The sequence below is a fragment of the Fundulus heteroclitus genome, chromosome 6 (genome assembly GCF_011125445.2).
Source record: "Fundulus heteroclitus isolate FHET01 chromosome 6, MU-UCD_Fhet_4.1, whole genome shotgun sequence".
NCBI classification, from domain to species: Eukaryota; Metazoa; Chordata; class Actinopteri; order Cyprinodontiformes; family Fundulidae; genus Fundulus; species Fundulus heteroclitus.
The window spans coordinates 5,160,041-5,303,051 of record NC_046366.1 but is presented as its reverse complement, the minus strand read 5'-3'; the positions used below and the strand labels follow the sequence as shown (position 1 = coordinate 5,303,051).

At 41.8% G+C, this 143,011-nt stretch overlaps 4 protein-coding genes across 4 annotated transcripts; 1 reads left to right on the top strand and 3 right to left on the bottom strand.

Annotated features, from left to right (window-relative positions):
- Window positions 1–39,768: 39,768 nt before the first annotated feature.
- On the bottom strand, window positions 39,769–65,655 carry mfsd8l2 (major facilitator superfamily domain containing 8-like 2). Its single transcript, XM_036137913.1, has 11 exons — window positions 65,310–65,655; window positions 62,605–62,790; window positions 62,192–62,254; window positions 59,609–59,728; window positions 59,296–59,375; window positions 58,647–58,920; window positions 52,463–52,536; window positions 45,021–45,234; window positions 44,016–44,138; window positions 43,714–43,844; window positions 39,769–41,144 (listed from the first exon to the last, which is right to left on the bottom strand). Exons 1-11 carry the CDS (start codon window positions 65,383–65,385, stop codon window positions 41,064–41,066), a joined length of 1,422 nt encoding a protein of 473 aa, XP_035993806.1. The 5' UTR covers window positions 65,386–65,655; the 3' UTR covers window positions 39,769–41,063.
- Window positions 65,656–75,634: 9,979 nt separating this feature from the next.
- On the top strand, window positions 75,635–83,466 carry LOC105925177 (calcium-activated potassium channel subunit beta-3). Its single transcript, XM_012860904.3, has 4 exons — window positions 75,635–75,876; window positions 77,783–77,986; window positions 80,196–80,367; window positions 81,096–83,466. Exons 1-4 carry the CDS (start codon window positions 75,791–75,793, stop codon window positions 81,462–81,464), a joined length of 831 nt encoding a protein of 276 aa, XP_012716358.2. The 5' UTR covers window positions 75,635–75,790; the 3' UTR covers window positions 81,465–83,466.
- Window positions 83,467–84,083: 617 nt separating this feature from the next.
- LOC105925186 (phosphatidylinositol 4,5-bisphosphate 3-kinase catalytic subunit alpha isoform) lies at window positions 84,084–110,235 on the bottom strand. The gene is made up of 21 exons (XM_012860913.3): window positions 109,852–110,235; window positions 106,396–106,800; window positions 104,635–104,844; window positions 103,605–103,855; window positions 101,926–102,171; window positions 101,636–101,721; window positions 101,426–101,531; window positions 98,456–98,608; window positions 97,993–98,127; window positions 97,733–97,857; window positions 94,997–95,078; window positions 94,716–94,880; window positions 94,490–94,593; window positions 94,057–94,228; window positions 92,213–92,319; window positions 91,368–91,489; window positions 90,935–91,013; window positions 90,552–90,722; window positions 89,993–90,110; window positions 89,752–89,903; window positions 84,084–87,298 (listed from the first exon to the last, which is right to left on the bottom strand). The coding sequence occupies exons 2-21, from the start codon at window positions 106,745–106,747 to the stop codon at window positions 87,028–87,030; spliced, it is 3,207 nt and encodes a 1,068-aa protein (XP_012716367.1). The 5' UTR covers window positions 106,748–106,800; window positions 109,852–110,235; the 3' UTR covers window positions 84,084–87,027.
- A 14,373-nt stretch (window positions 110,236–124,608) lies between these two features.
- Window positions 124,609–134,564, bottom strand: kcnmb2 (potassium large conductance calcium-activated channel, subfamily M, beta member 2). Its single transcript, XM_012860894.3, has 5 exons — window positions 134,247–134,564; window positions 130,652–130,774; window positions 130,310–130,480; window positions 125,891–126,086; window positions 124,609–125,690 (listed from the first exon to the last, which is right to left on the bottom strand). The coding sequence occupies exons 2-5, from the start codon at window positions 130,708–130,710 to the stop codon at window positions 125,406–125,408; spliced, it is 711 nt and encodes a 236-aa protein (XP_012716348.2). The 5' UTR covers window positions 130,711–130,774; window positions 134,247–134,564; the 3' UTR covers window positions 124,609–125,405.
- Between the last annotated feature and the right edge of the window lie 8,447 nt (window positions 134,565–143,011).

Below are 143,011 nucleotides of genomic sequence, written 5' to 3'. Positions count from 1 at the left end.
TCAAGAAACACACTTCATAGATGTGGCAGCACTTCATGCTTCATAAAATGTACTTTATTTCTTCATGCTTTGACAGAGGTTGTCAAAATAATCAGTATGATTAAAAAATCGATAGCGATTTTTAAAAATCTTATTTGATTTAATATGACCTGTTTTCCTCTTCGGCTTGGCACACAACTTCACGTACCATTGCAGACACAGAGGCACAGCTCCTCCCTTCCCTTGCAGAGGCTCACCTGAACAATTATGAGCTTTTGCTGGAAATAAAATGAAAAAAACTCTGTAACATGAGAAGCATGCATGAAAAAGACACTTTTTCAAACCTTCTTTAGTTCACCAGTCAAGGAGCAAAAGCATTTAAGAGATATTTTGCAGTAAACAAACAGAGAAAGCCAAAGGATGCCAAGCTGCGCTAGATGGTGTGTTGCAAATTCATCCCTACAAACCTTATCAAAGCATCTCAGAGACCATAATGCTGAAGTTTGAGGAATCCTTACAAATATGTAATGCTTCCATTTTCAAAAAAGCAACATAGTAAAGATGCCAGACAGCAGAATGCCATCTGTTACATGATGATAGAATTCTTTTTGAGATGTTCAAAGCTTGGGATATTGTTTTGCAACCTAACCGTGCTTTAAAGTTCTCCACAACTTTGTCCCTGACCAGTCTGCTGTGTTCCTTGGTCTTTATGATGCTGTTTGTTCTCTAATTTCCTCTAACAAATCTCTAAGGCCTTCACAGAGCATCTGCATTTACACTGAGATTAATTGCCATCTGTTACTTACCGCGACTCCCATTACTCCACTGTTCAGCAGTAAAGTGGTTAGCGGATATATCTAATAATACAATATATAACAATGCTGTTAGCATCTGGAATGAAACATATGTCTTGGGCCTTTCAGAGGTGATGAACTTGCATTTTGAATCGTCTTGTTACTGAAAAGTATTCTACATAAATAAACTTGCCTTGCCTTGCATTGCTAGGTAGCTAGATGTCGGCACAGATGGCTACAGCAGGACGAGCTCATGGGCTCTTTTTGTTTGTCCTCGTGTTTTTGTGTTATCCCCACTCCAAGCTCTAATCTAGGATGGGAGAGAAGAGCTGCATATAATGAGGTCAAACCTTGAAGTTCATGGATCGTACTGACCGCTGAAACCGGACTTTATTCCACCCGAACTGCAGCAGACAAAAGCAGTCGCACTTTGTGGTTTAGACGCAGGCGAGAGGACAAGGGAACAACACAACGTGGCAGCCTTGGTGGTCACCGCACCAGGCTAAAGGCGAACACAGACCAGGTCTGTCCAGTCTCTTCCAGTCCAAGCTAAGATCACTCACCAACAAACTGGATGAGATCTGGCTTGATGGAAACATCCCTGAAGCAGCAGTTGAGCTAGCAGACCGTTCCTTGTTTAGAGCCGACTGTAGCGACAGGGAGGAGCAAAGGCAGTGGCTTGGTATTGTACATCCAGAACTTTTGGTTCACAGCTGCAAAAGCAACTGGAACCTTATGCTCATCTGAGCAAGACTAGCTGGCAGTTAAGTGCAGACCATTTAATCTAGTTAGAGAGTTCAGCTCTGTGATTATTATTGGAGTATAGGGCTGGAAGAATTCAATAACCATTTATATGGATCAATAGAAAAAGGGTCAATAAAAACTTCAATAGAAGAACAGTTTTCCTTCCCTTTGCATTCTAGCCTATCATGTACTACAGTCACTGCATCCTCCCAACCAATCACAAACACAGATCCAGGAATTCTCCGTCACCAAGCTCCACCCCCTTCAAAGAGTTCAGAGAGCACATGTTCTTTTTTCTTCTTTTTTTTAAACGCACAGTTTTTGGTAAAAAAGTTGGTTAAATAAAAAGTTGGGTTTGAATTCAGTGTTTGTGTGCTGTCATTAAGCAACAACATAAAATGGCCAGGGCTACACTTAAGTTAATGTATAAAATCTTTTGATAATTATCGATATCGATCAACTTGATTTCTATTTTATTGATATGCTTTTTTTCTACATTTATCGTCCAGCCCCACTGGAGCATATATTCTGCCTAAAGCTAATGCTAAATTAGCCCTGGATGAACTCCATTGTTTCACCAGCCGCTAAATAAATAGAAACCAAGAAGCAGCTGTGATCGTAGCTGGAGACTTCAATCATGTTAAATTAAAAGTTACATTAGATCAGGTCTACAGCAACATCCAAGGAGCATATAAGCCTGCAGCAGCTCCTCACTTTGGATCATATGCGTACAAACCACTGATCTGCAGAACAAAGCCTGTTGTCAGAACTGTTCAGGTTTGGACTTAAGATGTCTGCTCAGCCTCTTCAGTGTGCTTCGAACACACAAACTGTGGGGTGTTTAAAGAGGAAGCTGTTGTAGAGGATTATACATCATCTATGCTGTCTTATATTCACTTCTGCTCTGATGTTGTCCTTTTCCAGAAAGACAATCAGAGTGTTTCCTAACCAGAAGCCATAGGTAGACAGCACAGTGCCGTCCCTGCTGATGGCCTGGAATAAAGTATTCCCATCAGGAGACAGACTGGCCTACAGCAGAGCTAGAATTGAGTTAAAAAAAGAACATCCAGAAGGCAAAGCATAGGTGCAAGCAATATATTGAGGATCATTTCAGCAGCAACAACCCAGGCAACATGTGGAGAGGCATCAGGACCATCACAGATTATAAGCACAGCAACCAGCAGCCCAGCCATAACCCAGCTCTCCCTGACACCTTAAACAGCTTCAACTGTCCAAGCAGCAGACGGTCTGAACATCTTCCTTAGCCAGAGGAACACCATCAGCCCCTCCTGCTGCTGCTGCACCAAGAGACGTCCACCTTAAGGAAGGTCAACACCAACAAGGCTGCAGGTCCAGACATGGTGTCAGGTTGGATGCTAAAATCCTGTGCTGACCAACTCACAGGGTTTTTCTGGACATCTTTAACCTCTCCCTGCAGCTCTCCATGGTCCCTGCTGGCCTGAACTCCTCCATCATTGTGCCCGTTCCTAAGAAAACACCCATCACCTGCCTCAAAGATTACCGCCCTGTTGATGAAGTGCTTTCAGTGGATTCTTCTTGAATACATCAAAGACACCACCCCTACTGGCCTGGGCAGCCAGCAGTTCACCTACAGGGAGAATCACTCTAGGGATGATGCTGTCTCGCTGGCACTTCACACAGCTCTGACCCGTCTCCAGCATCCCAACACCTATGTTAGGATGCTATTCGTGGACTTGAGCTCTACCTTAATAATGCATCAAACGTATATAGCGCTTTGGACACTCAAAGACGCTTTACAAAACAACCTTCAACACCATGCTCCCAGACATGCTGGCCGTAAAGCTCCACAACCTAGGATTATTTCCATTGCTCTGATCCTGGACCACTGACTTTGTCACCAAAAGGCCCCAGGTGGTGAGGATAGGGAACACACATCTGCTCCACTGATCCTCAACACTGGAATGCTGCAGGGTTTTCTCCTCAGCCGTGATCTTTTCACCCTTTTCACCCACAACTGCTCTGCTATCCACCCACAAACATGGTTGTGAAGTTAGGGGACAGCACCACTGTGGAGGGTCTCATGTTCAACAACGATGAGACCCACTACAGAGAGGAGGTCCACAATCTGACACAGTGGAGCTCCAGGAACAACCTGATCTTGAATGCCAGCAAGACCAAAGAGGACATAGTGGACAGGAAGTCCAGGAAGACTCAACATGCTCCTCTCTGCATACAGCGGATACAGGTGGTGGAACATGTGGACAGCATAAAGTTCCTGGGCATTCACATCTCCTCTGACTTCTCCTGGACTGTAAACATTTCCCACCTGGTAAAGAAGGTTCAACAACAGCTCCTCTTTCTCGGGGGGAAATCAAAACAGACTGGACTTTCCATTAAGCTAAATAAGATTCTTTAAGCTGACTTTTGACTTTTTACAAAATGTACAAAAAGTAAAACCATAGAAAACAATTTAGTTCAAAACAAGTGTCATTTAGTTTAAAATACTTAAATAAGGAGCTTGTTATATTGTTATTCTCCATCGTCTGACACATTACATAATGTGTTCCTTCTTTTTTGTCAAACTATTCCAATAAATAGTTTGTAAAAACTGTGCTAAAAAGACTTACTAAACTAAGTAACTTTAGTCTTGAGCAATCCATAAACAATTTCTGCTCTAAATCTTTTATAGTCTTTTTTAAAAAAAGCTGTTATTTCCCATCCAATATTAAAGTTAGCAGCATACAAAAAATATATAGCTGAATGTTTTGCTATGAATCATTAAGACGAGCATTTCTAAGAACTCTATGTATGAAACCTCTAAGTGAAGAAATAAGGTTAAGCAGAAGGGGACTTACATAACGTCCAGGTGTTTCAGTAATCCCCAGCTGCAGTTAAAACCAGTGACCTTCTGACTGATGGTTGACAGCTCATTCACCACAGTGACCCTATGCAACTAACTGTGGTAAATCTTGCTAGCAACAGCATGCAACTGTGAGTCAAAAGTTCACAATGGGAATAAAAAAATAACACAATAGTGAAGCAATGTACACTAAACCAGATGTTCCATGTTGAATCTTTTTTGTGCTAATTACCATCCAGGTACCTTAACTATTCTGTTTGGTTCTATGAATTACAATAATGTTTAAGGTACATATTGTGCATAATTAAAACATGTTTGTTTAGCCGGTGATAGGATGAAAACTCCCCTTGAATGTGACAGAGAAGGAAAAATGTTTTTGACTCTCTCTATTGTTCCTGTTTGTGTTTAGCCTAGCCGTCAGTAGCTTACTTGCAAAAAAATCCCTTAGCAGGAGGAAGGCAGTATGACTCCTGGTATCTGGCTGTCCAATAAAAATTTTATTGTGTACATTTTGATTCTCCAATGTAGGAAATACCCAGGTGTAATAAAGATGGTTTTCTTTCCAGGGAAGAGTTCTGTTTTAGGTTCACTGTCAAGTTTTAAAGGGCACCAAAAACAGAAGTTTGGCATAAACAAGGGGATTCGGTGTTACTGTAGGTAAGTGTAGCTACCAGAGGGAAGATGACACAACAAGGCGGATAGTTTCTGGAAAAGCGTTAGGACCATGATAAGTTCAGCTCAAGCCAAACTACCTCGAATCAGGCTGGTTGTTTCTTTTAAGAAGAAATTACCTACCCTGTGGTACCTGGAAGGAGCAAGAAACGGAGCTAGCCTTCTAATTCTTACACTATTTTTGTTGCATCAGCAGACTCCACTTAAGAACCTGATTGTTTTTAAATATAGGTTGATCTTTTAAATATAGGTTGATTTTATTGGTATCCAGAAGCTGAAGTTCTGAGTTAGACTGAATCAACTAGAAGATGCCCCCAAAATAGAATTTTGACCTAAACGTGGAAGGTTCCTCTCCCACTGAAACTCATTACGGCTACGGGCCCTATATTAAAAAAAGTGAAAGTAGTACTTTTGGGCTTGGTTTGTAAAGATAATAGCGGTTACATTTAATCCCAAATGTATTCCTACCCTTGGTAGATTAAGGTTTAAAGACATCTTTCAAGTATGTAATATTTCTTTTGTCTGGAAGTGATATTAATAACAACATTTTTATAATAATGCAAAATATTGTTTTGGGGGATCCAAGTAAGAGTTCCAACTTAAATCTCAATGTGAGAATCCGTAGAGGGAGCTGATGATTAGGGTAAAGTTACAGAGGCCTTGCAGTCTCAAAGACTTGGAGTTAACCACCAAAGGTAAATCATCAAAATACCAGAGGAAACATATAAAAAGCTGCTAAAAATTCTAAAAAGGTTTTCACTTCAATACAGCCAAAAGGAGAGTAATAATGATTAGAGAGTTGGGAATCTGAAATTACCTAAATTGAACATTTGGAATACGGCAAATTGGATTCATGAAAGCAAGAGCTGAAATATATTTATTCCTAAATACTTTTGGTATACCATCACCAAAATGCAGGAACTATTTAAGCAGTTAATGTTCCACAGAAGCACTAAACTCCTGCTCCATGTTTGTCTCAACAGAACATATTAGCTTAACCTAATAGTTGCTGGCACATCGTGTTATTTTTTTCTTGTAGTAAGCCACATTTTCAAGACTTGAAATCTGACCAAACAGGGCTCAGCACGCAGGGACACAGACACTTTCAAGCAGACTTCTTATCGGTGTTTTTCTCCCTGCTCACTTTGCTGCTCTGGCTTGCTAAGGCAGTGCTATCACTGACTCTTTCTGAGCAAGATTAGACCTTGTATCTTCAAACAATTCAGCTGATAACAGTATCAAGTCAACTAATATCTGTTTACTGATTCCTTCATTAGATTGTGGGTCATTTCTTTAAATGGGATTTCTTTGGGACACTCTCATGGGCTGAATGCAGCCCAGGGGCCACCAGGGGATGATAACTGGTGGCTGCTGTCTCCATTAATGGGGACATATTGATAGACTGCATAATGAATGGGAGTTGCTAAGCTAGCTAACAATGTTGTTGAGGCTTAGACTGTGTTTGAGATTGATGTCTTTACTTGCACCAGTGAGGGACTTAGCAGAGATTTAAGAAGCCTTAGGCTTAAGCTGTTTTCACAATATGTGTTTGCATATTGTATGTACTTTATGTTATCCCAAAGCATCCAAAGCCTTTTAAATAAATCTTAAAAGGCCATCCATTGATCCATTTTTTATACCCGTTCATCGTGTAGCGGTTTGCAGAGGGGCTGGAGCCTATCCTAGCAGTCACTGAGTAAATGTGGAGTACTCTTTGGACCTTCACATTAAAGGGCAATTCAGAGTGGTCAAGTAACCTATCATAGATGTATTTAGACGTTGGTTAGAAACCAAGAAGAACCTACATTTGCACAGTAAGAACATGCATGGTCCACTCAGAAAGATCCAGGCCAAGATTTGAGCCCAGGATCTTCTTGGTTTGTTTTGGTTGAAAGCAAATATTTGGATGTCTGATGCCACATTCAACTCCTAGCCTCTAAAAAACGACACTACTCTGACACTCTCAGAGTGTTTCATGGATTTATAGGGTATTACTGTCGTACTCTCCAGCTACCTTTTACAACTCTTCCACCAGGGATGAGAGGGGTAGTTGTAACGCCGCTGACCTGATGTACAGTCCAACAGACGTGAACCTTGAAAAGGGTTAACACTCTTTTTGCTCATGTCCTTTTGCTAAACTACTAACAGCATATTCACGATTTTAGTGATATTGTTCAAGTACACTATTGTGAAAAAAATTGCCCCTTGACAGATTCTTTGGTTTTGTCCTTTGGTTACAAACTTATTTTAATATCAAACAAAGACAGCCATAGTACATAGAAGAGCAACTTTCATTATTCAGATTTTATTTGTAAAGACAAAAATAAAATAAAATAAAACAAATGAGAACCATGTATTATTTTTCACACACTTCACAATCATGCTCTACGTTCTGCTGGTCTTTTGTTTAAAATCCTGATAAGATAAACCGCATGTGGCTGTAATGTGACAAATTGAACAGTTATGAATACGTTGGTGAGGCATTGTAAGCGGTTGCAGTGTGACCCAGACTGGAGAAGTTTAGACCATTACTCCCACTTAGGCTGTACCTACAAGACAGATCAGTACCAACTGTCTGGGCCAAACTACAGTTAGGTGAAATGCAAATAAATGAGATAAAAAAGGGTATTTTTATCTTTTTGTTGCATGCTAATGTAAGCTCTCAGGCATAAACACTCAATAGTGTTTCCTCTCTCAAGCTGCAACAACCTGCTTCATGGTTTATTAAGTGTAACTTGTGTGTAAATAGCTGTTTGGATGGTTACTTGAAGCTATAGGAATGAGCTTGAAAGAATGAAAGGACGGAGCAGAACAGAGTAGTTGTATTTTTTTACCAAAGGACATCCCAGACATTTCATTAAACCTCAGGATATTTGTCCCAGCTTGCAACAAAGGGCATAACGTTCAGCATGAGCGTGAATCAGAATGAAGCATGAATACGAGTCGTTCATGCTTACGTTGTTAGTGTGAATGCCCTATGTACACTTTAAATATCGTGTGAATGAGGTTCTGAGTTAAATGTCTCCACAGCATAAATCCAGCGGCCATCAGTAACCCCATGATTATTACAGCCGGTTTTTCATTGTTCTTCCTCAACAAATGTCAAATGACTCCTCGAGCAGTCTGATCAGGATCAAATTATATTGTCTGGTACTTTGGTTCATGACCTGAAAATGTAAAATTACTTTCCCAACAGCCTGAGCTGTACTTTATATTAGCACTAATTAGCAATATTAGCTGCCACCAAACTCATATAGGTGTAAATGTTGGCCGTCTGACTCAGTGATCTGATGTTTTTCCAAGAGGTAAGCCTGACTCCTTTTCAACTCTAGATGCATTTATTTTGCAAAGGCTTTTTTTCCCCCAGCAAAGTCTTTGAGTCTTAATTTGGCATGAAGCAGTCCTGTTTTTTGCAGAGTTTGTGAATTTCTTTGTTTTGATTTTTGTATTTTTTTTTCTTCATTTTTTGAGCTTCAAAGCTATGAGCAGAAGAAAGCCGTGCTTGCCCAATCTGTGGACTGCAGATAATGAGGTGGTATCTGTTAGCTCGAAGAGAGCAGCCGAGCCGGACTGGAGCATATGTCCGCAGAGAATCGTCGTCTTAGCCGGTCAAACAGCGGCGCGGGGTTTTGTGAGGTACAGGCTGAATTCCTTCAGGTTTAATGTCTCCATCAAAAGAAGATCAAGAAGGAAAGGATTACAGCCACATAACAAAGGTAAGTGTGGAGAGGAGCCTTCGCTAAACTCCAGAGCGCTTTTGATACTGCTCATCCTTGCCAAAACCGTAGCCATGGCAACAGTGGAGAGGGAAGTGTGCACCATTGATAAGAGTGCGACATGGGATGAAGGGGTTGACAGATCATTTTGGAGAAGTCTGACCCTACTGCAGAAGGAGCGTGGTTATGTCTCAGAAATTAATGCCGTACGCAGATGGAGTGCAGAGATTGACAGCGTTGGAGCCGATTCTCTCTGGGAGAGCAATTTAACACATATCATACTACAAAGTGTTAACTTCAGACACTAGTGAGGGTATTTTCACACTGTAAATGTCTGTGACTGTGGGTCTCTTCTTCAAATACTTAAGGATTTATCTGCTCCGCTGAGCTTCCTCTGCGGCACATTGTTAAGGAAATATGCACAAAACTCCTCCGCCATGCCTTTAACCACGCTTTAGCACAGCGCCACGGTAACGAGTGTCACACATAAACGGGCGCACAGGATCAAAGGTCCAGCTGAAAAGGAAGAGGATCACGTAGGGGGACTAATATCGACACACTTACCCTCTCCTCATTTGTTAAAGGCAGCCTCCGTGGAAGTAGGGTTTTCGGATCAACAGGACTGGGGGAGAGAATACTCGCGTGCAATGGAAAACCAGAGGGAATTCTTTATTTCCCCTCTTCATCTCTGAACACATCAAGAAGAAGGGGGAAGAAAGGAAGAGGGGAGCACTGTACTGTAGAAGGGCCTCCAGCCTGCCTCAGGGGCAGCAAGCCGGATACAGCGTATGATTTGACAAACAACATGAGTCTTTGCACCACTGATTCAGACAGAGTGTACTTAATTAGCAAAAATGGACACTAATTGAGCCCCAGCTGTATGTGGAGGAAAAAAAAAAAAAAAGATGTGAATCTCCGAGCACACACCAACCCAAGAGCTCCGAGTCTCTCTGATCATACCCCCCCCCCCCCCCCCCTCCTCCGAGCTCCGTCTGTTCACTTACTGAGCGGAGCGGCTTGTTAGCACACTGGGAGATTTGTAAGGATAATGAAAAGTAGGGAGAGAAGCATAAAGTAGAGGGACCTCAGGAAGCAACACCATGTCGTGCAAGTGTTACAGAGGCTCTGCAACAAAATCAAAATTTCAAAAAAAAAAAAAAATCTATTTCATAACCTGGATGTGATTCAAAGCCCTCCACTCCTCCTTTGTTGAAAACAAATCGTGCTGGGCGGTATTATTTTTACATGCTGTTAGGTGAGCGAGAAGCGAACTGTAAATGTGATTTCAGGAGCTCTGCCAGCCTGATTAAGCTGCTGCAGCTAAACGAACAGATTCTGCAAACTTGAGCGCTGACTTTACTAAAACATGCAAATAAGCTTTTTACTATGCTAATGAAAATGTAAATATCCCCTCCAAAAAAAAAAAAAAAAAGAAAAGAAAAAAAAAGCGCGCTGCCAGAAGGCAGAGCAGAAACGGTGAAACACGCGTTCTGCGGATGTGCTTTTAAGCCGTCAGAAGTTGTGGAATTCTGTCCGCTCTGAAGCTTTCAGGCACTATGTGATTATGTTCATGTAGTAACTGGGTTTAATCGTGCGACGGCTAGCTTGCCGACAACTATTTTATGTTCACGCAGATGCTCTCAAACAAAGCCTGGCCAAAGTATTCACACCCTTTGACCTTTGTTACGTTACATTGACAGGCTTCGGTTTATTTCTTGGGATTAAAAACCAACACAAATCAGTGCAGCACTATGAAGGGAAAGTGATGGTTTCCAACATTTTTCCCAAATTAAACTGTGAAAAGCATGGAGTGCAGTGGCATTCAGCCTCTTTTACTTTGAAACAACTAAATGAGCTCCATGGACTGTGACTTTTCCATTTTCATGTTTTCTGTTGCCTAATTCCAGTGTTTTCCTCCCTGTTGCTGCTCCTCTGTCCGTGCCCTAATTCGGCTGCTATGCACACTGATCCTTGTACTCACCTGGTCCTGGTTCCAGTCACTACCTCCATAGCATTTATTTACTCCTTCATTTCAGTCACTCCTCAACAGATTCTCCTGTCACTGACTTGTCATTAAGTCATGGCAGTTCTCTCCACGTTGTCCTCGCCTGTTGCTCTCTGTTGATTTCTACTTTGTGGTCACCTCTTGTGTCTCCAAAAGTTTACGTTTCCTTAAAAGGGTTTTCATCCCAGAACATGACACCACGTGTGTGTAACGTAATCTCCGTATAAAAGCAGCTGTTCTATGGAGGCAAGCTTCTTAGAGCTCTCTTCTATCCATCATCTGAGAATGGAGACGAGAATGGCACAACTGAAAACCTACTAAGACATGGCTGTCCACTAACAGTCTGGGTAAGGAGATAATAAAGCAATAAAGACATCCATGATAACTTTGGAGGAGCTGCAGAGATCCACAGCTCCAATGGGAAAATGCGTGAAACAGCTATGAACAAGTGTTAGTTGTGCAGTCTAAAATAATTGATTTTATGGAAAAGGCATTGATAAATTAATTTTTTTTGTGGCCTGCAAACTAACACTGAAGGAAACATCCCCATGGGGAAACAAGGTAGTGGCAGCATCATGCTGTGGGGATGCTGTTCCTCAGCAGGGATTGTAAACATGGTTGCAGTTTGATGAGAAGATGGCTAGAGCTAAACACAGGCAAAAAACCAGGACTAATCCTGTTAGAAGGCTACAACCCTAAACAACCAGCCAGAGCTACAGTGGAAGGTCTTGGATTAAATAATATTCACGTCCTAGAACAGCCCAGTTGAAGTTAAATAGAAGGGCTGGCTGCTTGTGACTGGAGGTAGGTTGTGTCCTACCTCCATCCTACCTCCTTCAATGTTAAAATGTAACTTTACATTTTAAAACATTTGTAAATTAACTGGGAAACCATGTATAACTGTCCTTCCACCCCTTTGACATGGCCTATCACATATCTCAAAATCCCAAAATGTTGGAGTCTGTTGCTGTTACTTAAAAAAATGTCAAAAAAATAAATCCACGGGTATAAGTATTTTTTCAAGGCACTGCTTGTAACAAAAAGATCATGAATATCAAGGCTTTATCCCCCATCCATCTGTCTGGCCAGATCATGCTTTATGTAGCTTGCCGAACACTTTCAGGCAACCTGAGTGGTTTATCAGTTTTAATAAAAAACTGACAAACAAAAGCATTATTGCAGCACAGACTGTGGGTCAAGAAAAAGTTAATAATATGGTCTCAATAGGATTTTTGAACTCTCCAAAGACACATCTTTTAATCTTCCTCTTCATTTTGCGCACACAGACACACACACACACACACACACACACACACACACACACACACACACACACACACACACACACACACACACACACACACACACACACACACCACATTGGAAGAAAATGACTAATGCGATCAGGCTCCTGAAAATGCATGATACGTTAGAAAACATTATGAGGCATAACATGCTCGTAGTTATTAAATCTATTCCCTCTCAGCGGAGGGCACTCCCATTAATGATGAACCATCAAACCAGTCTCATTGCACTTATTTAAACTAAATCAGCTGTTAAAGAGGAATTATTGGCGGAGACTTTATAGTGTGCATGCAAAACAGATTGAACAATGGCTAAAACTGATAACATGTAAAGAGGATTTTTTTTTTTGTATTTTTTATTTATTTTTTTTTGCTGGACAACAAACCAAACCAAATGCTAACAATGGCTGACATCTGGTCTGATTTATAGAACCCAGTATTACCTGGGTCCAGGTCCAAAAGCCAGTGATGGGAACATAGAACCTGAAGTGCAATCCACACCAATATCAACATTTTTTGCAGATTAACTGGGCCTACTTTACTGTGACTGTGCCAGTTTTTAAAATGTCTATGTCAACTTCTTTAGTTCTGCAACATTTATCTTAAAACCGTCTTAGTCCTGGCCTTTGAGGGTTGAACGGTGGCTACTGCAGTTGAATTAGTTTTTTGGTTCAAGCAGTATGTTACGCAGAGAGTTGTAGGGTGGAAAAGACGAGGCATAACTCTTAACGGAAGAGCAAAAGTAGATCATTTATATTCTTCCACTTTAAACAAAGAAACAGCTTGCAAAAGTTGTGCTTCTTTATCAGCTGAAAGGTCTCGACATAGAATGGAGGGTTGAAGTTGACCCATCAATACTCCTCTAGAGCTAGTATCAAACCTATGAGTACCATGAGCTACAGGGATACAGGATGACTGTGGTGTGGTGATGTGATTCAAAACAAACACAAAATTAGCTTCACACAAACTACAGAGAAAGCAGAACCGATGAACGGTTCTCTAGTGTGCCTCTAGTTTAAGAAATATACTGATCATCCCTTTGGACAGCATGCATGTGGGCACAACATTACTTTTAGAGGGAAATCCCCCACACATATTTTATTGCTCAGGTGAATGCAACGAGTTTCAAACCTTGCCACTTTGGTTCCGCAATCTCAGCTGCACGTTCTGAAAGTACACACCGCCTGTGACCTCAGTTTATCAACTTCAAAGACGTGAAGGACAAAATGATCCACATGAGGGGCTTTGTCAGTGCATGTTTATTGCAGAACGTGATTCTAAAGGAGCTTAATGATGTCCAGCGAGCACCACACTAGAACAATTACCAACCGAGGAGTGAGTTGTGATGCAACCAGTGCAGCGTGTTCAACATTGCCAACAGATGGATATGTGTACATCTCTCATGCGCAGCAGGGTGACGAGTTTTAAAAAGAGCCTTGTGACAAGAAACACAGAAAAAGGGACTTTTTATCCAACCGAAAAGAACATCAAAGAAAGCCTGCAGTCCTCCAGGAAGTATGACAATGGACAGCAGACGGCTGGTGCTGTTATTTTCTCTGATGAATACTTCTTTTCACTTGTTCGGGGGGAAAATAACTTTGGGAATTATGCGGTACTCAAACAGCAAATCCTCCCAATACAATATATTTATGGGGTCGCTTCTCATCCAAGGGAGTGGGCTTAGCCTGCTCACAATTCAGCTCAAGAAAACTGCCATGAATAAAAAGTACAACCAAAACGACTAACCTTCCCATCATCCTGGCACAATCTGGTGATGATCTGTGGATTTGTCGGCACGATGTAGCACCATGTTGAGGCAAAAAGGGAGAACAAAGATGCTTGAAGATCAGATCCCTGAAATGTTTAGCTTTAATCCAAAATAAATTTTGGATTAAATAAGGTTCCTACGTTAAACCACATCAGCACCCGATGATCGGATGCCCCAGAAGGAAACTAGAATTCATAATTCTTTGTTCATCATGATGCTTTTATCCAGACTTGGTTTAATTCAGATTTAATAAGTTTGAGCGAATAGTTTGAAATAAAAATCATTGAATCATTTAAAATACATCAGAAATATGAGCAATCAGTGAGATACACTGTTGAGCTTAATTAAGAAACCAGTTCCCGTAGTTTAATTATTTTAGGTCTGTTTTGAATTGTATCATTTAGCAAATGTCTTCCCAGTTACACTGAGAGTGCTTAAATGTTAAGCACTGTTTAGTAACTCCTCATTTGCCATTTTCCATAACATTAACCAATCGTACGGTGTGTCATCGGCTTTGCACTTTAGTGAAAAAAAAATGCTTATTACTGAGTCTGGATGGCATTGACGAGGTGTCTGGTAATAAAGTGAAGAACTGTGGAAACATTTCTGATCAGGAAATGTCAGTTAAATCCCATATTTAACAGCTTTCTAGGACTTCCTTCTTTCACCTCTGCAATGTTGCCAAAATAAGAAATATCCTGTCCCATAGTGATGCAGAAAAACTATGCAAGCTTTTGTTGGTTTATAGGTGGACTGTTGTAATTATTTAATGTCAAAAAGCCCCAGCAATTCTGCAGAAACCTCTCGGCTGATCAAAGCTGTTGAAGCAGTTCTGGAGAGAATTAAAAACCGAGATTATATTTTCCTTTTGAATTTGTGAATTCAGCAAGAGTGTAAGCCCATAAAATCATCTTTACAGGAGGTTTTTATTATTTTCCTCAAGATACAGTATAGCCATGGTCTTAGCGTCCTTCCTTTGAAATCAGTAGTAGACTGTTAGAAGCTTCAAATCACAAAATGCGTTGATAAATGACTATTCGGTTTCAGGTCAGTAACCACAGAGATGGACCATTGTTAGATTTAAGGGTTAAAATGTTACATAAAAGGTCAAAACATGTTTCATTTATTCAGAATCCTTTTCATTTCAAAATATTATATAAGAAGATGGAACTTTCAGCCTTAATTAGCGTCTCCATATTTGCTGAGATTACACATCTTATCACATGGGGTCAGTTTCTATATTATAAGAAAAAGAAATCTTCTGCTTTATTTCCTTTTCTTATCCACCTTATTTCCTCATCACTGATTGAATCGCCACTGCTGCTACCAATACGGCAATGCAAAATTACCCGCAACAGTCTGTTTTGATGTCACTGCAAAAATAAATTGAGAATAAATACTTGTATGCATAGGAGTTGGGACCTTCTTGCACCAAGTGGAATGCATTTTCATCTGTATATTGGGTTCTTGTTGAATTCACCGATTTAATTTGAGCGTTTCTTCATTGGCTCGCTGTGAAATACAGAGTAGAATTTTAAATGACTGTTGTTAGGTCTAAAGCCCTAAATAATCCCTTTGCTCTATGTGTCAGAGCTCTGATTACCCCGTATGTTCCTAACAGAGCACTTCGCTCTCAGACTGCAGGTCTGCAGGTGGTTCCTAGAGTCTCTAAAAGTAGAATGGGAGGCAGATCCTTTAGCTATCAGGCTCCTCTCCTGTGGAACCAACTCCCAGTTTTGGTCCGTGAGGCAGACACCCTGTCTGATTTTAAGACTAGGCTTAAAACTTTCCTTTTTGACAAAGCTTATAGTTAGAGTGGCTTAGGATATCCTCAGCCAGTTAACATTATCTGTGCTTATTACTACCATTAACTTTATGTTCTCAGGTTTTTCTTTCTGTTTTCTGGCTGTCTCTCTTCCTTGCAGGGCACAATATGCTGAGTAATTTCCACCAAAACCTTCATGTTCTTGTTATATAAATGATACACTTGGCTCATAGTGAGTCACGTTATGCTGGAGGTACCTTCTTGTTAAAAGAGGGTTGTTCCTTTTATGCTGTCTCCACCCACATGCCCGAGTTGCTAGAAAGTTAGTAACAATATGCAACTGGCTGGATTTCCTTAGATTACTTAGCTAAGTTAGCATATAAACTTGACTGCACTGTGAAGGTAAAAGTAAGATTAAAACAGAATGTCACCCATTGTATTATAAATTTATTAATTGGATTGGTTGAATTACATATTTCTGTATATTGTCCTGTAAATGAATTGCAATGACATTTCATGTATGTTGGCGCTGAATAAATAAGCTGAACTGAATTGACCTGAATTACTGTGAACTCCATAGTATTATGGTGATTGTGATCTGATGCTGTTAAAAGTGCTATGTGGCCCAATATGATACATAGCAAAAACCAAGGCTTTGGGTAAATCTTTAAATCCAACAAAATGGGTCTACGTGTATATCCTTGGTAGGCTGAAAGATAAATATGCGCAACAATGTTTTTCCTAAAAACTTCATGCCAAAAAGCTAGAGTATATTCTAAAGTAAAGATCAGATTTCTTCCCCTTATGAGGTATCATTATTTGCTTATACACCTGTGGAGATACCCTGAAATGGATGCAAAAAAGAAAAATATTTAGCTTTACAAGAGGACAGCATTATTACACATCATGGATTTCAAACCACAATGCAGTACTGTATTGTGCTCTTTAGTACTGTATCTGTACAGCATGAAAAAAATCACACCGGCATCACAGAAGCAAAGGAGACTTGTATTGGAAGTCAGCAGTGCTGACATAAAGGATTACACATAAAATGTGTTTGGAACATCCACAGCTCTAAAGGGTAAAATTGCATTGATGGGAAAAGTCGCCTTATCAAATATCACCGGTCCTTATGAAACTACCTTTGGTCTGGTGATTTGTCTTAATGTGCTCCATCACAACCTATCCAGTGTGCAACAATGGCAAGAAATGATGTGCCTAATAATGCTCTGCAGCTGTGCTAATGAGTTTTGCCTTAACCCTGGCTAGCTATTTACGGACGACATCTGTCATTGAAGCATCAAAGCCTTAAGCTGCAGCGGTTGCTAACTCCTGCAGAAGTTGGCCCTGACAGGGCCCTGACTGCATTTCTTAGGGTCCATCCACACGAGGATGGGTTTGGCTACATCCAACAAGCTTTTTGGTCAGCTAGTGGGCCTCTTACAGAAGAAGTAACTGCGAAACCTACAACATTTTACACTTGCTCCCAGAGTGGGAAAGGTCGAAGCCACCCCCGCGGCTGCTGTCTGAACATCCCAACATACAAACTGGTGTGTTTTCACATGGCGAGCCAACGTAGACCTGGCCTCTTCCGTAGCACGCATGTGCGAGTACAAACAACAACAACGGGAGACTTCAGAGTTGTGGTTGTGTTTTAGACAGTCTACAATTTATTGTGGCTTTTACACTAAAAAATTCTACTCCTCTACTGCGTTTGTGTGGACTGGCACACCTCTGTTCTCTCTCCTGCATTCGTTGTATTCGCTCTGCTCTTCTTTCTTCTTCTTCCTTCTCTACATCTATGGCAGCATTAGCCCCACTCGCTGGCAAGGCATGGGTAATACAATGCCTATTACAGCTCCTCCAGCTTGGTGCGGTTTCATCTTTATGCACAAACTTTTCTGTGCGGATACAGTATTTGACTTTGTGTGGATGTTGCCTTAGTTGCTCACAATTGTGACAGTAGTAGGTTGACTTTAACCCCCTCATGCTGGCATGGCCCAGGTAGAAAACACACACAAGAAGGCTTCCAAACACTGCTAGGAGTGTTTTGTGAAGATGTTTTTGCCTTGTATGTTGCTGTTATTGCATGGCCTGCAACGGATGTTTTTTTTTTTTCTTAAAGGTGGATTCTATCTGAGATAGGAAACCACCCACCATCACAAAAAAACAAAAATTAAACTGGTCAGAGAGGCTGCCAAGAGGCCAACAACAATCTTGAAGGAACTGCTTTGTACTGCTTATGTTCTACAAATGACTTCAGTCTCTTGTTTTCATGTGACTGAGGAAGGAATTAAAGTTTTGGAAAGACTTAGCCAGAATCCAGAACTCTGATAGACTCTTTCCAAAGGACATGGAATTATAAAATTGAAATAAAAGGTGGTTGAACAAAACTTGTTTAAATATTACTTTAGGGTGATATACACTTCTGGTTGCACTTCTACAACAAGGTTATCGAGTGATTCCCCCTCCCCTTTTTTTCCCCCAATGGATTTGTTTTTGTTTTTATACCAGGTTAATTGTATATAGTATATAGGCCACTGTATTTTTGGAAAAACTTAGTACATTTTTTATCAAGATCCCATTTTTATGTCACAAGAACTGGCATTTTATGCTCTGATATGATGTGTGCAAATTTGCCTTCTTACAGGGTAGATTTGATTACAGGCAGTGAGTGAAGATTTCATATCCCAACACTTACAGTTTCATGCTGTGTTTCTCATTTCTGAGACGAGTCACGCCAAAGCAATAAAAGTATGTTTGTGGGTGATCTCAGACCACATTCGCACATACACCACCTCTCAATAGTATTCAGTCCTTTTAAATCCAGCATGTTCGTGAATATTCCCAGTCATCCAGGTCATGATCAATCCAAAAAAGGTTAAAAAATAAAACAACTGGACTTCTATTCTGAAGCTGAAGATGTTTCTCTTCCCATCCAGGAAGCTTTCTCAGTTCAAAATGTCTGGAGTAGTGTGGAGTTCCTAGCTTCATAGACCTGATGGCGAGGCCTCGTTAGAGCCTGGATTCACATGTAGATTCACCTGGAACTGATCGGTCCAACAATGAAGAGTCGTTAGGCTCAAAGTTTGCCAACGTTGCCTTTCAAATCCAGCTGTTCAGAGAATACCTGAAAGGTTTGTTAGAGAGCCTCTGTGGGAAAGAAACACATCATGAAGACCAAGGAACACCACAGACAGCTTAGGGAGAAAGCTGTGGAGGTGAACAGGGTCAAGTAGGGCCGGACGATAATTCAATAACATTTTTTATTGATCAATAGATGTGTGGTGGAATAGAAAAAGGTTTACCAAAAAGTTAAATAGAAGAACACGTATCCTTTTAATTGCATTCTAGCCTATCATGCAGGTTAATCCTACAGTCATTACGTAGAACCTGTACTAAGTAGCTAAAGAGGTAAATGAGATTGGAATGTAGTACATTGGACGGGGGCCTGGGAACGTTATTTTAAGATTGCCAAACTAACAGTTTACAGGAGATACAAGTTACTATTTATATTTATACTTTACTCATCCTCAATTGTTTGACTTTAATGTGAGGACAGTGCCTTCACTTAGTAGGAACTTGTGAATGAATATCCTTTTAACCCCACTAAGAATGAAATTTAGATAAAGGTATGTTTATGTCAAATACACCCCCTGAGAATATGAAAACATTCAAATTACTAACAAGATACTGATGCAGAATTATATTTAAACACTTTTATTAAATAAAAAATAGGATTAACATGAATTTATGGCAAGACTTAGGTATTAAAGTTTAGAAATGCTCTCAATCCAAGCTGACTGAACTCTAACTATTTTGCAAAGGATAGGTAAAAAAAAAAATCTGTGTGCGCAAAACTGGATGAGAGATAACCCAATAGATGTGCAGCAGCAGCAGAAGGTGATTTTATTATTTCCTTTAGGGGATGTGAATGCAAATGCATGCCACACTTTTCAGATTTAGATTTGTGAAAAAGGTTAAAGACAATGTATCCCTTTCCTTCCACTTCACAATCATGTACTTAGTTGTGTTGCTCTGGCATATACATTTTCTTTAAGATACACAGAGTTTTTTTTGCCATAATACATAAAATGGGCAAAGGTTTGTTTAAATACACAATAAGTGCTGAGGGAACAGTATAGCAACTTAAAACCAGCCCCTCATTGGATGATAAACCTAACAAGCTTTCTTCAGACATCTAACACAAACTGTAAAAAAAAATCTAACTATGCTCAAAATGAGAATTTTGGTATGATTTTTCTGCATGTGAGTGTTTGTTTGACAATAGACAGCAGGATAAGTGCACTGGGTTAAAGATGACAGAAACTTCCTGATAAATTCTGTATAAGTCATCAAACTGTATTAATCATTCACAATCCAATGCTTTTTGGCATCCGAATATAAAATGTACATTTCCTTCCTGGAAATACTGCAAACCGAGGAGAGGATTAATTAACGTGTTTTTTTTAAGCCTCGTTAAAATGCGCTGCTTAAGCTTTTATTTGAAGTGTGTAGCTGCAGTCACCATTCTGAGGTCTGACTGCAGTCTGCCTGAAACAAACCTTATTGAGTCATTTCCATTCAAGGAGGCAGATGAAAACAGAGAGGAACAGAGTGTAATCTAATTCAAGGACTATTTTTCAGACGTCCTGCGCAGGTTACCAGCAGCCACCACCAGATCAAAACAAGATATGGAAGTGTAGTAAAGTGAAGGGCACGCTTGATTTAATTAGAGAGAACATTTTTCCTGCCGCTGACGCATAATTCCCCTGTTTTTTTCTTCTTTCTCTTTGCTGCCTTCCCTTTATTTTCCATCATACTGTAATGAAAGTCAGTGCTGATTGCAGCCACATCGGTGAATCCTTTGCTCATTTTAACACATTAACATAGTTCCCAACAACTAGATGAGCCCTTGATGAAAGCGATTTGATTAGGAAATGGTGGAGGCTTATGAAACCAAGGCAGAAGTATCTGATTTAATTCAGCTTTGAAGTGTTTTATACGACAATCAATGATTACATGTCTCCAAAGCATAAAATCTTTTTCAACAGCTGATCTTTTTTGTTCTTTTTGTCAGAAAGAACATATTACATTACTGTAATTTAATGACAAATACTGTAATCTTATCATGGCATTATATCAACAGGCATGTGATAGCCTGTGTTCTAGTCAACAAGCTAACTTACTATTTTGGCTTCACTGGATGGATGGATGGATGGATGGATGGATGGATGGATGGATGGATGGATGGATGGATGTGTATCATTAACCAGCGAGAACAGTAACCACACTTTTAAGGTAAAAGCCTATGATTCCTGTATGTGGTGTGCGTATATATATATATATATATATATATATATATATATATATATATATATATATATATATATATTAGCATTTATGAAGAAATTAAGGTAAATTATACTGTATATCAGTGAAAATCTTTGTTTATTGTTTCAATGTATAACAGAGGATTATACTGCAATAAGCATGTATTGTTAAAGGTGCATTGTGCAATGTTTTCAAGTTAGGTTTTATTTATTTATTATTATTTAAGGACATTTTGAGAATTTTAGATTTTAGAAAATTAGATTTTTGCGTGAACATCATTGGTATGTGTAGCAGCTTATTCCTTTGCTCCTTTGAAAACTACAGCTAATGCTCAAAGGTGGATCAGACTGACAATCCTGGTCAGAACCAGGATTTTATCTTGTTTTAATTACAATTTTAATCAGAAATTCCCCACTGTATATAATTACAGACGGACTGAGCAGGCCACAGAGTGTGATTAAATACTGTACCTGGGTAGGGTGCTGGTCTGCTTGGTCTACTGCCTCCTGGTTAACATTTCTTCTCTCTTCCTGGTCCTCACTGGAAAAAGCTCCACTTACATTTACACTTTTTAGTCTAACATTCAAGTTGAAGTCTTTTCGCTCACTAATTTCTTCTTGACTGGCCAATGGGTCATATATTGACAGCTGAGTTTTTTTTTTATTCTCTTGCTTGTTTTAGGCTTTGTCTACTAAGGATTTTTAAATTTGTGTTGAAATGTCAGTAAACTGTTTGTTTCACCGTCAATTTACCCCTTCTGCAAACAAACTGATTAAACAATATGTGTATGCTTTAGTTCCCACATAAAATGAGTGTTTTTGCAGGCGCTTTCTATTTTCCTAATGTTTGAGATGGGAGTTTGTACAGAAAACACCCAATGCTGAATGGTATGATTTCACACTGTTTCCTTCTTTGTTTGGTGAATATCTTTAATATTTTGTTGAAGGTTCAGCCACAGTTAGTCTTTTATAGCTGTACAACTTTATATGTCCACTGTGAGAATTATCTATTCTCACATTTCGCCCATCAAACATCATATAAACAAAACAAACAGCTCTATCCACAGCAAACACTTGAAGCCTTTCAATGTGCTAATTTATGATTCTAGTTTAATTGTTTTAAAGCCCGAGTTTGTAAGATTTATAGTTATCATGTGGTGCGCTAAATGAATTACAAACAACCTTGCTGTTAAGTGTGCAATAACTACTACAGAAGCCACGGATTGTCATACATGTGATAATGTCAACAAGTATGTCCTCCATCTATGTGGTACCAAGCTACTGCTAATGGCTAATAGCTATGGTCATTGTGTGAAATGTTTTTTGGTGAACAGCAGATTCAGAGGTCATATGATGAAGTGAGAGGGAAACAGAGACAAACAAACTAGCCATCTCTGCCAAGAGGACAGAGTCGTTGCTAGACTACATTGCCATATTTCTCTTTGTAAATGTTTTGTTGTCCTGTCTGGCAGTGTAGCATTAAGAATTGCTGTCCAACATAACTACGTTCACAAGTGGAGCATTACTGCTTTTGCCATAGTACTCCGCTTGATATATAAAGAGAAAAAGATGAGATAAGTAGAGGAAAAATTGAGTACAAGGTAACCTACTCCTATTCTTTTTTTTGCATGGAACGTGTTATTATTATTGTCATTGTACTTATTGTGTTTGTGGATTGTGACAGCCATACTAAGAAAGAAAGAAAGAAAGAAAGAAAGCATCCATGGAGTCTGCTTCTACACCTGCAAAGACAGATATAAAAAAAAGAAGCAAAACCAACCGATAAAGTATTACAGGTACAAACAACCAACGGCTTGATACCATAACTGAAAAATACGTAATATTATTTAACACAAGTGACAGCTAAAGCTTATGATAGGGGTTTCTGTATAGAAGGGAATCTGTAAGCACCTGAATTCAAGAAGCTGTAGGTGTTTGCAAGAGTGCACTTGTGTATGTAAGGTTTATCCATACGAAAAATGCTTTATAGTGGTTGTGGGGAGCCATAGACCTGTCCCCCAGAGCACCGAGGCAGACACCCGGGAAAACTAGAACCCCAGAAGTCCAACAGGACCCCCAGAGCAAAGGAGCCCAAGAAAGACCAACACAGGGATAGCTGCCTCCGCCATCCCAGGGAAGAGCAGAGGAGAGCCTCAGGAAACTCCCCAACAGCAACAGTGCCAAAGCACCCGGGAGCTGCAGCGACGAGCCCGCGGGATACGCCGGCGGCCAGCTATGCCAGAGCGGATCCAGCAGTGTGACCTGAGACCCCCAGAGACCCGAGGGCGACAACCCCCCCCAGCAGGGTCCCCGAAAGAGCCAAAGAGCTGAGGCTCTGCGAAGCACGAGTCAGCACACACCCCAACACCCAGCCCCAGACACCAAGGACCACCCTACCTGTGGGTCAAGGTGCCAGTCAACAGAGGGGAGCCGGACGAAGAGGGGGGGAGAGATGCACTCCACACTTAATGGAGACCAGACACTGCCCTGTTTCTAATATAAAACCAAAATAAACGTCTCTGTTATATTGAATTACTTACTCGTCCAGCACAAATCCTGCAACCTCCGCATCCATTTTGAAGCCCCACTCCTTCATGTATTGTCTCCACCTGGTAAAAGCTACTTCCATACAGACTCTCGTTTTCTCCCGGTTATTACTTCTTTTTCTTGTTTTGGTTACTTTCTCTTCCCTCTCACTAGGCGAAAGAGTATGGATAGTCCTCCATTTCAACAGAAAACGGCAAGTACAAAGATCTACAGTGAACTAAGTTTTATACTCCTCCCCCCCGACAACACTCTTCATATACAGGTAAAACGTGTAAGGCTAATACGTTTGTCCCCTTTCGACTACTGTAATAACAAATGGCAACATGGTGCCTTTCAATGGGTGCACAACACCTATGTATTTTTAAACTACTCATTTTAAGCTATAACAACGCTTTCATTTTTGATGCGATTTTTGATTAATTTGGCCAAAATATGTATTTATATAGCAATACTTAATTTTTGCTAATAAAAAGCCAATTTAGTTACACAATGTCCCTTTAATTTTATCTAACATTATTGTGCAATTTAGCTCAGTGCCACCTGTTCAGCTCACTGTTGCACAATGAGCCGTAAAATTAATGACAGCTTTATAATGCTGGTGAATGCTAAGCTAGCTGCTTAGAAGTAGCTTCTCAGTCACTTCCCTGCTTTGCACTCCAAAGTAGGGAATAAACCAATGTTTGCGCATCCATCTAACTCACAAAACCTTCACAGAGGGAAATTTGTACCTAAAGTTTCACTTACTGCATGAATTTTATAGAAATTGTCCTATATATATGAATATTGTAAATATGAAAACTGCTGATGTGTCAAACCTGGTTGCTCCTCTAAATTAGGATGAAAAAACTTATTTGCTAGTTGAAGCTTTCCAGTAATGGGAATATTTTCTTTTATCATCTCTTTGATATTTGTTTTAATCAGTTGTGAATGAATGGTGGTATACAAACAAACTAGTCTTGCACTGGATAAATTGCAGTTAACTCTAAAAGCATCTGTCTTTCAAAGAGCAGTTCTGTTTGCAGAACACTGTTAGCATGAGATATTTACCATCACTTGAAAGCTAAGACACAGAAAAAGAAGGATCAAGAAATAGTGCTGCTGGCTTGACAAAAAGAAGCACACGATGTCCCAGATCGGTTAATTCCTCCTCTCTTTCAGGGTAGAGTGGCAGACATTGTTCTGAATGGCTTCAGTTTTTTACAAATAAATCATCCAACCCCACATTTTCCCATGCTAGTACTTTCAAACACTGAAGCAAAAAACAAATTTTTACCAAGTAATATTTAAAAGTTATTGACTGAAAGGAAGGGGTTATCATTTAAGGGGACCATTTAATTTTAAGTACAGGGATGTTCATACAACTTGCATAGCTCTCAACTCTCACGCATTGACCGTGTGACACACGCATTTCATCAATTGCACACGCTCACACGCATTACTTTGAAAATCTCAATCTTACAATCAAAATCTCACTCTTGAAATGCACGCGTCCCGACGCTTCGCGTCATGGCGGAACCAATTTGCGGTACAATGGTTTCCGCACGTCCAGTAGTAGAGGGAACACAGCTGCAAGGACCGCCGGCGCGCAAACAAGTTTCCCTCATCCAAAGTGAAACACTTCTACGGTCCGTGTTGCGTGCGAATTAAATGGTAAGTCGTCATGTTTTATTACGAACTGTAAAATCAAAGCAAAGTCCGTTTAAAATAGTGACCGTCTTGAATCGACCAACAGCACCCCCCCCCCCCCCCCACACCGTCGGACCGTCTTGAATCGACCAACAGCACCCCCCCCCCCCCCCCCCCCCCCACACAATCTCACTCTCAACTGTCGTCAAAAGTTGAGAGGTATGAACTTGTAAAACTTTTTGTGTTTCAATCTGTTGAGTAGAATTATGGAACAGTCTCTCCATCTCAGTCTATCAGCTTAAATCAAAGCTTATCTCCCCACTTGTGCTTGTCCACTTTGGCCTGCAGCGCCCCTGGATTCATAACTTTGGATGCATCCAGCACTGCATTTGGTGATGTCCTCTCCAAACTTCAGTACCGGACAGAGCGTCCAGTGGTGTTTGTTTCAGGGTCACTTAACCAAAACACTCGATGAGGGAGAGGGAGACTCTAGCCTGGGTTTGTGCATGCAAACAATGGCACATGCAATTGTATAGGCCGCACTTCACATTTCAGACCGAACACCAGGCCTTCACATCTTTGCTGACGTTAAGCGGATCTGGGCAGTGAGGCTGCAAGCATATACCTTCACCCCATTGGTTAGGCCAAGCAGGGAGTAAATTGTGACACTTCTGAGCCAAAAGTGGTTCCTATGCTGTACACACCACTCCATGCGGCCATTTCTCTGCAAAACCTCCAAGCACCATCTATACAGTACCCTGTATTGACCCCACTCTGTGCCTTCATGCGAGAGTGTTGGCCATCAGAGTTCCAGAGGATCTTGCGCAATGGCATCATGCCTAATGTGACTTCTCTTGATGGAACAATGTCTCTGTAGCAAGAGAGCTGTGCCCAGTGGTCTCAAGTGCCATTAGAGCATGCATCGTAATCACGGTTCATAGGGATTATCTGGGTGTTGTAAATGTTAAACAATGCTGCAGGGGCCTGGTCGGTTGGCAAGGCAGTGCTGGAGATTTGGAGGCAATGGGGAAAGACTGCACAGCTTGCCTCACCAGCGGTAAAACTTGCCACCTTCACACCACCTTTGCCACCCCTGCCACAAAGATATGGATGGGACTCACCAATTACATACCCAAAGGTTCCATCCACACATCCAAATGAACAGCATGCACTGGTTGAAAGCCTAATCATGCTCTGGCTCGCCAGAGATCACCCTACTTTAGAGACTGTTAAGGACTTGAAACTCTGGACTAGCCTGTCATGCAGTAGAATAATCCACGGCTTGGGGTTGGATCTTCAAAAAGTCTAAATAAGGACCACTAAACTGCATGGGTGGTCATGAGAAAACTCAAACTTGTGAATGCATTAAAGGAGGTATAAGTAGGATACTTAGTGTAAAATCAACCAAAATTATTCTTATTTGTCACCCAGGATGGAAGTAACCTTCCCTGTAAACAATTGGTTTCTCCATCAACACTGTCTTAGTCATGTTTTTCTCCTTTCGAACCAAGAGGTAAGGTCAGGAACTGTTTTGGTTCAAGTGTAGCCTGTGTTTACCTCCTGGTTCCTCAGCCAATCTTATGAGAGTTCCCAGGGTTCCCAACAAAGAGCGCAGCAGTTGGTATTTTATCTAAAAAGAGCAGCAGGCTGCTGATGTGGAAGCTAGTAAGAGAAGCGGACCAGAAATAGAACAGAACGATATATAATGATATACCTATCCTGTGTAAGTAAAAATCCACAACAACAATCTAATATGCCGTCTAAAAACAACATATTAGATTGTTGCGACTGGCAGGCTGTTATACCAATTTGAGCCACAAGGTCTCAGTATTATTTATAGCTCCTTTAAGTGGGCGTGTTGCGGGTGATGGATAATGAATAAGATAAACTAATTTGCGTTGCCCCATTCAAATGAGTATGTTATGTGTGGTACTGGCAGTTTGACTTCTAAGCAATAGAGTTGGAGGTAATGATAATAATTATTTTTAAAATAATATATTTGTTGTTGGATGGTTTATGGGGTGTGAATTTTATAGATTTGATTTCTTAGGTTGCTTAGTTGCTGAGTATTGTGATGTGAGTGTAACTATAAGACGTATAGCTTCAAAGGTGGCCTTTTACAAACTGTTCCTAATTAATTGTACAACTTAACAATTTTATAACATCTGTCTGTAAATAAATAAGAATCTCAAGGTGATAAAAAACAAAACCCAAAAAATGTAAAATTAAAAAGGTAAAAATAACAAAAGTTACATTTAAAGGATTAATTATGAGTCATAAAACCTAGCAAAGCTGACTTTGTCGGCTTCTCCCTGAGCCCTCTCTGACAGAGGTTTGTCCGGTAACGAGCCAGAAGGTCAGACTTACAACAGAACAATCTCTAAACAGCTGAATTTGCCTCCACTAAGTCCTCAAAACAACCGCTTGATTCAACATATTCCAAACCAAGATAGGCTCATAATAATTTAATACAGTATAACTGCTTCGTAAGGAGCCAGGAAAGGAACATTGAGGGTGGGAAAAAATCCCTCTTCCCACACGTTATAGATGTGCACTGCCCCACACATTACTGGACATAATCACACAACCCCATAACACCCTACTTGTTGTTTGAGTGTTGTATTATTGTATTTTGACTCTATACAACACATTCAGCAACATTTTAAATGCAGATAGAAGCATATTCTGAACTAAGCTTTATCTGCACCCCTGGAGACAGCGACGCAAGTGGGTGTATGACAGTTTACGGGATGCCAGAGATGCCCTAAATGGACTCAGTGCAAAATGCAATAAGATATAGAGCAGCCGTCAGGTGTTCCCCAAGGCCACAATGGAAGCGTTTGTTCTTACAAACAAAGCAAAAAATATGTTATAATAACTCCTCCTCATCCTTAAATCAGGCATGTGGGTAAGCCACATGCTCGAATTGAGGATGAATTGTTCTTTGTTTTTATTATTCAGGATTATTTCATTTATCCAAAATGCAATGAATGCAAAGCTACAATGTTATATTTTAGGATTAATGACACTATTATGTAAAACTGTATTTGATTTCTTTCTTTTTTTCACATGCACATTTGTAAAATACAACTTGCCTGTTTAAAGGAAAGAAAAACATCGCTGACGACTGTTCCTCCACCCAGAACTGCACATTTCTTGGTTCCCAGCGATCATCCTCCCCCTTTGCTTCAGATGACCCCACGAATCAGTGCCCCTCCCCCACCCTGTCTTTCTCAAGGCCCAAGTGAGGATTGTACAGTGAAAGACCAAAGTGAGAAAGGCTGCAGGTCTAGATGGCATCAGGTCCGGTCTCCTGAGGTGTAGCGCAGATCAGCTATGTACCATCATGGGACACATGGTGTTATACTGACCATAATAAGCTGTGGAAGGTACCGGTGCCTAAGATCGCACACCCAAAGTACCTCAGCAGCTGCAAAGCTGAAAACCTCTGCATTTTTCTCAGATGTGTGATCCATGCTAGTTTGCAACCTCTATTTTTTGTTAATTGTCGCCATGTGTAATGTCAACTTCTGATGAAATTATGCTCTGCCTGGTTAACACGCTCCAAACCAGAGAATGGAGGCATGTCTAATTAAAACATTTTTGCTGCATTTTAAAACTTTACTTAAAGTTTGCGTGACAGTTGGATGAAAACATAACTATTGACAACTACTTCCAGTTGGTAATTGTATCTTTTATGTGCCCTAGCAAATCTTCTCTGAAGCGTTTTTATACACATATGTACAACGGCTTAGCTTAGTTTAGTTAGCTTTCCTGGTTAGATCAACTCTCTGTTGGTTTAGAAAATCATATTTGCACTTTATGACATAATCTTTGTTTCACCCAACTACGGACTGTTAATGCCCCCGGGCCACAAACATACAAGCCAAAAAGTCAAATTTTAAACCAGCATTGGTGATATAAAGTCTATCTCAGCACAAATGTTTCCAATTACAACAGTCTATGGGGCTTGCTACTCTTCCCTAATAGCTTCCTCCATATCTGACACTCTTCATTTCACGTAATGAGAGGCTTCAAGAAGTGAATAAAGGTATGCATATGATTTGGTGCAGGGGCAGAAAATGAGATCTGCCTCGGGGCTCACTTCAAACAAGACAAAATTTGCAGCTCAAGAGAAACTCTGTTGCTTTAAACCAGACATCTGTTTTTTGTCCCTCATTGGGGCTGAAAAGAAGCAGTCTGAGCTTTGGTGCCAAGGAGACGCTTGTCTAATTCTTTGCCAACTTATTTGTCACTGTGGCTGCATTGATCAGAGAGCCAGCCAGCTAAATCAGCCTAATGGCATGGTCACCTGTTAGTTTATCTCACAGATCATGGCTAAAACCTGACACAGGGGAGGGCTGAAATAATAATGATATCAAATTCATTCCTTGCTGTCAAAAGGATATTTAAGATCTTTTCAACAGAGATCCTTTTAATATCTTATATGGAAAACTCTTGGCATCTGGATTTAGCAAATTCAGATCAGTTGGTCCCAGAGATTAAATCAAACTGCTGGACTGACAAGGTTCAGTACCAAAGATGATCCCAGTCTCAAAAACAACATAAACATGTAACTTACGTATCCTCAACCATCATCTTGTTTGCAGTGGGTGGTTATGTAGAAGAAGCTAATTATGTACATAGGACATGGAGCCAGGAGGTGGTATAGCACCAATGACATTCCTGTGTGAATTTCAGAGTAACTTTCAGATGAAAGTAGTGAAGCAGTTCAAAAAGCAGAACTATTACATGAAATGAACAGTATTTTATTTATTTTTACACTGCCGCAAACACAGCACTTTAAAGTCTAGTTGCCTCTGATTTGAGCCTGTTTGCTGTTGCGATCCCCCCAGATAACTGAGAATTTGCACGGGCATTTTACTCTGCCCTATTTTTCTATCAGGTCAGTACCTGGACCGCTAACACTTTACACGTTTTCTGTGGGTGTTTGAAGCAGGAAGAACATTTGTGTTGTGGAACATTTGCTGTGTAGGTAATGGTCAGATTCCTTTTAGAAGAATAGTTTTGATTTTTGTCATTTTTTTTAAAGAGAGCAAATATGACTGTATGTCAACTTCCTGAGCTGGCAAACTAAAATCATGCCTTTTTTGTACTGTGGTCAAGAGTGTGCAAAATCCCAAATGGCCCCTGGGCTGCACTTTGGACACCCCTGATTTAAAGGTTTATAAAATAGCATTTGCATGAACTAAGATCTTTTGTGAGCTTAAAGTTGTTTTAAGATGGTGGAAATCTGGTCCTGACCCCTTTTGGCTAGTTTCAGGCTCCGGGACTACCTAATCTGGACACAGCTACTTATAATAATTTTTTTTTTTTTTTTTTTTTCAGAAGCTCAGTCCAGAAACACTGAACTATTCGTCTCCCACTGAATTCAACTCAAGTTCATACAGCAGGTTGTCCATTCGCAAGTCACCCAGAGACGCTTAACTCTCCCAGCCCTTTCTGGGTGTCCATGGCACTGAGGAGCAATTTAACACGTTTTAGTTTCCTGCTCCACCCGCTGAGAGCCATATCAGCGGTAGCCATCTTTCCAGGTTTACTGTCCTGTCTCAGCTGTATCTACCCTAAACATCTTGGCTTTATTCGACAGCTCAGCCCCTGCAAATGGAAGTCTCTCCGGCCGCAGTTTATCATAAAAATAGGCTTTACAGTGCATTACGCAGTTACCTTGAAATCAAAGGGGCTGTAATAGAGATGTTTTAGACACAGAAGCTGAAAAAAAAGACTGCCTGGAAGAACAATAGACAGGGAGAAGGGATGAAAGCCCCCTGACTCTGGAATATAAAGAACCTGTCATACAGCCGCAGCTCCCAGTGTATCTTTTAATTAACATCTCATGCACCAAAACAAACACACCCTCAATAATGGAACAGCAACATGCTACAATATTAATGTCAGATGCAATGAAGTAATTAGATAGGAAGCTATTTTAAGCGCATGTTCACCCTTGCCAGTATGAACAGCAGGATTAATAACAGCAAAAAAAAAAAAAAGGGATCCTGCTAGAATGCAGCCATGAAAGAAGAGCAGCTGATCCCGTGTGTGCTGCGGCCAAACAGGAGGCGACCGGGGGGGGCAGCATTTGTTTGTCAGGTCCAACAAATGGTGACAAACGATGGCAAATTGGAGTGAAGGCCCCCTGCTGGGCTATGGTCTGCCCTCTGGGGTTCAATGGAGCAGGGTGCCAGCCCGGGACAATAAAGATGCACACACACACACACACACACACACACACACACACACACACACACACACACACGTACGTAAGTTATCGAAATGTAATAAAGTTCAAGGGACACCGTGCATGCAGCAAGAGGCTCAGACACAACAATGAAGATGTTTAAAAAAGGAGCCATTGGAGGAAGAGAAACAAAGGTGCCATGACTGTATAATCCAACGTTTCACATGGAAGAGCCGAGCCCCCTCTGAGGACTAAAAAAAAAAAAAAAACCCATTTGGCCTAATCCTATAAAGCTATATGATTGAGACAGATGGAATGAAAGTTTTCTGTTTCTTTGCGTCTGGGAAAAAAAGAAATAATCTTTGTACCTTTCACCTCAGAGCTCTGCCGTCATGCCTCATCTGCAGGGTGAAGGGCATCTGTTTGCGGCGAATAAGCATCCCATTATCAAAAAAAAAAAAAAAAAGATTTCTGGGGCCGAAGAAGCACTAAAAAGTGTATCGCCTTTAAATGGCTGGATAAGACAAATATTTTTAATTTCCAATGAGATCATAGGTCGCTAACTTTTGTTTTCATGCCGCAGGGATGGAAGAAGTGCACTCAGAGCAGGAATAAGTAGAGTATAGGTTAGCACACAGATTCAAATAATGAAATAAATAAATAAATATCTAGCCGTATCAAAGTTTCTCACTAGTCAGTGAAGCTTATTTTGTCTGCCCTTGTTCCCCTAAGAGCCATCATGGCATATGCTGTGGCGCCGAGGACACGCACTTAAACCTTTCACCATCTCACCGCTTCCTTCCCCTCTCCCTTCCTCCCTCCTCCACACAGACTGCCCATTGTGTTCGGCCACAGATGAGATTTGCATGCATCTTAGACTGGATTACACATGCAGCCTCTGGGAACCTGGACCCCTACGGTCTCCCTCCACTGTTTGGGGCCTGGAGCCGCTATATTTGCCTTTCAGTTTGCTACTTCAAATGACTCTCACAGCTTGATTGGCTATGGGATATTTGAAATCAAAGGTTGAATTCCTAGATTTGGGATAGTCCAAAAATGAGAGAAAGGTTTTGATGGATTTTATTTTTTCTTTTGCAGCTGCCTCCTGGAATTTATCTGCTGAAACATTCCTCATTGGGTTTGATTGAGTCACATTCCCAAATTGGGTGATAAAGGAGTGTGTAAAAAGCTTATTTTTAAAGTAATTTGAATAACATCTTGCAATAGCATTTGTCGTTTGTCGGCACAGCTGCAAAGTTCAGTGTTTTTGAGTGAGATTTTATGTAATAAATCAACACAAAGTTGAGCATAATTCTAAAGGGATGGAAACTAATACGTGGTTGTCAACATCAATGGCATGTCTTTCACAAGTAAAAACTATAACGTGAGGTGTGCATTTGTATTCAGCTCACCTGAGTCAATAGTTTATGGAATAGTCCTTTACTGCAATTTACAGCCATACGTTTGTTGATGTAAATTTTACTAGCTTTGCACCTCCAGATTTTTGCCTGTTCTTACTTTAAAATAATCCAAGCTACTTTAGATTGGATGTAGCACCTGTGAATATAAATCTATACGTTCTTTCCACAGATTACCAATTAGTCTTATGTCTGGACTCTGACTGGGCCATTCTAACGCATGAATATGCTTTGATTTAAACCGGTCCATTGTAGCTCTGGCTGCATGTTTCGGGTTGTTGTCCCGCTGGACGGTGAATGTCCGGCCCAGTGTCAAGTCTTCTGCAGCCTCTCACAGCTTTTCTCCTAGGATTCAACTCCATCCTTGCCCGGAGCATGATAAGGCCGCCACCATGTTTCACCCAGGGACGGTAAGCTAAGGCGATGGGCGGTGTACATTTCCCATCACAGAAACAGTTTATCCCAAAACAAGGGCGTACCACTGCACATTTGAAGCAATCTAAATACTATGAAGAGGTTTCATCTGACTGGAGGTCTTCAATCTTCTAAGGCTTGGTGTTTTTTCCACAAAAGATGAACTGTCAAAAATGACAATGAAAACGTGCGAAAATCACATCAGCATAATAAGAAGGATTTGACTGCTCTGATGCCAAAAAAAAACTAAATAAAGGATTTTCCGTTGGCAACAGTGCTGGGAACTGGTTACAGGACTCCAATGACTTTCTTTTAAAAAACTGTCCTCCTTCTCTGCGCTCCTTTCTCTGGACAGAACAGGGGCGGTGAGATGTTCAAAGCTTAGGATATTGTTTTCTAACCTAACCCTGCCTTAAACGTCTCCACAGCTTCCTCCCTCACCTGTCTGCTGTGTTCCTTGGTCCTGATGATGCTGTTTGTTCTCTAATGTTCTCTAACAGAGCTCTGAGGACAGAGACAGAACAGCTGCATCGGTATTAATATTATATGATACACAAGTGGGCTATTTACCTACACAGTGACTTTTTTATTGGCGGTGGACTGCGTTGGATTTTATGAAGATCTCTTGTAAATGAGGAGTGGTGTCTCAAGGAGACACCAGTTAATCCAAAAGATTTGATTAATTAAAGGGGGCTAAATGCAAATGCACACCACACCTTTCCAATTTTTATTTGCAAAAACCATTAAAAAAATAATTTTTTTTCTTCTACTTCAAAGTTATGCATATGAAATCCTGGTAAAATACACGGAGGTTTGTCATCGTAACATGAACAAATCTGAATAAGTTGAAGAGGTATGAATACTTTTGCAAGGCGTTGTTTAATCAGAAGCCTAATCCTTGATCTGAGGATGCTGTGTGAAAGAGGGTGAAGATGGCAGATAAGAGCAGACAAATCTCAAAATAGCTGAGGACGCCGTCGTAATCTTCCAGGAGATCCAACAAACATTTGATGAATTGATTTCAAACAAATAATTTCATATTGCTTCCATGTCAATACTCTCCTTGATCACGTTCGTCTGTGTGCTTGTGGAAGTGCTTTACGGTCAGGCCTCGTCAGCAGTCATCTGTGTATTTTTAGTGCATTTGTTGACACTAAAAAAAAGCTCTAAAGTGCCTCACAAACAGACAATAAAAAAAATCTCATCTCAAAGCATTTGTGTGTCATTACATTTATTCATATTCGTATTAAGGTAAATTGACAAACGCCGTCTTGCTTTAAGCAGCCAAAGCCCCGTGGAGCCTCTCTGCCCAGCAGGATTATAAATGAGATAGGATTTAATATTGATCCTCGGCTGACCTCCTATGAAGTTCTCATCATTGGATAATATTCTCCACACACGCTGTTAATGAGCTCAGTGTGCTCCCGCAGCCCTGCGCACAGATAAACCTTGACCTTAACGCCGTCGGACAACAACAAGCAGAATTGGGTGTTTGCTTGGTTTTCCTGCCAGGGTTCCTACACCTTTTTCCCGTCATTATCCCATACTTTTCCAACTCAAATGTCTGGAGTTCTCATTTATTTTTTTTGCCAAGATTTAAAGTATAAATACAGAAGTTCACCATTAATTCATGGCAGACATTTCTACAGTCAAAAAGAAACAGGAAGGAAGGAAGGAAGGTTGTGAAATGACAAAAGAATGGATGGATGGATGGATGGATGGATGGATGGATGGATGGATGGATGGATGGATGGATGGATGGATGGATGGATGGATGGATGGATGGGCAGTTCAAACAGTAGAATGTGCATTAAGCCGAAAAAATTTGTTGTGCTTTATTATCATTTCCTTACTTAAAAAAACCCTAAATTCAAATTCCATCCTTTTCTAGATTGCTTAGCCCTATCCTGTCCATAAGAAGTGCTTCCCCATTCCCATCCTCCATTACCTTTATGCTGCTGTTACTTGGTGCTCTGCCGAGCAGCACCACCTTCAAAAGGCCAGACCGTGAAATATCCGCTAATTTTTTACCTCGCACTGGAACGAAACTGGTTGATGAGCAAATTTGACCGTCAGCGCCGAGGCGCTCAGGTTTCTCCTCCTGCTTCGCGAGAATAAAGCCCGTCTTCACAAAGCAACAGCAGGTTCATAAGCAAGCAGCACGTCCAAATGAGCTTGATGATTATCTGAATACATTTCCATTGCTATTACAACCGGCTCCAATCAGCGAGCGCCGGCTGTCTTAAACTCAGAACATGTGCATATCCCACAGGCATTAATTTCACCTACATATTAGTTCGGGGGTGGAGGCTTAGTGTGGGTGGACGCAATTGATTCAGTGCATCCGAGGCGACACCAGCCGCATAGAATCCAGAAGCACACCATTTGGGGGCCTACAGATACTCCCCTCAATGTGACTGTCACGTGTAATAAATCAAATAATTTGCCTGCTGCCAGCCAGTCCCGTATTTTGAATCCGAAGCCACTTATGAGGAAAGAGACGTGCAAAAAATGGTGATTTGCACTCATCGATACTGTCCCCTCTCTGCTCCTGCTCCCCTGTCAGCTCATTAGTCGCCCATCTCGAAATTGCTTCAAGGTGTGGATCCGAAACTCTCATCTAATTATGCCTGAACACACGTAAAACAGTGAATTAGATAAGGACAACTTTTTGCATAATTAGCTGGAGAAGAAATATCCTTCTTTGAGTGTTAATCTCTCCCCTAGAGACAGACTCAGAGAACTGGACAGGAGCCACACCCTGACAACATCTTCCTCAAGTCTGAAGCCCAAGTCAGCAATAGCAGATGTGGGTAAAACTGTAAATCTTTGACCGAGCTGGCGCAACACCAAGGTCTGACGTGTTTTCTTTTTTTTTTTTTATCGTTTCGATGAACAGTCTTCTCAGGAGAAACAAAATCACTCCCTGGACACATATATCCCTGAAGAATTAACGCTCGTAATAAATTATTTGGAAGGACAAATCTTTCTGCAAAAAAAAAGAGATGACAGTTAAGGGAGGAAAAAAGGAGAAGCGTGGAATGAATATAGCTGCGCTGCATTCTTTCATCCCCCTCCTTCACAACTAATAACTCATCTATCATCTCCAACCTATTAACAACCAGCCGCAGTCCGGCTAATCCCATCAGGAAGAGGAGAGCCACTCGGCTGCTGCTACCGTAATTGTTACATATTGGCTCCGGTCAGATGCTGGTTTTCCCTTTAGAAGCGCGGACTGTTATCTTTTGTCAGATGACATCGTCAATTTAGCTTTAAAGCACGTCAATGCCAAAATAACAGCCTCTAAATCTTTCCCTCGATACAAGTGGTTTGGTCTGTTGCATAAATTAGGAGATCTAATTTTTAAATGCAAGTATTGAATACCAACATGACCCCACCTCTCATTTTGTGTCACCGTGTCTTTCAGGTACTAAAATGCCCTGAAAATGCAGGCGTACCCATTTAAATGCATTCATTGTCGTGGTTTCCCATTATCATAAAAAATGGATGCTTTTAGCCACCAAAAAACATTTAGCATTTTCTGTAAATTCCAGATGCTTTTAGATGTGCTGTATATAATTACACAATGCTGGCTCACGGCGAAATGTCAAAGATGTACAAAATCTACATTTTAGCTTTCAAGCTGATGGTCATTAAGTGTGCTTTTCATGTTTGTGTCACACAAAATGACATGGAATGTATTGTATTTGTAAGAAACTCTCTTTAGCGTCTCCAACACATTCCTGTATTTTCTCAAAGGTAGCTGGACTCCTTGCCCAGTAGCTTTAAGATAAGAATTCCTTTATTGTACCGCAGAGGGCAAATTCAAGAAGTTGACCCCAAAACGGTTAGCACCATAATGTAAAAAAATAGATTAATAGAAAAAGAGAAAGTATATACAACTATAGAAAAAATACGGAGCCACTGTCACGAGCTGCCAGCTCATGCGGCACTCAGGGAAAAAAGCAAAACCGATATCTGTGGCTTGAGGACCCATATGCAGGAAGATATATGGGGAATTCAAATAAAGGCAGGAAGTCCATTTACTCTGACAAAAACAGTTCAGCACCCAGAATAAATGGACATAAACGACTTGATTAATAAGGAGTTGGCACATCCAAAAGATACTGGGTTTATTGACAAGCTAACTACTATTAGCAACACAGGCTAACAGCAAGGAATTTCTTTCATTTCTGTGTACTTAAACACTGAAGCATCATATTCATGAACAGAGGCTGTACAGGTTTACTACACGTGAAATGAGATACAAACTGTCCAGATAAACCGTTTACTACCACAACTATTACTGCATTTCGAACTTGCAGCAGTTACCCCCACGTCATCCATAAAAAGCAGACGCTAAACAAAACCCTCTTTTGACCCTTGGCTAAGCCTAGTAATCCTGTCCCTGAAAGTTATGAACAGACCGGTCACAGAGGGCAGCTGTGCCGGAGTCCAACATGCAACGGGAACTGGTCCGATTTGACGGCAGAAATGTAAATCAGACTGATGCTCCACTTGCACATAGACCAGATGGCCCCTAATAAAGGGCCCAGGACCCCATACGTCTCTAGAGCAACCTCACAGGGCACCACAAAAAACACACTGCTCCACCAGAAACCATATTAGTATATTATTAGTATTTGTAAGATACTACTATTAGTATAACAGTCATATATTATTTATTAGTTTTTACTGATGTGATACTCGGATAAAAAGTGTGGCAACACTGGTCTAATGCGTCTATGGGGCATCTTCTCTGTCTAGTGGCCTCCACTCACCAGCACTGAGTTGTAGATACTCTGGCATCACAATGAAGTGTGATTAGGAAAATCTTTGTTTTGTCTCTGTTTGAAAGACTTACCTTGTTCCATTTTGACTTGTTCATAATGTGTTCCAGTGAATCTATGAGGGCATGGACAAACCCTACAGGAAATGTCCTGCTTCATACACTTAGCACTTTGTTTTGAACGTCATAAAATTCAGTGTGTAGCGTTTCAGCTGCTCTCCGGCCATCTCCACCAGAACAGAACAGAAGTTAACGCCGACGGACCAGGAGGTGCAGCAGTCTTTCATTTACCGTCAACGTTGAATGGAAAAAATGGAATTGCTAAGGAAAACCTGGATTTATTCAGTAAACACTGAGATTTTGGCCATGAAACACACGACTCACTGGAGTTGATCCTGACACAATCCCCAGATAGTACGGCAAGAAAAGGGATCGAAAGTCAAGTTTCATCAGAGACTGTGATTTAGATCTTTTTTTTTTTTAAATGCCTTGATTGGAAACCGAAGATGATACGTGAGATTGAATCGGAACATCCCGTCAACAAAGGCAGTGATACTTCAGTGTGTAAGGATGTACTACCCGGGTGAAATGCATGCAGTACAACAAAGAAAGTCAGGTGTATTGTAGCTACTTTTTATGAAAGTAACATAGAGTACAAAAAAACAATACTATTAGAGAATAAATGCTAACATATATTTCATTATGCTGTAATGGGCCACAGACTGGTGTAGACAACCCATAAAGGATTACTGCAATGGAAAGATTTATAGAAATGTGTTCACTGAGCTGCTTTCAATTTTTAGAGATGGAGAAAATCTGCTGTGGCCCAGCTCTGACAACACATTAGCTCTCTGAGGCGGGCTAAGCTTTTTTTAATCAGAACTCATAGAAAACGCTTATCCCCAGTAGGTAAGATACGACGGACACACAAGTTCTTCGCCGAACCAACGTCCGAAGATCCAAACGTTCCCTTTTAGTCCACAAGCTTTGTTGACATCAGAGGGAGGCTGAAATTATTCAACCTATCCTTTGAAGTGTCCAGACCTTCGTCCATCAGTACGGTGTCCTACTTTATGAAAATGCTGAAAGAAATGACCCAGTGCAGCAGCAGCAGCAAAATCCAGGTTTTATTTATTGTCTTTGTGATGGAATGATGCATTGAGAGAAGAAACGTTCCTTCCAGCAGAGGAGGGTCTGCCCGGCTGCAGCAGACTGTAATTACTGCGCCGTATCTGCTTCGTCTCAGTTGCAGTAACGGGTTCCACGCTCTGCTCCGGCAAAAAAAAAAAAAAAAAAAAAAATATCCACTGTGTCCACTCTCGCTGGCTTTGCCATCTAACTTCCCCCTTTTGCAGAGTCCCATCTCCATAGCGACGCACGCTTGTCCTTGGCTAACAGAAATAATTGGCTGTCCCTACATCAAATGCTTGTTCTGTGTGTCTTTGAGAATTTCATCATGGTGACTGCTGAGCTGGCTGGTGTACTGTAGTTCACGTACAAGCACCCCCCCCCCCCCCCCCCCCCCCCAACCCCCGACTTCTGTATTTCTTTGTTGAAGGGGGACATAAAGTCCTCACAACCTGTTTAGAACATTGCATTGCTTTCACATGAGTTCCATTAGTTTTAGCAAAAATCGTTCCTGAAAAAAAGGTTGCGCAGCTGCAGGATGCGTCCAAGGTTTGTTAACTACCTTAAGCTCCTGTCATAGCAGAGTGAGTAAAGCTGCAGCAACCAAACCCCTGAGACCCCGGGAAAGAAAAAAAAAAGCTCAACATCAGCTTCTCATTTGCAGGGTGAGCGTGTTTGTCTGGGTTTAACATTTTCTTGCTGTTTTTTTTTTTTTTCTTTCCCCTGCTTGTTTTGCCATAAACAACCCAGATGAAAAAATAAATCCCCGCAGATTAAAATTCGGGTTCGCTTCAAAACTGTGTGTTTTAGTTAGCGGGAAACATAAAAGAAGAGATTCATCCAGCAAGACAGAGCTACTGTTCAAAGTGAGCGGATTCCGGTCTGACCTGAATCCCTGCACTCTGTTATCTCCCTCAAAATGTCAAGCACCTCAATACGCTGATCAGGGCATAAAAGTACTTATATATATTATGTCCTTGAGTCGTAGAGATTAGAATTTCCATTTCGGGCAGAAAGCCTCTAGAAAGGCAAACATCACATGCTGAGCGCGGAAAACTGGAAAGGTTACTGAGCCTTATCTGCAATTATGCAAAAACACAGGGACCGGCCAAAGCCGCGCTCATTTCTACAAAGAGAATCGACAATGCCTTGATGTTGCTTACAGCGTTCCTCTCTCATCTGCTGATGTGTAGCACGCAGCACATCCTAGAGGAGAATACAGGCAAGAACAGCTGACTGTACACTACTCACACCTTGTCAAATTCTAAATTATGGATGCATGCTATTAAAATTTTAATCGCTCCCTTTAGTTAAAAAATAGGGTTGGCAATTTAGAAAGTATTTTTGTTGAATTTTTTTTTGTGAATCTGGTTTTACTTCATGGGTTTCAAGAAAGAATTGGGCAAACAAGGTGGTTTAATTACAACCGAGCAGTTTGTGCGTCGTTCTTCTCTTTTAGAGAAAGGAAGGTACGGATAAATGTGTGAAGAATCGCTCTCTTTGGCCCTCTTCTTCTGTCAGCTTTTTTGACATGAGGCTGCTAAGAAGTTGACAACTCCACGTCTGCACTCATTGTGTCAGCCGTTTCATTTTCAGAGAGAGCTTTCCTCTTCACAGGGGAAGAATAAACCGCATTTCGATACATGGGTCGCACAGAAAAGAAAAAAAAAAGAAGGCTTTTTTTTTTTTAAACCAAAACCTGGGAATATAAATAGTGCAGCTTAAAAATAATAGCTTTCATCTACAATTAAGCCTCTAGGTATTCAACGTGAGAGCAATGGTGCCCCCTTGTGTAAAATGTAATTAATAGGCTGATAGTAATGTGAGTTTGTGGTTCATGTAACTACAGGCTGATAGCAGAGGCAGCATGCAAAGCTTGGAAATATGAGGCTTGATCATTTTTATTCCACACTCATACACTTTCCTCTTCAAGAAACTTGGATTTATTCTCTCTGAAGTGAAGGGCATCCCCTTGGCCCGCCTTGGCCCTCTCCTGCTCGTCATTCATGCCGCAGCCCTACCCTCCGCTGTCAGAGCCCTGGGCACACTGCACCACCCTCGGCTCGACCAGCCGCTCGTAGGACAGCACCGTCATAACCTGCAAGAAGGTACAGCAGGAAGTGGCTTCAGAGAAGGGAGGGCGCTGGGTAGTGAGCGCGGGCTATTTAGGACATGCTGAGTCAAGGATTTTACTTAGAGACAACTCTGTGGCAACTGCTTGGTCACTCATTGGGTGGCAACTTTTTCCAACATGGGCAAATACCGGATGGAGGCAATTAACCGTTAATCACAGAAAACGAAGAAGGTTTTTATTTTAACTCTGTTGCTGTTATTTAAGAGCCATTCGCATGGATATAAAGTTAAGACCAAAGTTATTCATACCCCTTGAGTCTCTTTTCCTGACATCCCCCTAACCATTAGCTCCCTCCACAGATTCTCTGTTGGGCTGGCCCACTTGGAAATATTCATATTACTTTCACCCAGAGGAACTATTTTGGTAACATTAAAATATTTGAACCCGTGGTAAAACCTGGAGCTAACTGTGTAAGGAGGGTTTAACTCCGACTTGTTGGGTTTGTGCGCGAGGCAAGCCAGACTTAAGCCAGACTCAAGCAAGCCCAGCTACAGTGGGAGGCTAGCAGTGTTCTGTGGTTCAGAAAATCAATATCAGACAAGCAAAAGAAAATGGATGTACCCAGATCTCAGGCTACGAGTTCTGGCAGTAATAAAGCTCGTCAAGTGAAGTCTGTCACTAAACTAAGGTTAGCTTCAGTGTTGGGCCCTGAATGCATCGTTGTGTGCTTCAAGCTTGACGCCCTGTTGTGTGATTGCTGGAGATTTAGAGATTTATTCTTAATTAAAAAAACACGTAAGAGGTTCATGGCAAAAGAAAAGGGGCACAATGAGGACAGATTTCAGTTAGTGTAAACGTGGCCTCCGTGTTAACTATAAACCCGGCGGCGCCCTGTGGACAGAAAAGGTCAGCGAATTAAAGACAGTTTCAGTAAGCAAATATTATTTTTTTCACGTGAACCATGAAAAATCTACAAAAAAAAGCACCTGGAGCTTCATCTCAGGTGACACATTTTGTTTATAAATGAAAAGAAAGTCTCTGCTGACAGAGATGTAAAATGAGCATTTATTCATGATGATCGTGTCAAACCACGAATGGGAATATGATTTATTGCTCAATAAATTTAATCTAGTTCAAAAATTGTTGAATACTAATGTCGAAATACTTAATAACTGTGATAGTTTTGACAATTTTGATCATTTCTGGAGCTTAGGGGGTTTTCTGTATGTTTGTCTTTGGTTTCTTGTACTCCTAATCAGTAGTTATTAGAGAGCAGACATTCATTTGATTAAATACAAATTTACTTCTAAATAACACTGATTATCCGCTCCTTTGGTTCTTATTATTTCATTATTCTTATGTCATTTTAATGAATTTAAAATCTCAATCCTGATAAATAGGTTTTTTTTTGTTTTGTTTTACCTGACAGAGATTACTCAATAGATAGGAAAAAATTCAAGCTTGAAGCTGTTTTTTGATTATTAGACTGATATATATATATATATATATATATATATATATATATATATATATATATATATATATATATATATATATATATATATTTTAACTGGTTGGTTTATGAGCCTGGCTATATTTTAATGTAGCTCAATGTAACTGTGGGTGTGGTGACCCAGTGGTTAGAGCAGGAAGAGCCCTCATGTTCCCAGGTTCAAATCCCACTGGTTGCCACTCTGGGTCCCTGAGCCAGACCCTTGGCCCCAGAATGTTCTCCAGGAGCGACACAAGGGCAGGCCACTGCACTAAAATATCCATTCCAGTGAAAAAGTACACTTTTTCACTGGAATGGATATTGTAGTGAAAAATTATGATTTTTATTATTATTAATAATTACGCCGCAACGATTTGGAGCAATATGTTCCATTAAGAAATGTAGTTTCATTGAATGCACACTTGGTTTACATTAAGTAGAAATTTAAATTTCCCCTTATAGTCCTACAGAGGGTAAATTTGCCATGGGAAGCAAGACCCATGACCACAGATCGCTCCATATGTCCCCCGCCACGTCACAGAGTTACAGTCTGAGTTTCAAACCGCCGACCTTAGCACCTTCTCCAAGCTCCCTAACCACTGGCCCACCACTCCCGCCTAATGCCGGATGCAAAGTTGACAGACTTCTCAAAGGTTTCTACATCAGCAGTGCATCCTCCACCAGCAGCCAGTTTCTGAAGAAGATTTCAAAGCCAAACCATACCAGATGTACGTGGAGACTGGCACACTAAAATCTGGTGCCTGTGGAGGATTTGCAGCTCCTTTTTTTGCCTCTAGTGCAGTTCATGCAGTTTAAAGAGTGGGACACTCTAGTGGAGGGCAACGGGTACTTGGACTGCAGGTTTTTCCACAGACTTTACTGGAAACAGAACCGTTTGAGTCAAAGCTGCAGCGACGTTTTGTCAGAGGTGATATAGCATTGTTGAGTGGTGCAGACGTGCTGAGATGTGAAGGGTTAATGTTTTTCTTTACTTTTTCTTCAACTTGCATAACTGGGCAATTTTACAATAATGGAAAAGACTTCATGATGTTTAAATGTTGCAAAGGTCATAGTTTGTGCATATGCTCCAGTTCTACTTACTGTGATCATGACGAGCAGAGCCAGCATCATGCCCAGCATTATGTACAAATGATTGGTCAACCCTCCAGCCCACAAAGGACCCAAGATGGTAGCCAGGCCTCCAACGGAGCGTCGAACACCTTGGCTGAACCCTTTGAGAGGAGCAACACAAAATATTTCATTTTCATTTCTCCCATGTGCCCATCCTAAAATATACCGTTTATACCAGATATACCATATCAGTAACGTTGTTGTTTTTTTTACTATCCTATACACATAGCAATAGTCAGTTGATGGCAAATAAGGGCATAACATGAGCAAACCTTGAGTTTTTTCTGCAGTGACTTTGGAGAAGAGAGACACCTGGGACACGGCTACGAAGGGAAGCCCCAGGAGCTGCAGAAAAACTCCGACGATGAAGGCTGAGAGCTGCCATTCATATGCACCTGCAAAGCATGGTGAATTTAATAGCTACGTGCATGACTTCTGTACATCCTTTCTGAGGCTTGTCTGACTATATATGCTGATTTTCCTTTCAGCTAGGTGTCAACGATCTGAGCAGAGCGACAGCCGAATCGTCAGTTGCACCCCGACCGGTTTTTAGGTTTGCCTCCACAAATGGGCTGGCTCCTGCACAGAAAAGCTCTGTCTGCGAATGAAACCTCTGCCAAGCTGGCAGCCGCTCGCTCTCTGTTCTCTGCTGCCTTGCATCACGCGCATGTTTGCGTGAATCTGTGCCCACTCGAGCGGTTCGATGTTCCTGTCTGAGTAGAACGTCTATAATCTCGTGATGAAAAGGCAAATTAAACCGCTCCCTCAGAGGTGCGGGACTGCGAATCGTTTTTTTTTTTTTTTTTTTTTTGCTCAGGTATCTGTCTGTCACAAGCTCGACGCTTTTGTTTGTTTGAGTGGAACTGCAACAAATAGGGAACAAATGTAGGCTACGCTCTAACAAATAGCTTTTTCCCTTTAATTAGGTTACTGTAATCCTGTTAAATGTACCCAGGCTGTACCCGACTCCAGCACCTGTCACTGTTAATCAGAGCGATAAACGTGACGAGCTGCAACAGACGCAGGCCAACACGAGCGCACAGGATCCAGCCTGCCTGCGCCATCGCCTGCTGGCCCACCAGAGCCTGAGTGATATCATTTACAGCGCTCATTCATTTCATCCGCTGGGTTACCCAATGTGACTCCGCCGCGCTCTGCCCACCGACGCCGGCCCGCACAAAGACAACTTGGCTCTTGAAGCCGAGACGCTTCTGGAGTCTGCGTGTGGGCTCGTCCGGGTGTGTTGTTTGTGTGTGTTTTCGTGGGCAGGTTAGCACCTCGGGGCTTGCAGAGGAAAATGAGGCACCAGATACAGGCGGTGCAGCAGATGACCAGGCCCACTGCCAGCACCACACGGTCCGCAACCTTGCTGCTCAGCCAGCGCACGAAGAAGAAGCCCGCGATGACCTCCACCCCACACAGGCTGTACATCAGGCTGTTGCCCAGCTCGCCGAAGCTGAAGTAGCGCTGCGTCAGCGGGGTCACCATGGTCTGCGGGTTTTTAAAGACAGAGAGGCAGGTCGGGTTTGGGCGAAATTCAAGCTAAAAGGGAAATTAGCTCTAACAACAAAGCACTTGGCTTTAATGTCACTGTAGAAAAAAAAAAAAAACTGAACCTCCTTTAAAATCTAGTGTTTTGTGTAAGTATTCACACCCTTTTATATGATAGTAGGAGTTTATAGGACTCTAAAGTCTCAAGTGTTTAGGGGTAGGAGTTTATAAGTTCTCACTTCTTCCTATCCCATTTTGAGCATGATATGTTAACTGAAACAAAAATCTGTATTTTCTCTTCTTTCTTATGCACTTCTTGTTACTGTGCACTATTTTATTTTTATATTTGTATCATGTTCATGTTCGAATAAATTTCATTTCGAAATTTCATTTCGAAATACTCCAAATTGATCTTGGGTGCATCAGATTTCTACTGATCATCCTTCAGATTCAATTCAATTCAATTCAATTTTATTTATATAGCGCCAAATCATGAAACATGTCATCTCAAGGCACTTTACAAAGTCACATTCAATCATATTATACAGATTGGGTCAGATTATACAGATTGGTCAAAAATGTCCTATATAAGGAAACCAGTTGATTGCATCAAAGTCCCGACAAGCAGCATTCACTCCTGGAGAAGCGTAGAGCCACAGGGAGATGGTTCCATATCATGGATTCTACATGATATGGAAGGAAACTCACTTCTGGATAAAAGTTCTCAGCTCTGATAGCTATGCATCTCTGAACTACAACCGAGCAATGAAGTCTTGTCTGTAAAACCAAATTACCTGATAGTGTTAACCTGAAAACCAGGGGAAGGATACAAAAACCATTTCCCAGCACGGAACGTCCAAAAAAGGACTGGTCTCTATCATTTTGAAACAGTAGAAATTTTGGACAGACCGGGAACCTGCATCAGATCTGTCTGCCAGAGCAATCTGAATGATTAATTAGAGAAGTCACCAAGAATCCAACGGCCGCTAAGGTTTGTGATTCATTGTTTTAACGTCTGGAGGCAGATGAGCCATCCAGCAGATCTAAATCAGCCCTTTATGGTAGAGCGTCCAGACAGAAGCCCTTCCCTGATAAAAGTCACGCTGAAACAAATTTCTGTTGTCTGATGAAAATAAAACATTAGACATGTTGAACTAAACTCCAAGCATTATGCCTGGAGAAAAGCTTTCACTGCTCATCACCTGGCTAACACCGCCCCTACAGTGAAGAACGGCGGTGGCAGCATCATGCTGTAGAGACGTTTTGTCTGGGGAAGAAACTGGGTAAATAATGCACATAGATTGGGAGATGACAGAAGGAAGGAGAGCTTAACGAGTTAAGCTCTCCTCCGTACGGCTTTTGGTTGCTAGAGACTGCAGACCCTCACTAGGTTATGGGCACCAGCCCAGATGTGACTCCTTTGGCGGCAGCATTATGTCAGCATGTTGTAATCTTCTCCGATGGCTGCTGCTGTCCCTGAGAGCCATGTCAGAGCAGGACAGGGGGTGCGGCCTGACCTTTGACCTACATAATGAGATCAAAGCCTGTCCTGCTGACATACACAGTCAAAGCTGCAGAGAGAGAGCATCTTTTGGGCGGTGCACCATCATGATTTCCTTCCAATGAAGGGTTTTCCAAATTTACCACAATCCAGTCATGTTTTAATGAGAAATGATTGAAGCAAATTCATTGCCCCACAAATGTTTTCACATCCACTGAACTTTTGCCCATTTTGTCATTCTACAACCACAAGTGTCTACGCATTTTATTGGGATATGATGAGATAGACCAGCATGAAGTTGTGCATAACTGTGAAGTGGAAGGTGAATAACAGATCCATCCATCGCAAACGCCCGCTCATCTGTGCGGGGTCAGTGGAGCCTATCTGCAGCAGTGACTGTGCAAGAATGCAGGGCGCCCCGTGGACAGGTTGCCCAGCTATCACAGGACAACAGAGACACACAACGATACACGCACACGCTGCACAGTGCAATTTAGAGGGACGGATCACCTAAGATGTAATTTTTTTAAATGTGGGAGGAAGCAGAGCAGGCAGAGAGATCCCATGCATGCACAGAGACAACATGCAAGCTCTGCACAGAAAGACCCCTGGTCAGGATTCAAACAAGAGCCTTCTTGTTAAAGCCAAACTGTGAAACCTGTAAATCAGGTTGTGCACTATATATATATATATATATATATATATATATATATATATATATATATATATATATATATATATATATATATATATATATATTTATTTTTTTTTTTTATATTTATTTTTTTTTTTTTTTTTTTTTTTTTCAATTCAATAAAATTTTCAATCAGATTATACAGATTGGTCAAAAATGTCCTATATAAGGAAACCAGTTGATTGCTTCAAAGTCCCGACAAGCAGCATTCACTCCTGGAGAAGCGTAGAGCTACAGGGAGAATCGTCTGCATTGTCCATGGCTTTGCAGCAATCCCTCATACTGAGCAAGCATGAAGCGACAGTGGAAAGAAAAACCACCAATTAGCGGGAAGGAAAAACCTCCAGCAGAACCAGGCTCAGTATGAACGGTCATCTGCCTCGACTGACTGGGGGTTACAGAAGACAGAGCAGAGACACAACAAGACAGACAAAAAAGCACATAAGCACACATTGATCCAGTAATCTGTTCTACATTAGATGGTAGTAGCGGGTGAGCCGTCTTCTCCGGATGGTATGACAGCTAACAGAACGCCAGACCAGGTGTACCTTCTATGAAGAAAAAAGAGAGAGAACAAAAAGTTCCAAATAGTTAGTAACAATAATAGTTACTAGCTAGGATCTAAAAATGTGGGATACATTTGTATTCAGAGCCCTTTCCACACACCTCTAAATAAATTCAGTTCCCTTCTGGAGTATTTTAGTAAATGGAGTCCATCTGTGTGGAGTGTAAATGACCCTCCACTGAAAATGCAGAGTATGGCACAACTGCAAACCTACCAAAACATGGCTGTCCACCTACACTGACAAGGAGAGCATCAATCACAGGTAACATCACAGTTGCCAGTCTGAAAGATCTGCAAAGCTTCACAGCTCAGCTAGCAGACTCCCTAGACCGGACGAGTATTAGCTGTGCGCTCCACAAATTGCAACCTCATAGAAGAACAGCAAGAAGGAAGCCATTGGAAGTCCTGCTGTGTCGACGTTGGGGACAGAGCAAGCATGTGAAATAAGGTCTTCTGGTGAAAATGAAACTTTTTCACCTATTACTGGTAGTTGTGCACTCCACAAATCTGGATTTAAAGAAGAGTGGCAATAAAAAAAATCTGTTGTAGACAGAAAGCCATAAAAAGTCCCGTTTACCACGAGGATTTTAGAGGACGAGACAAACATGGAGCTGGTCAGAGTGGATGAGAAAATTAACAGAGCAAAGTGGACGGTAATCCTTGAAGGAAAACTGGTTCCAGGATGCAAAAGATTTGAGACTGAAGCAGAGGTTTGCCATCCAACAGGACAAGAGCTCAAAACACACAAGCAGATATACAAATCCAGTTCCCCTGAAGGTGGGACACAGTGTAAAATGTCAATAAAGAGAGAATACAACCATTTACAAAACCCATTCAACCTATGTTCAATAGAATACACTGCAAAGACAAGATATTTAATGTTAAAACTAATAAACTTTATTTTTATTAACATTTTTTACAAATATCATTTTGAATTGAATGCCTCCAACACGTCCTAATGAAGCTGGGACATGATTACTACTGTGCTGCATCACCTTTTCTTTTAACACGCGTAAACGTTTTGAAACCGAGGACACTAATTTATTGGTGGGATTCTTTCCCATTGTTACTTGATGTACAACTTCAGTATTTTGTGCTTCATATTTCGCTACACATTTTCAATGGCAGATGAGATTTTGATGATACTATGGGATCGGTAAATGATGATATCCCCAAATTCTTTGCAATTGTACACTGAACGTTGTTCTTAAACTGTTAGGCTATTTGCACACAAATTTGTTCACCAAGTGGGGAACCTCACACCATCTTTGCTTTTAAACAACTGAGCCTTTCAGGGAGGCTCATGTCATACCCAATCATGACCCTCACCTGTTTCCAATGAACCTGATCCAAACAGGTGATTTTTTTTTTATTATTATTTTTTAGCATTCCTCAACCTTCCCAGTCTTTTTGTTTCCCCTATCCCAGCTTTTTGTAACATGTTGCAAGCATCCAATTCAGAATTAGTGAATACTTGCAAAAAAAACATCTGGTCATCTGGGCTCTCCTTTGTTGAAACGTTTCGTCTCTTCTCCAAGAGACTTCTTCAGTCTGTTGAGCTGTATCTGTAAATTTGCATCACGGATCAACAAGTTTAAGTGTGACAATCAAAACTGGTTGTTCACATGCAAAAGAGGACCATCAGCCTACCGACTGATCATTGGTGCTCTGATGGCCACCTATTGATCCCAGGGGGCGGAGTCATGCTCGCAATAGCAGCATTGTCAGAGGCTCCACCCCTGTTTAAAGCCGGCCGGTTTCTTTATACAAAAAATTGCTGCTTTTACTCCTCTCTAAAACTAACGTTCCTTTCTATCCAGGATGAGAACATCTTCATCCATGAAAGAGAGACTGTTGGCCTGCATAGTTTGAGCATTCAATTTCTTGTCTTTGTAGTGAATCTGATTGACTTATACACAATGCGTTACACAGCATCCCAACTTTATTGGAAGTACAATAGTATGGCTTAGATAGAAGCACATGTAAATTTTAGAATGGCCCAATAATGATCCAGATCTACATATAGTTGAGAGTCTGGGGTAAGAATTTAAAAAACGTTGTTAACAAAGCCCACCTTGCACTTAAACAGACCTGGAGGCTTTTTTGCTGAAAATGAGTGGACAAAATTCTCTACATGCGGAACCAGATGGATGTATTCCAAAAGACAGCTGTGACTGCAACAAAAGGTGATTATAGAAAGGGTTGACTCAGGGAGCGGATCACAAATGTACTTTACAGTGTTCAGATTATTATTGTGTTTTATATATATATATATATATATATATATATATATATATATATATATATATATATATATATATATATATATATATATATTTTTAGAAAACCATTTACAATTTTCTTTCCTCTTCTCGGCTAAATACTACTTTGTTTTGGTCACATAAAATCCCAATAGAACAATTGGAAACTGTGGTTCTCTCATCTTAAAAGAATCATTCTAGGTGAAACAGTGTCCCTCTGTTTCAGAAGTTGCATGAGGCAAAAACACAGTTTTTTAATATGATTAAAATTGAATTTAAAACTACTCTATACGATACTGAAAAAAATATTGAATTTTAAACTTTGAGGGGGAAATCCAGCTGGAAGGAAACTAATAGAGTACGTGTGATTGGAAACCACCTAATTGTTGAGTGAAATCTAATGAAAGAAAGTCCATGGTAGAGGTTAACAGTGAAAGGGAGCGTTTCCGCAGACCTCATGTGAAGAGAACGCAATGTACTGTGACTAAATAACCGTGTGGCCTCCAGAGAGCCACTTATCTGTGAGACAAATAAAAAAAAAAGGTTTCATTATGTGAGGAGGAATAAAGACAGGACTGTGATCAGTGGAATAAGGTTGTGTGGGTATAACAAGTTTCAAACTGATAAGCACACCAGAATAAGAAATAATGGGTTTATCATAGCGAGTGCTTATTGTTCCCACCTGAGAGGGCAGTATTATGATCTGGGGCTACTGTTATTGGCCAGCTTTAGACTCAAATGTTTGGTGTCCATTAGTTAAATAAGCTCACTGCCAGGTTTTGCATTGTTACTTTTTTTTTTTTTTTGCTTTTCCAGAGGGAAGCAGCATATTTCACAGTGGCAGGGCTCGGCCTCCTGGGGCTGAAACTGGGAAAGACTGATTCAGGCATCGAGAGATATCATTTTCACACCTGGATTGGTCACCACAGAGCAACAACCTGAACTCTATCGAAAATCTTTAGGATGTGCTTGAGAGGACTTTACACAGCAGTCTGAGTCTCTCGTCATCAGTGCAGGATCTTGGTGAGAAATCGATGCAAGTCCAAAAGGATATAAATGGCTCTGGGTACTGTGAGCTAATTAGAGACAATTACGCTGCAAGCCTGTGCTACATACTGTACAGTGCTTCCCCCTTACAGACTTCCTCTGTTTTAGCTTTTTCACAGATATTTCAATATTTTTAAGGGTTTCAGAATCAAGCACATTCTCAAATCAAATAAAGATGTAAAGTGTATAAAAAGACAAAATCCATTTAAAGATGCATTTCATTTACTGTAGGGGGAAAAATATCCAGACCAACCTAGTCCTGCATGAAAAGATAATTTTTTGGTGTTTGTCCCCAAACTGTGGAACAGGATTTCTTTCAAAATTACATCTGCTCCCAGAGATGTTTAAAAACGGGGTTAAAACATATTTTCACTCAGTGGCATTGAAGTCTATTTGATCCGACTTTTCTTCAGACACCCTCTGGCTTTGTTGCTGTGACTGTGCTTGCATTGTACTCATCAACAGTTTTATTCTTTTACATTTTCTATATTATAGTAGAACGCCATGAAAAATATTCGGTTTGATCAGAGGGTTTGTAATAAATTTATTATAATTAATCTGTTTTTATGAAATATCAATATTTGACACAACAATGCAAGTTTTCAAATACCGTTAAACTTTAATTGACTGAATTAATAACCAGATGAAAAATTTGTATGATGACTGATCATCTGGTGCTTGACGTCAAGGTCATACACCCATACACTGGCGTCCCCAAGCCATATAAATAGCTTTGTAACCATTTCTAGACCGATGGAGGTCAGTTCTCTTCTGTTCTTTAGATTAGAACATGTTCCTTTTGAGATCCTTTAGCCTACTTCATGTTGTCATACAGGTCCTTTTTAATGGTTTCTTAATTCTACAAGTCTGGTACCAATCCAGCCTGGGTGTGGCTAGCCAAATAACACCAGAAAATGATTAATGACAAGTGATCCAAGTGTGGAAGAAATATCCTCACATAGGACTGGGTTCTTTTGGATAGCTTTTTTCATTTAATAATACTTTTTAGAGAGAAAAAAGAGGCCATTCATTGCACCAAGAATTTAGAAAATTCCGTTTTTTCAGAGTTGTTCCATCGAGAGATTTGCTTCGGACTCAGCCCTGAGTAAAACTGAGCAGGGTGGAGAAGAATGTTTGGAAACTGCGGCTACTGCTCTCACCTCCAGCGCTGTCTGGTTGAACAGAGTGATGAACTGAGCCGTAAGGAGAACAACCACTTCTTCTCTCAGGAATTCTGTGAAGTGGAAGACAGAAAAAATTAAAGGGAAAATCCACAAACAAGTTCAACAAAAAAAAACTTTGACTGGCACATTATCTGGAGATAAAGTTTGGTGAGAAAGGAAAAACTCAAGAGTCTATCCCAAGTTTCTGCTTGAGATTAGGGTGAATTGGAGTTTTTCTTTATGAAAGAATGAGAGATAAATAGATCTTAATAAATTCCATGTCTCGGTCCCATCTTTTCCTGGAACAAAAACTCCCTTATGGACATAGCAGGGATGAAAACAAGCTGGGCTTGCAGCTAAATTTGGATGTTCCCGACAGATGGCTGGAGAGAAGGCTTGATATTACAGTGTGTGATCTGCTCTGGTTCAGATGTCTTTGTTCACTTTTTGCTCTGTTATTTACTCGAGTAAAGAGTCTGTATACTGCTGTTTTCATGTGTGTACATATATCCTTGGATCAGCTGTTGTTTTGTGCAAACAGAGATCAAAACAGGTTTAAATATTGTCTAAATCATAGATTTGCTCTATAAAGTTACCTGGAAGGCTTAATGATCGCTACATATTTCTCACGTCTAAAGGCCATTGTTTTCCACACTCACATTTCTAAAGTTGTGAATCTTGTTTTTCACTCTTCCAAGCACCAACTCCCCCCCCCCCCCCACACACACAGTGTCTTGTCTAGCAATGTGGCAATAAGAATTGATGTCTTAATGCCAAATAGAGCTCGACAGATTTTACTTTCACAAGTGGAGCGAACAGCTTTCGCCATAGTGCTCCGCTTGATTTATGCATGTAAATAGTTTTATTGTGATTACTGCGGGGAGAATTTCAAGTTATGTGAACACTACAATGGGAAAGTAGGAGAGTAAAGGAAGAACAAGAAGAGAAAAAAAAGAAAGAGAAGAGGTGAAAGAAAGAAGAGATAAAAGGGAGAGAATGATAAAACATCTTCCGTCTGCTTCATCACCTGCAAAGAGAGATGTAAAAAGAACAGCACAACCAACGGACATATTGTAACAGATACAATAGAGTCACACCTTGATACCATTGCTAAATCATATGTATTATTATTTAAGCCGACATGTGTAATGTGATACCTGAGAAAAGAAAGCAAAAAAATAATAATAATAATAAATTACGGGCTTTCTGTATAGAAGTGAACACTTAGTACCTGGAACCATGCGCCAACTTTTAATTTGTATGAGGGGTCGGAGAGATGATCTGTGATAGCAACGTTCATCTTTTCTGTACTATTATTGTACCTTATGTCTTTATTAGTACAACAGGCTGCAACCAAAACATTCTAACTATGGACTTTCTAGCTCTAACAGTGACCGGTCCAATTGCTTGGAATTTTCTTCTTAAACAGAGTTTAAGAAGAAAATTATTTTTTTTATTTTTTTTAATCGTTTTAATTTCATGAATAGGTTTTGTTTTTAAAATAAAATGGTGTATACACAATATATGCAAAATAAGCGACGTGTACAACAGAGACAGAGTTTAATTTTAAAGGTTAAAGACGCATAGTGTAAGTTCCTGTATTTTTGGACAAGTTTGCCCCCTCTGGCGACAAGTGGAAATGACACCAGCGTTGTACACATGCATGGGAGAAGAGGAAAAGCATCTGCCACTGCGACTGCACAATTGTTTTGTTTAGACACGTAATGTCTTCTGAGGTAAGAAAGCTATAGATATTGAAGTTAGCTCGTGTTCTCTACCAAAGGCATCGATTATGGTGGAGACTCAATAAAGTACCTATGTGAACGAGAACGCGCACCACGTCACACCCATATCCAGAAGATTCGGCCCCAATCAGTCTTTCATTAACTGACTAATCCAGCCAATAAATAAGTATTTAACCCCAAAACGTGTACTATGGACCTTGAAGATATCTATCTATCTATCTATCTATCTATCTATCTATCTATCTATCTATCTATCTATCTATCTATCTATCTATCTATCTATAAATATATATATATATATATATATATATATATATATATATATATATATATATATATATATATACACAAACACACACACACACATGCTGAATTCATTGCTTCCTTTGATTTAAAACTTTGTTGTTACATTGTTACCCTATCTATTAGATCTTATTTGCTGTAGACAACAAAGGCAGAGATGTTCAAAGGCCTCTTTTCCACATGGATGACCGATAAGTCATCCATATACCCTTTCATATCTGAAGGGTAAATGTGCTGCTTCTAAGAGCGTGCTCTCTACTCTCCAGACATTTTCGTTGATTTCTTTGAGGTGGGCTGTGTCTGTACATCATGTCATGCAAAGGAATATGAGATTCATTATAGCTCCTTAGCGCCAGTAGGGGACATCACAAGCTCCTTATGTTAAAGGGACAATAACAGGAAGCGTACAGGCTCCTTTTCCTACCTCCTTTTCTTACTGACTGCACTTCTAGCTTATGTCTGTATGTGGAGAACTGACTGTACGCAATCATTGATGACTCCAAAAAGGAAACCGGAAAGCTTGGCTGAAATTTGCAGCTGATCACATGACCAACCAGATGCCCTCTGGGAAAAGGTTTTGCTGGTCAAGCAAGAAGCCAATGAGCTATTGGACTACAATGAGAAGAAGTAGGCATGAGTAGTTATGGTGTGGTGTTTAAACCTGAGAACACTGCACCAGCTGTCAAGCATGGCGGTGGCAGCATTTGGCCGTGGGTCTGTTCTGCTGCTAGTGGCGCTGGCGAATTGCACAAATCAGATGGAAGTTCATCTAAATTTTACTGGATGGGTGTTTGTATATGTGATAAAGCCTTTATATATAACATTGACCCCATGTGTTTTGGAGAACATTTACAGTAAATTCAAACTTGTTCACTCAACTCCTGTTTTAATAATCATTATGATTGCATGTTTTGTACATTTCTCACTGGAATAGTACATGTTGAAAGATGTACTACAAAATGCTGCAGTTTCATGTATTTGCACTTAGATCCAATTGCAATCAAATAAAACTAAATAGGCTACCAGCTAACTGTAAAAAAAAAAAAAAATCACAGCAGTGTAAAAGCAAAAATCATCAGATTTTATTTGGGCTATTTTTTGCCCTTGACCCCTGAGATTTAATGAAAGAAAGCGTATGCTCTGCCAGATTTTCAAAGGTCCGTCACGGCTACACGATAAAGTCCAGGAGAATCAATAATTCAAGGGAGCGGATACCAGACACACAGTAACAGCTAGCATGGAGAGTTTCTAGTGTGGCAGATTCTCTTCAGAACAAAATGGAATCGATAAGAACTTTGGCCACATTGCCAATTCTGTCTCCATTTCATCCACAAGTCAACCACAGCGAGCCAGTCAATAAACAAGGAGGCCTGCAAGCCATCCCTTCGCCTCATCTTCAGAGAGTGAGAAGATCAATAAGAGGGTTTGACACATATAAACACACAGACAAACACAGTCATATACAGCTTTCCTTACTGGAGCGGCTTTTATTAACAGAAAAGAGCCTGACCAGCAACCCTGACCTTAAACTCCACTAGATTTAAACCACAACTTAGGGCTTTAAACATAAAGACAAGTCTTCTGGTAAAGTCACTCATTCAATCAGTCCTTGAGAGAGATTACATCAATGTGATGCTGAATAGAAACTGACTGAGACAGTCTGAAGCAATGCTGAAACTGACCTTAAAGGAACCATGTGTCACATTTATTGGCATCTGTCAGTCAAGTTGAAGAAGAACTTTATTTGTGACGGTCCAACCACCGTCTAGAAATCAACCTCATATGTTATCGGCAAGATAATTTATTGGTCTGCAAGAAAACCCCAACATTTGTTTCAGTTGTTTCCATCTGGTAAAAGCCATGCTATAATTGTTGTTGCCTATTTTGAATGCGCCTCATCTTTAAATGCTGACATCCTCGTTAAGCTTGATATTCTTTTTCCCAAAAGTTTAGCACTGATCAGCATTGCCAGATCTTGTGAAAGGCAAGCAGAAAACAAGGAATGAATCATTTGATAGATCAATTCTTTTAGCACTCATGTTGTAGTCAGTGATGGAATATGCATTTAGGACCTTGAAAGCAGTGCTGTCACATGTGCTCTGTTAAAAGTGAAATATACATGGATTTAATATGCACATAACCTGTCCCTACTCCTCAAAGTCTTTAAAATCTGCCCACTTGGGGCTAAATCCAGTCTTTGCTGTATTTTGCCCATCTTTCAGTTTCTAAGTCATAAAAAGTTAGCCCTTAATTGGAAGTATGTAGTATTTTTAAAGGTATTGTGTTACTTGCCCTCACACACACAATGATTTAAAATGATATCCCAGTCTGCCTCTGTAAGGATTAATATGATGTCGGCCCACACTTTGCTACTAGAACAGCTTCAGCTGTTCTGGAAAGGTTTTCAACAAGGTTTAGGAATGTCTTTATGGCAACATCTGACCTTTCTTTCATTTATGAGGTCAGACAGTGATGATGGACAAGAAAGTCTGACTTGCCGTTTCTGCTCTTATTCTTACCAAAGATGTTCTTCCCCCTTTTAGGTCATGACTCTACAGGCCAGTAAAGTTCCTCAGCTCCTTAATATGCAATATTATCAATGAATAATTGCACAGTATTTATTTATTTTTTTCATTTCTAAACAGTTAATTTTCTTCTGCTTTAGAACTTAACATTGAATTAACATTTTCATTCATACTGTATTACTTAATCTGGTGTGTAGGACACATTGGAGTCACCCAGGAGCCAGGGAGCAGGGACGTCTCTTGGACATGTTACCCTAGCAAATTAATCTCTCATAAGGGGAAGACAGTGAATGCAAACTGCATTACACTTTGAGGCATGATCTATGTGCTCAGTTAATGGGAAAGATTAGGGAAGGCATCTTTTTTCAAATCTTCATAAGTAAAATTTTAACACATCGCCCTTACCCTTTGCTTACAATTGCCCTAAAAATGAATAGAATAGAATAGAATAGAATAGAATAATCCTTATTGTCCGACTGGTGGAAAGTTCATGTGTATCAGCTGCAAGTAAAGGGAACAAGTTAAAAAAAAGTTGTTTTTTATTTAAACTGTTCAACTGAGTAGGGTGAGCTGAATGTGTGTATATAGTTGTATATAATTGACTAAATGTGTGCATATAATTGTATAACTTGCCCAACACTGCCTATGGCACACCTCACCACTGTCTTACAGCTCTCATACATGTCCTGCACCACTCTAACATACTTCTCTGCTACTCCAGACTTCCTCATCCAACACTGCAGCTTCTCCTATCATGTTCTACCTCTAGTTCTACAAAAACACAACACAGCTCCCTCTGACCCTCTCTGTACTTCTCCATCAACATCCTCTCCTCAAAGCAAATACTGCATACTGCAGTTTCTTGGCATGAAGCTGCTGCACACAGATGCTAAGTTCTGAGCTCAGCCTATAGCGTCCACTACTCTCCTTCGAGCACACGTGTGCACAGTTTTGTATTTCTAACCATGTTATCTATTAACTGCCATTTGTTTTGAAAACTCAGTTTGAAACGAGTCTCTGGTACAGTTTTTTACTTCTTCACCTCACCAGTGACTAAGTTTTTACCTAACCCTGTGAGATGCCCTACACTGTAGCCATCGCCAGTATCTGTCTAACCCAGATTTTTACCTAGGTTTAATTCAACTGTAACTCCAACCCCAGAAGGTAAGTGATCATACAAGAAAAGGTCTTAAATAGCCAGCATAAACAAGTGTACACACACACACACTCACACACATCTACGCAAAGTACAATAAAAGATAATCAGTGATGACAGCCAATCACTGTATTGTATATAAATATACTATGATGTTACCAGAGTATAATACCGGCTATCACTCATTCATGCATACATGCACATACACACAAGTCCTGCCAATACAAGAGAATCTGATTTAATATGCTGCACAAAATCCCTTTGAGTGACCTGGAGCAGGAAAAGTCAATGTAACTCTGTTTACATGTTTGTGTGACTGCAAGAAAATCAATAAAGCAGATTGGAACCATGTTCATTGGCTGTGACACATCTTCTAACAGGAATCCTCCAACGGCCTAGAGGGAAGCTTGACAGTCTGCGCTCAGGACATTCAGTCAGAGCTACTTGCTCACCTCTACTGACGCCGAAGTTTTTAAAGGGGTTTGAGTCTTCTCGGGTGGTCTGTGTTACGGATGAGGCAGAGGTCTCCAATTGGTCAGAGTCGACGGCTCTGTAGGTGCGCACCGCCTCCTCGTCTGACCCCATCAGGGGCACTTCCTCCTCTTTCTCCTCTTCTTGTTTCAGCTCCAGCGCTATGAATTCCCCCTCCGGGCCTGTGGGTGGTATGTCCCAGTACACAGCCAGGACGACAAACTGAAGCAACATCCACAGCAGACACATGAAGATCTGAGAGCAAATAGGGAAAAGATATGCTTTTTACCACACCAGAATCCCAGAAATCTGTATTTCAGAAGAGAAACATCAAGACATCAGTTCAATGTCAAATTGTGTGGAAAATTGAAGCAGGCGTGGAGGAGGGGCTCTACATTTCGTCTTGGCTGAAACACTGCTACAGGTGTTTCATCATGGGATGCAGAACTGATACAGGTTGTTACAGGCCTAGGCTTTGGTGCATACTCTTTATTTCAATTGTTCAGAGAACAAAGCAGAAAAAAAACCCAGAAGAGTTCAGAATGTAGAGTGACTATTTCTACGACTCGTTTTGTGTATTCATGAGCCTTTCAGATAACTTCAGATTACTGATTGTCTGGATGTTGTTACCCCAGGAGACGTATACTTGTTCACAACAAAGGGCCCCAGTTTGAAATCACACAGCCGCAGGAACAAGTTGAACGCCGGCCCTGGAGAGACAGGAGGAAGTGCTTTAAAGATGAGACAAACGGAGGACTTGCAAAGTCACTAGCCTTACACCTTGGTAATTGTATTGAATGGCCTCTTCTGCTTGCAGATCAAACTGCACATGAAAGCTGAAAGATCTTCCCTCTGTCTGATATTTCACAGAATACAGAGCAGGGAGCAGAGAGGTGAGTGTGACATCCCTGCAATCGTGCTGAGAGGGAGGAAAGAAACTGACCAACGAGAAGGCCAGCTTGTCGACAGGCCATAACAGCTGCAAAGATGCCAGCACGCTCTTCCGGCAAAGTGCTCTGGGTTAGGAAACCAAAGATGGAGGAGCCCGCTCCTGCACCGACACCTGCAAGGAAAACAGCAAACATCTGTTCCTTACTCCTTACTCATGTGCATATAGATATACCAAGCCTTGGTATATCTGAAGGGCCTGTTTTTAATTTCCCTCCAAAATACATGCAAATGACTGAGAACATCCGAAACCTAAAAACACTTCCAAAAATTCAAGTTCACAAGCAGTCCAGAAAGTTCCTTTCTCAGGCTTTAGTGATTTAAACCACCATCATATTGTTGGACATCTACCTTTCGTTTCAATGGAGTACAAAGGCATGCTGCTTTGAGTAAATAAAGCTTCTGACTCACCTTCCTCCACATCTGATAACTTGAGCATATACTCAAACATTTTTAATGTGATTTCCAGGTAAAAGCAGGCTGGCATTGAATTTTAAGCCCCAGCCCCAAGTACTAACAGAGGAACGTAACTTTATAGCAATTAAAAACTCTATTTTAATAATTATTATGAAATAATTATACTTTTAAAACACTTTTGACATATATGTGGATTCCACACGTACCTATGTTTAAATGGAGTTTTTAATTGCCGTGTTATTTTGACTATAAATTCAGGAGAACACCTATGGGCCTAAGATTCTGTCGCATGAACATCCATCCATCAAGTTTCCGTCACGCTTATCCCTGTTGGGGTCACGAAGGGTGCTGGTGCCTATCTCCAGCATTCAATGAGCGAGAGGTGTGGCATGAAGACTGTGACTTAAAATATAATTTATATAGCACATTGATATCACTGCCGTTAACATATATATGATATGCAAGTGTTGCAGCAATGACCCAATGATAACACTGCATCTACAGGCCACATTATGCAGACACTCTGTCTGCACTGAGGAAGAATCTCTCAGTTGAGGATGGCAAATCTTTGGCATGGCAAGGATGGGGGGTATATATGTCCAAGTTAACTCAACTATTAGAATTCATATGGCGTATTGTACTTTCAGCCCAAGATGGACAGGCGATCATTAAGTGTGGAAAAAAGATACAAAGACCATTATGGAAAAAAGAAACTTTGTCAATATTTTTGTTTGTAGCCCAACTTAAGGTAGTTGTCATGTTTCACAGGCTAGTTGTGCAAAGTAAGCTTTTTTTATGTATAATATTTCCTGCACAGGTGAAAGCAAAGTACAGCTCTGGATGGTGCAGTGTATTATATTAGAATAGTGTACTAATTTGGGGCACTGGGAGAAAGCCAGCAGAGGTTTGAGAAAGACCTTTACTTCTTTGGTAATGAGGAACTTCACAAAAGCACAACGGGCAAGAAAACTAAAGAGGCCATTATTAAATGCTAGTTAGAGTTGAATCGTTTGGAGACAAAGTTAGAGGCAAGGCTGAGAAGAGGAATACAGCACAAGCCTATATTACATTTGATAAAATCAGAAAAATATGGTATTTTGTAATTCCGCAACCTTTAAAAAGTTAAAGCAATTTATGGTAAAAAAGAGCTATTTCTTTTAATTCTAGGGCAAAATGATTCTTCAGTTATTTAAATTAAAACCGAAGTGAACGAGACAAAGGTCCTCATGGTCAATATTTTCTAAACAATACATATAAAATTAAAAAGTTGCATATAAAAAGCCAGGTCCACTACCTTGCTGCTTCAAAGGGAAACTACAGGTGTGTGTCAATGCAATGCCAAGAAGGAAAGACATCAGCAATGACCTTAGAGAAGCAGCAATTGCTGCCCATCCCTCTGCTATGGATTATAAGTCCAGACGATATTAAACCAGCCATTCTACTGAGGCAAAGAAGTGGAAAACTTACTAGACATTTGTCAGTCATCTGAGAAATGGATGTCCCAACAAGGTCAGTTTGTGGCTATTCTTTGTTCAAATAATAATCACAATACAGCTTCTGTTGTGTGTTTGAGGTTAGATTCTAATAATATTAGAAGCTGGTAAAGTCCAGCTCAGTTTTATCATGTTATTCTCTTCTTTAAAACTATAGAAATAAGTGTGGATGTACACCCTTTCTTATCGAGGTTGTAGCTAAAACTGCCTGGGAAAAAAGTCCAACAAACTCAAAATAGTTTTGTACAGGAAAAAAAACAACTAATAATATTGTGATTTATTTGTCTTGTTCAAGGTCTTGAAGGTACTGGAGTCTATTCCAGCTGCCATAAGGTAAGAGGCACCTAAAGTCTAAAAGCATAATCACCCGTTTCTCCTCCTAAGGTGCGTCTAATTGGATTAATGGGGGAAACCAGATCGCATAGAGAAACCACTGGAAGAACGTGTAAACTTCAGAAACAGAAAGTTTTCTCAGAACTCAAACTGTTTAGAGATGTCAACAATTCTAACCAGAACGCCTTGTGTATGAGTTTGTTACTGAGTAATTTAAGAGTCACATGCATGAGAGAGTGTGTATTAGTGTGTGTGTGTGTGTGTGTGTGTGTGTGTGTGTGTGTGTGTGTGTGTGTGTGTGTGTGTGTGTGTGTGTGTGTGTGTGTGTGTGTTACCTGCCACAAGACGACTGCATAACAGCAGCCACTTTGAATAGCCAATAAAATACATGAAGTTACCTGGGGACAGATGAAAGAAAACAATGCTGGTACCCAGGCTCTCAAATCACAGGGAATGCTTCAAGGTTTATCTAAGGTATTGGGGAGTTCCCTGCTAGTCTTCTTTGCTGATTTTGCAGAATCAGAATTTGGGATTGTACCTATCACATAAGCTGTCATCAGTAATTTAACATGGTTACTGTAACATTTTAGAGCACTAATATTTGCTTTTATTTAACAGCTTCGACCTTTAGAGATTATCCAAGTGAAAAGAAATGAAAGCCATGAACCCTCTCAGCTCATATCATTCAGTTTGTTTCCCCTGATCTCACAATGCAGCGTTCAGTGATAAATAACACTAAGAGTCTCACCAGCGATTTCAAACAGATTGGAGAAAAGGATGATGGATTTGGTTGCTTTGCTTCGATCTGACCAGATTCCAAACAGTGGACCTGTGAGCAGCGCGCTCAGGCTGAAGGCTGACAGACCCAGACCCAGGAAGTAAGGCGGAGCCTCCAGAATCTGCAGATACCTCCATATTGTGGGCAGAATGACAGCTGGGCCCACCGAAGAGGAACAGGAGAAGATAAGTGTGCTCATTAAATTTGGTGCAAAAGTATTCATACATACTTACCTTGTTCACTTTCTGCCACAACAGCAAAATTTGATGTTATTTGTTGGGATTTTATGTGATAGCCCAAAACAAAGTGGTGAAAAAAAATGCTAAATGGAAGGAAATTATGCATGGTTTCTTTCCAAAATTATAAATTAACTTTGAAAACCATGTGGAGCCTAAGGCTGGTTTCTGCTTGACGCATGTACGCGCCACGCAGACTCGTCTGCAACTTTTATGCTCGATGCAGTTTTTCCTCCGAAGTAGCACTGTTCTCCTAGACTCTAGAGGGCAGCATTGTGCTCCTACACCAAGCGTACTACACCACTCTACATGTAAAAGTAGGAAACACAGTTGTTTCCAACATTTTTAAACCTTTTGCTTTCTTCCAAGAGTGACGTTGATTTCTCCTCAGGAATTGTTAAAAACTTGTTGATCTTTATGGGCCGAATCACAAAGATCTATATTTCATACAAGTCTAAATTTACAAACCTCCGCCAGAAGGCTTGTCCACCATGTTAGTCCGTGGGCCAGAATCTGTAGGACGTCTCCTTAAGAACTTTCGTATGAACGGTCAGGGGGCAACTTTCTTCCACCAGTTGGCAAAGATCTTTATGGTGAAGAAAATAGCCCAGTCCATCCATCATTCATTTTCTAACACGCTTATCCCTGCTGTGTTCGTGAAGGGTGCCGGTGTCTATCTCCAGCTGTCAATGGACGAGAGGCGGGGTACAAACTGGACAGGTCGCCAGTCCATTGCAGGGCAAAAATAGTCCAGACCTTTGCACAATTTACTGTGATATCACCAAGACCTGCTGCGCTAGGATAGCACAGCCAAACAACTTATCCCCGCCAGAATTTGTATCCCCTGCGTCGAGAGCTGGAAGAATGAATCAAGTCAGCTCCGCCTCATTTCCAACCTATATTTTCTTAATGAAATATAGCAATGGTGTCGTTACATTATCGTTCAGTTAGTGTGAAAAACTGAAAGGGTAACACTTGTTAGTGCGATCATAAAGGATTGCTATGTCGGTTAAAACTCGATAGATCACTCAATATAACACGTTCTGAGAAAGTAAACGGCTCTGTGGTCATTTCCACATGTGTCAGGAAAATATTAGCTTTATGTTATTAGATTGTCGCATGTCTGTCTGCTGAAACCAAAACTCCACCTTCCTGAGTCCATCACAGCTGTCTACTGGTTCTCTTTTTTCTTTTTTGGTTGCTAGACCCGCATGAATAGATCATATAAAGCGGATTTCACGTGTGATCAAATGAACACTGAATAAAGGTACAGCCAAAATTATCAGATTTAATAAGATATTAGTTCAACCAAGAACCATATAGAGATATTAACCATATTAAGAAAACGATATATGTCGCTTTTAAAAATAGAACAATGTATTAGGAGTTTAAATAAATCAATTTGATTTTATTAGAATGTGATGGTTAAAAATATTGAGACTTCACAGAGCTGGAGGTTAAAAGTTTTATTCGTTTAAAACACTCTCCCGACGCAAGGGATACAAATTCTGCCGTGGATAAGTCGTTTGGCACTACGACACCTGTTGCCTGTGCTATCCTAGCGCAGCAGGTCTTGGTGATATTACAGTAAATTGTGCAAAAGTCTGGATTATTTCTGCCCTGCGATGGACTGCTGACCTGTCCAGTTTATACAACGCCTCTTGCCCATTGACAGCTGGAGATAGAGACCGGCACCCTTCACGAACCCAGCAGGGATAAGCGTGTTATAAAACGAATGATGGATGGTCTTGGCTATTTATTTTCCCTTGCCATCAAGTTCTCTCAACTGGCACCAGAAAATGCTATTATTGGGCTTTCTTCGTCTGGAAACGAATGTTTACAACACCTTCCGGGCGCAGCCATGATGAAGTGGTTGAACTCGCTCAGCTGACAATACAGCGATCTGATTGGCAGAGCAGCAAAACTCAAATCACATGACCTCTTGGACCGCAGCGCCACAGTTTAGATTTTTTATCGCCTATAACTTATTAATGTGCAAGTGAAAACGTGGGAACATTGGTGTTTTGAGATCACTGCTATGTGTAGCAACTTTTCCCGGTGGAAGAAAGTTGCCGTCTGACAGTTCATACGAAAAGTCACCCTACCGATTCTGGCCCAGGAGTTAATGCTGGCTGAGCACAAATGCGTGCCACACTTTTCAGACTTCTATTTGTAAAAATGTGCTTATAACCCTGTATCGTTTTCCTTCCACTTCACTGTTATATACTACATTGTGTTGGTCAATGACATAGAATCCCAATAAAATATCCCTGAAGTTTGTGGGTTTTAAGTTGAAGGCTGTTATAAGGCTATTCACATAACGCTGTATACCAAACATCCAAGCAGAAGCCTTACTATCTGCGATGTGCACCTACTGCAGACTTAGCAGGAAAATGTTTAAACAGGACGTACGGACAAAACAGTCTACAAAAAACTTACCATACTCTATCCCGCTCAGCATAAATATTAATCCAATGGTCAGGAAAGTTAGATTCCTCTTCTGGTGATTGTCCATTGTGCTGATTTACTTGCCGGCCTGAAAACTCTGATCTGAGCAGACGGTGTTCTGAAATGTTGTTTAGCAGCAACACAAAATAACCAGAGACACCATGCATCCACTTAGAGCCTCTGACCCAGATAATTGGAGAAAAAAGTCAGACCATTGTCCAATTTCAGAGCCCAACTTCTTACAGACAGACAACAAAACCGATGCATCTCCCGCAGCAAGGACTTTGCTGAGTCTCAGGACAGAAAATAGCCCATCAACACAGAAACTGTTTGCCCAGACTTGAAATAATAGCAGTGTTCCAACTCCATTAGGCATTTATGTTAAGGTTGAAATTCTGTTGGAGTCACGTCAGAAGTGCAGTGCCAAGCTGCGAGCCTCACGGTCAAGGCAGGGTCTCAGGTTGCCAGGTGAGGCAGCGTACCCAGCGCGTAATACATTTTTAATCTTGTTTTCTTCAGTTACATCAAAAGCATCGGATTCTACTGTCGTCCTGTAAGGCAGTGTGCACGGCATATGGTACAAATATAAAGAGGTTTTGGTTTTTCACAGAAAAAGGAGTTAGGCATCAATTTAACTGCAAGCTAAATTTTCAATAAACACATACAGTTGAAACGAGATATTTACATGAACTCAATGAAAACACTAGTACCTTTTTTTCCCTCACTGTTTGAAATTAAATCAGACGAACCTTTCCTGTTTTAGGTCGGTAACATAACTAAAATCATTTGAATTTGCTAATAAGAATATTGACAAAGAGAATTTTTGAGATAATAATTGTATGACTTTCTGCAAAATCCAAAGTTTACATGGAATGAGATGACTAAGCATTTCAGTGCATGCAGTAAAATTATGAAACAGTTTGGATGAGGAGCTCTACTACAAATCAATTCAAAAGACTTTATAAGATGAAAGAGAGAAGGACATATTGTTTGCAACTTATATTGTAATTTAATGTATATGGCCATGAAAATTGATCTTGGAATTATTGAGACAGGGGCAGGGTTTTACCAGATTTTTTCTTCTTCCTGTTCCCTTTTCACTCATGTGCGGTAAGTGTTGTAACAGAATATGTTTGTAAATGAATGATGAAATTGTTAAATTTAGCAAATACATTAATTGACTCATTGATTGATTGGTTGATAAAATATTGAAATTTTGCTTATTGCTCCTTTTAAGGAATTAGCCAAAATATTTGGAACAGAATTTTGAAACTCCCCAAGTCTGGCTCCATCTGTTCACTGCAAAATGTAGCAATCCAAACTGGATCCGTTCATGTATCCATACAGCCCCGCCCCTTTCCCTCCTTTATTTTGAACTATTACCAGATCTGCTTTACACTTCCTGCATCTGACGTCCTGTCTGGCTCATCTGGTTTTCAGAAACTGACGCATTTAGCTCCATCATCCGTCACAAATAGACTCAATCCGTATTCCTGACAGACAACGGAGGAGGGTCCTCTGTCATGCCGTAGCGCCACCATGCTGCTGGTAAATGCCCCATTGACTAGATAGAATGTCTTTTATTTGTAACGTAACGGAGAACACACAGTTGAAGGAGAATGTGTGAATGAGGGGTCATGCTCTGCCGCAGCAGCACAATCATGCTAACCTCCTGCACCTGTTTCTCTGGCTTTAAATACTGTTCCATAGGCAGCCGACTTCAAGTTCCCAGAGCTTACGTGTGGGTTCTCCTTTCCAGTCTGTCAAGCCCTGCCAAGTAGGGATGGGAATTTTGGTTCTCTCAAACCTGAGAAAAACCACCCAAACTGTGAAGCTCTGGAAGACTGGTTCACTTAATAAAGTACATGATAGGAAGGACCGTTCCTCTGGAAATGGATCACATTGACAAAAGGTTGGTCTCTTTATACAGTGCATGTAAATATTTGGTTTGTGCTGCACTTTTTCATGTTTTATTCCAGAAAATATGTAAATGTTGTGCACCATGAGGTCTTGCCTTAATTTCACTGTTATAACAATTAAACAACTTTTATGTTTGTTTTACTTTTTGTGACCAGAGCCCTTCCAATTTGGTATCTAGCACAAGGTTGGGCAAAAACCTTTGCTGCTTCAAAATAAGTTGGTTTACTGCACCTCTGGGGATATTTGTTTGTGGTTGATCTCCCTGGTACTAACCTTTATTGGCAGTTTTTGTATCTTGGTTCAAAGCAGCCAGACTTTCTCGTAGCCAGGAGCAACCGTTCTTCGGGCTTTCTGAGGGTATTTTTAAATTTTCCTTTGAACTTCGGCTTCTTTCAGGTTCTCTCAATAAAATATATGTTTTTTTTAAGGTTTTTTAAACACTGAATCACTATTTAGGTGGGAAAAAAAGCTTCTTTAGCAAGGCATATATTCTCCTTGAACTATATTCACAGTACAACTACAGAATTTCATGTTAGCAGGGAGGATAGGCATACAACACAGTCACCAGGGCAGCTTTGGGACTTTCTGATCATTGCCTACTTCATACAATCCCAACATGGAGGCAAAAACTGAAAACCTCTAAGCTTGTAGTTGCCACTATTAAGAAGATGTCTGAAGTCAAACCAGATGCTACAGGTATGCTTTGATTGTACTGATTGTAGTGTGTTTGAAACTTCATCCACTGACCTTAGTTCTTTTGCAGAGACTGTCCCTTCATTCTTTTTTGTGAGGACGTGTGAGCAGACCAAGACGTGCGTGCCGACTTCCACACATAAAAACAATAAACCATGGTTCACTTCATATCTGTTACGTCTGAACAAGGCTGAGGCTTACAGCAGCGTGGGACCTGGCCCTGTACAAGGAAGCCAGGAACAAACTGACCAAGGAGATCTGGGCAGCTAAAAGAAGCTAAAACATACTTGATAACTTTCGCTTGTCTCAACATAAACAAGCAACGCACAATCGAGGACACACTCTAGACTTGATAGGGTGTAAATATTTCCAATGTGTCTGTAATTGATGTCACCCTGTCAGAGCATTTCTCTGTCATCTTTGAAAGTAGAATCATTTTTACCAACACGTGGATTTTGCAACTCGGGGAGAGAACACTCTAGACCTAGTTTACACAAACATAAAAGGAGCATTCAGAGCAGCCCCCCGCCCCCACCTGGGCTCTTCAGACCACCTTTCTGTGATGCTAATTCCTGCATACAGGCCCCTGCTGATCAGAGCAAAACCTACAGCGAGGCAGGTGAGGGTGTGGACTGAGGGAGCAATAGAGGCGCTCCAGGACTGTTTTGAGTGCTCTGACTGGAACATGTTCAAAGCTGCAGCAACTTATGAGGACAAGATCAACATTGATGAGTACGCCATGACCGTGTCAGCCTACATCAACAAATGCATTGAGGACGTCAGCACCACCAAGACCATCATCACCCGAGCCAACCAACGACCCTGGATTACTGCGGAGGTCCGTCAAGCGCTAAAAGCACGGAACTCAGCCTTCAAGTCTGGAGACAAGGAGGCACTGAGGACAGCGAGAGCCAACCTGAACCGTGCCATCAGGCTTGCAAAGCGGAACCACAGCCAGAAAATCCAGGAGCTTTTCCACGATGCCAGCAACACCAGGAGCATGTGGAAAGGCATCCGGGCGATCACTGAATACAACACGCCCTCCCCCCCGGTGGGTGAAGTTGATGCTGACTTCCTCAATGGACTAAATAACTTCTTTGGGAGGTTTGAGGCACTAAACAGCACTCCAGCAGTGAAAGCTGTTCCCCATCAGGAAGAGGAGGTCCTCTGCCTTGACACTGCCGACGTGTTGAAGACTCTGAGGAGAGTCAACCCGCGAAAGGCCCCAGGCCCCGACAACATACCTGGGCGGGTGCTCAAAGAGTGTGCAGGTCAGCTGGCTGGTGTCCTCACAGACATTTTTAACACCTCGCTGGACCAAGCCACAGTGCCAGCATGCTTCAAGTCTGCCTCCATCATTCCGGTGCCAAAGAAACCTCAAGTCACCTGTTTCAACGACTACCGGCCTGTTGCACTGACTCCCATCATGATGAAGTGCTTTGAAAGGCTGGTGAAGGAACACATCGTCTCCAGTCTCCCCCCAACACTCGACCCGTTCCAGTTTGCCTACCGACGAAACCGCTCCACTGAGGACGCCATCTCCTCTGCTCTTCACCTGAGCCTGGCACACCTGGAGGAGAAGAACACGCACGTGCGGATGCTGTTCCTGGACTTCAGTTCAGCGTTCAACACCATCATCCCACAGCATCTGGTGGGAAAACTGGAGCATCTGGGCTTCAGCACACCCCTTCGCAACTGGCTGCTGGACTTCCTAACCAACAGACCTCAGTCAGTCCGGGTCGGACAGAACACCTCTGATGTCATCACCCTCAGCACGGGCTCCCCTCAGGGCTGCGTCCTGAGCCCCCTGCTGTTCACTCTGATGACACACGACTGCGTCCCCAGGTTCACCACCAATCACATCGTGAAGTTTGCGGACGACACAACGGTGGTGGGCCTGATCAGAGACGACAACGACCAGGACTACAGAGAGGAGGTGGAGCAGCTGGTGGGCTGGTGCAGAGACAACAGCCTGATCCTGAACGTGGAGAAGACGAAGGAGATCATCGTCGACTTCAGGAAGAACCGGCCTCACCATGCTCCACTGCTCATCAACAGCTCAGCTGTGGAGGTGGTCAGCAGCACCAAGTTCCTGGGGGTGCACATCACGGACAACCTCAGCTGGACTATGAACACCATGTCACTGGTGAAGAGGGCACAGAAGCGACTGTACTTTCTGCGGAGGATGAGGAGAGCCCGCCTGCCCCCGCCCATTCTCACGACCTTTTACAGAAGCACCATAGAGAGTATTCTGACCAGCTGTCTCTCTGTGTGGTGTGGAGGCTGCAGTGCCTCCGACTGGAAGAACGTGAGGAGAGTGGTGAGGACAGCAGAAGGGATCATCGGGGCTCCTCTTCCCTCCATTAAAGACATTTCATCGCAGCGCTGTGTGTCTCGAGCCCGTAACATCATCAGGGACCCCTCACACCCCCACCATAGACTATTCTCCCTGCTGCCCTCTGGAAAGAGGTTCCGCAGCATCCGTTGCAGGTCCACCAGGTTCTGCAAAAGCTTTTTTCCTGCTGCCATCAGACTGTTGAACTGCTGAAGTATAAAAACGGACTGTGTACCACACTCGACCCGCTAATTTGCACATATGTATGTATCCTTCAATATCGCTGCTGCACTTTTTCCGGAAACGTACTGCAAAACTGTTTACAATGCAACTGTCTATTGTTAAATCACTGCTGCACCTTACTGCATATTTGTTTACATTGCTTACATTGTCTTTACATTTAAATCTGCCTACTGCTCACTGCTGCACCTTATCCGAAAGTTAAATTGAAAGTTATCCTGTATTTGACTGTGATTTACCACTGCATTTTTCTTATCCTGTACTGTAAATTCACTGCAAGGTATCCTGTAGAGTTACTGCAATCTTTCTGAGCTGTATGAAAAAACGAAATTTCGTTCTGTATGCACTCTGTGCTACAAAATGACAATAAAGAAAGTCTAAGTCTAAGTCTTGTCAACTCACTTAGCAATACAGATATTGCAACAAAACATTCTTTTACAAGACAACACCGCTGACACCTTTAATTAAATATATTCCTCCGCCTCATTTCAATGCTATAACACAATATATGAGTTAGTTAATCATTTCCATGCTAAGATTTAAGACATTATTAATTCCATTGTTCCCATTAAAGTAAAGATTGTCGCTGATAGTGAAAAATCTGATGTGAAAGAAAGATGTGAAAATATGAGATGTGAAAGACAACTTTGTCGTAGGGAGGAATGGCGTGAAACTCAACTTCACGTTTATTATGAAATCTAGAAAGAGAGGCTGCAAAGCTATCAATCATCAGTAAAACATGCAAGGGAAAAGTTATTTGTAGAAATCGTAAACAAAAACATTAATAATGCTCGCCCTCTATTCACTACACTTTAAAAAGACTCACAAACTCTGCTGCTATTGTACCACCAGAGCTCCACTCTACCAGGGCCTGCAATGAATTTTCCAACTTCTTTGTAGAGAAAATAAAAAAGAAATAGAGGATTAATCTGCACACCAATGCCAAATCCAGTACCAATGTTGTGCTCAGATATAATAAATGCAGAGAAAATGACTACATTCCAACTACTCAATTGTAAAAGCTTAGAAGAAACTATGAATCAGTTAAGCTCCTCCTCCTGCTGTCTTGATATTCTACCTACACCCTTCCTTAAAAAAGTCCAGCCTTTGCATCTGACCTGATCCAAATAGTAAATCCCTCATCAGGGGTTTTCCCTCAGGCTTTAAAAGTAGCTGTTATTAAACCACTGATAAAAAAGAGCAAGCTGGACAAATCACATCTGCAGAATTATAGGCCAATCTCCAATCTTCCATTTATCAGTAAAATTGTTGAAAAGCTGTGTTTCAACAGTTAAATAGCTTCCTTACAATGGCCAACCACTTTGATGTTTTTCTGACAGGTTTCCATGCTCACCATAGAACCGCCCTCAATGGCATCCACATAAATACAGACTGTGGAAGAACCACAGTGCTAGTTCTGTTGGACCTCAGCACAGCATTTGACACTACTGACCATAATATATTATTAAACCGACTGGAGAGCTGGGTAGGACTCTCTGGTACAACTCTCAATTGGTTCAAATCCTACCTAAAGAACAGGGACTTTTTTGTGCCAATAGGTAACTTCTCATCAGAGTGGACAAAAGTCACAAGTGGGATACCCCATGGTTCAATCCTAGGACCCCTTCTATTTGATATCTATATGCTCCCACTATCTAAAGTTTTAACTGGAAACAAGATTAGTTACCATAACCACTGTACGCAGATGATACTCAGCTCTACATTATGATGTTACCAGGTGACTCTGAACCCATCCATGCACTGAACGGATGCTTAGAACAGATCAATGCATGAATGTGTCAAACTTATAATCTTTGGACCTAAAGAGGAACAAACTGCAGCACACAGCTTCCGTTATAGTCTAGTGATGGACTCAGACCTGAACCTTCAAGGACACATAAAGACAGTTACAAAGTCAGCCATCCATCAGCTGAAGAACATTTCTATGATTAAAGGACTGATGTCACAGCAAGATGTAGAGAAGCTCATTCATATGTTTATCTTTACTCACATTGATTACTGTCTTCACAGGTCTGCTGAAAAAAATAAATTAGACAGCTGCAGCTGATCCAAAATGCTGCTGCTCGCATTCTCACTGAAACCAGGAAGACAGAGCAGACCAGCCCAGTTCTAAAGTCCTCACACTGGCTCCCTGTTTCTCAGAGAATAGACTTTTAAATACTTTTGTTAGTTTATAAATCACCGAATGGCTTAGCACCAAAATACATTAAATACCTGTTGTTGCTGTATCAACTCTCCAGACCAATGTGTTAATGATGTTTTTATGTTTTTTATGATGTAAAGCGCTTTGAACCGCCTTGCTGCTGAAATGTGCTATACAAATAAACTTGACTTGACTTGAAGCTAAAATACAGCTTTTCAACAAATTACCAAGCTATAGTGTGTATATTTTGAGGAACATCACATTACCCAGGAGCCCTGACCCCAATGACCTCAACTTCAACTTGAGGTTTGAAAAGCAGGCGTTCACACCTCCCACTAATTTGTCCACTCTAGGCACCACGCTCACTCGGATATTCAACAGATTGCTGGAACTGTGGGAGGTTGCCTTGTGCTTCAAGCATTCCACAATCCCAGTCAACAAGAAACACACCATCATGTGGTTAAATAACTACAGTGGCCCCTTGCTGGACCAACTGCAGTTTGGTTACCTGGCAAACAGGATGGCAAATGATGCAGTCACATGGAGACTACACTTCATCCTGCACCACTTCGACCACCCAGGGATGTACACCAGGGTCTTGTTTGCAGACTTCAATACCATAAACCCTGAAATCTCCAGCAAAAGTCCATCCAGCTTACAGTGCCATGCTCCACCCATTAGTGGATAACAAGCTTCCTGACTTCTTCGCCCACACAAGCACCATCAGCACTGGCACCCCCCCACCCCCAGGGGTATGTTCTCTCCCCCACTCCTCTTCCAGACTGCAACAAACTATTCAGTCCACAGAGATGATCATCTTCCGTCCATCCAGGACCTGTTCAAGTCCAGAGTCACACATGAGGACAGCTGACATATCCCCACACATCCTGTATGCAAACTGAGCTTTACCTTCAGGTCAGTGCTACAGAGCACTATTTGCTAAAACCAGCCACCATAGAGACAGTTCCTTTGTCTTATTGGTTCATTAATGACCCCCACAAACCTCTGAGGCCTTCACAGAGAAGTTGCCTTTAAGGTCTATGCACACTTCAAAAGAACAGAAGAAATGGTTATCTCTCTCAGAGGACTTGAAGAACAAAATAACCCCATTCTGTCACATGTCCTAGGTTTTATTTCCTCTGTGGTGTCCGGGAAATGTTGTGCGATTGGTCAGAAATTTGAAGTAGTGTGGTTACTGCACTACTCCAATGAGCTCTGCTATGGAGCTCCTGTGAAGGATAAAATGTCCTGACCAGAACTTGCTAATTGGTTTTGCCATGTCGATTAAAAGAACATAATTCTCTGATCTTCCAGAGCATGTACACGACTTTATCCTGAGAATAAGGCTACATCCACACAGACATATTTTCCAAGATAAAGACGAAACCGCACAAAGCTGGAGGAGCTGTTATAGGCATTCTAGTACCTATGCCATGCCAGTGAGAGGCACAGCAACACTGCCACAGAAGTAAAGATGAAAGGAGAAGAAAGAAGAGTGGGGTGGAAAAAATGAATGCATGAGTGAGAAAAGAGGCCTTTGGCTGCAGAGAAGTAAAGTGTGTTAGTGTAAAATCCACAATAAACTGAATAGTGTCTAAAACACAACCGCATCTCCATAGTCCGTCATTGTACTTGTTTCTACATTGGCTTGCATGCAGAAACGCACCAGTTTATATGGATAGGGGTGTTCAGATGAAGGTGCCACGAAGGACAGCTTTAAACTTTCCCACTTTGGGAGCCGGTTTCAAATATTCCAATTTTCATGGCCGCTTAATCTGGACTGGATCCCTCATCTAACCAAGAGGTTTGTCGGATACAGCCAAACCCATCCTTTTGTGGACGGGGCCTATTTACTAACTAGGTGACATAGGGCTAGATTGTATTTTAGGGTATCTAAACAAATGGGAACTGAATACAAATGCACAAGACAAGATTTTAGGTTAGAATTTGTAAAAAAAAAAAAAAAAAGAAAGAAAACACTCATCACTCTCCTTCATCTTCAAAATGAGTGTGACAAAAAGTAAAAAAAGGTAAACATGTTGAATAAATACTTTTGCATGGTAAGCTATATGTGCCCTATTTTTTAGAATGTATGTTAGGACTGTATTTGGTGTACAATATTAAGAAATATACTCTTTTTGCTCAAGTGGCTATAAGAACCTGTTGGGAAAGATACTAAAACCAGAAACCTATATTCAAGGAAAAAGTTTCAGTGACCTTCAGAAAGCCTGGCGAAATATTGATCATATCTACTTAAAAATTTATAGGAAACAAAATACAAGTAAGTAATGAGGTGTGCTTCAGGCAAGCTACACAATACAGCTTATAAAGGAAAAAGCTTAACTATATTCAATACTGAGTAAAGTAGGTGTGACACGGCTGCCTGTTCTGATGAGAGCTTGCTCTGTTTTCGGACCGCTGTGCTGCTTTTAGCCTCGGGCTTGTTTTATTAAACCAAACTGTCAACAGGTTAATACCTCCGTCTGTTTTTCAGCAATTCATAAATAATATAAGAGAGTCTGATTGTTTGAATAACATATATAAACATGCTCAGCTTCCTGCACTGAGACCAGTGAATCCAGATTAAAAAAAAAAAAGAATCCAGATTATTCAGCCTCAGCAGACCACAGGAATAAAGATGAGGACTCGTGTGCTTGTGCGAGTTTCTCCTATTTAATAAGGAAACTGTTTAAAATTGTGTTTTTGATCGCTTTCTTTGACTTCTTATGCCCTCTAAATGCTTTGAATCTGTCAAACACGTAATCAATAGAAGCCTCATATGAAGGAAGCTCAGCCTTTTCATGATAAACAGCTCCAGCTGACTGCCACACGTCAAGCGAGAGCCCATTAACATGCTACCTGACTTACCTGAGGTAGTTTCTATAGAAACACACAGGAGGGTGGAAGGTTTTGCACTCACCTTTGAGCTTTGGTAAACAACAGGAAGTTCCCCGGTGAATAAACTGCAACCCGGTACATTAATCCCCTCGCTGCACTCCAGCCTGCTGGAGACATGAGATGATCGTTTGGACGCAGGACATTTGACTTTCAGATAGAGAACAGGCTTGTTAGGAGGATATACATACTGGAAGCCAGGAGGCGGCTGAGATAGGACCGGGCATGTTCTTGAACACGGCTTCTCCCCGGAGGTCGTTTAGCATCCCCATTAACATCAACCTGCATGGTGCTCGCAGGCGGCAGACACGGTAAGAGCAAATGATCGACCGGGCTGTTGAGCGGGCCTTTGGAAAGCACTGCTGGGGAGGTTCATTATGGCGGAAACAAAAACTTTGAAATGTGGCCTCACAAAATAAACACTGATGGTGTACACTGGGGACGGTGTGAAAACAGCAACATGGACGCGTCAAGGAAAACTGTTTAAGATTGAGACTGACTCATTCCATATCTACTCTTGAACGTTTTTGGTGTGTCCCGTTAAAGAGACGGTCACTGGATGGAGTCACTGAATCTTTCCAGTAAAGCATGTGGTCAGGGAGAACTTTCATCAATCCACCTTTATTCCAGCAGCACAACTTTACACAGTTTGAAAAGCCAACTTTTTTATCTGAATACATTTATTTAATATTTTTAAAACAATATCACCAGAGGTACAATTAATGGTGCCTCCATCACGTCCTTTAAAATAAATGAAGCATTTTTTGAAGTTATACTTTCTTTTTTTTTTTTGTTGAAAGTTGATCGACATTTCCAGAAATTTCTAATGAGTTATCAATGACTCCCTGTTTCCCTGAGGTCTAAATGTGAAGTGACACGGAGACCCATTCCTTTAACAGGCTGGAGGAAGACCATTATTCATTTTGCCACCACACACAGCGAAGAGGACGGTGAGGGAGCCTACTCTTAGAGATCTGCAGCGAATAGAGGGATATTTGGCTCACCATTAAATTCAAAACTACTTTTAATAATCCCAAAGGGAAATGAACGTTGTAACTCTTGTTATACAGTTTTCTTCAAAGAGTTGTTTTAGAATGCGGTGGCCAGAAAGGATCTCCTGTAGCGGTCTGTCTTAAGCAATCTGATTAAGAGGATGCTCTGGGTTGTCTGTAATCTTCTTCATTTTATGAAGGGTCCTTCTTTGCACAATAAACTCCAGAGGTTCCAGAGAAATCCCCGAAACAGAACCTGCCTTTTTTATTAGCATGTAGTACTTTTACGTCCCCAGCAGATAATGGCAGAAGAGGTTGTATCCTCCACAACAGACTTAAAGAAGATCTGCATCATCTTGCTGCAAACCCTGAAGGACCTAAGCTTCATCAGGAAGTACAGTCTGCTCTGTCCCTTCTTGTAGACAGCTTCATAGTTGAGTCTTCAGTCCAGTCTGAATCCTGAGGTATTTATACTCCTCACACCTCCCCTTCTCCCATGAAGGAAATATTGTTTGACATATTCCTGTTGTCAAATATTCCTACAAACATCCCCTTTGTTGACTTACCATAAAAACCATTAAATGCTATCTATATGAAAAAGGACATTTTCTGTCACGGCGTCACAAACATAAGTTAACCAAAGTTTAATTAGACCTTAGGCACCATGTGCTTTAGTCAGATGTGAATTAGCTTTTCACAACAGCAAACATTAGCAGTAGGAGAGGGACCATTTGAACAGCAGGAAATTAAAAAAGTGGCGGTTCTCTGTAAATGGATGGTTATTGGGCCTTTAGGTAGGATAATGAACCAGAACACCTCTACAAGATTGGCCAAATTAGATATATTCTGTCCCAGAGTGAGGCAGAAAATCTAGTCGATGCATTTGTTACTTCAAGGATTGATTAGTCATTCATTAGTCCCACAAATTTTGTAAAAAAAAAAAAGTCTTAAATTTATCCAAAATGCCCCAGCAAGAGCTCTTATGACAGATCATATTTCTACATTTTAAAGCTTTTTATACAGCTTTATCGACAAATATGTCCCCATTTGTGTACTTTCATTTAAAAGTCCTAATCTGATGGACATGTTTCATATTCAACCCTGAAAGTTGTTTTAAAGAAGAAAAAGCAAACTAATTCATAAAGTCTGAGGATGAGCGCCATGACGCTGTGTTGTTTAAACCTTTACTTGATTGTCCGTGTGTGTGTGTGTGTGAGAGAAACAGGGAGATCCACCACACATCCGTGATGCAGGAGCAGGAGAGGAGCCAAAGATGCGATGGAAATGGTGCGGAGGGACCCCGGAGTCAGATGCCTACGTCTAGCGTCGGGGAAGACCGAGCCATCTTGCTGGGCTTCGCCATGATTGCCTTCTCTGTGCTCATGTTCTTTGTGGTCGGCATTACTACAGTCAAACCTTACATTGACAGGTACCCTGGTATACACATCCAAGCTGTCAGTAAGGCTGAAAAACAACATATTTTTTAACGCATATGGCTCGCTGGGGGTGGTGTGGGCTACTCCCGCCTGTGTCTTTGCGCTGCTATTCTGCTGGAGTAAAAATAAAGCTTAACAATACTTTGCTTTACCCCCCCTCTCCTTCCATTGTCTTATCTCTGCTTTGTCTGCCTTATGATGAAATCAGCTGCTGTCAAACTCCCAGATCCCTCAGTTTTCAGAGGCTGACAACGACAAAAAGGCATTCTTACAACATGCCCAGGCCTCACCAAACACCGAGAATCACATTGATCCAAGATAACAGGGAAACAAAGGAGATTTAAGCCCATTAACTTGAGGAGACTTTACGTCAACATAACCAGTCAGTAAAAAGTATCCGGGACCTGGGATCCTTTCCATCTTTCTGTTTTTCGATACTTGATTGCTGGACCACTTGGAAAGGACCAATGCAGGCAGAGGTTGAACATGCAAACTCCAAACAGAAAGCCCCTTGGCTGGGAATAAGGTAGAAAAGCTAATAACTCCACCTTCGATCTGAATAAAGTAATAAGGGAAAGAAGTTGTACGCTCATGTCGGACAACATACTACCCCAATCTAAAACTTTGGTCAGTATTGTTAAATTAACCCAATTAGATTAGATCTATTAGCCCATGCATATATCTTTGGTTAACGTACTTCACACATGATGGAATATCTTTGCATATGGCTATAAGAAAGATTCATCCAAATGGTAACCCAGTGGGAAGCTGCACTTCCAACAAAAGGCCTTTAAGTGCTACATCGGTCTAATGCCCTTTTTCCATTACTACCAACTTGGGCCGTTTTGCTACCTGCCACGTTTCAGACATCTTTCCGTCCCACAGCGCCACCTTGCTGTGATGACTCTATATGGAGCTAAATTAGGGCCACTAAGTTTGTTTCAAAACATTTTTTTGAAACAGATAAAATAACTTTGAAACTGAAAAAAAATGGAAACTGAAAATGGATGTTTGAAATAATTTTTCAGATCCAAGTTTTTTTTTCAGTTACACTTTTTTTTTTTTTTTAAACTGCTGCGCCCTCAGTATGGGGGCGGGACTTAGATGACAGGAAATGGAATGATGATGACAGCTTAGGTGCCAGAAAGAAATATTCCTAGGTGTTCTGGGCACCAATGACCAGGTAAAAATATAAAATCCAAGCTTTTCAATTCTATCTTTGCCAGCAGATGACGAGGAAGAAATACTGTTGTCCTACTCCCACCGGCCACCACAGCTGCAGTCTGGCAGGTCTTCAGCTTTACTTTAAGAGCATTGGAAATGTCCAACACGGACTGAAAATGCTGCACAAATTCATAAATATAATAATTTCTCAGATGAGATTTGTGTCATATACTGACATAAACATCTTAGATAATTGAAGCATGTTATTTTTCAAAATGATTCGCATAAACATAGAATATCGATGATGTAATAAAGACATTTCTAGTTCCCATGGCTTCTGAATGCAACCCCTGGGAGTATTTATTTTACGCACATGTCAGTCATCATTCCACAACCCATGTCATCTAAGTCCTGCTGCCACACAGAAGGGGCAGCAGTTTGAAACTGAAAAAAAAAAAAAATAACTTGAATCTGAAAAGTAGTTTGAAACATTTGTTTTCCGTTTTAAATCTTTTTCAGCTTGAAAAATATTTTTCAGTTTCAAAAAACGTTTCATTTTTAAATATTTTTTTGCTTCACAATAATTTTTCGGTTTCAAATTCTTTTTTTTTTTACACTTTCAAAATGATTTTTCTATTTCAAATGTTGTTTTTTCAGTTTCAAAAAAACGTTTTTTAATAAACTTTATGGCCCCAGTTTAGCTCCATAGTAGCCCACATTGTCACCATATTCAGCTGTAATGGAAAACCACCCATTCTGGATTGATTCAAGCAGATCAGTAGCAAATCATATTGAAGTGTCTCTAAAAGGGGCATTAAACATTTAACTCTCTTGCTCCCGCACCACATCTGCAATCTTTGCTCTTTTACTTCTCAAGTATTTTGTGTTCCTATACAAGGTTGATGTGCACCCAGCCAACTGCTTCCTCTTGTGACAGCATTATAGTTGACATACTAGAATTATTGTCATGCTGGTGATAGTTTACATGTCAGTCTTTGGTCATCCTTGTCTGAAACCTTCCTGCTGATTGTCCCCCAGTTGCTGGGAGGAGGCCAGCTGTGTCCTGCCTCAGACAGAAATCCTAGATGAGTGGGTGGACTGCAGGGGGGTGAGCACGGTGCCCTGCCTAACAGTGACAGTCAGCGTCACTGGCTCCAACGAGTCGGCCTTTCTCCAGTTGGATGAGGATTCTGTCTTTCTTCCAAATGAGGTATGCTCATTTTTCATTTAATGTTTTTTGAGGTTACCTTTAATACCCCGTCTTCATAATACGTTTGAATCCGATTTAAAGGAGCAATAAGTAAGATATTTACAGTAAAATCAACCTAAATCATTCTCATTTGTCACGTGGGATGGAAGTAACGTTCCCCATAAACAATCGGTCCTCTCCATTAAATGCCTCAGTCACGTTTTTTCTCCTTTCAAACCTAGAGGTACGGTCCAGAGGTTCTTCGGTTCAGTGTGTAGCTTGTGTTTACTTCCTTGTTTCTGAGCCAATCGTATGAAAGTTCCCAGGGTTTCCAAAAGAGAGCGCAGCATTGGTATTTTATCTTGGCAAAAGAGCTGCAGCCTGCAAGCATGGAAGCCAGTAAGAGAAGCGGAGCAGAAACAGAACAGGAAGTATCCTGTGGAAGTAAAAATTCAGTGCACCCATGGACCGTAAATGGCGGGTTTCCGTGTAAAGCATTGTGTAATATGTCCATTAAAGGTTCCTGAACAACAGAGATCATAATAGCAAGAAATGGTTGATCTGAAGGGGGAGAGTTAAGAACCTGAAGTCCATGAAATGTCATTACAACCATTTTGGCACATCTTAAATGTCTTCACAGCAGATTCACATCAGCCTTTGAGCAGCTCACAAATGTAAAAGCTGCTATGCCTCAGTACTTAGACAGTCTCAAAAAACAAGGGACTTGAATTGTTTTTCTCTCTTTCCAGTGTTTCTACCTCCCCAAATGCCAAATGGACCGAAAAGGGCTTCAAGATGAGGTGCAGAAAGTAAAGCAATGGCTGGACAGTCAGCTAAAGAACAGCTCCTTGTGCTTCAGTGACCAAAGAGGCCACCCCGACCACGTCATCTTGAGCAGGAAGTACACCCTGAGGAGGGTGCTGTTTGGACTGCTGTGGCCCTGTCTGATGCTGGGGGGTGGGTCTCTACTGGTGGGGCTTGTGAAGCTGACACAGTGCCTAGCCCGCCTGTCCACCAATGTGAGCAGTTATCCAGCAGGAGGAAGGCGGACTTCGAGATATAGTCAGGGTAAAATCTATCGGCTCCTCCAGAGGTCAGGCACGCAATCTCCTTCGTGACTTATTCCATCCTGCAACATGGGACTGATACCAGCTGGTATTGAGGAGGTGAGACATTTTAGGGACTCCAAATTCAAAACATTCACAATTTATGTCTCTGGATATCCACATATTTCCAAATCCTGTTGCACAACACGCTAAGACAACAAGGCCAGAACTAACCTGAGGTCAGTGGCATTGTGGTTAACTGAGCCCGGTCCAGTCCGATCCGACTCATGGGAGAGAAAAATGACTGACCTCTCATGTTTAAGCATTCTGGTAATGTTTGGTCTCTTTACATTTAGATGGTTTTTGGGTCTCATTAATGGCCTTCATTAGCGGAGCTCCAGTTATTATCTTTTAAGGCCAGGTTATCTGTTAAGAAATTTCACATTTTAGTAATTCCATTCAGTCTAATGGAACCTGATAGAAATAAAAACAAGGAGCTGCCTTTGTAATTATTGACTTTTATGTCCTTATCAAGTATTCTTTTGTATTACAAACTTTAATAATCTACGTTACCTATTATTTGTACTAATATACTGGAAATATAATCTTTGTAAAACAACATAATGGGCCTCAGCCAAAGTAAAATCATGGCTGCAAATTTTTGTAGAGGAACAAAACCATAATTTTCCCCGTAAAGTGGTATGAGTTATGGTCATAATGCTCATTATAGTTAGTTTATCTCACAGAAGGGTCAGACAGATCCTTCTGCCCTGGCACAAAAGGATCAGCTACTTTATTCTAGGATAGGCATCTCATCATTCCAGCAGAAATCACCCAATCTAATCAACAAGATTAAGACAAGAGGGAAAGATGTGCTTGAACTCATCGTCTTTCTAGAATCATTTGCCTCCAAAGACAAGCATGCAGCCATCAAAATGGTCTTGTATGTAAGGAACCTGCTTTCTGGATAATCGAGAACTTCAAAGCTGGAGGTCCAGTTGCAGTGAAGAACACTTCAGGACACCTGAGACTATCCGACAAGCGAGGGTGTCCTCCTGAGGAGGGCACAGTATCAGATTTCCACAACAGCAGAGCTTCCCCAAATCTTGTCAAAAATGCGTGCATCTGCTTCTCACACCCACTTAAGGACAATGATGAGACAAGAAGCTATTTGTGAGCCTTAGAAAAAACATCAAGTACAGACAGAAACTGCAAGAAGAGATAAGCTGTCCCAGGAGCCCCGTGATGGGTCAACAATCAAGAATCCCGGTACAGACCATGTGTGGGGTGGCTTACAGGTGGGTTCAAGAACACTGCCACCAATAAGAAGTTGGATGAAAACGTCCTGCAGTGAACTGCTTCCAACGATCCAGGAACAATCAGCATGATGGAGCAGCGCACCACAAGGCAAAACATGATGAAGTGGCCTACAGACCAGAACACTAAACGTTTTTCAACCCAAAGGAGGACCCGTTGTTCTCATGGAGGACAGGAGACCGTCAGTCAGGATTTGACTCTTGAGCATTATGGAACATTTGTGTGACAGCAACAACGAAAGGGCCACTGCTGTACTTGTTCTTTTCATGGAACACTTTCTTTTACAATCTTCTCTACATAGAAGAGTTTCAAGATGTTTACACACACACATACACCAAATTCACTACTCAAACAATATAGGGAACACTTAAACAACACAGTGTAACTCCAAGTCAGTCCCACTTGTGTGAAATCAAACTGTCCACTTAAGAAGCAACACTGACTGACCATCAGTTTCACCTGCTGTAGTGCAGATGGAATAAACACCAGGTGGAAACTAGAGGCGGTTAGCAAGACCCCCCAATAAAGGACCACTTCTCAGTTCCTCTGCTTTCTGGATGGTGTTTTGGTCCCTACTGAATGCTGGCGGTGCTTTCACTCTAGTGGTAGCATGAGACGAAGTCTCCAACCCACACAAGTGGCTCAGGTAGTGCAGCTCATCCAGGATGGCACATCAATGAGAGCTGTGGCAAGAAGGTTTGCTGTCTGTCAGTGTCCAGATCATGGAGGTGCTACCAGGAGACGATGCTAGACCTCATGTGGCAGGAGCATGTGAGCAGTTTCTGCAAGACAAAGGCATTGATGCTATGGACCGGCCCGCCTGTTCCCCAGACCTGAATGCAACTGAGCCCATCAGGGACATCATGTCTCGCTCCATCCACCAACGCCACGTTGCACCACAGACTGTCCAGGAGTTGGTGGATGTGTCAGTCCAGGTCTGGGAGGAGATCCCTCAGGAGAACATCCACCACCTCATCAGGATCATGGCGTTGTAGGGAGGTCATACAGACACATAGAGGCCACACACGCTGCTGAGCCTCATTCTGACTTGTTTTAAGGACATTACATCAAAGTTGGGTCCACCTGTAGTGTTTTTTTCCACTTTAATTTTTAATCCAGACCTTCATGGGTAAATAAATTTGATTTCCAATATTTCTTGTGGTTTTGTTGTCAGCACATTCAACTATGTAAAGTATTTAATAAGAATATTTCATTCATTCAGATCTAGGAAGGGTTATTTTAGTGTTCCCTTTATTTTTAGAGAGAGAGATGAGTCTTAAAGTGTGTTGCAATGACACTATGTTGCTCATTAGAGAAAATACCTTGTAAATTGTACACATCCTTAATGCAATTGAATTTCTGAGCAAAATCTAATTAGAGAAACATGTTTTTTTTTATTCAACAGCACAATAAATGAATGTATAGTTGCTTAACAGGCATGACCTTATGAGGATGAATAAAAACAAGTTATCTGAAGAAGCTCTATGGTTTCTAGACAAGTGACTATATAAGAAAGCCAAAACTGGTTTGCTTTAAAACATGCAAGGTATGGTTCTGGAAACATTTTGTGCTTTAGAGTTCCACTTCAGGGCCGGAGGCTTCAGTTTGATAAGAGGATGGTAGTTGAGAACTTGTCCTTCATTCACCCCGTCCTTTCAACAAATGGAGGATGGCTGCTGGACTCGGTATGAGACTGGGTCAGGTAAATAGTCACTTCCTTTTTCTTTTTTCTTTTTTTTATGTGGCTACATACATGAGTTTTACATTTAAAAAATACAAAAATATATATTACCTCTGTAGTTATTCAAGGAAAGCATTTGCACATGTAATAGTATCTGTTATCTTCATTCGGACTGTACCTCAAACAAGTAACGAGATCATTTCTGTACATGAAATTCAAGTAAACAACATCAGACAAGAAGGGGGGGGGGGTTATGAGGACCTCGTGCATGACAGAAAAAAAAAAGTACAAAAGCAAATAGTCATTTAGATAAAAGGGTTTTAGTTTTCTCAGTCAGGATCCAACTTCACCTTGGTGGGTTTGGTTTCCTGAGCAGCAGCTCCAAGTCTTTCACCATGTGCAGAAAACATCAAGCGGACTTTATGTTAGAGGGGCTCCCATGTCCGAGAAAAAGTCTGAGTAATGCATTGGTTTCCTAAAGCTTGAGGACAGAACGCGCCGCTTTCCCATGAGCTTGTGGACAAGAAGAAGTACGCCAATAAAACCCACTGCAGACAGACACGGGCCGCTTTGAGATTCAGACGCTACGAGAAGCTTGGCTACAATGTCTTCTAGACAAAATTCAAAGAGGTGTGATCTGATCTAACTGCTTTTAGGTAGAGTAGAAAGATAACATTCAGTCCTACTGCTGCTAAGGTAATATCAATTAGAATAACAATCAGGTGATATCGATGTGATGCATTAACTAAACGGACAATACCGGCCAAACGACACCTTTTTGTTGCTTGGTTGTGTGAAAGTCACAGCAGGACCGTGGAGCTAATGTTCGCTGGTCATTATAATCTGCTCTGCCAGCTAGCCTGCAGTCTGCCGCTTTACAGAAACGCTGCTTAGAGTTGGTCAGCTGTCTGGCCGTCTACTTCCCACAGAACGACAGCGCCTGTTTTTCCACCACTATGAATATCTGTGTGTGCGTTACTCTGTTTCCCCTGCATCTCATTAAAAGGACTTTGAATGGTCAAAACGGCATGGCAGAAATCTTTCTGAGGTTTTGAAACTAGCTTTTTAAAGAGCGGGTTATGGCTTGATACCAGGAAACAGACCCACGTCTACATGGAAGATCCAGAAAATGTCACGTTTCTTTGCCCAAATGTCAATGGTGTGAGTCGGAAGATGAAGGAACAGGATGAGGAATAATGCACATGGCTCGGGCCGTCGCTCCGGAGTAGCGAGGAGGACAAAAAGGGCAGGATGCTAAGCGTCGTACCCCCGCCCCCCCACTAACCACACAAAGTTCATTTTGCTAGGAGGAAGTAGACCTTCCTGTTCCATGGAAGCAGTTTTGCTTCCTCTACTTTTCCCAAGGCAACCGTCTGTCCTGCACCGACACAATTCTGCGTGTCCGTAGGGAGGGTTCATTCTTTTTCTAGCATACAGTACATGTTAGAGTCACAACTTGCATAGTATAACAAAAACGTAATGCTAATGGAACATTATACACATTTTTTTTTCCTTGTATTTGAATGCTGGACAAAAAAAAACAAAAAAAAAAAAAACAACATATGGTCATCTGGGAGGTTGCCTCCAGCTCTGTTGGGTGGATGATGGAAGCTTGTATCTTTAACTACGACAGTAATACTGACAGACAAAACAAATACTGCAGAGATCAGTGCAGTGCCAACTCAAAAGACTTGAAGTGGTAGGGACTTTTTTTTTTTTTTTTTTTTTTTAGGCTTTGTTTAAAACAAAAAAAGGCTGCTATGTAGTAGAGTTTTAAACACACACACACAATCACACACACACACACATATATGGTACTTTGGCTCAGTAGAAAATTCGGTTAAAGAAATATGTGCACCAAATGCATATAAGCAAATAGATAAACTGCTGTATGAAAGTAATTTCTGTGTTGTGACAGGACTGCTGAACACGTCGCTGAGAAGTTACAGGTTCGCCGTTGCAGAAGATGCCGAATGTTAGTCGTTACGCCGCAGATCCGCTCTTGTCAGTCGAGTACTCAGAGAGTGCTGATGCCCGTTTCTCCACGTTGTAAACTGAGGCCTTTGTGTGTTTATGTTGGGCTGGGTGCATGTAGCCCGTTACAGCCCCACCCCACAACATCTTCATCTTCTAAACAGGTAGTGGGGAGAAAAAAAAAAAAAAAAAAAAAGGTTCAGTCAGGTATTCTTCAGGAAACGCTCCGGCTGTCTTGTGCTGCGTCGCTTCTTAGTGTTTTGCTCCTAGTGCTGATGGCTGGAGATGTACGGAAAGGAATAAAAAGTAAGAAAATAACTTCTTCTTTTTTTTTCTGTAGTTTACATAAAGATCAGCGTTGTTGAGGTCCTCTGCGCTCATCGGGTCCGTATGAAAACCAAACAGGTGAAATAAAACTTCATCATCACTTCTCAAAGTCATTATTAATGGGAAAGAAATGTATAGACTGGTATTAATCGAAGGTTTCAGGCATTATGTCTGCAACATGGGCTTTCTCAGCATCCTTGCATTGTTGTGGGCGAGAAGATGTCTCCACGACACAAGCTGGCAGCAACAACCATGCCTTCAAGTGTTTAGGAAGAAACACATCAACCTCGGCAGGGCCGCTGTTGAAATGGCTCGGCTCTCCTCTCCTCCTGTCCCTCAGTTCATGGCGTGCTGGCGGATTGTGTGGAAGATCCAGTCCATCTTGGTGGTCCAGCCGCCATGATGGGCGTCGTTCATCTGCTTCATGAAATAGTCCAGGGCCTCCTGCTCGGACTTGTCCAGGGCCAGGGTCTTTCTGATGTACGCGATGTCGTCGAAGGACTGCAGCTCAGGCATGCCCGAGCCCAGCATCATGGAGAAGAGGTTGATGAAGAGGTTGGCGTGCTGCCGGATTGCCAGGTACGCCTTGTAACACATCTCCTGGAACCTGGAGGGGGGGGGGGGGGGGGGGGTGTGTGAGAGAAACCATCAAGCGCACGAAGCATTTTTCAAGCTGGGCTCCTTTAAGCTACAATCCTCAGAACCTCAGAATTCCATCTAACACCGGTTTCACCTCCTAAAGGATGCAATGCACAAACCTACTGGCACTTCTAGTAAAGAGCTGTAAAAAGCTCCTTATATAGCAGCAGCATAACCTCACACTGAAAACCATGAGGAAACTGGAGTATATTTATAGTGAGGGGAAAAGAGAAAGCTCACGACATCACAGCATCAGTGATGTGCTACAAAAAAAACAACAACAGAAAAACAGTATATATAAAGACAACAGACAAAACATTTTAGATTGTCAAGAGGCAGCGTTTGCACTCCGACAACCAACAGCGAGCTTTGGTTCTCCTTTGTTTAACTGTTTGGTTTTATCCCAATTAAGAAAGTTGGAGTTAGGTTTGTCACGTCATAATCAATTATTCTTTTTTTCCTGTTAACCAGAATTAACCATGAGGGAAACAAATTTGCTGTGGTATTTAAAGGCATACTATGCAACATTTTTCAGTTAATTAATGTGTTCCATACCGTTTTGGATGATTAAATGAGTCATTTCAGGTTGAACTAAGGTTTTCTCGGCCGCCCTGGTGGTCTGTGGGGGAAATACCGCACTTGCAATTGCAGGAGCAGTCGGCCCGCACTCACAGGCTCAGTAGTCTCGTGTGCATCGCGAGAGTCGGTCTTGCTTTATGGTGAGAACTGCTATACACCCCCAGTGAAAGGCATGCTCGTTGCTAGATTTGTGCAGTTATTATGGCGGAACCAGCGAGAAAACAGCGAAAGCCCATGTTGGAGCAGGCAAGAAAGAGGAAAAGGGCTCTGGACAGAGAGAAGAGTCTTACACGGGTGAACATCGAGCAAGCTTTTTCAGATTGGCGAGAGCTAAAAGAAAAAGAAGGCTGCAAGGCTGACGCGGACCTCGCGTTTCTGCTGATGTGATTGTAAGTAACATTGTAGGGTTTCCCTCACGCTACCGCCTGGCCAACATTCCAAAAAAAAAAAAAAAAAAAAAACTAACTCCATATGCGCCGCTCTGCCGGTTGCAAAGCTTGTCTCCCACGTTCGCCTGTCTGCTAAGCTCAAAACAACCGCGCCTGGCTTGACGGAGGAACCAGAACAGCTGAGCATCTTTACGACAGTGCACTTTTACTTTCGCCCTCTGGGGGGAGCCTCACTGGAAAATCAACCCCGGTTGCATAGTATACCTTTAATAAATAAAATCGTATATGTCATGGTTCAGTTTTGGCCTGGCTGTCTCCCCCTGTTATTTTCCAGCACTTCCACCTCTCATGCAGCTCAGCTCTCACTCCACCTCATTAGCTCCACCTGCCGTTGCTCAATTAAGTCTGGATTCAGCGCACCTGCCAACACCTCTACAAAAACCTCCCTCAGTCAGTTCTTCCCCGCCGGATCGTCATCAGTCACCGCTCTAACCTCGTCTACTGACAGAGATTGGTCCACGTCTGTCAGTCTGAGCTTCTCTCTTTCCTGCTAGTCTGAGTCTCCCTCGACTGCAGCCACGCGTTCTATGGACTCCTTCCCTGCTGCTCTCCTCGTCCTTCTGCAGCTTCCTGCGTCCAAGAAACTCTCTCTGCTGCACCTCTGGTTCCACAGCAGCCCTGCACCTCCAAGAACTCTCTCTCTGCTGCGCTGCTTAATCAAACGCAGCCCCCTGCATGCTAAGGACTCTCTCTGCTGAGCTGCTGGTTCTCGGCGCGGCACCCGCAGCTCTCCTGCTCCCTCTCCAGTCCTCCAGCTCCTGCCATCTTCATCCTCCTGCACCTGCATGGTCGAGACTGCTTTGTTCTCTGTCCACTACTCATCTTATCTTCAATAAAACTCTTAAAGCTAAGGCTCAGTGTGTGGTTAAACTTGGGTTCATCAGACAAATGGTGACAGGTATAAAGTATCTTTCCTTAATATTGGCATCAAGTCGAAATTATTGTATGGTGACAACCCTAGTTCTCAGACCTTAATCCTACAGAAAAGCTGTGAGCTGAAGAGAAGAGTGAATCGGAAAAGACCGGGACTCTGATCTAGAGGGGAACGGTCAAAGATCCGTGTCCCTGTATGCTCCAACCTTTGTGAGGCGTTTCAGAAGATAAAGCGCTGTCCTATCAGCAAAAGAGGGCCAGTTTTGAACAGAAAGCGTGCCAATAATCAGGCCAGCAGGGACTTTGTAAAAAATAAAAAAATAAAGATTGTTCTTGCCTCCACTGGATTAATGTACTAAAATTAAAGGCTGGACTTTTCTTAATCTTTTTGCAATGTGAGCTAATGCTGCTGGACCAAAAAAAAAAAAAAGGCTGACTGTAGTTTTCACTACATTCAGCGATAAGTTTGCCCACATCTTCATCCCGGTCACTTTCCTTTGGTCCATTACCAGAACCTTACCTTTCAAACTCTCTCGTTTTCGTACACTCCTGTGTTCCTTTGCTGATGACGATCAGAAAATCCTGCGTGAGCACAAATGGGACCCGCTCTCTCTTGTACCCAAACTTCTTTTTCTTGTGGTCAAGAAAATGGCCGAAATCTATGTGGAACAGCTGAGAAAACACAGCAGGAACAGCCGATCGTTTAAAAAGGTGTGGCGTTAGGAGCGACGCTGACTGACGACAGGCGGGGGGCCTCCTACCTGTCCGTCGTCTTTCACCATAATGTTGCTGTTGTGTCGGTCGCCGATGCCGAGGATGAAGGTGGCCACACAGTAGCCTGCACACGAGCGAGTGAACAGATCTATGGCCTGGTCGTACCTGAGGCACCAACAGAAAGCCGTTCAGATCAGGGAGCGCGCCGCAGAGTGGTCTGCAGAAGTACTCACGACAACTGAACTTTTTCACATTTGGGATTTCAGGTGATCGACCGAGCGGTGCGAGAGGAAGACACGTGGTTTTTCAAAATAAGACTTACAAAAACCTGAGCTGTGTTTAGTGCATCTGTTTTCAGACACTGTCACCTAACACAAAACGGAGCAGCCCGATAGGGAACATTAGAGAACATCAGGCCAGGAATTATCCATTAAACACGGTTTAATCTCTGCACCAGCTACTATACGTTCTGCAGTGCTCTGAGCTGCTCCATCACATAAAATCCCAATAAAAACACATCAAGGTCGGTGTGATTCATGTGAAAACGTTCAAAAGGGTCTGAATACTTTGGCAAGGTTCTATGAACCAGGTTTTAAGGCTGCTCACATTTCTCCCTTGTTCTTATCTTTGAGCCACTGATGCAGAGCGTGGCTATTGAACTGCAGCGCCCCCTTTAGGCCTCCTTTGCACTGGATCTGCATGATGGTGTGAGAGTTCCTCACCACTTCAATTAAACCCACGCAGTCGCCGATAGACAGGCAGCCATACGGTAGCATCCTGGGAGGAGGGGGGGGAGAGAAAACACAAAATATACACACTGGAGGGATGGAGTGCTTTCTAGAATGGCCTGAAAAGGCTGAAGGGAGGGGGGGGAGGGGAGTAGGGGGGGTTGCAACAAATCTGCAAGCAGGTAAAACACAACATGAAAGGTCCGGTGCCTGTAAACGAGCACCTGCATTCCTGCTGTCACGGGGAAGCGAACAGCCTACCTGAGATCAAGGCCCTGGTTCTGCCAGATGTTCTCCATTATCCTAATGATCTGCAGCGTCAGCATGTCCTGCCTCAGATCTGCGGAAGCATCGAGGTGAATAACTGTGAGTATTAGGCGCTTTGATCAGCCCCGCGACGCGTCGGAGCCGAGCCGTCAAAGTCAGGCCGATCTCACGGGGAGCAGCAGGAATGAGCTGCACCCGAGTGTGAATCCTGGAACACGTTTCTGAATTCTGCGTAAAGAGCGGCGAGATGGATTTGTGTCTGTGTGTGCCGTGACACGCCCTGCAGGCTTCAACTGGATGGTGCTCTCAGCGCCGGCACCGAGCCTGTGTGTGTGTGTGTGTGTGTGTGTGTGTGTGTGTGTGTGTGTGTGTGTGTGTGTGTGTGTGTGGAGGGAGAGAGAAGCAGGGATGGGCAGGCAGAACTCACCGTCTCCGTTCTTGAAGATGATTTCATTGTTCTGAAAGAGCATTTCCGACATCATATCTGGGTTCTCCCAGTTTAGCCAGAGAGGTCGTTTCGCGGATGACATCATCCTGCATTCCTCCAGGCTGAAACAAAACCAGAAACATTTTTTCACTGGAAAGAAAAGGAAACAAAAAAATCGTTCAGCAAGAAAGATGGTCAGCTCTTTTAAATCGCATCTGCACCCATGAGGTCAGATTAAACTGTGCGTGCATCCTTTTTACTCAGCCGAGTCATGCAGCTGAAGGCAGACGCCAGGGTGGGGCCAGTGTTTTTTAAAGGGGGCACAGAACAAAAGATTGAGGGGAAAACACTAAGCAGGTGAGTGTTTCATCATTTAATATATTAAGTGAGCCGACTGTGGCTCTAGAAGTGCAGGTTGCAGACCTCTGATCCTATCTTCATACGGCTGGAACTAAACGTGAAATCCATTTTGAAATTACTGTTAGAGTAAAGCTGTAAAGGTAAAAAAAATACAATTGGTCCTGGTGACCAATCGGTCATATCTTTGTCAGCCTATCATCATAAGAAGCTTCTTTAATATCATGTCTTTAGTACTGGGGCCATAACAGGGCCAGGACCAGATGTACGGGGGCACCGGCCCCTGTTGGCCCCATCTAGAACCGCCCCTGAAAGAGGATCCGTGTTCTCAAAGTAGTTAGTACACAATGTCCTCAAATACACGACACCGACTGTTAAAACCAATTTTTTTTCTTTTAAACATTGAGTAATATTATTAAGACCTCTGCAGAGGGGAGACATTTCACACGTCAGCTATGTGAGAGGAGGATGAGAGGGTGCTGCAGTACCGGAGGTTTCCCAGCTGATGTGCTGGATTCAGCGGCGAGGTAAAGCTTTGTAGTGCATCCATGTAGTCAGGCCTCTTCATCTGCTCGACCAGAAACTTCATTTGGACCTTTCAGGAGATGAAATGAAATAAAACAAACAAATCAGTCCCTTCCACCGACAGCCTGGCGCTGAGCCGCTGCAGCTCACTCTGATAAACATGCAGGATCTCCAGCTCATCCGCAACGTTCACAATAAAAAAAAAGTGCTTCCTCACACTGGGAGTTATCTTCTTTTTTAGTAGAAACATGCACCCTCTGGTGGTCACATGTGAGGGATGCAGCTTTTGCGCTGATTTGTCAAATCTTAATCTACAAACAGTTGAAAAATAAAAAATGCACGACTTGAGCGGACCGTTTTCTAAGGTTAAACATCTTGATTTGGCAGCAGATCTGCGTTTAGCAGTAAGGCATCAGTCTGCCTTATTTTGGGCATAAATAAGAGCACTGCACAGCTCGCTTGGCTGCGACACAATCTGGACGATTCGCTGTGGCAGAAAGCGCCTTCGACTTTGGACAGCAGCGAACTCTGAAAGCAGAGCAGTGCCACAGATATGGATATCCCCGTCTGAAGAGCTGACTTTCAGAAGCAAAATGTGTGTAAGCCTGGGAGTAAAGCATAAACGCTGTAAGAGGTTTTTCTGCTTCAAACCAAGTTGTCCAGAGTGAGTGGGCGTGATCGAACCACCAACACACATCAGCTTCTCATCCAACAGAAACCCAACGATTGTTTCAACAAAGGAGCGCCAGCCATCGCGCTTATGAGGCGACGGCAACTTTAAAACCGCAGTTCAAGAGCTACGAGCAGGAATGTCTGTAAATCTACAACAGCAGAAAGCCTGACTAATTACCTACATAATATTTACCAGCATAAATCTAAACTCTCAAAAAGCAGAATGAATAAAAACATTACATTCTGCCAAATAAGCCTGTTTATTTAAAGACTACTATTAAATTCAACGGTTGTTTATGGTATAGTTTTGCTTAAGCCTACACATGAAACTCAAACTAGCAATAAATGTAACAAGTCAGATTAGAATAACAAAGAATAGCTGCACTGCAAAAATAGAACTAAAAATAAGTAAAGTTTTCTTTAAATTAATATATTTGCCCTTGATTTGAGCAGGTAAATTAGATTATTTGCCAATGGAATGAGATTTTTGCACTTAAAATGGGAAAAAATTCATCTCCATCATCTTATTTCAAGTGCAGTATATCTAATTATCTTATTTTAGGGCTAGAAATACTCGTTCCATTGGCAAATAATCTCATTTACCTGCTCAAATCAAGGGCAATTACATTCATTTCAAGAAAATTTTACTTATTTTTAGTTCTCTTTTTGCAGTGTGCTTTCTGTTTTTAATAAAAAGCAATTGGATGATCTCATGCATTTTGGTTTTAAAATGTTTGTGCAAATTGCCTTCAAACCCTGGTTATCCTCACAATCAGAATCAGCTGTGACTGCCACGTTTGTTCACACAAACCACGGCTTCGGTTCCGCTTTGCGCTCAAGAAATGTTTTCCCCTCGGAGTTTTAATACGGTCAGAATGTCACGGCGGCGCCGGGCTTCGACGACCCTTCAGACGAGAGCGTGAGGCTCAGAGTTTTCCGTACGCTGAAATATGCCGATGAACGTCACTGCCATTCCAGAGACGTCTATTCTGCGGTAAGGGGGAAGACTCGGTGGCCAGAATGTATCGCTCCACCATATTGTGGCATCGGCGTCTCCAGAGCGGTCCAGATGTTGCTCAGATTAAACCCGCGGCCTCGGTGGATCAAATAAAACAGCTGCCAGCTGTCGGATTACCTTCTGCGCCTCGTCTTTTTTCTCCTGTTTGAGGAGGTCGGTGAGATTGATGAGCTTCTCCATGGCTTCCACCTGCCTGCTCAGGTGCTTCAGATACACGCCGCACGCCCGGCAGTACGACTCCAGCAGGAGGCCGAACCGCTGGCTCACTGTCTTGTTGTGCATCTCTGATCTACACACACACACACACACACACACACACACACACACACACACACACACCGGAAAAAAAGCATTAGGAGGCCGTGTGCTGATGGCTAATCTGTCCAGTCATCCTATATTTACACAAACGGGGGGGAATCCTGGACAGATGCCTGGACAAACTGCCGTAAGCTGGCATCAGACCGCTGGATGACATTCAAACAATAGTTTAACCTTTCACATACGAACGGCTCCATCTTTCAGAAAGTGGACCTTCTTGACATTAACTCACTTTAAATGCCAGAAGAAGAAGTGTCCTATCCTCTGATTGGTCAAAGCCTTTTTCAGCAGGAAGCGTCCGAGCGGGTTATCCAGATACTGCTCGTACTTCAGAACCTGGGCACAGGCGACGGGAAAGCGTTCAGCTACCCCGGTGAACCAATCAGCTCGCTGCTCTTATAGACAGGCCAGATAGAGACAGCTACACGGGGACTTTCCTCTCCTGGTATTAAACTGACCTGCACCAGCTGGATGAGGTACTGGGAGAGCTTGTCGTCGGTCAGGTATTTCTCAAGGCACTTCACAGCGAACTCTCTGATCATGGGGTCGGGGAAGTTGCAATCCAGCAACTCCATGGCTTGTTCTGGCTTAATCGCTGGCCAGTCTTTCAGAAGGCAATACATCTGCAAATACAAAACAAATAAATGATCATTTAAGCGTCTAAAATGCCCCAGGGAGGTTCAGTGATCCGTTCCCTCACAATAATAAGGCCGTTACGTCTGCAAGACCCTCAACTCACTTGTGCGACCTCATCTCTGGAGTTCCACTTCACAGCCAGGAGGATCTTGGGAAGGATATCCGGCATGTTGATGCAGTAATGTCTAAATCAGGGAGGAAATTAATTATTTTAAGCTTGGCAAACATCCCAGTCTGTCTGATATGTGCACCTTTAGTAAATATTTGCCGTCACTCGGTTTTAGAAATGCGGCAGTCACAGATTTTGTGGCCAATTTCCGAGCGCCTGCGTTTTAAAGCTTCATATTTTAGCAACATTTTAGTTCTCTTTAGGACCTGCAATTAAAAATATTAAATAATTTTTTGGACTTTCCAGATGCAAATTAAAACTCCGCTATCCTGTTAAAGTGTTGATTGTAAAATCAAATAAAAAGCAGAGGTGTATCCCTGAAACACTGAACATCTATAACAGTTAAATCTACAGTTTATGGGGCAATAATGGTAGGTGTAAAAGTAAAACCCAAATACATTTGCAGCATTTCTCCTTCACACAATATGTTACAGCTCAAACCTTTTTTGCAACCTTGAAAACCCTTTTTGCAACCTTGAAAACGTAACATCCTCCTTGTTATGAGATAAACATGTTTCTTCCAACATTAATCCAGCCGCTTCCTCTCACCGGCTGGATAAACTCATCAGGAGGACCAGCTCTGTCCTGGGATGCCCTCTGGACCCAGAGCAGGTGGTGGGAGACAGAAGGACTGGAAGAAAAATCACTGATGGACAATGTCTCCCACCACCTGCATGGAGCTGCTGCAGAGCAGGAGAGCTCTTTCAGTGACAGGCTGCTGCATCCCAGATGCTTTAAGGAGCGTTTCTGCAGGTCCTTCCTGCTGCTCACCACTGACTCAATAGGTGTTTATAAACACGCTAAAGCTGGGGATACACTACGATTTTTTTGCCTTTTCTATGTCCTGCGTCGTGTAGTATACAGGGAGTAACGAGGTTGCCTCTCGCACCACATGAAAACATAGGCGTTGTGAGAAGCATGGCAGTGGTACGTGTGACATGGAGTTAAACTACGGAGGGGCAACTTGTAGAATTGCCAAGGCAGCGCACTTCGTTCTAGTGAGCCTCATATTTAAGAGTGAGCATCGACACTTCCACCTTGTTCTTCTTCTACTGTTGACATTTTGCTTCCGAATAGATGACTCCAACAAGCGCCATCTCTCTACGGGGCTGAGTCCGACGTGCGGTTTTGGACGTACAATGTAAGAACAGACATGGTGAGCAGTGAACTTTTAAACCCTGCGGCTTCTCCGTACAGTTTGAGCTGTTTATGAGCACAACGATTGAAAATATCGTATAGTGTATTCCCAGCTTAAGGATTCCACAGGTTCTTTATCTAAGAATTATTCCGCGGTCTCTCAGATGCCAAAGTCCACTTGGACACGTTTTGGCTGCTCTGGGAGTGTTTGTTTGCACATTTTTTTCTTACATCATTCTGTTAGGCAGCTGCTGTCTTTCCTCTGTTTTAACTTGAACAATGCATTTTAATATTGTAACATCTATTAACAATTGTGCAGTACTTTTCCCTTTTTCCCAGAATTTTGCTGCTATTAATGAAAAACTAAGAAATAATATATTTCATCTGGCGCTGATTTTACCTGGTACACGGAGAGGCGGCTTTGTTCCACGGATTGATCCTCACTACGCTGGCTGCCAGCCTATGCTAGAGATCATTTTACGATTCTTTGTTTTTCAAGCCTCAAACGATCTTGTCCAACACTACTGAATTTGCACAACCCTTCTCTGATCTCTTGGATCATCTGATCAGTTGTTGTTGGACGAGCCGAGGACTCATGGGTATCTCTGGAGGGGAATTGGGCTTTGGCAGTTGTGGCTCCCAAATTGTGGAACACACTGTCATTACAAATGAGAAATCAAATCTGCTCTGAAAAAAACACCTTTGGGTTTGGCTTTTGACACAGTATAGCACATTCATTTAATTTGGATTGTATTGATCAGATACCTGTCGTTCTGTTGTTACTGATACTTCTGCAAACATTTGAATTTCCGTATCCTATTGTGTTTTATATTTTTTATTCTTTCCCGTTTTATGCTCAGCACTTTGGCGAGTACTGGCTGTTTTTAAAGGGGTTCATAAATAAAGGTGTCTTGGCTTTAAACCACTTTTGTTTAAAATGACGATAAAGTTAGCATTACAACAGCATCAGCTGCAGTGCGTTTTGCCTGTATAGTAAAAGCAGCTCATTATCATAACTGAGATTTCAAAATATTTCCTAACTTTGCAGTTTCCAGGAACAGAACTGGGCTTTTCAACAAAATCAAACAGAACCACTGATATCCAACTCCCCCACTGTTGGTGACACTCTGACTGAACAGCTGACATGCCTCAGTAAAAACTCCTTCCATGCCATCTCTAACTTTAGCTTATACTGAAAATGGCTAACCCATTCTTCTCTTAGTGACAACTTCCACACTGAAGACTGTTCAGATCTGGCGCTTCCAGTGCACCCATCATTAATCAGGACTGGTCGAGTGAGAAATCCCTGATTCTGGAAACTAGCTTTGTTTGTGCATCCCTATAACCTTTCTAAGTTGAATACAGATGTAAATAATCCTTTTAGCCTCTCAGAGGTGTTGTTGGTGCATTCAACTGAACATTATGTCTTGCTTTGTGTCTGCGTTTTGTGTGTGTATTGTGAGCCGGTGTCTCACCAAAATTTTTATCATGGTTACACGATGACAACAGACTCTGGATTCTTGATAAACGTACCTGTGCCTCCACAGGAAGTCCTTCTCCTGCTCAGTGATCTCAGACAGGGGGTCTCGGTTACACACCTGACGCAGCTGCTCATTATCGCTCTCAGTCAGGGGGTTGTCCCGTGCCAGTCTGTTGCCCTGGAAGACCACATGTCAAACACTTCAATAACCAGAGCTGCTCTTCTGTCTCAACCAACACGCTGCATCTGCAAGAGGTGGACGAGAAGGTTCTGCTAACGGCCATGAAATCTCCTCGCAGCGTTGCAGCCTTACCAAGCCGCTGTGACAGTAATTCAAGCCAAGCTCCCTGGATATAATCCAATTGGCGTGATCCTCAATCTTGCTCATATCAGGGAACTTGACAGGGCAGCTGAAATGGTCGAACTCCAGCTCCAAGCATGGAGTTTCCTGTGTGGGAGATTGGTGGAAAGGGAAAGCGAGAGAGGGAGAGGTCATTTGAAATGTTTTCTGAGGCCACAGAAAGGTGCCTGTGTCAACAAGTAATTAATTAAGTGGGATGAAAAGCTTGAATCCTTAAATCGAGCCGCCTAAGGCTCACCCCACGGAGATATCCGGTCACGAGGCTCAAATGTAAGCAGCTGACACAAGCATAATGAACATGAAGAGATCCGATTTACGCTGGTAATTTAGCAGCATTTCTATTTCCTTCTACTATTTACAGACTCAGATACGTCAATGAGAGGAGTCCCAGTGAGAAAACAATGGAGACATTGACCTTGTTGGGGTTGGAGCCCGTGACACCAATAGGATTGAGCAGGTCCTCCAGGCCATGTGGGACCGGCCACAGGTTGAGCGCCATCTTTCCTGCTACTAGCGTGTGGGTGTAGTCAAAAAGGTTGATGTTGCCCCAGGCCAGGGGACAATGCTCCTACAGAGAAACACCGGTGACAAGATCAATGGGGAAAACGTGTTGAAAAGGCACCAGCGGCGGAGCCAACGGAGCGCGCTGGGTCCTCGTTCAAACGTTTGAATATTGAAACAGTTCTGTGCACTTTGATTCGAGCGGGAACGTCACATCTGAGGGGGAACAGATGCTAAATGTACAGCGCTTCAGTCAAAACATGTTCTTCGATGAACAGCAAGCTTACAATGCAGACAAAAGGTCGTTTCCATGCTTTCTCGCATCCTGACAGGTGCAATTTACTGCAGCGGCGACGACTTTGGAGCAAAATGACGAGGCGCAGATAACTGGCAGCAAATCTTTAACTCCTTTCCTTCTACCTTATTCTTGCTGTGCAAAACTAGACGGCATGTGAAAACAAAGGTCTGTCTGGCCTGCTCCTTATTAGGGAGGATTGACTTTTACATTTCCCTCTTCTCATTTTAATCTAGAGATTTATCCACAGAATATGGTACATCTGCATCTTTTACATGCCAATATGTGTCCATTTCAGATCTGTAAATACAGCGCCTTGAGAAAATATGGATACCCCTTGAACATCACATTGAATCACATTCACAAACTTCCTGGGATATTATTGCGAGTTTACTGTAGATGATAGGCCAACACAAAGTAGGTAGTCACTTTGTAGAGGAAGGATAATGATGCCTGCTTTTCCATTTTTTTATCCTAGAAAATAACACCCAAAGAGAGGACAGCTGTGGTTCACTGAGAACCGAGCAGCTGAGAAGTCGGGTTTTTTTTACTTCACCTTCACTCCCTGAAACTCACGTGTCAATGTTGGTTTTTAAATGGTGGTTGAGCCACTTAAAGTCGGTATAAATCTCCTTCCCCACTGTCTAAAAACCCACATCTGATCTCCAGCTGGTCACCTGGCACCACCAAAACATGGTTCGTTTTTTTAAGTAGAAAAATTAAGTTTAATATATAAATCAAACAGAAGATGTTCTCAGGAAGGTAATCTGCATTGATGGTGTAAAAAAACACCAAGATTCAGATTGTTCACATTTCTTTAAAATTTGTTATATTACTGTTTACAAATGTTATTAGGAAGGCACTAGAAAGGCCTTTCTAGTACACATGAAGTGCATAGGCGAGTGTGTTTTTTATTTTTATATATTTTAAAATGTTCTACGTTGTTTGCTATCCATAGCAAAGGTATTGTGGGTTTTTTTTAAAGGAGCTTTGTGCAAGTTTGAAAGTAGGTTTTTTTCATGGAAAATGAGTTTTCCTCTATTTACTGCAGTTGCCTCTACAGCAGGGGTGTTAAACGGATCCGGCCCGCCGAACAATTTAGTCCGGCCCTGTGGCTAAATGCATTATCATTATGAAGAAAAAAAAATTTTTTTTTTTTTCTTTTTTTTTTTTTTTTTCCCAGTGTCCTGTCTGGCCATGTGGCAATAAGATGCCACAAAGAGCTCATCAGATTTGACTTTCACAGGTGGACAAGATAAAAGGAAGAGAATGATAAAACAATTATTGAAAAAAACATGTACTTTGTTTAATTGAAAATATGCAGTTCCTATATTGTCCACGAGGGGCGCTGTGTTTTAATTAGCAGATTAAGCTAAATTCAAATCATTTCTTAATTTTTATCTGTTTGATGTATTTTGTCATGCAGGACAGTGTTTTTAAGTTCCAAAAAATGTGAATAAATGTTTTTCAACATTGTATAATCACTGTGATCAGTTCTTATGCATAATGCACAAGTAAATGTTTAACTAAATAAAAGTATAGTTGAAATTGCACATACTTTTCTTAAAAACGCTGAGGTTATTCATAATATATTGTGTAAAAGTGAAATTAACTTAATAGAAAAATTAACAAGTCCACATTTATTAGTTCTATTTAATCTTGCAATGAGTTAACTCGTGTGGCCCTCTTGAGATCAGATTAAGCTGAATGCGGCTCCTAAACCAAAATGAGTTTGACACCCCTGGTCTACAGGCTTCATCAGTCAGTTCATGAGAGAGCGATCAGTCGTGTTCTCTGTGACACGGTGCGCTCTCGTTCACCTGGTTACATTGTTGAGTCTTCATCGTTACTGATGCGTCAGCCAGAGAACACCGCCTCACTTCAATATTTCATCATCTAGCCAGAAGGGGGGAAACTTTTGCAAAATCTCTGGAACCATGCTCCTTTTAAATAATCTTTCTTTTTTGGTTTAAATTGACACTTGTGTAACATTTTCTATCATCGTGCCATTTTCTCATGTAAATGGAAGAAGAAAAAGCCATATCGGCATCGAGAATCAGCCCAAAAAAAAATCTGCCCCACGTGTCGGGTATTGGTTTGCCTGATGTCAAAACTATCGGTCGATCTCTTGTTCACAAAGGATTTGGCAAAAATGTTTGTTCCTAAATGTGTCCACCAAAAGACTTGCGGCTGTTATTGCAGCAAAAAGGGGATTCTACAAAGAATTGTATTATCTTTCCTCCACTTGTCAAACATACTACTTTGCACCGGCCTAGCACATAAATATGTCAATAAAGCAGCTAAATGGACTGAATTTATCCTACTCTTTTCTAGTCACCCTCACAAACACACAACACATTCAGATCCAACAGGCAGGTGATCCATATATTAAAACAAATGTTAAGATCGCTGCATAAATACAAGTGGTATTGAAAAGCATTTTGCTTGAAATCCTCATTTCTAGTTGCAACAACAACCTTGCGTAGCACTATTTTTTCCAGACTAGAGATAATAAGACAACGCATTCATGCCCAAGGAATCCTGAGGATGAAAGTTAGGATGCGGCATCTCTGCCTTTTCTCGGCTGACCTCTTTAGCTCCCTTCCTTCCTTTCACGGAGCAGATGGAGAGGCAGAGTCGGGCCGCTCTGGGAATTTCTATAACGAACATGTCGTATGTCAGCCACTCGTTCCACCTGGAATCAAGAGGAAATGAAACCTCAACATATGCAGCCACGTCGCTGTAAAGGCATCAGATGACATCCCAGAACGGTTTATGCTGTCCTTTGTGCCTCCTTACCTGGGATTTGAGCAGGGCACACGCTGAGTGTTGACATTGTCACATAGCTGCTCCCCACCATGGTATATCCCGGTCCTGACGTAGATCTAGCGCAGGAAAGCAGAGAAAAAGGACATAAAGGCTTTCATCCAGGTAATTCAATCAGATGCAGCAAATTAGTTTAGAAAAGACAGATTGCGCAGCATCTCCTTATTACTCCAGAGTGCACTTAGATAGAAATTACAGTCCGAATGTGTTTCATTCAAATACAGATGCAGTCGCAGATCAGCAACAGAACCCTGCCGCTGTACCTTGTCTATGTCTCTGATGTTCACATTGACATAAGTGGCGCAGAGGATCCTGATCCTCAGCGTCCCGCTGATTGTCCAAAGGCACTTGGTGGCCGTTTCCCCGTTCATGTAGGGGGTTGCTGTGGAAATCCGCCTCGCGTACGACGGCATGGTGAAGTTGTCCGTGGGCAGCTGGGAATACAGGCTGTCTTTGGACATCAACATTAAGTTGGGCATCCTTCCCAGCATGATGCAGCTCCGGATGTACTGTTGAGTACAAAGTGACATCATATACTGAAATTAAACTAACTCACAGTTAGGGCCGTCATAATCAATATATTGATATGCAATATTTCACAACACCCCCAATCATTTGAGGGGTGAATACACCCCTCAAATGATTGTGAATATTTTAGAACATCTTTAACGAAACTGAAGATGTGACAATGAAGACGGTGTACAGCTAGTATAACAGTGTGCATTTGCTTTCTGTTTAAAATACCTCAACACAGCCATTAATGTCTGAACTGCTCGCAACAGAATTGAGAACTGTCCCAAGAGAAAATGTCCAAAAAGTGTGAATACTTTGTGTGACCACCATTATTTTCCAGCAGTGCCTTAAGTTTCTTGAGTATGGACTTCACAAGAGATGTGTGTCTGTGTGTGTGTGTCTCATTACAGTGAGATGATTGACTTTGCAACTTTAGAAAAGAAGCTGTTTTTAAGTCTATTTGTACAGTAAGCTCTATAATAATTTAAAGCACAGGCCTGTAATAATACATATATTTTTTCTTAGCATCAGCTGTAATTCTACGCAGATTCAGCGGGTTTCTTCCTCATGTTTGAGAGGACAGCCTCTCCTACCTTTCTACTAATAATGCTTTCTTTCCAGTCATTCTGAGAACTCTTCATTTCAACCAACGGCAAACATGTCGGGAACAGCAAGAAAACATGCGTGTCCCTCTTTATTGACAAGAGTAAAGATACAAATAAACTTTCCCTATAAGGGAGACAAACAAGAAAAAACAAAATGCTGAATGATGCCACATGTTAGCTGTGTTACAAGCTGCCGCTACAACAGTCATGTCTGATAGCAACGTAAAAACACCAGTAAAGCTCCTGTATCTGCATTAGTGAAGCAGTAAACCTTTGGACAACATGAGCTAACGCTAGCTGTTCAAACATTAGCTAAACAGACACGGACAGCCCAATTACCGGGTTCTTGCGGTTTGAGCTACCCAAAATAAAAAATGGGGAATTAGTGAAATTGGTGAGCCGGAGGTCTACGGCCCTTGTTTAGCAGTTCTGGTGATGTGAGAAAAATTCAGCAATAAGAAAGTACTTGGAACTGTATTGATAGACCAACGCGTTTCAGCTTGAGGCTTTTCTCAGGTTCATCTTTACAAAATCACCAAACAAATTGTGATTTAATAAAAACAGGTTACAATGCAGAAAAAATTTCAGATAAACCGGTCACATTTTCACACATACACAAACGGACCAATCAGCACACAAAGGCTTGGTTCTTGCTAAATGGTTAAATAATGTACCCAAGTAGGCTTAGCTAACCGAGTACCTGCACAGACTAAAGTCAACTTTTCTGCAGAGCAAAATGTATTTAAGGACCAAAAGAGTGAATTTTGCACAATAAGTGAATTAAAGAACAAGAGCTTCAGGTGAAAACAATCAGAGTGGAGTACCTTGTACTGACTCAGGGGGTATTTCTCCAGTAAGTACTCGTCGCAGCCACAGACTTTGAGGATGTACTTTCCCTGATACTCCTGGACGCACATCTTTAACTGCTCCTGGGTGAGCAGCATGCTCCGCGTCTTCTTACGGATGGCTTCAGCGATCACCTGCTCCGGCACAAAGTCGTGGTTGATCTTCAGGGTGTACTTCTGCTTATCGTTGCTGGGTGAAACGATGACCCAAATGACCACAATGATCTGCCCTGAGGGAAAGAAACCAACAGAGGCTGTTTTATAAACACAGCCGACCCACGGAAACCTGCCTCGATGCTGTCTGGACTGATATTCACTATTAAGGCTTTGAATGCATACAATATGTTCTGTCTGGAAGTTACGCTGTTTGAAAATTGCTTAATAAAGTATTTTTTAATAAATAAGATTAATAAAGTATTCTGTGAATTGAATTTAGAAAAATGAAGCTCTCAGAGTGAAGATGGCTTTTAACATTGTTAGGTAAAAGTGTAATTGGTACGTCTGTCTTAACATATTGGACATAGGAGTTCTGGAAAACACAGAAATAATCTGATGACCTGAATAAACCGATATTCAGCCTTGATTGGTGACGAGAAGGTCAGAACCTCAAACATCTGATCTTCACATCTCTAACCCAGGGCGCACGATATTTTAAACAGGGTCTTAGGAAGATTTAGGAAGCTGGTTAAAAGGAAAGCGTATTTTCTATGACAAGTCCTAACATGTCTACGGTTCATTTAAGCTGTGAGAGAGCCAGACTTTCAGCAGATGGCAGGAATGGTGAACAGTGACCAGCAAAGATCCTCTGAACTTTCTCAGCCGTCAAGTTAAGTCAAGCATTGACATTCTCTTCAAACACACAGAGAATGAGGTTTTCAGTACTGCTAGCTACGCTTAAAACACCAAAGCTTTGCAAAAACAATCCCAATAGTGATTGGTCCGTTTCTGGTTATTTTCGCCAGGACAAAGCGTTACAGTGAACATTTGGCATTGGGGTACAACATCTTACCTTTATCTAGTTTATTATAGATGTGCCTGGGAAGTTCTGGGGAGGATTCTACATTAGGAGGGTAGACGTACAAAGCTCTGCTGTGGGATCCGTTGCTGTCTCTCAGGTCCACAGCTTCTTTGCAAACATTTAAAATGTTCCTTCTGAAGTCCTGTACCTCCGAGTCCTTCACCAAATCAAACTCACATATGGGCATTCCAATAGCAAAGCCTGCAAGCAAAGAGAGAACGAGGTACCATGCTGGTAACACATCACGCAGTATACGTTCGGCAGCATTGATCGTTTTTGGAGTTTTTCTTAAAGGGGAAGTCCGGTCAACAAGGAAAAATCAGGGGATCATTAGCTATACCTAAAACTAATACGTTCGTGGTTATTTAATGAATTTAGCGTTAATCAATAAGAAAATAAAAGCATAAATTGTCGTCTGGATCACTGTGTATGGGGGTGGCCATTATTGCCCAAATATGGGCAGTAATGGCCGCCTGACATCACATCCTGTGACGTAGAATCGCGGAGAGCCGACAGCAGTTCTCTGCACTTTACAAGCAAACTCAATAGGAGCTGTTGGACACAGCTGCGATAAACAATTAATTCAGATTTTCAGAGGACTTCACCATTAAAATTCACGAGAGCCTTTGTTGAAGCAACAATGCCCACATGCCTGGCAGTTGGATGTTCCGATACATCGGGTAAAAGTGAAAAAAAACATTAGTTTTTTCACCTTTCCGATTCATCATCCACCATGGGCTGTTTTGTTGGATTACCAATGTGACGAGGCAGGATTCACCATCGTGCTTCTGGCCAGAGAGAAAACACGTCGTCTGTAGCCAATATTTGGAAGAAAAATGTCTTCAAGATGACATGAGAGCGAGACTTTTCAGTAGGTTTTTCTTTTTCATAATGTAGAATTTGCCGGAACATTTGTGTACCGACCAGAGCGGCGGAGGGATACGACACACTTGGAAAGAAAGCTCACCGTTGTAAAGCCCACTTATTTTAAGCAACTTTGGTCTTATTGTTTCTAAAGTCGCTTGTAAATTTCATGAGTTGCGGGTTGCAGTTTTTTTTGGGCTTGTTTCTGAAGGTGAAGTCGATTGTTTTGGCTCTGAACTAAGTGACGCTGAAATATCCCTCCGCCTCATAACGCACTGCAGCTCATCCTGACAGCAGCAGAGAGTAAACTCAGAAAGAGCCGATTTGGCCGTATTTTCTGCAGTTTATGGTTTCAATAACTGGTGATAACTGCTGAAAGTAGATTAGGCGGTGCAGATCACCATTTTGAGCAGAGATTGGTTATAAAGATGAGTTTTATACTTTTATAATCTTATAACATTGCAGAACCCAACACATAAACCGTACTTTAATGCTTATTTGTTGTCTTTTTATGTCTCTAAAGTGTCAAATTAGTATTAATTTAAATTTAAATGCTTAATACCATGTCCATCTTTGTTTAGGAGGTTTAAAAAAATATTTCGGCATGAAAACAGATATTTATTTACAACTGCACAGATAGGGCATTGGGACTTGCTCTACAGCCGATCCCGCACCGTGACGTCACAAACTGGGAGGTGGAAGTACTGTTCTTGACTAACATGGATGCCTCCATAAAAGGACCTTCAAATGAAAATGACTCTTAATTAAAAAAGCTTATAGTTTATTGAACAGTATGTAGTAATTTTATATTTAAACTACTTTCAGCAGTTTGAATTCTGATTTTGACCGGACTTCTCCTTTAAAGAAGCAACGAGCACAGAGGCATACCTATCTCTCGGTTAAGGATTTTCTCCTCTCTGTTGCCCACTGGCTCGATGACTTTGAGGAAAGCTTGAAAGAGTCTGAGATCGCACAGCCTCCTGGTCTCATCGTAAAACTCCTCCCGCTCGGCCTCCTGCGTGACGCTGACGAAGATGTACGAGCTCTCCTCCTGCAGCAGATGGGAGAGCGGGTACTTCCTGGCCTCCTTGAAAAGCTCATGCTTGACCGTGATGAGCGTGGCCTCCCGGAGGCACTCCAATGTGAGAATCATGCCGTTTGGCAGCAGGCAGTCCACCAAGATGCTGGGGGGCATCAAGTGCATGCCCCATAGTTCTCCTGAAGACGGCCTGGGAGGCATGGCTGTCCCAGCTAATCTTGCCTGGTGATTTGCAGATGAGCGATATCAGCTGACTGCGAAGAAGACGGAAAGAGAATTATGTAAGAAACTGTCGTCTCAGTAGGAGTGTTACAAGCAAAAGTCTTTAGGCAAACATCTGAGACAATCCTTTCTGGTAAGGGATTAGGCATAAACAGTAGTTGCAGATCTCTTAATCGAAATTTATTTAGAGGAAGATGGGGCCTTCTTTTCGACTGATGATATTCAAAAATCAGGGCTGGTGATCCATGCTGGTCTTTTCTATTTTATCAGCCCAATATGTTTCCGTTTTGGCCTTTTTTTTTCCAGGGATGAAACATTTGGGCAGCGACCTCTTTAGCAGCACCTCGTTCCCCTTCGAAGCACCTACGTTTTTGGTAGCTCAGGCTAGGTGGTGGGCCTTTATCATATCGTTTCAGTGTCATCATGAAAAAAATTTTCTGACCATGATAAGAATTTGGATTTATCTAGAGAACGATAAATTCAAACTAGTGGTGTGTGAAAACCCCCAAAACTGCCAGTATTGTTATTTTGGCTATTTTCCCTACTGTTGGTTTATTGAGAGCATCAATAAATACCAATAACTTCAAAAATATAATTTAAAACAGTTAATGTGTGCCGTTTCGTAATAAAAAAAAAATAGTAACTAGAGTCAAAATTAAACACTTTTCAAATTTGGTTTTAATATACGTTACATTTTTAAATGTTTTATAAGGACAGTATTTGTGCTTATTGAGCTAGAATTGACGTGCAGTCGTAGCCACACAGTTAGCTGAAAAAGACTGAAAGAAGCTCCCTTCTATCACGGCATTACCACAATATATCCTAAGTATGCTAAGCTGAGAACAACGGCCGAGCTTTGAAAAAATGGCAAATGTTATCCTCATATGGTGGGCGGACAATATTCATGTTCAATCCTTGGCACTTTCTCTCCAATAAAGTTTAGAAATAGGGAAATAAAGGACAATTGTTTGACAAAACATCGATCCCATCGATTACATGAGTAACAATCCAATCGCATCAAAGCAAAATGAAAACATTGATCCACATCGTCATCTTTAAGACACGCCTTTATTTTGAAATCCACAAGGCACTATAGTGAACAGGTGATCTATTAATATGATTTTATATTTATATATATATATATATATATATATATATAATTAGAAGAATGCTGTTTTTGACATAAATACCTGTCAGAGTTTAGATATAAAATGTTTTATTTGTGAGTTGATATGGACGTAAATAAGTGTGTCAGTTGGGCAGATCAGTAGAAGATTTTTTAGTTAACGTACGTCTTATCCTGACAGACTTGGTGATATCGTCATCCAAACGAATCAAAATAACATGGTGGTGTCATAAAGCTGGTGATTTACACCCCTAGTAAATGTACGCATGTTGCAATCAGGCGTTAATACACTGCAAAAAGGGACCTCAAAGTAAGTCAAATTTGATTGAAATTAGCATATTTTTACTTCATTTGAGCAGCTAAATAAGACTATTTGCCAATGGAATGAGTATTTTTACCCCTAAAATAAGATAAATAGATATCCTGCACTTAAAATAAGATGATGGAGATAAATTGTTCTTATTTTAATTGCAACAATCTTATTCCATTGGAACATAGTCTTGTTTAGCAGCTCAAATCAAGGAAAAATACACAGATTTGAAGAAAATTGTACTTACTTTGAGTTCCCTTTTTGCAGTGTAGCTGCTGCCCTCCAACTGCACACAATTATCCAGACACCTTATGATACAATGTAAAAGATTTCATTTCTTCCATTTCAAGAGGGACCAGTTACTTATTTTAAATGTATGCTGCATGTCAACGATACCAATTCTGATGTTTGCGTCTATCTAACCAGAGATGCCCAAAGAACTTGTGACTAGAACCGGACAAACGTTAAATAGGACCAATCCTGTAAGACTGCAGATCTGTGTAACACAGACAGCTTCTTCTCACGCACATGGTGACAGGTTTTCTAGAAAGATGGGCAAAAATACATTTTGAGCATTATTTAAAAAATTTTAAAGAAAAAAAAAAAAAAAACAATGGCATTGGTAGGTCTGAATCTGGAATTTCAGAGATCAGCGATTGACCATAAACTCTGTAACCGGGCGCATCGGCCTATCTAAGGTGGAGATTGTGATCTCCACCTTAGATAGGCCTGTGGTGAAATGCAGGTCTCCATCAGAGGTGTGCAGGATGAAAGGTCTGACCTGAAAGTGAAAACTGGCACACAGATCTGTTGTATTCTGATGCTCTGAACTGTATTAACCTGGTGCTGGAAGCTATGAACGTCTTGGCTGGGGAAGATCATGTGACTTTGTTTACAGACTTATTTCCTAGTTACAAAACTTCGGAATAAACACCACCACCACGCCACCAGGCATTTAGATAAATCCCGTTGTCTGTTTGCTGAAGTGTAATTTACAAAATCTAAAATAAGTAAATTGCTCCATAACATCAAATGCCTTGCATTAAGATCATTTTTTTTCCAAACGATATTATAATTACTATTATATGGATTATCTAGGAAGTCTTCCTTGCGCACTATTCAAGTTATTTAGATGTAGCTGGCAGCACTGACGGTGCATAAAGGAGTACACGTCCTGGCCCAAGCCAGGACCGCGGATCGTTTATAATACAGAGATTACGTAAACCGCGTCTAGCTGTAATTCAACAAAGCCGCCTAAAGAGCCGCGTAAAGTCGGTTAAAGCGACTTCCACCGACATGTAAACAAAGTCGGTAGCTGCCGAAGCTGGCTGGAGGCTAACGCGGTGGCGGTTTAGCTCTGGCAGCTGGATGAAACGCTCCCCCTGGTTCTGCTGTTGTCGTTTTGAACTTTAGATGGGTGTTGTTTCGTGGGAAGCCCGGTGACCACGCTAGCCAAGTTCACTAAGCAGATCAATGTCATCGGCAATATGACAACCGCGCCTCAAACATGGGCTAATTTTAGTATGATGGTATTATTTTATTGTGCACATGCTAACACTCCGGTGTGCTCTTGCAGCTGTATAGATGTTTGGTTGGAGGACAAAAGCGAGCGGGGGAAAAAATGGAGGAACAAAAAGATAACAGTACCTGAGTTAGATTGCAAACGCAAACCGGTTAGCCGCCAAGCTAGTGAGCCAGCGCCGTCCGTCATTAGCTGCGGCTAGCCCACTTAATCCCATCCGTGGCCACTCGGGAAGTCTCGCTCTGCGGCGTTAACGTTTATCCTCGGTCCATGTAAACGGTAGCTGTGAAGGAGAAACCCCGGTCCTAGCTCCCGGTGATGTTAACAACATGTTGTAGCGACAGAAAGCGGCCAGACTTCACAATGTTCGTCATTGTGCTGTCCTGAAAACAAACTGCTGGGTTTGATAGCGCGCTATCTCCACACAGCTAGCCTGGACTGATGGGAATTTCGGTTCCTCTTAGAGATCCGGATCCCGCTGCTTTACTCAACTAAAAGAGCCGAAACACTCGGTCCCTGAACGCCTCTTCACTCACTGTTATAACCGCAGGCGTTGGTAGGATCTTGGGGTAAAATAAATAAATAAATTAAAATAAATAAATAAATAAAAAAATAATAAAAAAAAAAAAAAAAAATATATATATATATATATATATATATATATATATATATATATATATATATATATATATATATATATATATATATCATTTAATTTTAAAAGAAAAAGAAAAGTGGACATGACATTCTATATCAAAGGAGGGGAATCAAACAAAAAATCATCTTACTTCGTTGTTATTTTGTTGTTAGAAGCTGAAGTGAAGGATTAAGAAAAATTGTGAGTTTATTACCGAGGAACAAATAATGTACAAATCAGATAAGGGCATTTTTTATATATATTTTTGAAAAACATCTAAATCTCATAATCATCCAGTCTGACAGAAATAGTTTCCAGGTAAAAAAAAAAAAGGAATTATATTCTAATTTAAATACCTATTATTAATTTTATTTTCAATGAAAGCCAAACCAAAACTATGAACACAAATGAGCCTCTAAACATGTTTGATTTGCTGCCAACACCGCAAATGCTGTGGGTGTGTTGTTCGGATTACAAACTGCTACTCTACTGCTACTCTACTTTTATTTAATATTAGTTATTAAGTTTAGTTAATGATTTGCTGTTTGATTTTCTCTGGTCCTATGTCAAGTTTTTTGCTGGAAATTACAGATGTTTCTGTCTTTCAACAGTCTCAGCTCAGTCTTCCAGGAACCACATAACTGAACTGAGACCAGAACCATCTTAAATGCATTAATTTTACCAAAAGAAAATTGTTTAATGAAAATGGTATTGAATTTGATTTGACAGTTTAAGCACAAATAATTAAAAAGATAAACCTGAACCCTTATCCTTTAAAATCAAGATACAAGGGAATTGGCCAGTTTACTTTTTAAAAATGCAAAGAATTATCTTTATTATTTGATTGTTGTGTTACCATAGTTACAGTCTGGTGCTATGAGATTGGGCTTTTCGTTGTGATTGGCTTTTGTTCACAAATACATCTCAGCAAATTTTAAACAATTATCCATGACTGTGAATTGAACTTGGCCCCGTCTCCCAGATTCCACCAATCTGTATTGAAACGCTTTTAGTGGTGCTGATGTCCTTAAAGGGATTATGACAACAAACAGTGGAGGTTTCTGAAATACGAACAGAGCTGGGTAGAGTAGCCAAAAATTGTACTAAAGTAAGATTAGCACTACTTGAACATATTTTTACTCAAGTAAACGTAAAGAGTAGTCAGTCAACCAAGAAATTACTTTTCTTGTCTTTTTTTTTTTGTTCTTTTTTTGAGGGGGGGTCGCCCAGGGCACCCAGCAGGTTAGGACCACCCCTGACAACAAATTCCATATTAGATTTTTATCACACGTCGTTCTAAATATTCGCCAAAAAGTTTCATCCATAACTGCTGTATTTATATTGAGATTAAATTCCACACGTCAATGTATTTATTAACTGAGTAACATCTGAAGGCAGTTTGTGGACCTGGATTGTCTTTAGAGGCATTAAAGTAAAGAGGGCTGAATACAAACGCATGCCACACTTTTGTAGTTTTTTTTGAGGGAATTTTGGAAAACCATGCAGCATGCTGTGATTTTTTGTCCTTTTCTTAATGTTATTGAAAAGTTAATTTATTTCAGTAATTGCATTTAAAAAGTAATAACTCGTAGTTTTATTGGACCCGTATATATTAAACTTGGTCTTGATTTTTATAACTATAGGTTACCGCTAATGAAACCCAAATTTCAGTTTCTTAGAAATGTTAATTTAACAGAAATGTTATGTTCGGGTCATATGGGGAAAACTGCAAACTTGACAGTCAACACATTCCACCATACGGGTAAGTCTGTTCACAGGGTTACTGTATCCAAGCTTATCACTTGAAAGTTTAGTGGAAGGAAAAGGTTTTGTAGAAAATGGTGGACAACCAGCAGTGATGGCTTCAGCCTTGGGAGGACTGTAAAGCAAAACCAATTCAACATATTGGAGGACATTCTGCTGGAGTCAAAGCTTCAAGAGACACACATTTCCTTGTGTTAAGCCAGTCCTGAGTCAGAGACGCCAGTAGCTTCTTGCCTTGGTTTAGGCAAAAGACAGGATTTTGCTAAGTATCCATTTCTTTCCACTTCATAATTATGTGTTTAATCATCATCAAATCTAGTTTAATCACCAGTTAAAGTACATTTAAAGCAGCCATAGTAAGATATTTATTGTGCACAAACACTCTTATTTTATAAAACTCTCTTTATTGAAACGAAATAACGGTACAGACATAGGAACCCTGATAATGTTATTTAATTTCAGTTCAAGCTTGGTGTAAGAAAATAAATGTGAAAACTAAAGGTAACCAAACAAGTGTCTGAACATTCCTCCATTTTACCACAGGTTTATTTCTATATTTCAGTTTCAAAAAAGAAAAACATACAAAGTTTGCCAAAATAGGCAGGATACACTTCCTTCTATGCAATTACTCCATGGGAGAGAGAAAAAAACACAGCTAAAAGCTGCATTTGCTGTTGAAAATATATTTAGCCAAAGTTATTAAAAGCCGCAGTGGAAGGTCCACTTGGGGTTGCAGAACCCTGGCCCACGTTTTTCAGCAAGCTGGAACCTGATTGTGTTGGTCCTGATTTGGTTTGGCCCACTGAGAGCAGTTGTGGATTCTGGTAATGATTGTGTTAAAGTATCATCTCCTGTCGAGGTAATACAGAAATATTAACTGCAAAAAAGAAAGCAGCGAGCTCCTATAGTTCTTCAACAGACCACGGGCACAAAGAGCCGTGGAAAGTCCCAGTTTAGCAGCTGTTCCTCATGAGACCCTGAGACAGGGGAAATCAGCCCAGAAAACGCTTTTTTAATGTTCTTTTTGACGGAGGATAACATAGCCTACATCTTTAAATGAATGCCAGCATAAAAGAAAAATACACTGCCAAAGCTGTTGCTGCACACAGTCACATGCAAGGCCCAAAGCATATCCACACCTCCCTCCACCATGTGGGAGAATGGATCATTCAGAGTGTAATGATTTGAATAAGGAGAACCCAAATGTTAGCCGGACACAGAGCTGAAGCTTTAAAAAAGGGGTTTATTAGCAAAAAGGTCCAGGGGACAAAAGACTTGGCTCCAGGCAACACAACAAGGCAAACTCAAAAAGCAGACGAGCCGAAAGTAAAACGGGCAAGCGGACAGGCAGGCTAAACAAAAAACAGAAGGGAAAGAACTCTTACCGGGGAACTTGGACATGGGGATAACACAAGACGTCCTGACAACAAACCAAAAACTAAAGCGGGCTTAAATAGATGACCGGAACAAAAGAGCAGGGCGGGACTAATTAACCAACACAGGTGGAAATAATAAACGGAGCACACTGACTAAACCTAAGGTAAAAAAGCAAGACAAAGACTGGACAAACACTAGCTGAAATAAAGACTAATACCGGTTAAGGATAAATCCAATACAAAACGACACAACACAGAAATAAATCCTAAAACAGAAAAGTCGACTAACTGAAAATAACCAAAACCACAACAGAACATTACAGAGCCCCCCCCTCAAGGGCGGATTCTAGACGCCCTTACGTCTCTACAAAGAAACTAAATAAAAGTCTGACCGGGCGGGTGGAGGGGGCTACAGGCAGGAGGGTCAGAAAAAAAAAAGACAAAACAACCAAAACAAGAGTCCAAAACAGAAAACAACCCACATCGGGCGAATCCAAACTAACAGAAAATCTCCAAAACAGGTTCCTAAACACAGAGTCTGGTGGGCGTCCCGGCGGACGACCCCAGTGAATCAGGACGTCCGGCGGTCGTCCTGGTGGGCGGCCCCGGCGTGACAGGTTCTCCGGCGGGCGGCCCCGGCGTGACAGGTTCTCCGGCGGGCGGCCCCGGCGTGACAGGTTCTCCGGCGGGCGGCCCCGGCGTGACAGTTTCTCCGGCGGCGGCCCCGGCGTGACCGGGTTCTCCGGCGGGCGGCCCCGGCGTGACAGGTTCTCCGGGCGGGCGGCCCCGGCGTGACAGGTTTTCTCCGGCGGGCGGCCCCGGCGTGACAGGTTCTCCGGCGGGCGGCCCCGGCGTGACAGGTTCTCCGGCGGGCGGCCCCGGCGTGACAGGTTCTCCGGCGGGCGGCCCCGGCGTGACAGGTTCTCCGGCGGGCGGCCCCGGCGTGACAGGTTCTCCGGCGGGCGGCCCCGGCGTGACAGGTTCTCCGGCGGGCGGCCCCGGCGTGACAGGTTCTCCGGCGGGCGGCCCCGGCGTGACAGGTTCTCCGGCGGGCGGCCCCGGCATGCTAGGCTCTCCGGCGGACGTCCAGGAGGCCGTCTACGGAGCAGGAACCTCGGAGACCGGCGGCGGAGCAAGAATCTAGGAGGCCGGCGGCGGAGCAGGAATCTAGGAGGCCGGCGGCGAGATCTGGAGAGAGAGAAGACAGGATCCGGCGCCGGACTACAGGGTAGGGAAGGCGTCAAACTCAAGGATGCGGAAGGCACCGGACTATAGGCTGAGGAGGGCGCCGAACTACGGGCTGAAAGAGGCGCCAGACTAAAGACTACGGGAGGCGACGCCGTGTTAGTGGCTACAGGCGGCGGCGCCGTGTTAATGACTGCAGGCGGCGGCGTCTGGTTAGTGGCTACAGGCGGCGACGCCTGGTTAGTGGCTACAGGCGGCGGTGCCTGGTTAGTGGCTACAGGCGGCGGCGCCGTGTTAATGGCTACAGGCGGCGGCGCCTGGTTAGTGGCTACAGGCGGCGGCGCCTGGTTGGTGGCTACAGGCGGCGGCGCCTGGTTAGTGGCTACAGGCGGCGGCGCCTGGTTAGTGGCTAAAGACGGCGGCGCCTGGTTAGCGGCTACAGACGGCAGCGCCTGGTTAGCGACTACAGGCGGCGGCGCCTGGTCACTGGTTCCCGGTGCGGGAGCCTGGCTACAGGCGACTGAAAAAGGAGCCTGGCTACAGGCGACGGACGAAGGAGCCTGGCTACAGGCGACGGACGAAGGAGCCTGACTACAGGCGACGGACGAAGGAGCCTGACTACAGGCGACGGACGAAGGAGCCTGACTACAGGCGACGGACGAAGGAGCCTGACTACAGGCGACGGACGAAGGAGCCTGACTACAGGCGACAGACGAAGGAGCCTGACTACAGGCGACCGAAGGGGGAGCCTGACTACAGGCGACCGAAGGGGGAGCCTGACTACAGGCGACCGAAGGGGGAGCCTGACTACAGGCGACCGAAGGGGGAGCCTGGCTACAGGCGACAGACGAAGGAGCCTGACTACAGGCGACGGAGGAAAGAGCCTGGCGACAGGCGACCGACGAAGAAGCCTGGCTACAGGCGACTGAAGGGGAAGCCTGGCTACAGGCGACTGAAGGGGAAGCCTGGCTACAGGCTGCTAAGGTGGGAGCCTGGCTACAGGCTGCTGAGGTGGCCACAGGACTACAGACTACAGAGACCACAGGGCTACAGGCTTCAGGAGACCCCGGGCTACAGGTTTCAGGAGGCCCCGGGCTACAGGTTTCAGGAGGCCCCGGGCTACAGGTTTCAGGAGGCCCCGGGCTGCAAGTTTCAGGAGGCCCCGGGCTGCAAGTTTCAGGAGGCCCCGGGCTGCAAGTTTCAGGAGGCCCCGGGCTGCAGGTTTCAGGAGGCCCCGGGCTGCAGGTTTCAGGCACCAGAGTCAGACCCTTAGCCACCAGGAGTCTCAGAATCAACTCCTGGAGGGTCTCAGAAAGAGACGTCCAATAAAGTCTCTCCCAGAGCTGGCTGTCCATGAGGGCTATCTGGGGTCTGGACTTGTAAAGAACCCCATGAGGCTCTAGGTCTCCAGGGGGTCCCGGTTGTTGCATCCCCTTCTGAGGTCCTGGATGACCGAAGAGCGAAGGATCCCCCTGGGTTCCAACGTCGCAGGTCCGCGACGGACCAATCTGGGTTCCAACGTCGCACGTCAGCGCCGGACCCCCCTGGGTTCCCACGTCGGATGTCAACGACGGACCCCCCTGGGTTCCCACGTCGGACGTCAACGACGGACCCCCCTGGGTTCCCACGTCGGACGTCTGCGACGGACCCCCCTGGGTTCCTACGTCGGACGTCTGCGACGGACCCCTCTGGGTTCCCACGTCGGACGTCTGCGACGGACCCCTCTGGGTTCCCACGTCGGACGTCTGCGACGGACCCCTCTGGGTTCCCACGTCGGACGTCTGCGACGGACCCCTCTGGGTTCCCACGTCGGACGTCTGCGACGGACCCCTCTGGGTTCCCACGTCGGACATCTGCGACAGACCCCTCTGGGTTCCTACGTCGTACGTCTGCGGCAGCAGGATCTGCTGGACCCCCTCCTGTGAGTTGGGTGACGCCAAGTCCTCCTGGACCAATTCTCGGAAAGTGGGCTTGATGGAAGTCGAGGGGTTGGCCAGACCCTCGGGGAGAGACTCAGAAGGCGGGGCGTCGGCCAGACCCTCGAGGACAGACTCGGGTCGGCTGTAGAAAGCCTGTAGTGCAGTCCTATAATGACCCTCAACTTCCTTTAACTTCTTCTCCAGCTCCTCAGAATATTGGATCAGAAGAGCCTCCCTGAGACGTTTGATGATGGGGGCAAAAGTTCTTATTTTGCTCTCCAATGTCAAGTACTCCGAGTCACGGACGCCAGCAGGGGGAGCTGTAGGCCTCTCAACTCTGGGAAGCGAGGAACTCCTGTCTGCTGGACCGGAAGTGGGTCGAGCCAGAGACTCGGCAGTCGGGTGAGGCCGAACTGGCTCATCGGGCGGCTGCCCGCCATTGCTGGATGGGGGGCCGGCAGACGAGCGCTTCCTCCTTCGGCGGCGAGACGGCGGGGCTAGCGGGGATGCCGGTTCCTCCCGACGGGACGGAACTGCCAGCGAAGACTCATTCGCCTCCGCGTCAGGAGGGGGAAACGGGACCGACTCAGGGAATAAGTCGGGACGGAGCTCCCAGATCATCTCGGCGTCGACCTCCAGAAAAAGGTCCGGATCCGGGATGAACGGCGATGAGGCGGACTGACAGGGTAAGTCCAATGAACAACAGCCTTGAGAGTGGGAGGATAGTGGTGCGCCGGGCTGAGTGAGCTTAGCTCCTCCAGAAAGGAGATAACGTGTCGGCTTTGAGTTCATGTTGGTCAGGACGTAATGTAATGATTTGAATAAGGAGAACCCAAATGTTAGCCGGACACAGAGCTGAAGCTTTAAAAAAGGGGTTTATTAGCAAAAAGGTCCAGGGGACAAAAGACTTGGCTCCAGGCAACACAACAAGGCAAACTCAAAAAGCAGACGAGCCGAAAGTAAAACGGGCAAGCGGACAGGCAGGCTAAACAAAAAACAGAAGGGAAAGAACTCTTACCGGGGAACTTGGACATGGGGATAACACAAGACGTCCTGACAACAAACCAAAAACTAAAGCGGGCTTAAATAGATGACCGGAACAAAAGAGCAGGGCGGGACTAATTAACCAACACAGGTGGAAATAATAAACGGAGCACACTGACTAAACCTAAGGTAAAAAAGCAAGACAAAGACTGGACAAACACTAGCTGAAATAAAGACTAATACCGGTTAAGGATAAATCCAATACAAAACGACACAACACAGAAATAAATCCTAAAACAGAAAAGTCGACTAACTGAAAATAACCAAAACCACAACAGAACATTACACAGAGAGCCGTCCAACGGTTGTTTAATTATGTTTCAGCGAGTCTTCCACTTCATTTAACAGGTTTTCAAGCATCTTAAACACCATTTATGAAACGGGTGGACAATATATTTGAGACCTTTCATTAGGTCACTGATAGTGTGGCTATAGACAATATTTCCCTTTATAGCCTCACAGAGGGGAAATGTGTCCCTGCATTTAACCCATTCCTTAGGGAGCAGTGTGCTGCTGACACTGAGTGGCGCACAGGGAGCAGTATGTGGTCAGGGGTCTTGTTCATGGACCCAGAGTGAAAGGGTTTTGAATCGATGACCTTTGCGGCCTCTCCAAGACGCAAACACCCGGCTCCCTAACCACAAGGCCAACACTCCCACACAAAAACAGTCTATTTTTGAACTTTTGTTCATTTCTGAAAACATGAACACCAAAATACAGGATATACTGTAGGTCATATTCAATAAATAAGATTATTGAAAAGTTCATTCATTTCAGTAACTCAGCTCACCAAGTGAAATACATTGATTAATTGCACACACTTGTTTTTTCAAGTCTTTTTTTGTGTAATTATGATGACATTCCACTGATAGATAATGTCCATTAGCTGTAAGTGGACATTTAAGATTAGAATATTACATCAGTAACATCAATAAAAAAAAAATCACTACAGAAACGTGGGTTTAATAAAAAGTATGTTTAGTACCTGCTTAAAGAGGACATGCCATGCTTTTTAATACCTTCCTTTTCACATTGAAATCACTCAGTTGTGGTCTATGTTCAATTAAATTCCAAATGAATCCCAAAGGGTATATATATATATATATATATATAGATCTATATCTATATCTATATCTATATATATATATATATATATATATATATATATATATATATATATATATATATATATATATATATATATATATATATATATATATGTATATATGTTGAGGATCAGTGGAGCAGATGTGAGTTTCCTTGTCTTCACCACCTGGGGCTTGTTGGTGAGGAAGTCACTAATCCAGGAGCAGAGCGGTGAAAATAATCGTAGGTTGTGGAGCTTTAGGGTCAGCGTGTCTGGGAGTACGGTGTTGATAGTTGAGCTAAAATCCACGAATATCTTCCTAACATTGGTGCCGAGATGCTGCAGATGAGTCAGAGCAGACAGCATCCTCTGCAGAGCAATTCTCTCTGTAGGTGAACTGCTGGCTGCCCAGGCCAGCAGCGATATCTTATTTATATTTATGTATTTAAGGAGAATCCTCTCAAAACACCTCATCATGATAGGGACCAGACCAACAGAACAGTCACTGAGATAGGTGATGTTTTTTTTCTTGGGAATGGACACAATGATGGAGGATTTCAGGCAGGCAGGGACCACGGAGAGCTGCAGGGAGAGGTTGAAGATGTTAAAAAAAAAAAACCTGTGAGTTGGTCAGCACAGGATTTTAGCATCCAACCTGTCACCATGTCTGGACCTGCAGCCTTGTTGGTGTTGATCTACTTTAAGGAGGAGGTGACTTGGTGCAGCAGCAGGATATGAGGCTGATGCTCCGGCTGAGGAAGATGCTCAGAGCTTCTGCTGTTTAGAGAGTTGAAGCGTGCGAAGAAGCTGTTTAAGGTGTCTGGGAAAGCTGGGTCACTGCTGAGCTTCTGGTCGACATGCTTATAGTCAATGAAGGTCCTGATGCCTCTCCACATGTTGCATCGGTTGTTGCTACTGAAGTTATTCTCGATGCGCTGCTTCTGTGCTTTGCCTTCTGGATGCCTTTTCTCAACTCACGTCTAGCAGAAGTGAATATAGAACAGTACAGATGATGCATTTTCCCCCAGATCAGCGTGTGAGTTCTAAGCAGTCCTGTAAAGCCGAGCAGACCTCTTTGGTCCAAACCTGAATGGTTCTGATGCTGGGTCTGGTTCTGCAGATCAATGGTTTGTACACAAGGATCAGGTCCACAGAGATGTGATCTGATGATCCAAAGTGAGGAGCTGCTGCAGCCTTATATGATTTAGCTTGTAGCCTGGAGTTGTTGTTCTCTGTTGCAGTTTGGGTGGGATAAAGTGTGGTTTCAGAGCTTGGAGAGGTGATAACACCAACAAAAGCACGATTTAAAATAAAGAGCCGGTGAGTTCTTTTTGTTTGTTAACGTGCAATTTGTCTTCACGACCAGTTGCTTGCTTAAAATGTAAATGATTAACACAGTTTGCACTAGCTTATGCTAACAACTTAGCAGGTGAAAACTCTATTGTTGTTTCAACTAAACAAATCAATTCCCATGTGGAAAGTAACGTTATTAACACAAACTAACGGCACTGATATTTTTACAGAGCACGATTTGACTGTCTAGCATGAGTTATTTCAACTTGTGCAAACGGTTCAGTAAAGTCTGATCAGGTTGTTATCGAGGTCGAACCAGCAGTCGAATAATAATAATAAAGCACCTTCTGGTTTTCTCTCTAAACCGACAAACTGGGTAACAATTGGAAATGGGATCGAATGAGATTCTCACTGTAAGAAAACTATAATTTAAATTACCAAAAAAACAAAAAAATACCTGATCTACTTGCCTGAGTAATGGCTAACCAATTATCATTCCTACCCCTGCTGAAATTATATAACCTATGGATTGTTATTGGAATAATAATGCTGTCTGAAACGTTTGTATTTCTAGTAAGATACATAAACGGAATGGCAAAAATAAAAAATAACCACTGTCTAAATTCGGAAGTAGTTTTCAAATGTATTTCCTGAAGGCAAAGGCTACTTTGTAATGCAGATCAGTCATCTCTCATCAAATAAACTTGTATGTAGTTTTCAAACAGTGTAACTTCAATACTCCGTACAGATGGCGAAAACTCTGGACGCTTATTCTGGAATCTCTCACATTGCTTGGATTTAAAATGCAACCGAAAAACTTTTACAATGTGACTTCAGGAGAACATTTTGATCATAAACCGTGTTAAATAATCAGACACACAGGGGAACACGTACTCTCAGATGCTTAACAACGGTTTGAAAACATGCAGAAAAAAAAAATCTTTGTTTTCAGCCACTTCCACATCCGTCAGTTTCCAACCAGGAACATCCAGTCCACTTTTATAAACAAATACATCCTCCCTGCACTGGGGACATTTTAAAAGTCTCAGCCTGGGAGGGAAGTCTGCCGAAGGGCGCAGCCAGTTCACTGTTTAAAAATGCATTTTATGTCAGACCTCAAAGTCCAGCTTTGCGGGGTACAACCCAGAATGGAACATGTTTTAATAATCGGGAAAGACCAGAATATGATGGAAGAGCTGTATTTCCTCTGGGTTTCCCTCCTGGACCTGTTGCCCTCACAATCTGATCTTGTATAAGCAGAAGACAATGGACGATTGGACGGATGGATATTATATTTCCCGCCATTTGAGAGGCCCACTGTGCCCGGATTAAACCCACTACAGTCATGTTTTCTTCTGTTTAATTGTGGAGGATGGTTTACTTAGCTTAACAGGTTAAATAAACACTTCCTTACTTACAGTTTGCTTGCCATTTTTGACCATTTGTTCTTGGGGTTTTTTTTTTTTTTTTTTTTACATCTTTTGTTGTTTATTTTCTGTTTTCCAGGCTTTCAGCTTTGGAAGCCCTTCCATTGTTTCAGCAGAGACATTTCTTCTATGGATTAGGTTTCCTGTCAGTCCGCTTTGTTAGGGCCACCAAGAACTCACTCTGAACTGGGGTAGTTTAAATGTTTAGATCTGTTAAGATATTTTTCTTAATAATACTAACTGTGCTGCTTCCCATTTTTTTCCATCTAACTCATCTGAAAAAAAATGGGTGAAATTTTGTAATTTACTTGTATATTACACAAGAAGTAAAAGAGCAGAGTATCAAATATCCAATATTGGTGCTTGGTGGTTCCTGTTTCTATCAGATCTGGCTCACATTAGCTGAACAAGCAGGCTATACTTTTACTGCTTTTGCAGAAGAAAAAACTGAGCTGCTGCAAGTAGAATAATATATTTTTCTTAAATCAGCTGAACAAGTTCCTTTTAGATGAGTAATTTCCTCATTATGTCACAGTCCCAGCTGCAAAAGTGGAAAAAAAAAAACCTTGCTGAGGGACCACCCTTGTCTGACAGAGTAGATCTGAACGAAAGAAGAGATGTTAGCTACAAACCCACGCTCTACAAAACAATCCACAAGAATCTGCATGCACACCCACAACAAGGAGTCCTGCTCATATCAGTCTTACTCGGCCTTTTTTAAAGAGCTGCTTTTCTCCTGCAGAAAAAAACCCACTGAACCTCTAGTTCCACACATAGCTGTGTTGATTACAACTAAGCAACAGCAACCACACATAAACACGCTTTAAGGGCTTCCTCACTCCTGGTGTTTGCTGTACTGTCAACCAATGTTTTTTATGCAATGGGAACCTCCGTACTTCATTCAGGCTGAATGTGGGAGTGCAAGGCCGAGCTCTTGGAACGGACTTAGACTGCTCTTAAAGATATACGGCAGGACTGGTTCAGTCGTGCTTTGGAGCGGGCCACTGTGAGCACCAAATGAGAAGAAGCAAAGGTTTGTTTTCTCCACACAGTGCATAAAATATTTTATGAAATATATGTAGAACCAGCTTTTCTTAAAATATTCTACCAGTGTTTTTAAGTTCAAACAAGAAAATTGACAGTTTGAAAAGTGAGCAAAGTACTTCACAGCACAAAAGCAAAGTACTGTGTGCTCTAAGAAAAAACCCAAAACTGGGCTGTAGGACTCCACTGCTTACAATTTGAACACACTCAGATCCTCCTCCTCGTTTAAGTACTTAAATTAAACTATAAATTTATTGAGTAGCGGGCACTTAAAATTACCTTGCCTCCCTGCATGTTCTCTTGTGGAGTGTCCTTAGTTCACAATTAAACCAAAACAGCAAGAGCTGCCTCTCATTGGTAGAAAGATAGTTGTATTTTTTATATTGTTTATGGGCAGATTATTTTATGGGGGACCTATTAATCCGCAAAGTTCCATTGCACAAGATGTGAAAACCAAAGATTAAAAAAAAAAAAAAAAACACTGGGTTACCAAAGCAACGTAAGCCCAAACAATCTGAATCAGTGAAAAGGATGCTTAACAATGTAAAACGGTAAAAATAGCTTCTGTTTTTCCAGTACTCCTCATCATCTACCTGCTGTCACTGGTTTAGCTCCATGTCATTACAATCATTAGCTGTATAGGCTAATTAAGATAACATCAATGAAAATAATACCCTTTCTTGTGGTTGAGCAGCGGTACTTGACCGGAGCTTTCCATGAGTCCATGATCCACTGACAGATGATCAGAGCTGAAGTCTACAAACAGGATCCTTGCATATGTCCCTGGAGGCTCGAGGTTTTGGTGGACGTAATGCAGTCCCACATTGTCTGCATCATCCACTGACCTAAATGACAGGGATCTGTTGAACCAGCTTTATGCCAATGTGGGATTTCAGAAACTTCATTGAGGATTGTTGGTTGAACTTTCTTTGGTACTGAAACTGGACAGGATATTTTCCAGAGTCCTGGAACCTAGTTCTGAGTCTGGCTAAGGTTGAAGATGTGCTGCAGAACCCCACAAGCTGCTCCACAAAAAGGCCTTCAGGGATCTGGGACTGAGATTATCTAGACCTCCAGCCTTGTTCCGGTTCAGGGAGGCAGGTGGAGAACCAGCATCTCCTGATCTGGTTGAAGAAGATGTAAAAGCAGAAGGATTCATCACCGAGGTGAAAGCTGAAACCTTTGCAGTGTGACTGTAAAGCTGGGAGTCAAAGGGTGATGGTACATTGGTTTGGCTGTGGGCCAGAGAGGAGGCTATTGAACTTGGTCCAGTACTGAACCTATTGAAAAACTTGATCCGTTCTTTGCTACTGTCCAGATTTCGATTTATCTAATCCTCCTGCCAGATATTCTTCATCCCTGATCACACATTTCTGATAATGTTCTGCTGGAGCTTTCTCTGTCTTCTTCCTGTGAGCCTTCCTGATGTCTCTTATCTTGACTTTAAGTTGCTTCACTATGCAGCTCAGTAATTCCCTATCTTCTTCCCTTAAGGCTCTTTTTACTTGTTTAGCAGCACAGAATCCAAAACCAGAGGGAATAATCAACCAATTTAGCAATGCTTCAACAACAAAAATGAGGAATACAAGTTTTTAAAAAGGAGAAAAAAATCTGAATCAAAGTAACAGAGCTACTTAAACGAGCTGCCATCTGAGGAAAATGTGAAAAAAATTTGAAAAAACAAAAAAGTTATATTAACTCCCAGAAACTCGGCAAACTATAATTAAGATAATGTAAAATAAATAAATAAAAAATTGGAAAGGAATTCATGGGGGAGGAGTTGAACCTTTTTTCCTTTTTTTCTAGGTTACTTACTGTAAATTTACTTTTGTTAAAAATAGCAAATTTGGTATCCACATATTATCTAAAATTAAACCAATATTATTTAAATGGAGTGTGGAATTAATTAATACACTGTGATTAGATTTAAGTGTGTTATTTTGAGCACCAAATTCAGAAAAAAGGGGGTGAGAGGGGCTGATCTTAAGAGGTTAAACATTCCTTTCTGAGCTGATTGTTGCACAATGGTAGGAAGGTTCAGTTTTCAGCACATTTAATGAAGTCAGCGGGAGATATAATAATAAAAAAAAAACGAGAAACATCAGATCAGAGCCACAGGGCTTGTGTTCAGCTTCTCCGAATTTTTATTTTCAATGCAGGGCATAAACAAAGGGTGCCGGTAAGGATTGTACATCATTACTATCATCGATTTCATTCTATTTAATTTATTTTTGGAATTCCTTCAGCAGCACCCCCTCCAGCTATTGACACCCTGTGTAAATGCTTCTATGGCCGGTGCTCAGTGCTTGCCAATCTTGTTGTTCTTTTTAACAGGAAGCCCAACCAGGGATTGGGGCTGGAAGGCCTCTGTACTGGAAAAAGGTTCCTTGTAACACAGATCAGTCGCATCTGATCACATAAACATGAATAAAGGGAAACAGGTGGGGGTGGGACAGTATTATGGTCCGGACACATGGAGAAAACTCTGGTCACTCCAAACCTCTCTCTGAAAACTCACATAATTCTTGGGTTAAAAATGCAAAACAACAGCTTATAGGATGGATTTGACAAAGAAGCACATTCTGATCATGATAAAAAAAAAAAAGACACGTGTACTCTCAGATGCTTTGCTGCATTTTAAAACCGCGCAGGAAAAAAAAAAAAAAGTCTGTTTTCACAGGAACAGCCAGTTCCATGACTGTCAGCTTCCAGCCAGGAACATCCAGTCCACTTTTATAAACAAATACATCCTCACTGCTCAGTGGAAGTTTTCAGAGCTTCAGCCAGGGAGGAAAGTCTGCTAAAGGTCAAGGCAAGTTCACCAGATTTAAAAATGCCTCTCGCGTCTAATGTCAATCACCCAAACCTTTTTGTGTCTGGCTTCCAGAGCTGATGCGCGTAATTCACCTCTTGATCCTCCCTATCTCTTCGCAAAGCCTGGAGAGGTACTGCGTGAGCTTCACCATCACAATGATGAGGGCCCCCAGCGTGAGCGTGCACGAGGGCCACAGCAACGAGTGGAGGACAACACTGTGGTCGTAGAGCCTGGTGAGGAGCACGGCCTCCTGCTGCTCGCCAGGGTCGTAGTAGCAGGAGACGTGCTGGTTGGTCTTCAAGTGCTCGGAAATGTTCACGATCACGGCATGCATGGCGGCGCTGTCCTTTTGACACCGGGGCACGTAGACACACTGCAAGGAGAGCACCGAAGGTTAAACGGGACAAGAAGTCCTTGCAGTTTCTTGTCACTGCAGCCAAGTTGCCTTTTACCGCAACGCTGAACACTAACAGTCGCTTTCTGAGTGGTGACTGGGCCAACCTGTGACTCCTGCTGTCAACATTTGAAATGCTTCAACATTTCCCAGGGTTTTCTTTCTGCCACTGGACTTACTTCAGAGCTAGCGTCCTGCGTCTCTTCGTTGTGGGACAGGCGGCTGATACGGCCTGTGCTGTTGATGCTCACGTAGACCTGCAGGCAGGGGTATCTGGACACTCTCCAGCAGTCTGACCCACAGCTGTATGAACAGTTCATGTCCCCTGTGATCGTGGAGTTGATGACAACGCATGTTCCCTCCTCTGTCCACACACTGTGCAAACAAAAAAGAAAGATTTAGTTTAATTGAAATGAAAAAGAAGTCTATCTCAGTTTTTTGTTTTTGCTTTATAATTTAAGGCTGGAGTCTGTACCAACAGCCCCAGTCCCACCGCCACAGTGTGGCCGTGTGCCACTCGGCTCCGCCCGCTTGATCAAGAGCAGGGTGAAACCGAGTGGACTCGAGCAGAGTTTTGATGCCAACACGCTGCTTTTCGGTGATTGGCCGAGGCGGAGGAGAAATTTGGAAGATTTTTCTCCAAGGAAGTCCAGAAAAACTGAAGAGCGATTACATTGATATTAAGGACCAATATGAATGGAGTGGGTCAAACCGGAATATAATTTTACTATTTACAAACCATGAAGCGCGGCAGAAGAAAAAGAAAAGAAAAGAAAAAGGACACTTGAGCTTTCTATACCGAGAGGCGCTGTGACAGATTACTCTCATTTTACACTGAAAGCTGTTATGTTTTGTCTCTGAAGAGTGTTTGATAAAAAAAATGTGTTCACCAAAGCTGATCCGTCCACCGTGTGGTAGAAGGCAGTTGCTGTCTGCCTTACAGACCGAGAGCAGCCGGGGGGACTAGCTGTCACAGAGCGGCCCGCTGAGAGCTCGCAGACAGGGAGTCTCACTATTTTGACCAATAATCTCGCAGCACGAATATGTAAAACCCAACCTATAATAATTATTTCACCGCGGTTAAAAATCTTTTGCACTATTTACGTATTCTCGTCACCCCCGACATGGCTGAGGGAAAATTTTTATAAAGCTCTAAAGTTAAACTCAAACTTTGGGGCAAGTCAGACAGCCCTCGCCTTCCCCCTCTGCTTCTCTCTCTCTCTCTGTCTCACTCTCTCTCTCTCTCTCTCTCTCTCTGTCTCACTCTCACACTCACACACACACACACTGTTTTACCGTTGCAGGCAGAGTGACACTGCGGGGAGGAACTAAAGCTTATTTTATTATTAGTTTTAAGCTGATGTGTGATCCAGATATTTATCCCGGTGGATTATTTATCCTTAAAAAATATTCAAGACAATTTACATATACAATTATACTAACATCCATCCATCCATTTTCTAACACGTCTATCCCTTATGGGGTTGTGAGGGGTGCTATTGCCTATCTCCAGCTGTCAGTGGGCCATAGGCGGGGTACACCCTGGAGAGGTCGGCAGTCCATCGCAGGGCTATACTAACATTATTTGTATTTTTCTTTTTTCTATGTTTTTATTTATAATGTTTTTTTGTTTCGTTTTATTGTTTGCCATTTCTTGCAGATTTCTTTAAAGTGTCAATGTCGGAGACAAGACATGGGTTATGGGGGACGGGGACTAAAGCCACCAGCCTGGTCAGCCAGACTGACTTTACACAGGGCGTAAGTCAGCCTGCTACGGCTCCATACTCTCCGGTCTAAAACAGACCGGACCAATCACAGCGCGGGAGGCGGGACTTTACGATGTGTCACTCTCTGCAGCAGAATTACCCATAATGCAGCAGCGCTTTTCTGCTACCATAACAGTCAAGATACATACAGAGATTTTTGTTGCTTGGTGCCTTGGGAATTTAAGAAAGTACATGTGAGCACACCATGTATCCTCTATTTTTTTTATTTAGACAAAAGCAGCAAAATTTGTTTATTGGAAAGTTTGCTCGATGGCATGACATGTTTGACGGACTACAAATTACAAAAACCAGACCGCCTAGCTTGGAATTTTTTGCGTGATATCCGCAGTTATCCGATTGATTCAAAGCTCATGTAACCTGTTAGACCCTCCTTTGAAATTGGGCTCTAACAGCTCCTTTCCAGACTGATATGCAGTGTATATGGCTTAAGTCAGTCTGGCTGGCCAGGCTATGAAGCAACCCCTAGGAGGCGTTTCCCTCTTCCAGGTTTTTCTAAGCCGGTCAAAACATAAACCGCGCAGAGTTAAACCGAGCGAGGAAGAACCAAACTGGGCGGGCCTAATCGAGTAAGGTCATTGGAACTGGGGCTTAAAGGGGCAAAAAAAAAACTGATGGTCAGGGATTTTTCAACAAGGTTTTTCGTAAAGGTTTTTAAGCTGTCAGTATCTTGCCAACTGTAACTGTTCATATTGAAAATTTGGCATACACAAACCTGGAGTAAATCAAGGTTAATTTTAGCCAATAGTGATCATCCTTCTTCTTCCATCTAGTCAGAAGCCATAGCTATAGGCCTCCCAGGGATAAGTGCAATATATTAGAGTTGTTTTTGTTCTGGATGAACCAAATCCTTCTCTGCATTTAGGGGGGAAATAAACTAATTTGTCTAACTATTTAAAATACTACTTATTTAAAATACTAATTATTTAAAATAATATACTGTTGCTCAATTGGTCAGGTTGTTTGTATCGTGATTATTGTTGTCTTGTGGAACCTGTTTTTGTGTTTTCTAAAATATTAACCTAAAACACAATTCTCCCTGAGGGAAAACAAAAGTCTGAACTGATCTCTACTAAGCCAAACTCTCTTTGCATCTTCATTGAGTATAGCTTTAGATTAGGTCATCCTGTGTGCAGGCTGTAGGAGCCACAGTCCAAAAACAAAACTGTTAGGTTAAGTCGTCTTTCTTAATTGGCCTTAGGAGTGAGTGTGTGAGTGTTTGGTTTGTTCATCCTGTGTGCCTCTGTGTTGGCCTTCGTTGGTCTGGTCTATCCCGCCCAATTACCACCCCAGAAGGGCCCCCGCAAGGACAAGTGGGTGTAGAAAATGGATGGATGGATGGTTGATCCAGCAGCCTGAAGCTGTTGGGTAATCCAAGACGGGGCAAATTCAAAGTGTTTTCCTACTATCTTAAAGCAACTCTGTTTGATAATCTTTAAATTGTCATCATGTTTACATTTTGGTGTCATTTATAGAGGTATGAGCTGGTGCGCTAACAACCAATGGCTATCCTATGTGAAACACAGATAAATGTATATGTATAGCATTTCTGGAAAGACTCTCTGAAAATGAAGCAACATAAAATCCAAAAACATTATGGGTGTTTAAGCAAATAGTTTTGCGCTGCATTACCTATCCGGGTAGTTACTTTACACAGAAGTGCTTTATATTCCCAGTGGACGTTTCACACAGCGAGTTAATTGGTGTCATAACGCCTCCCACCTTTTCTTCCTGTGTAAATGATAATCAGTTTCTGTGTAAACAACCATTTGATGCAAACATGGAGAGTTTAAATGTTCATTGCCTTTTCAGAACTTGCAATGGTGTTTTTGAAATTGGAGCTGTTTTAATTTCTTGTTTTGACCTCTCTGTCTGGTCATTAGCCTCAGTCTCTGGGACCAACTAACGTGAAAGTGTTTTCTAATGCCCAAGCCATGCTGATACAATGCTGCCACCACAGCGAGGATTAATCGTCACAATCTACAGAAAGCAGCTGTTTCAACCTGCTGCACCCAAAAGCCAAAAAACTGTTTCGCTGATTATTAATCATTGTAGATTGAAAAGAAAAATCAATGGATTTTTATGAGTTGAGCTGAATTTCTTTACAAGCAGGAAGTACTGTATGTTTTCTTAAGAATCATTGTCTTATTAACTAAGCAGCTCATTGTGTTTCCTGTTTCTCTTTAAACACCTCCTCTGAAAAGCTAAATACAGTGAGTGGCAGGACATTTCTGTGACATTGTGACAGGCACACTTTAAAAACTTGAACTGAAACTTGGATGACTCAGAACTTTTTGTGGTCAACCAGCCTATGTGCAATTTGGGGTGGTGTACTTCTCTTAGGTAGAAGCCTTGTTTCATGGGGAGATCAGTGTGTACTGATTTCCCTTAGCAAGGGACCTCATCAGTCTCATGCTAATAAGGTATTAGATTACAATGATTTACCTTGAGCACCTTCAGCGAGTATATGCATGATTAGGTAGCCCACATCTTAGTGAAAACTGCTGCTACCAGTCCCGCCATTGCACAACCCAGATATGCTCACACTACAGTACTAGGCCACTGCAATCTCACCACAGAAGTTTGGCGCAAGCTCGGAGCAGTCTGGAAATTCTCATGCTTCATCATGCGTAATGGGTAGTCAACAGTGTCCCTGATGCACCCTGGAGACCTCACAAAAACGCTGCTGAAATCATCCATGCTGTAGTTGATTTTTAAATCTAGGTGCGATGCAGTCCAGTCAGTGCAAAGATCGTTTCAGTAAATGCATTTCTGAGCAATGTACCTTTAGACACAGTACCACCAGACCAGTACCTGTCTGCATATGAGCGTATAACCGTGATTCCCAGCACAAAGTACATCATGATTGAACACAGGATCATTCCAAGTCCCAGAAGAAGGGCTCGATCTTCTCCAGCCTTGAGAGCTGTCACTGTTTTTTTCTTGTCCAATAAATCCACATCACGAAATTTCTGGTAAATCGACCTAATAACAGAGAGTGAGACTGCATCATTCTTCCTGTTTTTAAAGTGCTGAAATGGAAATAGAATCGGTTTTGGTTGTTTACATTAGCTCTCTTAGCAACACAGGAACTTTTTACCCGTATAAATCTTCTGTGAGTATTTTTAGCCCTGAAATGTTGAAACCATCAGTTACCTCCTCTCATTTTCTCTTCCTGATCCTGCAGCATTTCTGGCCCCTGCCACAAAAAACATATTTCCTGATGACCTTGGCGGTCGTCTACTTGCTGAAGCGGAGCGAAGGGACTGCTGGAAACTCCTGTGAAGAAATAGTAGTTTTATGTTCAGCTGTTATAATGAATTGTCACATTTTATTACCTATATTCTGGCTTATAAAGTAACTAGGTCAAGAGAATGTCACATAAGAATTTACCTTTGATGCATTTTACACTCTTTATTCCTTGAAAACTCCAGTTCACTAGAGAATAAAGCTTTTTCCACTAACCCAGGAAGCAGTTTTTCATAATGGTACGTTGGGCCCGAAAGCACTCCTCATACAGTGGATTCCAGGTAAACATCTCATTTTGAACACAAAGAAATGCTCCAAAGGGCAAACAGAATGATGGGTGGCTACAGCTGAAAGGTGCTTTAAAGCTGATGAGACCCAGCTGAAAAACCCAACCTTCTGTTTCCTGAACATTTGTGCTGTCAACACATAGTCATTGAGTCCGCAGCAATGACATTTAACAAGAGAACGTGCCTTAATTTACCCAGAATTAGTTCCATAAATAACAGCCATAACTTTGATTTAAATGAATGAATGGCCAATACATAGAAGGCAGTCTTGGGTCAGGGTTTTTATAATACATTAAGAGTCAGTGGAGACCCCTTACTGATAGCAAAACGTATTGAATATCACCACAAATGTATGTTTGGAATATGTTAATTATAGGGGGTTTATTTTGGTGTGTTTTTTGGTCAGAATGAGCTATCTCCGAAACGCAACTTTTATTACCAATTACTCTACAATCAGAATCAGCTTATTGTGCAGTTCCTTGAGTTCAGTTTCCCATGCTCGCAGTGTACAGGTTTTTAAATACAAATGTAGAAGCTTTGAAGGTAATGCAGTTTTTAAGACACTTGTACATACATATACAGTACAGTCTGCTTTGTAGATTGTGAGCTGGACCAAAATGCAGACTAGAACTTGTGATGAGCTTGGTGAAGGATTTAAAACAGAGGGAACAGGGTATGGAGCACAGACAGAGAAACGGGCATTGTAACAGAAGAATCCACCAAGGAGCTTAAATACCGAGGCAGGAGTGGAAAATCACAAAACAACCACATGAGCTAATCGGAGGACATGTGGAACAGGCGAAGCACGATGAAAGCATCGAAGCTGAGGGAGGGAGACTGACTAACACACATGGAGCTGAACTAAGACACAAAGAAACTACCAACCAAGGGTAACACTGATCTAAGAGGAATACATACAAACATACAAAGAACAGAACACAAGAATAAACTGAGAATGTGGCAACAAGACAAAAATGAACACAGAGAAAGTAACTGAATAATGCAAGACTGGTAGAATATGTAGGAAATCATCAATCTATCTATTTATATACACACATTTGTTTACAAAAGAAAACCGTTTAGAATAGTGCAAATATGCACATTATTCTTTCCCACTGTACTAGAGTAGCAAAGCAAGGTGTTCATTGCGTTCATCCTAAAGACAGCCTAAAGGAACTACCTGACTGTCGGTTTTTGCAAACAGCTCTTTATCACCAGCTTTAATGTTAAAGTTTGAACAGATCTTGTCCAGGATGTGTGGGGCTGCCCACTTCCTGAGTCTAGACCTGTAAATGGGAAATGGATTGAATATAGTGTTTTTCTAGTCATACTGGCCACTCAAAGGGCTTTACACAAAAGCCACATTCACCCAATCACACTTAGTCAATTAGCCTTTAAATGTTAATTTAAACCCTATTTGTGTGCGTTAATGTCTACCGCCCCCTGTCGGTGGTTAGCCGCCCCTGCGCCTTGCCCGATCCTTTCACGCTGGAGGATCAGTCTTCATTGAATAGAACTTCTTTAGTAGGAAATGACTCTCGTAACAGGAACTATCCTTTAACACATTTAACCTAAACGAGACATGGTACAGATCAGTAATGAGGCTATTTACAGGTTCAAAACGGGAAAAGAAAAGAGGAATCTAGAATGTAGGTCCACTCCCATGCAAGTACACTGTCCCACATGGCATCCCTGGTATAATGTGTCACCAGTTGCGTGTTATCTGATAGACTGTGTCTCTGCATTGTGTCCAAGACTATCTGTGAGCATGCTGTCCCTGGGTTAACTGACCCGCTTGATTTTGTCAGTCCCCTTTGCCCACATCTAAGTATGCCAGTTCTCTGACGTCCATGATGTTCGTGACTCATCTGCTATTTTCCCAGTAACTGCTTTCAATAGTTCCTGCGATCTGTAATTTCATACTGTAATTTTCATACACACAATATGAATACGCGAGCGTATTCATATTGTGTGTGTGTGTGTGTGTGTGTATGTGTGTGTGTGTGTGTGTGTACTTGCAGTTGAGTGAGAATGCAAACTCCTAAGGAATGTTACAGAGCTCAATAATCTATACTTGAAGATCATATTGATGTTAAATAAAAGTGGCCTGAGAATGGATCCACGAAAAACCCCACAATTAACCTTTGTTTTTGCCCAGATTTATAATTTCCAACACGACTGCACCAGTTTAGTATAGCACCTATCAATCCCGCCTATCAATTAGTATGTTAGTATGTTATTGACCGATCTGAGCGTGTACGCTTTAAATGCATGTTAAGGAAGATAGTTCTGGATTGAGACATGTTAAATACATGCAGTATTCCTGCTTTTACTGAACTGTTGAGAGTGGAGGTATTGGTTTCTACTACCATTTAATTATTAAAATATAAATTGTACATTTTCAATATTCAGTTTAAATCGATTCAAACTTGTCAGATTAATCTAATTAATTTTAGCAACTGACATTTTTTTTATTTCAGTAAAATGTAAGATAAAATCCATCAAATTCTACTAAGTACATTTTGTGGCTTTGAGGATCTTTATTGAAGAGTAAATAAATAAGAGGGAAGGGAAAGAGAGAAGGGGAAGACTCGCAGCAATTAGACCAAGACCAGGAATCAAACCCAGGACAACTGATCCAAGGTCTTTAGCCTCTGCAAATGGTGCACCTGCTCTACCAACTGAGCTACCCAGTGCACCCAAGTACATTTTTAAATATGTGTCTTTCTGAAAGACACACATTTAAAAATGGAAAACAAATCCTTCCGAAAACATTTAAAAAAAGTGAATTTCAGTGAACCAAAAAAAACAATAGAAATACTGATTTTATTGATCCAACCGTTACCATTTTTGTAGCAGCTGTAGCTGTGTAGCTGAACTGTGGCTGTTAAAAGAAGTGTTGAAAAATGTTTATTGTCTCAATCATAGAAGAGCCTGTTCTGAATGATCGTGTACAGCGGTTTAGAAAACCTAACCTGTGCTTCAATCTGAACCACTCTATAATCACGTTGCAATGTAATAAATCACACCTCTGCACCTTCCTTGCCTTACAGATAGTGCCAGATTTCTAGTGTGGCCTGGATTACCTATAATAACTGTCTTTAGCCTAGAGCTTGCCTTAACCTCCTATTTCCCCAAAACATTAAGCCTAAACCCCCCCAGCTGTGCCAAGTGACTAGTGTCAGCTGAAATCAAGTAAAGGTGGTAATACGTACAATCAGAGGGATTCCACCTCCTGTCGCTGGACTGTGGAGATAATCCAGTCTTTAGACTACAAGTGTCAGCAGTGGCTCTCCCAACAAGGTCCGGATGGTAAGGGACAGCAGCTGGCCACCTCTCGTTTAAACTCTTACCCCAAGTGATCTGGATGCCTGCCATGCCTTTGGCGGTCATGTGAGTTCTCTCCACAATGCAGGTCCTGCTCAAAACCAATTGGTCTTGCACAATCTCTCAGAAGACGTGACCGTGACTGTTTGCGCCCTGTTCTATATTTGATGGAGGCCTTGCTTCACAGCCAGAATCCACTCTTTGAAATATCTATGCCTTCACGTCACAAATGCACAACTTCAATGTCAAGCAGTTGGACACGCAAATGTGGCTAGAATTGGCCACTAGGTGTCAGTGCAGCACAAGCGTTTTTAATTTGTTTAATGTTGGCTCCTTTGAGTTTAACTTTAATGTTGGCTCCTTTGAGTTTAACTTTTTGTTCTGTAGATGCTTGTTGGAATTGTTCTATGCAGAAATTACCAACTTTATTCATTACAGCGGATATTGCAGATGGTATCTGATTTTTCAGATGTCTATTTCCATGTTGCATTGTTAACTAATGCACTTGTAGTCGTAAAAGAACGGAATATAGCAGGTCATTCTTTGTCATTTCCTAAAATATCACAAAATATACAATAAACAAAAATTGTGTTTCTCTCATTCAGATTTAGATCAAATTGTACGAGAGACTGATAATCATGATAACCAAGCAGCAGGATGACTTGCCTCAGAAATCACTCTGACGCTTTAAGTCTCCACAGTAACCATTCTCATACTCGCCAACTCTTTACTTTTGTTACTGCATTTGGTCTTAAGCCAAACATTCACAACAGCATCTGAACGTCTATAAACGGCAGGATGTTACATGCCGGCAACGCTACCACATTCAGACATGTTATGATGAAGGTCAAACACAGAAGTCCCTTTCTTGCAGTAGTACACATAATATTTCAGTCTGTAGCTTTAGACAACCAATCATGTTATCCCAGGTTTGAACATTAAAAACCATTGGTCAGCTATGGTTTTATCAGGCAAGGCAAGGGCAAGGCAAATTTATTTATATAGCACAATTCAGTACAAAGACAATGGAAAGTGCTTTACATGATTAAAATATAGCAAAGTAAAACAGAATAAAAGCAAGTAGGAATAAAATGTAGATAGAAAATAGGACATAAAAAAAGTAGTCATGGTAACCAACTTTTGCATTGGCTGATGGGTTGTAGTGCTATCCACTAATTTTAGTCACACCATTTGTTGTTGTCGGTTTGATGTTGTGTGTTGGGACTGTGGTTGTCTTGTCGCACCAATACTAAACGCTGTCACTCCCCAATTGGCCGAGCAAATATTCCCCGACGCTGTAAGGCGACCAGACCCACCATACCGTTTGCTTTGCCATGCAGGACAGGGCACGTAAATAAATAAGTCACACTTTTTCATGTTATACCAAATATAACTTGAATGTCACTGCTCATAAAAATTCACAGGGCCACCTCTTTGATATAGGCAGAATAAATGGCCACTTAGGAGCAGCCTTGCAGAATTTGCAGAGGCTTGTCTATTTCCTTTCGCTCTTCCAGCTATTTTGCTGTTCCTTAACTTCTCTATAAGCATTCATTTCCTCAACAATCGGACCAGATGGGGGATTATTCCTGGCTGACCCGAGCTGAGCTGGGCTGCAGTCTTTCCGTACCCCATTTGGTTTTGGGAGATTACATGAGTCTATCTCTGTGCCGCTGTATCAAATCAAACAGTGTTAGGAGAGAACTGCAGGATGCTATTCGCTGTGAATGCATGTTGGCCTAAAGTCTTTCTTTAAAAAAAAAAAAACAACAGGAAGGGCAGATGGAGAGGACCTGTGTTCATTATTTGAGGCGAGGCCTAAACATAGCCGCACAGTCCAGCCTGTCTTCCCATTTGGAGGTGAAACAACACACCCACACGGGGCATGAAAGGCGACGCTGCTTCTTTGTTTCTCAGTAACTAAAAATAGCTCCCGCTGAGCAAGCAGATGAGCTGAGCTGCAGTCCAATTTCTTCACCTCATTTTCAGTTTCACACACATCAAACACCATACGGCCTGAGAATTGATTGAGGTCTATCGGGCTCTGCGCTTGTGCGCTGCAACCCTTTACTCTAAAAGATATTAATCTTGTGGTCTGATCGGAATTAAATATACCCACTGATCATACATCAACATCACAAATGAAAAGCCAATATTGCCGTTGCTAAGGCAGGCCCAGCCCCTTTGGTTGTCCTTCAGATCAGCTTCCTGCACTCTCACAGATATCCAGCTGATGAAGTCCTTCTCCCAATCAAAATTATGTCAGTTAAACTGTATTAGTAGTAAATTTAACTAACTTAAAATTAAAAAAATTAAAATAACAGCAAAAAGTGGGTTTAAATATTTACTCTTCCTTTACTGTGTGAGTTTTTGTGAGTGGAACATTTGCTACGTCTGCACAACATAACTGAATCCTGATTCATCAAAGCAAGATGAGCTGCAAAAACCGAACTAGAAATAAATAAGTATAAGTATGTATTTGTCCTTGATTTGAGCAGGTAAATAAGATGATTTGCCAATGGAATAAGAATTTTGCACTTAAAATAGGAACAATTCATCTCAATCGTCTTATTTCAAGTGCAGGAGGTCTAATTATCTTATTTTAGGGGACAAAATACTCATTCCATTGGCAGATAATCTTATTTACCTGCTCAAATCAAGGATAAATACATTGACTTTAAGAACATATTATTTATTTTTAGATCCGTTTTTGCAGAGACTGGTCTAGATACTGTAACTGAGTTTTGAGATTAAACCGTGAAACATGATTAAAAAAAGTAGCAAAATTAAAATAAAAAGGAATTCAAAGCACAGCTTCTAATGTCAGATTCTTTAGACCTGAATAAAAAAAAACAGAGAACAGTTCTGGTAGAGCCAACCCTGGAGTTTACAATGCTTGGCGGAACTATGAACCTATTTGCCATTACAGGCATGAACTTCAGTATTTTATTGGGATTTTAAATGATAGACCAACACAAAGTAGTGCATAATTATAAAGTGGAAGGGAAGCAATGCATGCTTTTTACATTTTTCAATTAAACAAAATCTAAAAAATGTGCTGAGGAGGGGGCAGCATCATGCTTTGGGGATGTCTCTTTTCAGCAGAGACTTGAACATTTCTCAGAGGTGCTGTGAAGCTAGACTGAACTAAATAGAGGGCAATCCTGGAGGAAACCCTGCTGAAGGCTTCAAACAACTACAGCTGTAGTTGGAACCAAAAGCAGTTCAGCTCCAGTGGGAGAGCAACCCAAAACATACTACGGTCACAATGGGATGGCACAGATCAAAGCATAATCAGGTAATAGAATGGCCCAGTCAAAGTCCAGACCTAAGTCTGATTGAGAATCTGTTGCATGACTTCATCAATTTACAGCCCAGACAGACTGAGCTTAAGCGGTTTTCCAAAGCGATTTAGTCTTTAAATGTGCAAAGCATTCCTGCTGCCTTGCAGAGACAGTGGGGGCCTCCCCACCCCCCATCCCCATCATTCAAGGACAAGCAGGTGTATTACAAGGTTGTAAAGGGGCAACGGGCAATAATCCAAAACAGCTGCAACAGTTATTACAACAAAGTATTAACTGCATGCCACAGTTATGTCTAACATGACATCCCAATAAAAAACATTGAAGTTTATGTTGGTAGTGTGACAAAAATAACAAGATACTAAATATTATTATAAATAACATATAGTAAATATAACCTTGACGTGGTTTTGATTCATTCCATGGGGGTTATGAGCGTTTTTATGTTCAATGCAAATTACAATGAGGAAAAATATCATTAGCTTTATGTTGTCATTCTGGACCACCCGGTTCTTGAAACCCGCAGAAAATCCCCAGAACTTCTTCGGCCCAAAAACGTGAGGACTTTTCCCAGATGCATTCAGTGCACACACAAGCTTTCCATGGTTTCTGTTATGAGAGGGAGTTGTTCTGTTCTGTGTCTGCCTGTGGAAACCTCTGGGGTGGTGTTTTTCAGGCACCTTGCCACCTCAAAGCTGGGCTGCAAGGAACTGAAGCTTGTAACACGTTCCTGGACCTCCATCCCATGGCGCCCAACAGCACTTCTGATTGCTTGTCGGATTGTCAGAACAAACGTTGAAAAGTTCCAGGAGTTTCAGCAAATAGGCAACGCAGCATCTTATTTATTTACGGAAGGAAATGGCGTTGGTCCCTGCTCTTAGAGAGCCAAATCCCTTTGCTGACACAAGCACACCTCATAGTTTGAGTTTTTGTCGCTAATAATGCGGACACGTCTTTTGTTCATCCTCCTGCGGTACGGGTCGCCACCATGCATGCCCACAGTGGGTGAAAATGGATGAGTAAGATTTACGGTGACAAAGGGGAGGCAAGTCTCCTCACACTATCTGCCAGGAGAGTGAATCATATGTTGTGTAAAGCCTGCCACTAGGTGTGGGGAATTTGCTCCAGACTCCTGCTTCCACTGCCAAAACCCCCCCTCACATGGTTGGTGTGTCAGAGCACACATTCCTGTTGGCTCTCAGTTACCCAGGCAGGCTGTGAGAACAGCCTCATGAACATGGAGACAAAATGAAACAGGTTTGATATAGTTCTGTGCCTTTCTTCCCTGTGATCAATGCAATATAGTGTTAGCTACAAGACAATTGATTAAAAAGCGGAGTTTCAGGGAAATCAGTTGAAAAGATGATGGAAAAGAGCCTGAGAAGTTCTGTTGTTGTGTTGGGAGGGTCAAGTAGCAGAGGGCAAAAAGAAGGATAATCAGCGTTATCATTCACCCTCTGGTGTGATAAGATAGGCTTGAGAAATCAGATTTTTTTTTATCATTTCTGAACATCTGAGCGCAATCACTTGTTCTTCGGATTTATTATCAGTGCTATTTTGATTAAAGGAAGCTGTAATAAATAACCTGGTTAGGACCAGTAGGAGCTCTTGAAGTGGGTGACAAGGCCTAAGCCGCAGGCGGTAGCAAATAATCTGTCATTTGTGCTTAGAGCAAATTTTCAAATGCTTTGCTTCATGTCAATGAGAAATGGTATGCAGAGCATGCACACAGTAAAATATTCCTGTACAGTAGGGAGTCGGTACCTGAATTGGAGCTTGTGATGGTGTGTGAAATTAAAGGCCTTTTTTCGGTGGGTTTGGGGGGAATGGGTTCGGAGCAGTTTAGCATTTGCCCATCTCTAGTTAGAAATATTAAATATTTAGATTGCACGGACCTCAACTGCATTGCTCTACATTCAGCACAGGTTCTTTAAACTGCAGTTTTATGTGTATGAAACCCCAATTCTATTTGTGAAAATAATAAAAAACTGTTTATTTTTCAAAGCTTTGCTTGCAATAGTATCTATCTGATCCCACTCATATCTCACATCACAATTCGAATTGCTATCATCTAGCAAATGGTATCAAGTCCCCATTTGCAGACTTATTACCATGAAATATTAGTTTGTTCTTTACTCTTGACATTTTGTATAAGGATGCACTACTGCCATGTTGATGCTCCGGTCTGATCCGTTGGCTAGTTGGTTGTTTGGAATATATGTTGCAGGAGCAATATGTGTTCTATTGAGTAGAATATAATATAGAATATGAGAATAATTGCACGCATTTACTTTGATGCAATTGTGCAATATGAATATTTAATGTGTATCTATTCTATTTTATGGTGGTAGCTTTATCTAGCACATGTAGTTCAAGGCAAATATTTCCTACAAGGGACAATAAAGTGTTTGTCTGTCTGTTTATATATCTGTCTGTCTGTCTGTCTGTCTGTCTGTCTGTCTGTCTATATATCTGTCTGTTGGAAATTGTGCAAAGCCCAAGAATCATAATATAAAAAAATATAATGCATGTAGTGAATTATTCTGCACAGTTCCTTCAAAACAGAGTGAAACCTCACTAAATGGTGCATGTAAAAAAGGAATTCTTCTTTTCCTCAAAAATATCATTGAAATCTACACGTCAATCAATCCAACTATATCCTTACCTGTATTGCTCTGTTATGATATCACATCAACTTTCTAAGCTTTTAGAGTTTATGATAAGTTATATACCAAGAATGGGCTTTGTTGGAGGAGTGTGTGTGTGTGTGTGTGTGTGGTTATGTGTTTGTTGTGACAGAAAGGACTTGGCCAGGGCCCTGTTCATGCTAGAACTGCCTTGTCACTGAGTTAAAATTCTTCCTTTCCACAAATGCCAAGGATAAAAAAGTTATCATTTTAAAATTGCAAAGATTTTCAGTCATAACTGGAGTGTCTGGAGTTTTCTTCGACTCTACAAAGCCTGGAATAAAGCAGAGCTGTCCACCCACCTGTTGCTACGCACTGCTGGTCAGATGGCTGAAACAAAGCAAACACCCTTTCTGCTTGCTTACAGGTGAGGCAAATTTGGCTGAGAATTACTCGGGTTGAGAAAACATGAACAATCACTGTGTGAGAACTAAGGGAGGGCCACCTATTACTCTTGTTAAGGCAGTGGTGGTCTAAATGTACAGTAGGCAAGCTGAAAGTGCAGCTTACTGCATGCTTTGCCTGAGCAGATAGCCAGACTAATAAACCAGCTTATATCAACTTGTTAGACTCGATAAACAGCAAATGGGTATATTATTTTGCTCAATAAGCATGTTTCCATGAAACCTACAACTAAATGAAGTGGATGTTTATTCTCGATTTTTCTCAAACGTACGCACTGTATGAAGATCGCATTAATGAATAAATGTTAGAAGATTTGTAAAACTACAGTAATGAATACTTTCGTAAAGGGTTTTAGCAGCTGTGAAAAAGAATTGTTGCTTTCCGTTGTTAGAAAAATAAAACTGTAATGCTTTGGTTTTCCTTCCGTTGTGCCATAGAGAATCTAATTGCAGCCACTGCTTGTTTTTTTTTTGTATGTGTGTGTTTGTGTGTGTCTGAATATGCAAAAGCAAACGAGTAGTTGCTGTATTAAGAGCCTCTATCAGAGATTGTGTGTTAGCAACCAGATAGAACAACAGTATAACGATGAACATATGGCACAGTTTCTGCTGCTAGGCTGCAACTTTCACGGTCTCGATACCAATATTTTACTGTATTTCTGGTTCTGCTTGCCTGTGCTCACCTGCCATTATTCAGCATCTTCACAATAAACCTTTGAAACGTAACTCTGTGTCCAGCCGAGTATCGGGTTCACCAGCTTCATTCATTACAGCTTAGATCTGTATAGACGTTCATCTGCTTAGATGGATGTATCCAGAAATAACAACAAAAGTATTTTTGCCTTGAAGATGAATGCAAAGAAAACTATATTTGACAGATTTTTAACCCAAGGGATTATTTTGTTTAATTAAAGCTACACACCGCATGTTTCTGTTAAGTAATTCAATCACAGTTAGATCATTTATCAACTATAAATGGTCAATCTACTGCAGTTGTATAGTGATTTATCAAGTCCTGAGGAACCCAAAGTGTGCCACCACCAGCAGGCAAAGCAGTTGAAATGTCTTGCCCAAGGACACGACTGTGGCAGTCGGAGTGGGGTTTCAAACTGACAGCCCGTTGGTTTCAGGACGACCTCCTTGCTCCTGCACCATTGTGGCCCACAACATGTTGTTAGAACTGTAGAACAACATGTTGGGGCTTGCTCTTCAATTTGTTTTCCTGTTTTAATTAGAAAATAACATGCCATCCCAAAGACAAGCCACCATAGATCACTGGTGACATCACATAAAGAATAAGGTAAGTGATCAGATTTCTTGTACTTCTGGTTGTATTTTCCATCAAATGAATGTAGTCTACTTGTGTTCAGTTTGGCAGCAGCAACATACACTATATTCCTAAAAGTATTCACTCACCTACCTTGACTCACAAATGAGCTTAAGTAACATCCCATTCCTAAACCATAGAGGTTCAATATGATGTGGGTCCATCCTTTGCAGCTAGAACAGCTTCAAATCTTCTGTGGAGGCTGTCCACGAGGTTTAGGAGTGTGTTTATGGCAATTTTTGACCATTCTCCCAGAAACGTATTTGTGATGTCACACACTGATGTTGTACGACAAGGCCTGGCTCTCAGTCTCTGCTCTAATTCATCCCAAAGGTGCTCTATCAGGCTGACGTCAGGACTCTGTGCAGACCGCTCAATGTTCATCCACACCAGACTCTGCCATCCATCTGTCCAAAATGTCTTGGTCTGCTGAAGAATTCAGAGTTCCTTTCAGTGGAACTAAGGGGCCGAGCCCAGCTCCTGAAAAACAACTGCACACCATAATTAGTGTTGCCCCGATGCCATTTTTTGGCCCCGATGCCGATACCCGATACCTGTCTGTGCAGTATTGGCCGATACGATACCATCTGTTTGAAATTGATGTGTGTGTGTATATATGAAGAACTGAGTACTACTTAGGGTAGTATAACTTTTTACTGCCTACCTGGAATGGGTGACAATAGTTGAATAAACTTTTGGCTCTCAAAGGCCAAAATAGTACAACATTTGTGAAATTATAACATGTATAATAGTAGTGCAACAGTAAGACAGTAAAATTACATTAATAATTAAATTATCTCTTTTTTAAACCCTGAGTTTTGGCTTTCAAATGCCAAAATACTGCAACTTTCATGAACTTATATAACATGTATAATACTACTCGGGAGAGAGAAGGCTGCGTTCAAGTGACATGCAAACATCAAAATGGTATCG

Coding starts and splice junctions, on each gene's coding strand:
- kcnmb2 (XM_012860894.3), bottom strand. CDS start 130,710: ATGTTTTTTGTGGCAGGGGCCAGAAATGCTGCAGGATCAGGAAGAGAA. Junction 130,481..130,651: donor GGAAGAGAAAATGAGAGGAG/GTAACTGATGGT, acceptor CTCTGTTATTAG/GTCGATTTACCAGAAATTTC. Junction 125,691..125,890: donor CGCAGGACGCTAGCTCTGAA/GTAAGTCCAGTG, acceptor CTCTCCTTGCAG/TGTGTCTACGTGCCCCGGTG.
- LOC105925186 (XM_012860913.3), bottom strand. CDS start 106,747: ATGCCTCCCAGGCCGTCTTCAGGAGAACTATGGGGCATGCACTTGATG. Junction 91,014..91,367: donor CATCTTCAAGAACGGAGACG/GTGAGTTCTGCC, acceptor ATGCTTCCGCAG/ATCTGAGGCAGGACATGCTG. Junction 87,299..89,751: donor AAAACGAGAGAGTTTGAAAG/GTAAGGTTCTGG, acceptor CCCCCCCTCCAG/GTTCCAGGAGATGTGTTACA.
- LOC105925177 (XM_012860904.3), top strand. CDS start 75,791: ATGTTCTTGAACACGGCTTCTCCCCGGAGGTCGTTTAGCATCCCCATT. Junction 75,877..77,782: donor GCTCGCAGGCGGCAGACACG/GTAAGAGCAAAT, acceptor TGAGAGAAACAG/GGAGATCCACCACACATCCG. Junction 77,987..80,195: donor GTCAAACCTTACATTGACAG/GTACCCTGGTAT, acceptor ATTGTCCCCCAG/TTGCTGGGAGGAGGCCAGCT.
- mfsd8l2 (XM_036137913.1), bottom strand. CDS start 65,385: ATGGACAATCACCAGAAGAGGAATCTAACTTTCCTGACCATTGGATTA. Junction 58,921..59,295: donor ACAAGTATACGTCTCCTGGG/GTAACAACATCC, acceptor ATTTGCTCTCAG/ATCTTCATGTGTCTGCTGTG. Junction 43,845..44,015: donor CACTGCAGAAAAAACTCAAG/GTTTGCTCATGT, acceptor CTCCTCTCAAAG/GGTTCAGCCAAGGTGTTCGA.